Here is a 144,179-nt window from a genome sequence, read left to right on the forward strand (position 1 = left end):
TCTGTGCAAAACGGGGATGAGTTTCCTCCTTCTGCCGTGGGTTCAGTGAGGTGATGTACGGGGAAAGCCTTTGAAACTGATGGCACTGTCTCAATCTTGTCAGACACGAGCCTGTCTTTTTGCTGTAACCTTACTTCCCCTCAGAATATGTGCAGGGCTGGGTGACTGAAGCACAGAGTTTGCTTCTAACTTTTAAAGAAAGCAATTCCTATCATTTGGTATAGGCCACGTTGTTTTCCAGTCCCAAGGAGAATAAAAGATAAATTCAGGGCTGCAGATTTACGCTATGAACCCTACAAGTGCCCCATAAATATTGGCTGGTCCAAACAAAGAGAGGTACCCAGGAGAGAGCATTAACTCTCTACAGTTCAACTCATCCACAGAGGGTTCCAGACATCCGAAACTGTTCAGTGAAATGGCAGCTGCATTCCAGCAGCTTCTCTGAGGCCGTTTTAAAATGCTGTGGGTCTCTGACAGGTGGAAGCTGAGAAGCACAAGCCTAAAGGCAAGCATTACAGCCGCCTGTGAGGGCAAGGGACAGAGAAGAAGTCAGATCGCATACACTGAGTAGTATGCAGGCAAGCAGGCGAGTCCTGCCTGTGTTCCCAGAACCTAGGGCAGCCTAGGCTGTATATCAAGACCTGGAGGGGAAGCAAAAGGAGGAGAGAGAGGACGAGGATGGGGAGGAGGAGGAGGATGGGGAGGAGGAGGGTGGAGGAGGAGGAGGAGGGGGAGGAGGGGGAGGAGGGGGAGGAGGAGGGGGAGGAGGAGGGTGGAGGAGGAGGGTGGAGGAGGAGGAAGATGGGGAGGAGGAGAAGGAGGAGGAGGGGGAGGAGGAGGAGGAGTGGGAGGAGGAGGAGGAGGGGGAGTAGGAGGGGGAGGAGGGGGGAGGAGGAGGAGGAGGGGGAGGAGGAGGAGGGGGAGGAGGAAGAAGGAGAGGAGGAGGAAGAAGAGGAGGAGGAGGGAGCTGTCAATATATCTAAGGTTATAAATGCTGGTGTAGGGCTAGAGTCAGTCCACCCATGGTCTAGTGAGGACAATGTAAAGTTTCCCATTAAGCTGTGCTGTTTAGCTGTACTTCCTGTCTGAATAGCAATATTTTTCCTGAATAGCAGTACTTTTGAGTTTGAATCCTGGATCCACTGGAAGCAATTGTCTTGAGGCAAATTTGGGCCTTGATTTCTCTTTCCTTTTTCTTTGTTTCTTTTTTTTTAAGATTTATTTATTTATTATATGAAAGTACACTGTAGCTGTCTTCATGCATACCAGAAGAGGGCATCGAATCTCTTTACAGATGGTTGTGAGCCATCATGTGGTTGCTGAGAATTGAACTCAGGATCTTTGGAAGAGCAGTCAGTGCCCTTAACCACTGAGCCATCTCTCCAGGCCTCTTTCTTTCTTTCTTTCCTTCTTTCTTTCCTTCTTTCTTTCTTTCTTTCTTTCTTTCTTTCTTTCTTTCTTTCTTGTTTTTCTTTTTTTAAAGACATTTTGTTGATTTTGTGTGTGTTGGCGGGGGGGGGGGGGAGCACATGTGCCAAAGAACATCTGTGGAGGGCTGTGCGGTTAGTATTGTCAACATAACACAAACTAGAGTCACCAAAGAAGAAGGAACTCAGCTGAGGATCTGCCTCCATTGGCATGGTCCGCTGGGATGTCTCTGGGAACTTCTCTCGATTGCTGACCGACGGGGAGACGCAGGCTTGTGGGCAGTGCTGACCCCAGCCAGTTATTCGTGGGCTGCGTAAGAAAGGCAGCTGAGCAAGCCATGGGGAGCAAGCCAGTACTCCTCCAAGGCCTCTCCTTAAGTATCTGCTTCAGCTCTGGGCTGAGTTCCTGCCTTGGCTGCTGCAATGAAGGACTCTGATTGGGATGTGTAGACAAACCCTTTCCTCTCCAAGTTGATTTTGGTTATGAGTTTATCACAGCAACAGAAAACAAACTAGAGGATGGGTAGAACACAATTTCTTTCCACCATGTCATTTCCATAGATGAGCCTTGGTGGCAAACACCTTTTTACACTGGCCTCCTCATTAAACGTGTGTGTGTGTGTGTGTGTGTCTGTGTGTATGTGTATGTGCATGTGTGTGTGCATGTGTGTGCATGTGTGTGTGAGCATGTATGCATGTGTGTGTGCATGTGTGTGCGTGTGTGTGTGTGTGTGTGCGTGTGTTCAGACAGGCCATTTGAGTGCCATTACAGAGGTTAGAGTAGGAGATCAGGTATCTTCCTTTACTGCTCTCTCTGCTATTGCTTTGAGACAGGGTCTCTCCCTGAACCAGAAGCTCACTAGTTTGACAAGGTCAACTGGCCACAAGCTCTCAGTATCCATCTGTCTCTGCCTCTCAATGCTGGGGTTATAGGCACACAAATCATGCACGGCTTTTTACGTGAATGATGGGAATTAGAACTCAGATCCTCATGCTTGCACTGCAAGCTCTCTTAACCACTGAGCCATCCTTGATTTTTCTATGTGTAAAGATATAAAGATTAGCAATAATACATACAATAATATTTTGTAGAGACCTAGTTCAAGTTTATAGTATATAACAGTTGATAAACAGTGGCGATGACAGAGAAAAAATAACACACTATTGTTACTTAGGTAAATAAGTTAGGCAGAAATTTGATAGCATAATACCCACTGCCATTACCACTGTGCCCAGTACTCCCTGGCTGCACTGCCTCATTTGGGGACTTCTCCGGCATTTCTTCCAAGAGCAAACCATTAGGGAATAAGCATAAGAGAAAATTCCCCTTTCATGCACATAGTCAACCAAACAGCCCCTGTGCTGATGGTATAGAACATTCCAGAACCAAGAAGTCAAAAGGTTGTACCTACTTGCTGAAATTTTCTTACATGTACAGTTTCTACACACACCCTTGATACTCAGACAAAATCACGTATGCCAGCCTTTTTACTCTCGAGGCTTAATGAATGCCATTCTTTCCCAGTGCTGGATGGCGGTGTACAGATGAGTAAACATATGGAAGCTTCCTGATGGTCCTGGGTCTTCTCCATGGCTTGTTGCTGCTTTGTTCTGGGACTATCAGAAGGGAATACCGCCTTGACTTTTAACTTAAGAAAGTCAGTAAACAGGAAGGGGTGGGGGAGGAGCTCCTGGCTGAAGCCACTGACATCTATGATGTGTATTCCAGGTGTTCCTCGGGTTTCTTATGCTGAAAATTTAAGCTAAGAACAATGAGACTTGTTTCCTCCAAGTACCTCAAAGGTCAACTATATTTCCCTAGAGAGGTCACGTTGTGGTGCTTTTGATTCCAAAGCAGTGTGAGCAGCTCAGTCAGCAAATTATCTTAAGAGTGTTTCTGGTCATGCTGGGAGGTGAGCTCCTGGCTGTCTCCCATCTGTCCGCATCCTCATCACTCCTGGAAACCAGTAACTGAGAGAAGTTTTTAAGACGTTCTTTTAGGCTCAGTTCTGCACCAGAAGGTAAGGAGAATGATAACTAAATGGGGGACTTGGGTGTCATGAGGCTCCCATGACATTTTAAGAAAAGATAACGAAGTCCTGACCAGGTCTGTTGGTGGTGCACACTTCCCAGCACTTGGGAGGCAGAAGCAGGCAGATCTCTGTGAGTTTGAGACCAGTCTGGTCTACATAGTGAGACCTCTCAAAAGAAAACCAAGAAGCCAAACTGTAAACATCTCCTTAGTGAGTGGATTCCTCTTGCAGTATGTGTGTATGTTGGGTCCTTCAAGCTTGAGTTTAAGAAAAATGCACCTGGGTACTGGCAGAAGCAAGATTTTAAGACACAGGGATCTGGGCTGTAATGTTGATGGGTGGAGTCTGAATACTCGCCAGCAAGAGAACCACAGACATCCATGTGTTAAATGTATGTAACGCCCTGACTCTAGTCATGGGAGTAGCAGGTGTTCCATGTAGGGCAGAGCAAGGCCGCAAGAATGACAGGAGAGACAGGACGCTGGTGATATTAAAAACCTAGGGAGTCTCTGGTTATAGTTGGACTATTTGGAGAACTGGGAACCCTTAAGTTTACTTTTCAAATGCATCAAAAGAACACTCTTCCCCCACACCACCAATTAGCCATCAAAAACCTTTCTAAATAGTTTTGGCCTTTTTTTCCTCCAAAATTTATTGTAGGTTAAAAATTAAAAGAGAAAAATTGATGTAATTCATCTACTGAGGTAACAGAAACAAAGGAATCAAATATGTTACTTAACTGGGACGGGAGATGGGCACTGCAGTGTTTATTACTGTAGAGAGCCCCCTGCTGGCTGAGTGCAGTCACACCATACCTGATGGCCTCCACCTGGTATTGGGAGGTCACTTCGCCGACATAGTTAGTGGGTTGTGCTTTTGTTGCCACGAAGCTGGCACACACCCAGTGTTCACTAGAATCTTACTGAATAGATAGATAAATGAGCAAGAAGTTTGAGCAAATGAGGCCAGTTTCGAAATGAATTTTTAATTCCAACCATTCTGTAATTAAATCTTACCAGCCTTCTTGGTGTGGAGAATTCTTCCCTCTCTATAGTCTGTGTATGCTGCAGTGCTAGCAAAATGATGTACAGCCAACTGTTACTGAGGACCAAGTACAAGCTGTTTTGCCTGATGTTTGTGTGTGTGTATTGTTGTACACTGTACACTGGACGAAGGGAGTTCGGAATGCTTTAATAACCCATCCATGGCCTTGGAGAGGAAGTGCCTGAGTCAATATCCAAACCTGTGTGTGTGTGTGTGTGTGTGTGTGTGTGTGTGTGTGGTGTGTGCATGCATGTGCATTTGTATATGGTGTCTGTGTGTGTGTGTGTGTGTGTATGGTGTGTGCATGCATGTGCGTTTGTATATGGTGTCTGTGTACGTGTGTGTGTGTGTGTGTGTGTGTGTGTGTGTGTGTGTGTGTGTGTGTACAGAGCATACCGACTCTGTGGCCTCTTCATTGGCTTTCCTTTGCAACAAATTTGAGACCCACGGAACAGGGCGAGGGCAGGGAGGATTTTCACCACTGCACTATGTGTCTGCATGTTCGTAGCATGCCATTTGATGGATGTTAAATTGCCCCTCTGAGAGATGACAATGACTGGACTGAAGGACTTTGGGGGCAGCCTCAACGGCTACCTGTGGTGCCGTGGAAGATTATCATCACTTTCCACTCTGAAGTATTCCACTGCAGACGTGAGTTTTATGGCTGCTCTATCTAGACGCTTCTTTTTGGCTTTTAATTTCTGTGAGTTCAAATTGAACCTAACTGACTGGGTAACATAAGAGTGATGGTTCAAAGTTCTTTCTACAGGACCTGGGTCGCCTAGACACAGACCTCAGGGCATGACTGTCAAGTGTCTAGATAGTTTTAATTAAGGTGGGAAGATCTACCCTAGCTGTAGGCAGCACCATTCCAAGGTCTGGGGTTCCCAGACTGAATAGGAAGGAGAAAGCAAGCTGAGAACTGGTATTGGCTCTCTCTGCTTCCAGACTGCAGATGCCATGTGTCCAGCCTGCAGTGCCTCCCGTGCTGCGATGGACCGCACGCATCCTCAAACCGAGAGTCTAGAGCTTGCAGTGCTGATGGGCTTGTTTCCCTGTTAGTGCTTGCTTCCTGTAAAACCACACCACAAATCCCTTTTCTAGCTGACTGCCTTCCAGGAAATTTGAGATCACTGCATAAGTAATTGCCTCCTGCTGCACACGGCTAGTAGTAACTGTTTATTCTCTTGCTCTAGTAAGGCAGCAGAGTGCTTCACCTTGTCTAACACATGTCGATGCTGTTAGACGATTCCTCACTGTGTACGCACAGTACAGGGCTAGAGGAATGACTGAACAAAAGGATGAGGCCAGGTCTTCTCACGTGCTCAGCTGTTGCGCTGTGCCCAGGTGTGTGCACGCAGGATACATGTGCACGGCAGATGATCTGCAACGCTCTCAGGATACCTGAGCTCCCAAAGGCTTTCCCAGATCTGTTTGTGTCCGCATCTCCCTCTTCCAGCATTCATTTTACTAAGATGCTGTCTCAGAAAACAAACATGGAGGGACCCTGAGGTGTGAATAATGAATATTTACGTACTTAAGAGGATTTTTTTTTTTGTTTGTCATCACTACCACAGTATAAAACAGGAGGCAGACATTCACTTTTTTGTTTATATTTACACAGACAAGAAAGCCACAAGTCGACGCCGTATCGTTCTGCTTTTTATTTATTGTCTGGCTAACTTACAAACATGCAGGTGTCTATGGTAGATTCTACCCCACCATTTAACTACTCTGATGACACAGATGCCCGTGTCTGTTTATACAGTTCAGTGGCATGAAAAATTTCCTCTACAGCTCCTGCCTATGAACAGGGAAAATTAATTTCATACCAAAACTTTGAGAAGGTTTCAATAACCACCCTGTTTCTGGTACTAAAATAACAAAGTTGATATTACAAATTAAAATATAAAGGCCTAACAGTTTTTACAAATATGCAGCTAATCCCCCTACTTAAGACATAAAAAGTTGATTCTTTTCAGATCACAAGTAAGGCACCATTGGGTTAAACATTTTCTCAGCTTTCAGTAAATAAAATGCATAGTGAATAGACACAGAACACTGAATTTTAATACTGCAATATATTTCCATATAAAATGATTTGCAAATGTTAAAATACTGCATTGCATCTTAAATACACATAACTGGAAATATTATGGGAAAAAACATACATGTAAGCTTTGATTTCGGGGAAGAAAATAAGTCTTTTTTTTTTTTTTTTTTTTGCAGTCTGCCATAGGTTAAGATAAACACAGAACTTCTCCAGAGTTTTAAATGCAATTGGGTCACTGACTTCCAAAGATAGGATGTAGGTGTATTAATGAAACATTCTTTGCAAAATACTCTCCAAACCCTTTTTATTATGAATGGCAACTTTGAGCTGTGACCCCGTTCCTGACTTAGGAATGCACCTGAAAAACTGAGATTTACCCAGGACTTGTTTCAATTTTCACGATTCCTTAAAAAATTCAGACCCACAATTTTTGAGTCTGACCTTTCACTGCCATACACAGCACAAGGAAGGACCAATTCTATTTCCAGTAAAGTGGGTCACTGAGTGTCTATCAAAAAGATGTTGATTCTAGTGAATATCAGATCAAAGAATTTGAAATACATTTAAAAATGTTAGAAATAAAAAAATTGTCAAGCTTGTTGAACCTTTTATTTCTTTGTTTTCATGAAAGGCAGACAAATGGTGGAGGAGAAGAAAGGAAAGTTACTCTCTAAAGAACTAGGTCCAGAGCTTTGGCAAGGAAAGTTATAAAAATACAATATATTCAAATCAATCACTTTATAATTTATTAGACGTTTCATCTATTAGAACTCCTACGTTATGCTTTTATATAAATGAAACAATCATTCTATAAATAGGAATGTCTTTCCATTTTTCTTTGGATTGATTTTTTTTTTTGTTGTCATTAGCATCTCCCAGCAACACGTGAGCAATACACTGGACCCAAAATACAAAGCTCAGGTAGATACACATGTGGCCATGTGCTTTAAAAGACAACAGTAACATTAAACACGACGATACAAAACATCAAAGTGGAAATCATTTTCCAACTCTACAGCTAGATTTCAAAGTCCCAGTAAAACATTGTAAACAAAATTCTATGTATATAAAAGGCATGCCTGACGCTTTTCACGGTCGGTCCTTTAGCGGAACTTACTTGCACAGATCCAAAACGATTCTCCCAAGAAATCCAAAACCAGTGCTTTCCGGGTTCTACTGGTAAGCTCCTTAATCTACTTGACCCAGTTGGTTGTGTAGAATTCTGCCCATCATCAAAGCTGTCCCCTTCTCCCATAATTCTGATTTGATACATTCTCTGACTTTCTTCTCCTATCTTGCCCTCCTAGCTTTTCCTGACCTGAGGAAGAAGTTTTCTCTGGAGTGGAGGACTGAAGAACCACAGAAGATCTGCAAGGCCAGTGACCAGTGAGTGCACAAGCCAGCTGGTTCTGAGCCAGGAAGAGCCCACACTACACGTTTCCCTTTCTCTTGCAGTGGATTTATTCCATGCTATGGTAAACTGGACTAGATACATTTCTGACTAGATAATGATACTCTGAAGAAACACCTGTACATACATATTAAGGAAAAAGGCAAAATAAGGGTCAAAAAGCTAAGGTCTCACTGTCTGCCTAACATTGTATCAAGTTATGACTTGGTCTTGGGACATCTCTTGAATTGCTAAAATTCAATTTGCCTTTTTAGGCACAAGCTTTCCGTACTAGCTCCTGTCTTCCAGACCGGCTGACTGTGAGGTGCTTAAGCACGTGTAGACACTTGAAATCTGTCCATATGCTTGTTCTAAATACAGAATGGTTACTGGAGTGAGAGGACTTAGTACCAAAAATGTGAATACCTCATTAATAATCCAGGTGGAAGTGACATTTCAGATGCACAGAGCTAAGTAAAATGGAATTCTTTTCATCTGTTTCCTTTTACCCTTATAAACATGGCTGCTGGTCATTTTAAGACTGGGTATGGGGCTCACATTAGGTTTCTGTTAGACAGCTCTGCCCTGGAGCCTACCTCAGACTGCCAAAGATTGAACATCCTGCAACCACAGGGCTTCACGTAGGGCTTGCTCAGCAACTTGCTTGGGCGGTCTGTGGTTCGTTCGGAACCAGACCGGAGGCCAAGTAAGCAAGAAAGGCATAGAGAAAACCAGCTCTCAGGGGATTTAACAGCTACTGCCTGTAGCAAAAAAGCAGTGAATGCCTGACCTCGTGGGGCTGAAAGCTGGGATACGATTCTTCTCTGCCTCCTTATAACAAAAGCCTATCGATCCCAGCAGCCGACCCTGGCAGGCTGCGGCTGACACAAGCAATAGCTCAGGAATATATACAACATAAACAGGCCCTTCTTTCCCGATCCCCAGCCCCACATGCAGGGATCCCCTCCTCAGCTTCCGTTCCTCCCTCCTCCTCTCTCTGAGGGGGGCAAAGAAAGAGGGCGGGGCGAGTGCAGTTCTCAAACAGCAACAATAGAGGCAGCTTTGGAGGTTTGGGTAGAGCGGAGCAGGCAGAGATCACCTCGGGATGGGAGGAAGGGGTGGGGCGCCCCTTTCTCTTCTGTTGGATCCACCTTGATGGAGAAAGCAGATGAAAAGTAATTTTGGTTAGAAGCTTGGGTTTACTGTGGAAAGTTGGCTGCAAAGGTGCTCACTGTTTTACCCAGAGCTTGAGGCTGGGAGTAGGGAAGCACCAAGTGATGTGAGAAGATGGTGGGTGCTGGCTACTGAGTACTTCCTCACAGTTATATAAGTCAGCCATTAGTCATGTAGTCTGGCTGTCATCTGATATACCACAAGTAGCCAGCGAGATGAGAGGTGGCTCTGCACAATGCTGCAAAGAGGGAGCACAGCTCAAGGTTGTCTGAGAGGCTGAGGCATAGAAAAGAGCAGAATAAAATGGGTTATCTGATAAAGCTTCATTTTCACTAAATGATTTACTGTTAAAATCAATTTTAGGTTTCTTTTCAGTACATTCTAGAAACACTGAAAAAGAATCTGTAAAGATAGTGGATTAGGCGATGAAGAATGGCCAACTTAAAAACCATTTTAAATGCCTATTCTCTTTCAGGGTCTCTGTCACACAAGGACGTTGTGAGAGTGAGCAGGCCATTGCCCTGGTCCTCAAGTCATGCACTGGAGTCGTAAAGAAAGAGGGATAGAGAAGGAATGTGTTTAGCTATGTCATTAAAAATCTCGAGGGCAAGGGAAGGTGGCTCTGTTATTGATTTAAACATCTAACTGATACTTAAATTCTATAAATGAGGGAAAGTATTTAAGAGTGTAAGCAAACAGCTTCTTCAAGTGGATTTGTTCCCGTTCCTCTAACAGAAGGTTGTGCCCTATTGATGAACACGTACACCCATTCATTCACAAAACAGTCAAAGGCATCTGTTTCATGTGAGGGCTTATTTCCATCCAAAACTTCGACCACCAACACAATAGTTTCCTTATAGTTACAACTCTGGGCATGCACTGTCTATAAACACAGTATTCCAATTAAATAAAATTTCTAGGATTGGAGTTTTCCTTCAAGTAAGAATATTGTGTTTACCTCTGGCATTTGTTCTTGGAAAATTCCTTACAATGTTTCCTAACTCTTTAAAGTCTGCAGCAGAAGCACAAAACGAAAATGTGACTTACTTCATTTAACCCCAAAGTGTCCATGATAGAAACTGCTGCTGCTATGGCGTGCACTGCAGCCCAAGGCACAAATCTGTGTCCCTGGCTCTGCTTTTGATCTGGCTCTGCTTTTTGTTTTTTTGTTTTTTGTTTTTTTTGTTTTTTTGTTGTTGTTTTTTTTTGTTTTTTTTCTGTAAGCTCTTCCTGAAGGCTTCTAAGCAGCCTTGACTTCAGCTGCTATTAAGCTGCTCAAAGGCTGGGCACCCACTGACCAACAGTTACTCAAGAGCTGTGTGCTGAGAGGGACTGGGTAGACCCTGAGCTTCTCTGAGGTACTTACTATGTGAGAGAACAAGGGCCTAGCTCCGGGTGCTGTGATGACTGTCTGACCTGAGGGATTAATTCTGAGGCTTAAGTCTCTGTGAGCCTGAATCTCATCAGAGCCATGTTTCCTTAGTCCATGTTATTTTGAATTAGTCCCATGCATACCTTGGTGTGGAATTCCATGCTATTTTTTCTTAGTCCTGTGCATATTTGGCTGTGAAATTCTAATGCCTCTATTCTACCTTCTGGTTCACATTTCTTCTTCAACAGGGAGAAGGTGATGCAGGCAGCCACATGTTAGCAAGCAATGGGAGACATGTGCAGTGTTGGCAAGTTCTTGTATGGAGACTTAATGGACTCCCATGGACTAAAACCATGTGACAAAACAGGGGTGTGTTTACTAAGCGATGTCATGTAAAAACCTACCATGAACATGGTCTAGTACGATGTGTAAAAAGTCAGAATTAGGTGGAAAACAATAGGAAGTATCTGGTAGAATGAAAAAATCTGTCCTGTGAGGATGTATGTATGTATGTATGTATGTATGTATGAAACTGTGTTGAATACATATACATATGTTTATATGCATATATGTTGAATACATATGGTCATAATGCATTTAAAAGATCAAGGTAGTATTTTGCTTTACTTTATGACACTTTTCCAGTCTTGATCTAGAGGAAATAGAAGATGGACTGACCTTTGCTCTCCTAGGAAGGTCAAAATGGAGGAGATGAACCAAAGAAGTAAAATAATATAACTTAACACTGGTCCACCAGATGTATTCCAAGATGGTAATGTTTCCTTCAGAGAGTTCTTGCTCATGGTGGATGTCCTGCCAGGGTGCACACAGCTCCTAACAGGGCTTCCTACTCCTCTGAGGCTAGAGGCCTGGTGTCCGTGCGTCTCACCTGGAACCCAGGCTCTCACAGTAGGAGCTCGCACGACGCTCCGGCATATACTTACTTCGGCTTTCACTTCTGGCCACTTTGCTGGGGTACGTCTTGGTCGTTGGCACATACGGCTCTGGAGGCGGTAAGTCGGAAATCGGATGGAAGTAGAACCTGCTTTCCCACTCATCTGTGGGAGAAACAAACGGAACCTCAGCACAGGAAATCTGCCGGGAGGACGTGGGGAAGGAAGACAGAGACAGACACGCACGGAAGCCAGTTCCCGTTTTGTGGCTGGAAGTACACGGAGAAGCCACAGTGAGACCAAAGTGCCCGTGACCTCAATGATCCCGGCCTGCAAAGCAAAGCAGAGCAAACCGGCTTGAACTGGAGTGGCCTTGATCCTCGGGCCTCACTTGGGGCTAGGATACAGGGCACTTTCCCTCCCACTAGTGGGCCCACGAACAACTCGCTCATTTAAATTATTTTCATTTATTTTAGTTGTATGTATGTGGGTATTTGGGCTACATGTATGTCTGCACATCAAATGGTTGTGGAAATCAAATCCAGGTCCTCTAGGACAGGCAAGTCTAACTGCGACCTTTCTGATAACACAGCAGAGGGAAGCAACTGAGGAACTGTGCCTTACCCACGGCCAGCTGTTCAGCAATGTAGATCATAAGATGGTAATCTGCAAACACACACACACACACACGCACACACACACACACGCACGCACACATGCACACACACACACATGCACACACGAACACACACACAGATACACACACACGCACGCACATACACACTCACACACACGCACACACGCACTCACACACACGCACACACGAACACACACACACAGATACACACACACGCACGCACACACACACACGCACACACGCACTCACACACACACGCGCACACACACACACGCACGCACGCACGCACGCACGCACGCAAGCACCCACACAAAACCATTACAAAATCTCTGGTGAATTAAGTTAACCGCACTGAAACTCAAACAAGGAACAAACGAGAGAAGAAAACGAGCCGCCTTTTTGGAGAGTGGGAGGAAGAGGCCATCTCCATAGGAAGCCCTAAAATGGAACGTTGGTTCTGTGCAGTGTAATTAACAATGACGGAATGAGAAACATCGCTCCAAATAAACAAACATCACTCACCTTCGCAAGATGAGTCTTGGAAGCCATTTCGAACTGATGTGGATGGTGGGGGTGGGGGCGGGGCCCCAGCACCAGGCCTGTCAGGAGGAAGAGGAGGCCTAGGCCCACTTCTGGGACTGTCCATTCCACTCCTGGATGGCAACTGAGGGGTGGCAGGCAGGGCCCGAGCTGTGCTTCCATTTCTGTTTATTGGAGGTGGTGGTGGGAGGGGGCCTAGAGCAAAAGACAAGGCATCTAGTGAAGCACTGCTTTCAACACACACACACACACACACACACACACACACACACACACACACACACACACACGGTCATTATCACTGTGCAAGGCGGAGTTCCTGCTGAATACACACCCTTGAACTAGGGGAAAGGAGAAATGGTGGAGCCCTTCTGGACACAGACACAAACAGGAAGGGGGCATACACCCGGTGGATATGTAAACTAAGGCCATAGAACAACCGCTAACTGGCTCTCTGGCTTCAAGTAACCACCGAGGCTGGGGACCAAACAGTGAAACTGGAAACAGGTAATTATTTATATTGACAACCATGCCATTGAAAAAACATTTTATCCTTTTAAAGACTTATTGAACTAGTTATTCTGATACCTCCAAAGAATCGTTTAAAAGGAGTAAGATAGTTATAAAGTTAGTTTAGGTCTTCAGAAAAACTAAGTTTTTTAAACTAAAAAATTTAAATTTTGTGTGTGTGCCTGTGTGTAGGTCAGAGAGCAACTTTAGAAAGTTTATTTTTGCTTTCTACCTTCACCTGGATTCCAGGGGTCATCAGGCTCAAGTCACAAATATTCTTACTGGCCGAGCCCATTGTCTCACTGGTCCAGTACTAAGTTTTTATGTGTGTGTGTGCAGTATTATGGCAAATTACACAAGCATATTTCTGTAGTGCACTGGATTCTGTGCTCAGACACAAATGACACTAAGAACCAAACACTGGTTACTTGGAGACCCACAGCAGTCACTTCTTGCTGATTCCTCTGTGTGTGTGTGTGTGTGTGTGTGTGTGTGTATGTGTGATATATGTGGTGAGTGTGTATGTGTATGTGTGGTATAAGTGGTGAGTGTGTGTGTGGTGTATGTGTGGTGTGTGTTTATGTGTGTGGTGTGTGTTTATGTGTGTGGTGTGTAGTTTGTGTGTGTATGTGTGGTATATGTGGTGTGTGTGTGTGGTATATGTGGAGTGTATATGTGTGTGTGTGTGTGTGTGTGTGTGTGTGTGGTGTGGTGTGGTAAGTGGAGAAGCACAGGGAGAGAGAGACCGCTGATCTTACTCTCCCATTACAGACAGTAGGTGGTGGCTACAGCTTCTGAATGTGCTGCTGGCTGTGGAGCTTCGGTCCCTGACTACCAAAAGTAAGGTAGTTGTCACCTCTGTCACAGTGGTGCCAGGAGCAATAACTGAAAAAGCAAACTAAAAGTACTACATACAAACCAGCACTTTGGAGGCAGAGAAGTAGATCTTTATGAGTTTAAGGCTAGCCTAGTCTACAAAAAGAGTTCCAGGCCAGCCAGGGCTACATAGTGAGGGCCTGTCTCAAAACTATTTAGATATAAAAAAGATGTAATCATATTACCAACACATTTGAAACCATTTTCTAAAAAAAAAATGTTATTTGTGAAGTACGAGTTCCTTCCTGAACCTGGGCACCTGCAGCTGGTCTCCTGCAGCTCCCTGAGCTGAGGCTAAGGCCTCTGACTGGATATTTGTTTGTACTGCTCAAGGTGCTCTTAACCTCTGAGCATGCCACCTCTCTAGCTCGCCTGAACTGGGTTTTTTAAAGATTTATCTTTAATGGGCAGAGAAGTGGACTCAAAGCCTGGCTTAGGGAGAGAGAAATAGTTAATTCTGGTAGTGATGTCACTGCCTTGCCTTTAGTACTCTCATGGGACCTTATTTCTAACCAAGACAGCCCAGCTTCCCTTTAGAGGAAGGGTGGAAGATGAAAGTCCCTCCCTTTTCACTCTCAAAAGTGACCAGGTCAGCTCGATTCTGAGACACAAACTATCTGGTCCCTTTTATGAGATGTCCACGCCCCCACCGTGACATTACACCATCAGTATGGAGCAGCATCCACGGCTTTATGTTTTTGTTTGAGACATTTAGGAGAGCAGGGTTTTGGGGACCTGACACCCCCAGTCTTGCCATACCTGATCTGCCTGGCGGATCCCTCACGGGAGGAGGGGGCCTCTCGGTGGGTGGGGGAGGGAGAGGCCCCGAGCGTCCAGGTGAAGGCAAGGGAGGTGTAGGGGAGGTGAGGGACAGGTTCCGCTGTGGCAGCCTGGGGATCTCGTCGCTGGAAGTCGGAGGCAGTGGAGGGGGTCCTGGCCGGCTGGGCGGTGGCGGAGGTGGTGCCTGTGAACCCGCCCCCGGCCGCGGGGTGGAAGGCACTGGAGGTTTGCTGTTTTGTGATGGGGGAGGGGGAACCGCTTCTCTGTGCATGGAGGGCCTGTTGCCCACGGGAGGAGGTGGTGGAGGGGGCTTGTCATCCAAGGCCCGGCTTGGGGTCGGGGGCAAAGGGGGCCTGGGGAACGGAGAGGAGGAGCTCGAGAGGTTCTGGCGCACAGAGCCTGCTCCAAAAGCAGCACCTCGGTTTCCGGGAAAGGGGGGTCTGGGGGCTCCCAGCCCTGCTGGGGATCCCCGGTTGTGCAGACTCGACGGAATGGGTCTTGGCGTATTTGGTACCGGAGGGGGAAGGCTATCTGGTTTTGAGCCCACATCAGGCCTCGGGGGAGGCATTCTGTTCCTGGGCGGCTCTGGGGGCCCACTCCTGTGGCCTGGTGAGGGTGCGGGAAACCTCCCCGGGCCACTTGGGGGTGAAAAGGGCTTGGCAGATGTGGCTCTTCCTCCTGGTGGCAAAATCGGTGGTCGGCTTCCCCCAGAATCTAAAGAACAAGAAAATGGATACTGGGTTGAAAAGTGAGGAGCCCCAAATAACCCAGAGGGCAAGGGTGGGTGCTGGACCTTTCCCACTGAGCACTAACTAGGAGCTTTATAAATTAAATTATTTAATTTGTTGGTGTGGGCGGAGACATAGCTCTATTTATTTACCAGATACAGATTTTACAGCCGAGGATGTATTACCTGCAATGGTTCTGGAGAGGTCGCTATGACTGGATGACTAGAGGAGAGAGTGTGACAGCATGGAGATGTCGCTATGACTAGAGGGCAAACGGACAGCATGGAGAGCCTTGGATAGATTTCTACTAATGGCTGTCATGGACCTCCACTGCTGTCCATTCCCCTGTGCCCTGTACTGCTCAGATTTGAAAAAAAAAATTCAGTCAGCCATCTTAGGTGTGTGAATGTAGTTACTCCACAGAAAGTCTCTCTCTGGGCTGGAGAGATAAACACTGACTGCTCTTCCAGAGGTCCTGAGTTCAGTCCCCAGCAACCACATGGTGGCTCACAACCATCTGTAATGGGATCTGATGCCCTCTTCTGGTGTGTCTGAAGACAGCGACTGTGTACTCATATATATAAAATACATCTTTTTTTTTTTTAAAGTCTCTCTCTCTCTCTGTGAAGGTTTATTTAGTTCCTTTGAGAAAAAATGCTCAATAAATATGGGCAGGGTGAGAAGGATTTAGTCAAGAATTATGACTACATTAAAAATAATTAGGAAGGAAAAAAATTGTATGACTAAGAACTTCATTTGCAAAGAAGTAGGTAAGCTTCTCCCCCATGACTAGGTCAGCCCTCAGTATTAGCAAGATTTAACAATTCTGTAACACTTTTGTTGAGCAAGTGTAGTAGAATTTTGTCAAACTAATCTATGGGTGAACTAAGCGGAAGAGAGAAGGGGAATCTCAAAAGTCTCTCCCCAAATCCAAAACCCAAATTAATTCTTTTTTTTTTTTAAAGAATCATGGGATTGGGGATTTAGCTCAGTGGTAGAGCGCTTGCCTAGCAAGCACAAGGCCCTGGGTTCAGTCCCCAGCTCCGAAAAAAAAAAAAGAAAAAAAAAGATTCATTTTCCTTTATTTTATGATTATGGATATTTTGCCTTCATGTACCCCATGTTTTACAGTGCCCTGGCCAGCCTGAAGAGGGTGTTGGAGTATCTGGGGTTGGAGTTACAGAGAGCTGTCAGCTGCTATGAGGGGGCTGGGACTCAAGCACAGGTCCTCTGAGAAAGCAGCCTCTCCAGTCCCCCAATGTCATTCTTGGAAAAAATGGTTACCATTGAAACATCTTCCACTTCAACCACGAATTAAGTAATGTACAAATATAGATTGTACACCCATTTTTCTAGATATTAGAAACAGCTGGATGAGCAAAATAAAAAAGTTCTCTCTCCTGCATTTTCTGTTCTTATGGGCAACAACGATAAGCCAGTAAGGAGGTGTTTTCTCATGGTTATTGGCACAAAAGGGAAGCTGAGGAATCAAGAGCGCTCAGAGAGGCCAGGCCTGGTGGGGTGCTGGAGACAGTGCCTCTGAGATGGGCCACGTGAGCTGAGGCCTAACAAGAAGTAGCCAGCTTTGGGAAGATGAGGCTGTGCACACTTCCGGAGAGGTCAGTGAGTGACCTGGGCAGAAGCTTCAGGCTCCAAACCAGAAGCCTGGGTGCCACAGCACAGGAGAAATGAATCCCAGGAAAGGAAGCCCAAGTGGCCAGGCCACTGAGAGCCTTGCAGGCGAGGAGTTAGAGTCCATCGTCCACACAAGAAGCACTTGGTCAGTGGAGTAACACGAACCCGGGATAATCTTTACTTTGACTTTATCACTGTAAACGTGTTTTCCTTGAGTAGGCGGTATAATCCTGCAGCACTAGCTTATGCCTCATCTTCCAAACTCACGGGGAAGCCGTAGTTAACCATCCATCTTAAAACAGCACAGGCCCCCAGCACTGACTTCAAAGCCGTCTTCGTTTTCCCTTTGTTTAATTTCCCCCCTTTGTGTGTGAGTGCATATTAGATGCCTGTACCAAGTGCATGCCTCTGGCAGCTGCTGAGCACCCTCTCGTGTGCCTCAGGGAGATGATTTTTGGTATCTGGACACAAGACTGGCAAGACAGGACCTACAGCCAGCCACCTGAGGACCAGAGACTTCACCCTCGGACGAGCGCGAGACTTTCATCCCAATGCACACAATTACCTTCAAGCCGGGTGCAACAGGCCCACCTGAAACCTCTGTGAACTCTGGTTAGGCCTGGGTCCCGTCCTCAGGCAATCTCAGCGTGATCACGCAATGTCCGAGACCGAAAATACCTCATTCCGGGACTTCAGATAAGGGCCGCTCTACCTGTAGGCCGCTCTACCTGTACTCAGAACGCTGGCTTCTAGTTCTAAGTTATCGGCCATGCACAGCACCTGTTGCTGGTTAGTGAGTTCTGGGGCTGTGTCTTCTAGAGCATGCTCCACAGTGCACTTAAAGACGCCTATGTGTGTTGCTCTATCCGGGTTGTCTGACAAGGAAGGCTGCACTCCTAGGTTACTGGGTAGAGTTGTGGGGAGGGGTGAGTTAGGTCCACTTCCACCTTTCTCTTTTCCATTCCCCACCCTTCCCACTCCAGCTCACTCTTTAGAAAAGCATTGGAGGATTGGTTACCCCAAGGATGCTATCCAAGAATATATAGCTCTACAGGACTGCATGGTCCTGACTGATAAGAAGCCCGACCTGATTGATCCCTCTTAAAAGAGGGTGACATCTTGCACGGTGTAACCGTTTTAAAGGGCAGAGCCTGACAGCCAAATTGCCTCTTGTTTAGAACTTCAGAGAGAGAAAGAATTCTGTTTACCGTTGTCCCTGTTGGCGGTGGACCTCAGCTTCGGCATGCCGGCCTGGAACAGTCCTCCCAGTCCTGGAGGACCACCCCCTCCAAAATTTCCACCGCCACCGCTGCTGCCTCCTCCTCCTCCGCCTCCGCTGCCTCCACCATAGCCACCGCCAGCCCCCTTAGGTTCTGCAGACAGAAGGAAAGACAGTGAGAAAATGCAGGAGAGTTTACCTGTCCCAACTCCAGGAAGCTGTAATACAGCGAGGAAACACTATGGGCTGACCCTGGGCATTTAAAATGGAAGAGACGTCTTCCTCTTACATTTTGTACTGGCACCAAGAAATTTCATTTGATTTAGCCACTTTGCTGTATATTTTCAGTTAAAAAATTACAAAAAAAAAATGATGACCTTTTATTTTCTAATAGGCACACAGTTTCCAAATAATAAATGTTCCCCCTTTCTAAGAGCTGTGCCCCTTCTTTCTGTTTTATATAATAATTACTTTGATGGCTGAACCTCCTTAACAATGTGGATTATCGATGTTGCTATGGTAACAGTGTTCTGATTTTAATGAGACCATTTCTGTTCTGACGCTAAATATTAACTATTAGGTTACCATAGTTTTTTTTTTTTTTAATATTTACTGAAAAGGAGGATTCTTCTATTTTAGGCTTAAAGACTTATAATAAGGAATCTTATCAAATACCTAGTTAGCATTTATATAATTTATATTATTTGATATTTAGAATAGGTTTTAAATCTAGTACTAAAAATGGGATTTTGGTCTTGGTCAGTTACTCTTACTAGTATTTTTGCTTAGTGTTTTCTTATTCATAAATGGCATATGTCACTTTCTTTTCTTTCTTTCTTTGTTTTTTTTTTTAAATGTATATGAGTACACTGTATCTGTCTTCAGACACACCAGAAGAGGGCATCAGATCCCATTACAGATGGTTGTGAGCCACCATGTGGTTGCTGGGATTTGAACTCAGGACCTCTGGAAGAGCAGCCAGTGCTCTTAACCGCTGAGCCATCTCTCCAGCCCGTACGTCATTTTCTTATTTCGGGAACTCCTTGCTGACAGTGTGTTTGGGTGGCTGTCCTGCCCTGGACTGAAGCTCCCATCTCTACCCAGGTGGAGAAGGCTGAGTGCCTGTCATCCAGGCTTAGCAGGAAGCTCAGTGGTAGAGCGCTTGCCTAACATGCTCCTGGCTATGGCGTCCATCCCCACGACAAAATGAAAGCAAGAGAGAAGAAACAAACCGCTCAGAACCTCTGGAGACATCGCCCCAAGTCCTCTGGGAAGCAAGATCCCCCCAGGTGGGAGCACGGGCCCTTAGACTCCTTGTGTGTGCACTGCCTGGGCTACGTTCTGGTATTAGGACAGGGGCAGTTTCATGACACTTACTAAAACGCTTTCTGTGGCTTCCGAGTTGGGAAAGAGTCATACAGCATTTGATTTAGCTGTTTATTGAAAACTGAAACACAGAACTTACCAATAAGAACCTTCTAATGCACAGTTTTCCAGAGAGAAACTTATCTTAGAAAGTTTCTGACTTTTTCGTTGCTTATGATTAGGTTCCTGAGTAAAGTTTGATACATTAATGATTTCCTAGGAAATTAACTTCAAGATTTTAAAAGGAGCACGCCTGTAATCCCATCACTCACAAAAGGCAGCATCAGAAAGTGTCTCAGCATGGCGCTTCAACATTCTATCCTCAACATAAGAAAACCTGTCTCGAGGCTCTGTATTGACTTTGGGAGATTTCATTTTATTCACTGACGTGTTTTTCTAACTTAGCCACTTAGCCATTAGTTCTCCGTCTTTCCTATGTGTACCGCTCTCCGCTAAAGACATGACTTGGTAATGAATTGGTAAGGACTATTTTACCTAACAGGCTAAACCCAATTACAGCAACAGTTTCAGCAGTGCTTGTGAAATTGCTTTAGTGTGAAGTTTAAAATTTTACTAACTTTTAACTACCAATAATATAAAATATAACACTGTCCTTGTCATTCAAATATTATTCATCACCTAGTAAGACAGCTTAGAAACACACACACACACACACACACACACACACACACACACGTTCTGTTGTTAACTTGAAAGTGGGCTGTACTATCAGACACATCCATCAGTGTTGTCTACCTGGAGCCCCACCCATTGTTCATCTAGGGAAATGCTATATGGTTTAAATGTGGCCCTCAAGGCTCACACGGGAAACTTGGTCTTCAGTGTGTTCATGAGAGAGGGCGTGTAACCTTTAGGAAACAGAGACTGGCGGAAAATAATGAGGCCATTGAAGGGGATGGTTACTGCTCTCAGAAGGAGCCAATATGGTCACACAGAACTTTAGTTAGTTCTGAAAAGAATTATATAACAACAAGACTGGCTGCTCCCCAGTCTGGTTTTCTGTCTTCTTTTTGGTCTGCCTTATGCCTTTACTTCTGCCATTGTTGTGATGTCATCCCCATGAGGTCCTCAGCAGAACCAGGCCAATGCCAATGGCCTGCCCTTAAACCTCTCAACTATAAGTTAAATAGATTTCTTCGTAAAGTACTTGGTGTCAGGTATTTTGTTACAGTAACCAAAAACGGACTAATACAAAAACACTGAAATTGAGGATAGCTGAATAGTTTTGTCATTTAGGATAACTAGCAGGACAGGGCTAAATTACAGAGCTATCATGCACAAGCACTTCGATATAGCGCCCAGGGCGGTTTGGCCTGCAAACCAGTGCAGAACAGAATGAATTCTGTTATTTGCAGAGAGCTCAGACAGCAGTATAGGTATCCGATTAAGGGTAGGGACAACCAAGTGTACAGTAGATTGTAACTTGCTTTTGTCAGAGGCTCACCCCTCAGCATCACCAAGCTGCTGGAGAGGAAAGGGCTAGCATTACTTCTACACAGTGGAAGACACGGACCTGGAAGAATATGAGGAGTCTGCACTAGGGAGTCAGGAAGCTCAGACTGTCCAGTTTCCTTCAAAGTTGGTAAGGAACTCACAGTGAGTCCTCTGGGGCTCCAGATTCTTATAGTAGAGAGAGCAGGCATCCTCTGTCTGACACTTGGTAGCTTCTCTAGCCAATGGCAGAGACCACCATCCAGATGGTTGCTGACTGTGCAGTGCTCTGATCTAGAGATCGGACTGTTAGTCACGAACTGAAGACCCATGGTTCCTCTCTGGGTGCTGTGCATTCCTCATATGCACCCGACAACAGAACCCTAGTCAAATCCTTTGTTTTCCATTTCTCTTCCAACTCTCAGTCCCACACCCCTGACACTTCTTCCTTCTCTACCTGTTTAGCCCCTTTCCCCGTGACCCCTACCGACCTCTAACCCTCCTAAACCCTGCGTGTTTAGTCACAGCTGCATTTGGTGACTGTCAGGCCACTCCATTCCCTGAGTCTAAATGAGAGCTGAGGCTATGATAAATCCTGTGGAGACCGAAAGGATGGTGTTGGGGCCTGGATCCAATCAGGGGTGGTTTTTCACTTCATAAATGCGAGCGAGGAAGCTTACATCGTGCTTACTTGCTTGTTTATATACACCCTGTGTGATGGCACAAAGCTCAGACTCAGATGTAGGGATAAGCAAACTTGTGATCTCATTTCCTGTCTCCAAGCTCCTGGGCATCACATCTTTCTCTAGAATTCCTCTTGGCAGACAAGAGGGCATTGTACAAGCATTATCTCACTGGAGGCTCACGACAGACTCGTGTGGCCAGCAAATCGGTTCCACTATCTCCACTTTACAAATGAAGAAGACATTAGGGCTTGAAGTTGTGTGCCTGAGGAAGGTGCGTGCCAGGTCCTGACTCCTGATTCTAAGGCGAGGACACGTCCACGTTTCATGCTGCCTCACTGTCTCTGATGCCAGGAGCAACGGGTTAATCTCCAGAAAGCCCTGTGAGCAATGCAGAGAATCGCCGCTGTGTGTTTCTTGGACAAAGAATTATTATGCTGGCTTCCTGCGACATTAGAGGGGGCTCAAGCTAGAGCTGTGGCTACAATGACTGACTCAGTTCTGCCTTTCACCAGCTTTGCAGCTGCTGTCAATGGGGGGGGGGGGGCGGCGGAGGGAGAGGGAGAGGGAGAGAGGAGGAGAGATCCAGTTGGAGGCATAGGTTGACCATTAAGCTATAAACCATTTACAACTATGGGAAAGAGTTGTTTTTACTTACTGTCCAATATTGGAGCGCTTCTGTCATTGGTGACTGTCTTCTTTAGCTTCTTCCCTTTGCTGATGTCGGAGAGAAGGGCATTCCTCCCAGCCTGTTCTGTCTTATTCAAGGAGGGTTTCTCAGTATTGGCCTGAAAAGCAACCACAAAGACTCATCTGCTGCTCTTGGGGGTAAAACCATGCACTGGAGCCCTCAGTCAGACTGTTGTCCTGGCTTCACGATTCTAGGCTATAAACTCTATGGTAGTTTTGGGTTTCGTGTTATTCTCTTTAAGATCAAGGCTCCCGGGAGCAGACGCAGCAACAAAATATAAAAATTCTAAGTCTGTGGTAAAAATCTGAATTTTCAGACCATAATCTGCCCATAAAAACCAGGGTGTGGGGGCTGGGGATTTAGCTCAGTGGTAGAGCGCTTACCTAGGAAGCGCAAGGCCCTGGGTTCGGTCCCCAGCTCTGAAAAAAAGAACAAAAAAAAAAAAAAAAAAAAAAACCAAAAAAAAAAAAACCAGGGTGTGCTGGTCCTTCCATGAGGCAGTAAGTCTGAGGGGACTCTGACGCCTGCTATTGGCCCTTGGGTGAATGGCGTCTGAAGAGCAGACTGCCTCTCCCATCATTTAACACTCACCAGATGCAAGAAAATGCTGGACTCTGTCAAACCAGAATGGGTTTTATAACTCATTTAACCTTTAGAAAACAATTTCCTCCGAATAACGGAGAAAAGTGAGTTTCTCTTTTAATTTGTCAGATTTATTAGGGCATAATTTACATATATTGAATCGCTCCTGTCAGCTCACATGGCTATTAGTTTTGACAAACATATAGTCAAAATATGGGACAGAATATTTTTTTCTCACCCCACAATTTCCTCACGTTCAGTTGACCGTAACATGTTTATGATATTTAATTCCTTTGAAAACTTAGCCCAGAGCAAATACACAGCTACTTAAAGAAATTTGGGCATTTTAAAAATAATCCTAAAGTTACTGACTGTGAAACTGAGGTCCTGCTCCTTTAGGGTAATTTTATGAACATAGACCCAAGTCTAACACATAGGCTTGAAGGCAAGCACCTCTCCTGTGTGGATCCCGTCCAGGGTGAATGTGGCTACTCAAGGCCAAAGGTCCTTCTAGCCAGCATGAGAGTCTCCTGGGATGGCCCCACCCTTCAGGAAGGGACAAGATCTCAGATAAGCCAGTTTTGGTCATGAGAAGGTGAGAAACACATGGCTTGATGCTTCCTTCAGCCTTTTATTGCCAGAGTGAGAGGCAGAAGGGCAGCTCAGCAGCACAGAATTACTGTGCACCGAGTGCTAACATACTGACGCAGTGAGAGCTCCTTCTGCTGTGGTGGTAACACTTAAGCCCTTTCTACGTATTGTATTTCATTTTAATTTATTCTTTATTGGCCCTGTGTGTCATTTCCACTTTACAGACACATGCACACAAACCCAAAACAAAAACACCAATGAAGAGCTGCAGTGTAGTAAGTTAAATCATTTGGTCCAGTTGCAGGGATGTCAAGGCTAGGAGGGGGAACTGAGGTCTGAACACTGTCTGATGCTAGGACCACCCCCTCTCTGAGAGAAGGTTGAACGTGGGCTCCTAGTTGTTCCTTCCCCATCAGCCCTCAACATCCCCTGATCTCTACGTCAGCCTGTAGAGAGCTTCCCCGCTGTCCTTCCATACACATTCTTCACACGGCTAACTTGGTTTTGCTAGTGATTTTGTTTTCTATTATACCTAAATCAACCTGGAGAGACCCTTAAAAGCCACCTGGTCCCTTCACTTTAAGAATGAAACTAATGAGTTCATACAGGACATCTTCAGTTTGAGTCAACAGCCTTCCACAGAGGATTCTGCCTTGGCTTGAAGATTTATTTTGTTACCTGACCTCCTTATGCCAACCTCTCTCAAGTGGCAGACCAGGACCCTTAGCTGTACTGCTCAACTAGGTCAGTGTTGCCTGGTGACCACCAATCTGTATTCCCTTTTCTCCCGGCCTTGCTCTTTGAGATCTGTATTTATATCCCTGGCTGGCTTCAACTCTCCTGCCTCAACCTTCAGAGTTTAGATTACAGGTGAGCCACCACATCTGCCTTCAAACTTTAATCCTTTAGGTTCAGCATTTATGATTTTTAAAATCCTCTCTGTGCTGTGTCATTTAATATTTTCATTAAATTCACTTACTATATTATTTTCTGTACTCTTTTTTTTAATGAACACTCTCTCTTAAATTATATCACTAGCTTTTAAATCAGTCACTGGCTTTGATATGCCAATCATAAATTTTTAGAACACATATTAAAATAAGTGTATCAGCATTAAAATTCTAAAACGTAACCCATGTGCCAATTAGTAGTGATAGGCAACTCGCGGTTTGGGAGAAATAAAGATAAACTACTCTTGCCGCATCAGCCAACTGAGCATGTTTTCTAATTAATCCATGCAAGGGCTGCTTAAAATTTTCATAGACTGACACTCATAAAATGAAAAATAAATATTAGAAAAATGTGTTGGTTTAAAGAGATGCACGAATCCTATCTGAGAATAAACCTAACTCCCATCAGATTGCTATAAATATTTCTAAATGCTTAAAACGCCATTTCTGTCCCTCTGCCCTTAGGGACTCTCAACAGGAAGCCGGGGGACCAACTGTTAGTAGGTTAGAGTCTCAGGAGAGTTCTGTAAGTGTGTGCCGTGGGAACCTGGAGCGGGAAACGTTCTCTTCCCCAGCCTCAGTTTCCCAGTTCAAGAAATAAAGGGCTCGGACATCAGTGCGTGGCTCCGGGGCAGCAAAGGCTCACGTAGTGGGTGGGGCTTAGGGAGGAAGTGAGTCTCGGCGTCTTCCTGAAGGTGCACGGACTAAAATTCCCCGACAGGCTCATCCAAGGACTAGGAGGAGTCCAGTGGTGAAAGCCTTTGGAAATAATCATCTAGACACAAGGACAGGCTTAGTGGGGTGTGAGAGTGTGTGGGGAAGAAGGTGGGGTGGGAGTAGTATTTGTGAAAAACAGTGTAAAGGGAGGGGAGAAGGCAAAGAAAGAGGTGAGGCTGGGAGATGTTGGACACACTGCAGAGAGCCCTCCCTTTGAGGAGTTACGTGTGTTTGAATGGGGAGGCAGTGCACCCTGCTTCTGAGTCCAGAGCTGTCCTGCAAAGCCTTCTTTTAAACTATCATGTTTGCCTTGATGGACCATAATCACACTCCAGGCCCGTAAGCTTGTATCCCGGAGACCTGGACCCAACGTAGTCTTTATGTTATCTGGATTCGAGAGGTCTCGACTAGGTTCTAACCTCAGGAAAGATTGGGCCCTGGCAAAGCAGACCTACACGGGAATGCCAACGCATTTACAACATAACTATGCGCCAACATTTGACTTTGTTCGGCCATCTTCATGCACAAAGTGAAGGGAGAAATCCACTGAATGGATTATGCTCCAGAAATAATCCCAGCCCTTGGGAGGTGAGGACACAGTCGCAGACCAGTTTGGACTATGCAGCAAGACACTTCTTAAAATGCTGCTTTTTAAAACAAAACAAAACAAAACAAAACAAGACAAAAACTGAATAGAGAAAATATACTCACGAGAGCAAACGTCGGTGGCGGTGGGGGTGCTGGTGGGGGAGGGACAGGCATCTTGGATAGTTAGAATTTCAGCAGTCTTGAGGGTAAATCTGTAAAAACAGAACACATTGGTGCATTAGATCTCTCGATAAAAGTCTGCTGGAATCTCCCTACTTCTCTTCCACAGTGACACAGGCCACCTTTTAGAGGGGATGGGATACACTGCCCTCTGTTACCCCGGCAGGACTGTTCAGGAGGAAGTCTGGTGAGAGGGGAAGTTTGAGTGGAGATGCCCAGTGACTAAATGTCACACCCAGTACTAAAACACTGTTCAATTTTGTCCCTGCGCTGCAGGGCCACAGTGGCCCAGGGCGGCTGTAAGCGTGTGTCTGCAGAAGCAGGAAGATTCTCTGGAAGCTACTAGAAATGCATCCCAGTCTGGTCAAACACATTTCAATCAGCACCTACTCTTCCTCATTCATTCGCATAAAATCCTTCCTGCTCTCCCACCTTTTAGCTCCCCTTGAACAGGTCCAATGTTTTAATGAGATCCCTAGATGCTCCAAAAGCGCTGAAACTTTAGAATCCCTGCTACAAAAGCCTCATGCCGGCGAGCAGCCCGGGACACTGAGGACCTGAAGCCTACGCAGCATTGAGCCCAAATTCCGAACACAGGAATCACCTTCCTTTATTCTCTCTGCAGACACCCCGGAAGAGGGCGTCAGAGCCCATTACAGATGGCTGTGAGCCACCATGTGGTTGCTGGGAATTGAACTCAGGACCTCTGGAAGAGCAGTCAGTGCTCTAACCACTGAGCCATCTCTCCAGCCCAATCTTCCTTTATTCTTAATAGTCTCATCCAACTGCAGGGAACAATTTCTTAGCACTTAAACATTAATTTGGCTCAACCACTAAAAAAGTTAATGTGGAAATTTTACACCTTAAGACAAACCGTCCATTGAAACACTGTAGGACAGTTTGCTATGAACAGCACCGATAGACTCCCACACCTGCTTCTAAACCAGACCAAGGACATCTGGGACCTGGCGTGTTCAAAGTGAGCTGACTATGAAACGGAACTGAGCCCGGCGTGGGGGGCACCCCCTGCAATCCAAACACTTAGGAGGCAGAGGCCAGAGAGTATGTCAAGTCTGAGGCCTACATAGCAAGTTTGGTCTACGTAGCAAGTGCAGGTTAGCCAAAGCTACAGAGAAATCCCGAGAAGGAACATATTTTCCAAGTTCTTTATTCATTATTTTTGAATCTGGGGACTGGAGGGGTTCTATGAGAGACCACTGGGAAGTGGCTTCATCCAGCTGGGGTTAATTATTGCTCTGGGCTATTTGAAAACTCAGAGCATCTTGCTCTGTAAATACTGCCGGAAGTTGCCCTTAAACACTGTGCTACAGAAGATGGGAGGGGTGAATCAGTAGGTGAGTGCTTTATCTGCCCCTGTGTGGAAGGATGGGGGAGGGTATCACAGGAACAATTCAGACACAGAAGGTCCGACTGCTTTCTCGCCCTCGCTGTTTTTTTTTTTTTTTTTTTTTTTTTTTTTTTTTTTTTTTTTTATGGTTTCCACTTAGGGTGAGTAACAGTTTATGAATAACACCCTTAATTTATTTTCATGATTTTTTGTGTGTGCCCGGATCCTTTCCAACTTAGTTTTGTTATGTTCTCCCCTGATTCCAAGGGGAGCATTGTGGAGAGTTGCAGTAGGCACAAAAATACACCAGAAGTTCTACTTGTCCTCAGAAAACAATAATTCATGAATAATTAACCTTTAGATGAAAAGGGACCAGCCATAAATAGTTCTTATTTTGATATGTATTCAGCTAACTTATAAATTCATGTAAGCATGCATGCCTGGGCACCCATCCTCTACTCTCAGGCTGGGCAAATGTATTCTCCCCCACCCCCAACCCTACATTTGGCCAAGAAATAGCAATGAAAAAATTTTCGAATACACATAACTCAGTAATGTCTAAATGAGTCAAAGGTCTTAAATTTACATTGTTATTACAAGCATAAAACTAAACCAATACAAGGACGTTCATTCCAGAAGCTGCGGGTCCACTCGAAGGCACATAAAATTATTTAATAATATGAAATTGCTGCTAAAGTCATGATTTTTTTTTTAAAAGTTCAGAGTTTCGAGATTCCTACTGGAGGAATTTCTCCTTGATTTTACTCTTTAGAGATTCCAGAGTGCAAACTGAGTTGGGTGTCTTTAAAACCTGAAAACCATTAAAACTAATTAAGGTGAATTTGGCTTTGTTCAACTTCCTGTAAAAGGGCTCAACGGGAAAACTGATGCTCACAGTAAACCACAGTCATCCTGTTTCTTTAGCACTATCTTTTCACAGGTGCAGCTGCCTGTAGTTTCTATTTTATGACACCAGTTGCCAAGCAACATCACCCCACCCCACCCCCACCCCCAAGACCTCTCTGGCCGTTTTAGATAAATACCCTGGCAGAAAGGCTTGCTGGCTTTATGGCTAGTTACCTCACCTGTCCTGAGCTGAAGGCTCCTGCTCAGGGCAGAGGCAATCCAAACAAGATAGACAGGAGGATAGAGAAAGCAAAGCCAGCACACCCCACAGTCCCTGTGAGCAATGGTCTGCCCCTGCTCGCCTTCAGTGGGACCCACACACGAGGGACACCGCCCCCCTCCTACAACACACTTTTCTTTACTCAGATGCCCATTTCAAACAACAGCGTCAGTGACTACTTGGGGACTATTTTCTTTCTCACAGCACCAGGTAGTGCCTGCTGCCCTGGGAGGGCCCATGGCTAATCCAGGTACGCTTGTTCAGAGTTGTAGATAAGGAGGTGGTTTAGGGCTGAGACAGAGCTCGGTGGTAGAGCATGTGCAGTTTGTGGCCTTAAAAGCATTCTCCAGAGCAATAGCAAGTGTAGAGGACCTGGGAGGCAGACTCACAGCTTCACTCCAGTGCTGACTACTACAGGAGAAGCAGAGTTACCATGAGGAGCGCATTCTAACCCACTCTCTTACAGACTTAGTTTAAAAATGAACAGAAGCTATAGGCATCCCAGGCCCTTCTAAAAGTAAGAACATGGAGTTTACTTGGGTGACTCAGCTCCTGTGGTTTAGCTTAAGGGATAAGGCAGGAATCCTTTGCTTTATGCATGCATGTAAGTGAAACCGACTTTCTCCCCCGTCCTCTGTCCTCTACTAGTACCTTCTGTAAGGGGTGCAAATCTCAAAGCTGAAGTTTCCCTAAATCCTTACCACATTTAGTATTCCTGAGAGAATTAATTCCTGCCTCTGATGTGCAACACACATATGCACACGTACACGCACATACATTCACACACACACACGTGCACACATAAACACACGTGCCCACACACATATACACACACCCACAAACACACACACAAACACACACACAAACACACACACACACACACACACACACACAGAGCATTCAAACCAACATACTGAATGTTTATTTTACCATCTCAAGTATAGCCTGAATATGTGCTGAAATGTCACCAGATTTATTTCTAAAAAGGTCAAAATGCTTAGAAAGGAAAATATTTTACTTGTGATTAATCATTTTAAGCATATATTCAGTGTTGCTGCGATAATTAAAACAAAACACTTTGTAATCCCTGATTCTCAGGGCTAGAAAAGGACCTAGGAACCAACTGTACAGTTTATCATGTGGTCTCATGATATGAGACCCAGCTATGCAAGTGGAAAAAAGTTCTTGGAATCCAGAAAATTCCCTCTACATGCAGTAGTTAGGTGGCCTTGGGCAAATGACGTAACCTGCCTAAGCCCTGTTTCCACTGTCTGTGGACATGAGGCTACCTGCTTAATAGGGCTACCTAAGTGTTCAACAAAGTAGAGCTTATTAAGAATTAGTCATTTGTTAAAAGTTTAAAAAAGGACAAGCAAATGTAAGGACAAATCACACGATGCTAAGTGACGAGTGCTGCCATCCTTACTACATTCTAACCACGAGAAAGTGAAACCTTAACCGGTGTGTGTACACACACAAGCAGTGGTGTGTGTGCACACACAAGCAGTGTTGAATCGCAAAGGAGTGAGAGATGTGTGCATAAAGCGAGACTTGAGATGGATCGGTGGCTCTTCCCTAGGACCTGAGTTCAGTTCCCAGAACCCACATCACAACTGCTGGTAACTCTAATTCCAGAGGATTCTCTACACTCTTGTCTCAGCAGACGACATTATGTGCATGTGATACACATAAACTCACAAAGGTAGATACACACACACACACACACACACACACACACACACACACACAAAGCAAACAAACAAAAAAATAAAGCACATCTTACACTTCCCAGAAAACTATCCAGGTTAATACATTTGTTTGTTTGTTTTACTTTTTGGAACTTAAGGTCACAAAATACAGACAAGTAATCATGGCAGTCCAAAGTAAATGTTCTTTCCAATACATGGCACACACATGACAAATTGTTAAGATTAAAAACAAAAAACAAAAAGGTCAAACTTTAAGGCACAAATGTATTAGAATTTAAAGAAAAGCTTTACACTTCCACCAGAAGTTTAAAGAAGCTGTAACACAGACATAGTCTTCATTAAAATGTTACAGGACCTTAAGGGGTTGGGGATTTAGCTCAGTGGCAGAGCGCTTACCTAGGAAGCGCAAGGCCCTGGGTTCGGTCCCCAGCTCCGAAAAAAAGAACCAAAAAAAAAAAAAATGTTACAGGACCTCAAGGGTCTGGGACTCAGTAGCATGTGGAGCTTGGGTCTGGGGGAGTTGGAGCTTACAGGCCAGAGCTAGAATCTGCTTTCCTCAACAGAGGGAGGAACACTGCTACTGGCACCAGGGAATACTTTCCAGCACAGTTCTTCCAGGCTTTGTGCCCCCTCCACAGCCTGAATGGAGGTATTGAGGAGTCGTGCACAAACACCCACTGATACACTTTGCAAAAAGCATCAGAGAAGCTGAATGTGGTTTTAGGCAAATCACTTAATCTCTTTAGACCTATAAAAAAAGTTTTGGGGCTGGGGATTTAGCTCAGTGGTAGAGCGCTTAACTAGGAAGCGCAAGGCCCGGGGTTCGGTCCCCAGCTCCGAAAAAAAGAACCAAAAAAAAAAAAAAAAAGTTTTGACTCGATCAGAATCAACGAAGTGCTGGGAGGCTAACACAAAACCCTTCGCAAACAGTCTAAGACCCACCATCTAGGTGAATGACAGCCTGCGCCTTCCCTAGCTCCGCCCCTTCCTCTCGCTCCTCTTAGTTTAGTCAAGTCTACGTGTAACCCTCTACTTCCTGAACTAGAGCTCTCTTCTGTAGCCTTCGTTTACGTTTGTTTCTGCTCTACACAACAGTTGCACCATTGAGTTAGTGACGACCCCTTGTGCCCATTGACTAAAGCTGTACGCGCCCAACTGAGTGAGAAAACTGTTGTTCTATATTCCTGCCAGGGGAAAGAGGAACATGAGTTGCTTTTTCAAACACAGCCTAGAGAATTTTTTTTTTTTACATAAAACATTTCCTTACCCCTGCTCCATGGGCCTCTGTGTACACAGTTTTAAACTTACATTTCATGGTTGGCGTCATTTATTCTTAATCATATTGAAGTTAATTATGACAAATGGCACGGAATCTGATTAACATCAGTAGTTGCCTCTGATATGGATCGAATTACTCTAAAAGACAAAGTATCTTCCTAATAGAAGCCCAGAGCTGGGACCACGCCACAAGTGCTTGCAGGACAGCTGCAGCCTCAGGCAAGCAAAGGGTGCCGGTGGGGGTGGGGCTTGCCTTGTAACTGACAGTGATTACTTTAAAAATCCTATGGCAGGCCAAACTGAAGACTCATAGAGGCAGCTGTACGGACCTGATTGACTTTACAGAGCAGAGCCATGTTAACTGACATAAACCTCCAAGTTATGGAAAAATGGGAAAGAAATTAATACGGCTTCAAATCTGTCCAATGGTCAGGAAAAATTCTCCGGGAAAAAGCTCACTCACATCTTGGCCCAGCGCAAGTTCTGAAGCACTCACAACCACCATAGCAGGCAGCAGGAATAAATCACACGCTGTTCTACAGAACAATTAAACATCTTTATCTCCACATACTATGGCCCATTAAATGTCACTTAGTTCTTCCCTTTGGCTGATAAAGGAAAATAAATTTACTTTGAACTCAGTTTTTCTTACCTTTAAAAAGGAAGGCATGATCAGGGACTCAGACAGAGAGAGACCAAGCAAGACAAGAGCCAGAAGAGAGAACTGTCCCTCAGAAAGGCATCATCTTCCAACACAGCTGAGGGGGTTGTTTCTGGGCAGCCATTTTGGACAAGCTCTGGCCTCTTGTTTAGTGTGACACACCGAGTCAGAGGCAGGCATCCTTCTGTGGTATTCACTTCCTGCCTGATTAATTTCTCTGTTCCTTCCTCCTTTGCTATAGAAAAAGAAACTAGATTGGTTTTACTTAAGCAACAACAACAAAAAAAAAAAACAAAAAACAAAAAAACAAAAAAAACCCAAATTAAAAAGTTTCTCCTTCAGGATAGAATGTAGCCACTTGATGCAGAGGAAGGTGGATCTCTGTGCCTCTCTCCCGTTAACAGCCCCCTCCCCCAAACTCCCAACACCTCAACAAAAATAATTACTCCTGGAACTTGAGATTTCTTCAAAAGAATTCAATTAGAAAGCACAACCCTTAATTCTGACTATTTCATTTGGCAATATTGAGAAGAGTCACTAAAGAAATAAAAACCCTTAAGTACGCCAAGAATTAGCATAAGTGAACCTTCCTCATTGGCAGAATGTTCAAGTGTTCCGGGAGAAAGTCGGGACGCAGGTGAGGTGTGCAGGTTGGGTGCATCAGAGAAAGCGAGCTTGGAAATGCCACCAAGGGCCTAAGCCAGGATAAAGGGTACACAGAGAAACTGTGGACCTACAGCTTTCTAGACCTGAATTTCTTGTTCCTCTCTCCATACTTACAGGGCAACAATCAACTCTGCTAGAAGATGTTTGACAAAAGCAGACAGAGGTTTCTTACTTCTGAGGTGGATGGCAAGGGAATATAACCCAGGGTTTCCCAGCCTTGGGTCTGGTGTAGAGTAGCATAAAATATTCATACATTCCTCTTGATGCATCTGGGAAATTTCACATTCATTTTTGCAACACATACGGAGTTAACTGAGAAAATGGCTTCAGGTGAAACAATGGAAAACAAGGTGTATTTCAGAAACTTCATTATGAACCGTTCCTGTGGGATTCTGACTCTGACACACCTTTACCTGAGCAGGTGTCTGAGGGGCAAGCACTGGGATGGTTTCTGGGGATAGTGGTTGGAGGAGATGCTTGTAGGGTGCAGTGGGACCAGGAATATTACATTTCCTCTGGTGCTTATGCTCGCTCCACCCCAGTATCAGAAATACTGATATTGAAGAGTGCTGGACAGATGGGCTCTGAACTCAGAAGGTAGTGAACCCGAATTCCCTGAGAGCTGAGTAGAATGAACAAGCAGTGTCTCCGTGCGCCCAGTTCCTAGAAGCGGATCCAAGGGTAGAACGACTTCTCTTGGAGCTGCCTGGAGGAATGCAGGACCTCTGCTTCAGCAGGGCCTAGGGAAGGTGGCGTTCAAATAGGACTTGTTAGGCATGAGGCCAAGCAGAGGTGGAGGCTTGCAGCCAGCATTCACTTCTGAAAACCCTCGGGGCACCAGAAAAAGATGATCAGCTCTAGCTTAAATGCTTGGGTGAATCTGTGAGGAAGTCTAACTATAGCTGGCTCTAAAATGAGAAGATGGGCGGTGGGCTGCCGTGACTACGGATTTACAGTAATTTTGATGTTCACTATGTTGGGCACCCCAAGCTCACACATATGGGGGGGGAGGAGACAGACACATAGACACAGAGAGACAGAGAGACTATTCCGTATGCATATTTTCCAAGGCTATTCCATCTATTGGTGAAGCTCAGTAAGAAGGCGAATGTCACTTAGCAGGCGGGAACACCAGAGAGTAGGTATATAGAATCTGGGACATTTCATCTTTAATGAGATCTGCAAACGCAGGCCACACAGGCTATACTTGAAGTGTGTATTTTGCAAGATTGAATGTGAATCTGATAATGTGGATAATGTGGTCCTCCTGCTTAAACCCCTCCAATAACTTCTCATTCGTTTACAAACTCCAACCTACACCACAGAGGCCCATATCACAGGATCTCTTTTCCTAGCCCTTTATCATCCCGGCTGCTGTTGCCTCTGCCCTCAGCCCACACAGGGCTGGATTTCAGGTGTACATCCCCGCAACGTGACTTAAACCCTCGTGCTGATTTACCCTGCAGCCCTTTCTGTTCCTCAACTGTACCAAGTTCATTTGCATCCTGGGGCTTTGTAGCTCTAAGTCCTCTCCCCTGGGCCTTCCTGTCCTGGGTCCTTTCGTTGCTCAGCTGTTGGTAAAAAAGCCCTCCGGCTCCATCTCTGTCTTCTCTTTGTAGAGTGGACGCCATCACTTGATACTGTACCTGTCTTATGTCGTCCTCACCGTGATTTAAGCTCTGTGGGGGCTGAGACCCTGTGTGTCTTGTTCTCCGTTGTCCCCTCAGCATCTAATTCTAACGCCTGGTAGGTGTCCAATAAGCAGTGGCTTTGAATTTCTCGTAAATCCCACGGTAACACAACATTCCCTCCCCAGCTTCCCACAGTTAGCCTCCGTTGTCAACTTGACATAAGCTAAGAGTCGCCTGGGAAGAACTCAGTCGAAGAACGGCCTTGATGGGAATGGCCCACGGTCATGTCTGTGATGGTATTTTCACAACTGCTAAGTGAGCTGGCCTGGAAGCCCTCACACAAACCAGACAAGCACCAGAACTGCAGTGATTTTCCTGTTGGGCCTTAGCAGTCTGGGGACTCCAGGTCCACCTGAATCCTTGTCCCTTTCCTTTGCTTGGTGGAGCGTCCCCTTCCCTCCCAGATCCAGAGACATTCTCAGTGCACTGCAAACACAGCAACGGAGTCAGCAGTGCAGTGGTTCAAAGCTGCCCGCACTCGTGCACACACTTTGGCCTCCAGACCTCTTTTTGCTGATGGCCTACTGTGTAATCTGAACCAAGGAAACGGCTTGGGAGGAGAAAGGATGTAACCTGTGAGGATGCAGGGGTTGGACCTGCCACAACTCATCCTTTGCCACTCTGGATACGAAACTAAACGCAAGCAGAAATTGGGGGAAAGACGAAGCAAGTGCTGATGCCCTGAACTGAGGGCTTAGCCTGCGCGCAGTCCTTGCAGGTGTGTGTTTACACTGTACTTTGAGTAGGCCAGCGCGGACATTGTAAGTAACTGGTACTGGACCAGAGTTTTGAATTCCACCCTTATATCTGCAATTGGCTGGGTTAATGTTGGGGAAAGGCTAGCACAGGCTCTTCAAGGCTAGAAGTTGGTAATCCTTGGAACGTATGCTAGTTGTGATGTGACCTAATAATCTATGACTAAGACAGGGAGCCTGTTGATGGTACACGACTAAGAAAATACTTAGGACATCTTCCTATGTGCTCCCTGCTAGGTTCGCTTCAGACAAAAAAGCAAAGACAGAAGGCAAAACTGTACCAAGAAACAAGTCTGGGATACACTAGAAGCTGATTCCTTGCTGTCCCCACAAAGCCATTCTGTTCCTTCTCTGAAAAGGGGGACAGCTGTTTTCACCTGTTGGAAGCACCCCACCAGCAAGAAGCAGATGATCCTGTGAGCAATCTGGATTTGGCAGCCTTGGACTGGGTTAGCTGTCTTTTCAGGGGGCCTCTTTGAAACAGTGTGCGTGGGGTAAACCGCCTGTTAGTCTTGAGCTGTCCGGCATCCTCCCTCCCTTCCTCAGAGTAAGGAGTTCAGATTTGGGAAGAGATCACCACTCCTGTAGCAACTGGACTAACTGTGCTCTGACACCAGGAACAGCAGGTAAGCGGCTGGGTTCGTTATTGCTTCGGGGTTCCCTGGTTACGGTGACAGATGAGCATGTGACCTCTTCCGAATCAAGAGGAGTCAAGGAGAGGTAGTCTAAGACCCACGGGGCCAGTGCAGGCTGTACTGCAGCACATTCTAAACATGGGGGAGGGGTGCTTGAGAAGGAAGCTAATTCAGAAAGAGCTAGAAGGAAATCTGAGACTCAAAGGGTACAGCAATCAAATGCAAGGTGTGGGCTTCCAATTCAAAAAACAAAAACAAACAAAACAACACAAAACCAAAAGCCTCTTCAAAAACTAAAACAAAACAAAACAAAACAAAACAAAAAAAAACCCCAACAAACAAACCACAAAGCAGCTAGAATTTAAATGTTGATTGTCTATTTAATGATGTGAAGATAATCCTGATTTTAGGTTGGATGTTACTGTAATTGTTTTATAAGGAATATTTTATAAGGAATCCTGACTTTCTAGAGATTCATACCACAATATCTGTGAGTGAAATGATTCGTCTGGATTAGTGTCAAAGTAGGAGGGACATGAAGGCAAGTGAGTTGGGGGCAGGAGAGACCAAGTGGTCCCAAGATGATGGGTTGAAAGTTGAGCAAGAGACGCACATTAGGGTCGCACACCACCGTGCTTACTTTCCCATTATGTGAAGAAAAACAAGCAAGCAAGAAGCAACAAGGCCTATGACTCCTCCCCTTCTTCATCCACTAGAGGCTGTAGGGGTTGGCTTGATTCATTACCAACCTGCCTGGATGTGGAGTTAAGGAAAAGTGAGTTTGTTTATCTCAAAATAATCTCTTGGCTTTTGGGTACAATGGGACACTAATAATTGAGGATGTAGGTAGTTCCTTCTAGGAAAGGATTAAAGTTACTGAAAGGGATACTAGTGAATGAAATCAGAGGCTTTAGTAACTGTGGCAAAAAAAAAAAAAAAAAAAAATCAATAAGTAAAATCCCAACCAGTGAGCTAAGAAACAAGAGAAAAAAGAAATACTCCAAGAAGCTCCAACAGGTGGGAGGGTAATGAGACATCTTACTTACTGACGCAGAAGGCTCAGGCCTGGTGGGTGGGGCCCGCCTTCACACTGTCTTCTCTGTCAGAATGACCCTTAACGCACGCTCAATCTACGCCATTCCTGGGATAGTCTTAGCTCACCGAGACCCAACTTTAGGCTATAGCTATAAATGACCAAGAAGACTTCATCATGTTTGAAGCCATTTCTGCAATCTGGGCATTGTCTAGGCATTCCCGGGCATGTGGAAGTGAATCCTCAGCTGAGAGATGCTATGGTATATAGTTTCAGTTTAGATACTCAGAAGAAATCCACGGGCTCAAAGCTTCAGTGGCCTTTCATTTATAGCAAGTGAAGTCCTTCCACGCTGAGTAAGGCTGTGGGGGCCCACCCTCCCATGCCAGTTTCAGCACGGCCTGTTTCCCCTGCCCTTTTTACCTTCTCTGTGTTCTCCCTCTTCTAAGCCTGCTGGGTGCTCCACTAAGAGTGCTTCCCTCTTGGCTGTCCACCTCACTCACAGCAGGCGTTATTGACATGATCTGTCTTTCCCTCTACAGTGGCCACAATGGCTGAGGGCAGGGACTCTGTCTTGTCTAATACTGTCTCCCCGGATGCTTGGAACAGTAACTGACACAACACAGAGCTTATAAAACATAGGAAAGGGCCCTGGAGAACCTACCACCACCAGGTTAGAACATCATTAACCTTACTTCTCTGTAGGAAAAAATGTTTTTGTTTTGTTTTTTGTACATTGAAAGCCCATGCCTGTGCCCTTTGAGAGTACCCTCTTGTTTTCAGTAACCTTGTTAAGCTGTGAAAATTTTCCAGTTGGTCACCAACTTCTAGCACAAGTGTCTCCAGGGGAAACCCATACAAAACACAGAGAAATGGTTTCTTACAGTCCAAGGAGCAATCTATTGGAAAGTCCCCCTCCACATCCTGCCATGTCTGGTCTCTGCACATATACCAGGACTTGCTACTGACATGTGGCTAAACACACATTCTTTTTGGTTGGCTACTGATGGTTTGAAGACCAAATAAAGCCCTTACAATTATTTCTAGGATGAGGGTAATGGGCATTTGTCAGCCTTCTCTGTAGCCCAGAGTTACTTCATGCCCTCTCTTGGAGGACAGAGCATTAAAGACACAGAAAGCCCCTCTGGAATCCCAGGGGAAAGGGCAGAGTACAGCTCTGTACTCTGGGGCCTGACATCATGTCTCTAAACACTGCAGGAGAAGCGCGCTGACCCGAGATGCCCCTTGGAGTCCTATGGCTATTCGTGAGCCAGGCCTGGCTGGTGATGTTTCCTGAGAAAGGCTGACCCAGCTGCTCTGCGAAGACAGGAAACAGGGGGACATCTGCAGGTCCCATAATGACTGGCTTTCCTGAGATTGAGACAATTTGCACTGTACCGTATGAAAGACTATCCCATTTGGCACAGAACTGTCCCCTTCGAAAGTCTGATTGGACACCTATGTAGGTGGAAAAAAATGCATATAGTGATCTTATCCAGGACCTCAACTCTGGTGTACATGTAAACGTAAAATAACCACACATGTTCCTTGACTTACAAGGAGGGTCACCACCTTCTAACTCACTGTAATTTGAAAATAGAGGGGCTGGTAGTAAGTTACAGTTAGACAGAAGCAGCAGCGGGGTGAGTCAAATAACAGACACACACTGTGCACCTCAAAAAGTTACAGGGAAGATTTGGGAGGTTTCATCATAAAGAAAGGAGAGACATGCCTAAATGATTTAAATATTACAGATATCCAGACATCATTCCATTAATATGTATGTTAGAATGTTTTATGTATCAGTTCGAAAATATACTTTAAAAAAAAAAGAGCTGTAAATTTACATTTAGTAGATTACACGCAATCAACTGAACATCCTAGCGTAGAAACTAAATCCGCTGTGCTCACGGCATGCTTCCCCCCACCCTTCAGAGGCTATCAGAGCTTTGCTGCCACCGTCCAGCTTCGTACCCAGGAGGCCAGCAGTCAAAGCATGGTCGATACTAATGCATGGGGCTTTGCAGCCACGAAGTTGGAAACCTGGAAGCTGAACTACCTTAATTCTGGAAACGCTGGTTACACTCATTGCTTGACTTTGCAGAAAATATAAATATTCCATCAATGAAAGGGTTTGCCTTGTTCACATTGTGAAGGAAATGAGAAAGTTGTCAGAATAAAAAAGGAATCACTGTGTCAGCCCTAACAACAAGGGGGGGGGGGGGAAGCTGTGTGTGTGTGTGTGTGTGTGTGTGTGTGTGTGTGTGTGCAGCTTGCATGCGCTGGCTCGGAGGTTAAGAGCACTGACTGCTCTCCCAGAGGTCCTGAGTTCAATTCCCAGCAACCACATGGTGGCTCACAACCATCTGTAATGAGATCTGATGCCCTCTTCTGGTGTCTGAAGACAGCTACAGTGTACTCATATAAATAAAATAAATCTTAAAAAAAATGAGGCTGGGATGTTATAAAGGGATGTCATGAAAACCTGACAGCAACCATCACGCCCGGGTTGACCAGAACCGCAGCATGCACAGGGGACAACAACCTTGTGGGGAAAGCACGTCTCCAAGGGCTTCTGCCCAGTGCCCTTCAGCCTCGACTCAAGCCACTCTTGTTATCAGCCACCGTGGCCAGAAGACTTTTGAAATACCTGATACTGATGCTCACTTTTGGTTTGAAGGCTCTGCTTTCAAAGCCCTGTGAACACACCCATACTTCACCGTCACAGTCCCCCTCAGTGTTCTGCTGCTCCCAAATAAATAGCAGTTATTGCTTTGAGCATCTGTCCTTGTTTTAAAAAAAAAAAGTTTGATGAGATTTTTATCAAAAGCTCGTCACCACTTTTAGAAAACAATGCCCCCGGGGTTGGGGATTTAGCTCAGTGGTAGAGCGCTTGCCTAGGAAGCGCAAGGCCCTGGGTTTGGTCCCCAGCTCCGGAAAAAAAAAAAAAAAAAGAACCAAAAAAAAAAAAAAAAAAAAGAAAGAAAACAATGCTCCCAAGGGCACTGATGCGCAGTCTTTAAAGTCTCTAGCCAGAGTGCATCTATGGTGGCTGCTGCGGGATCCACTGAGTAGATCCCACACACAGATGTAGATGCCTGACCACTGGCTTTGTGTGTTGTGCACCCTCCCCCACCCAAGACGATGTACCTGATCAGGTATAAACCAAAGTTAGCCAGGTACTGGTGGAGCAGGCCTTCGATCTTAGCACGCAGGAGGCAGCGGGCAGATCTGAGTTCAAGGCCAGTCTGGTCTACAGCGAGTTCCAGGACAGCCAGGGCTATACACTAAAACCCTGTCTCAGAGAGAGAGAGAGAGAGAGAGAGAGAGAGAGAGAGAGAGAGAGAGAGAGAGAGAGGAGAGAATATGAATCCCCTTTGCTTTTACCCGCCCCCCCCCTTTTTAAAGATTTTATACACACACATACACACACACACACACACACACACACACACACACACACACACATATACATATACTGTTGCTCTCTTCAGACACACCAGAAGAGGGCACCAGAAGATGGCATAGGATCTCATTACAGATGGTTGTGAGCCACCATGTGGTTGCTGGGATTTGAACTCAAGACCTCTGGAAGAGCAGTCAGTGGTCCTAACCACTGGGCCATCTCTCCAGCCCTTATTTTCCCCTTTTAATTAAGATTAAACTGATTTTTCTTGAAAACTAGAAATGATGTATGAGGCCAGGCTATTTCACTTAAGTTCTCTGAAGATGGTGAGGGCACTTGTTAATGGTGATATCCGGTGAGGCAAGCAGGAGAGCCACTGCTTCCGGTAGGTGGTGGTGGTGAGCTACTCACTTTGCTGTGGAAGGGAAGCACCTGGCAACTCGGTAGCTCTTCACCGCCTAGGGGAGACTTCACACTCTCCTCCCCTTCACAGGGTCCCCCTGTCTCTCCCTCCCTGCTTCTTGGCACATTATGCTTTTCTCTGTGGCCTGCCAAACAAGAGTTTGTTCTACCCAGATGACCCCAGATTCCCTCCAAGAACCTCCCTTCCCCTCTGGCTACTCTTGAGTTCTCCAAATGACTGACTGGGAAAACTTGAAAAAACCCTCCCAGCTTGTCTGCAGAGGAGTCAATATCCTTCCTGCTTCCAAATGTGTGTGCACCAAAGTCAGAAAAGGTGCAACCAAGGTGACCTAATCCACCATTTTTTGCAGGGTCTCCCAACCTACTACTGATCGAATGATTCTTTCCCCTGCAACCCGGAAGCCGTCCACTCCGAGTCTTGGATCATTTACTGTGTCTCGGGTCCATTCCAACAGGATGACCGGGGTGGCTTGTGTGCAAAGGAACTCCATGACTACAATTAAATATTGACAGCTTTGAGGAGAGCAAAATACCAAGCAATATAAAAACCACACGTTTACTATTCTAAGCTACCCCCCAGGAAGATAGAACAGCACACAGAAGAGGAGAAAGAAAATTTAAACACTCTCTCCCTGTCTTATTCCCACCACCACTCACTAAGGCACACAGACAGACAAACCAAAATAAACTGAAACAACAGGTAGAACGAGACCTGGGCCCTACTCTTGGCTTCTGAGTGGTACTTATGTCCTGGCAACACATAGATGGCTGTCTGGGCGCCGTGGACAAAGCCGGGGTAACAGAATATGCCAACATCACTTCCACCTTTGTTCACAATGTGTCCCGGTCCCATGGCTTCTCTCCATCATCCAAGCTTCCTCTTCTAGATAAGCCTCTCTAAGTTTGAGGCCCTGGCCGTCCTTGTCTTTTCCTCTTGCCCTGACCCTGCATGGAGTCCTGCTTTCTCTTCTAGCTAAACACACGATGGCCTTGGTTTGTAGGGACAGAAGTACTGAGCACCCTGTGATGTGATGTCGTCACTGCCCACTGTGTGTGGGACACTGGGAGGGGTCCTGTGCACGGCCTCCATTCATACACAGTATCTACCACACGCTCCTGTTGCTCTGGATACAGGGCATTGGACTGGCTAAACAAACTGCATTCTCCACCTACAAGGAGGCAGAACTGACTGAGCTCATCTCAGCTTCTTCAGATCACACCCAAAGGGTCAATGCTGATACAAGCACAGCACTCCAGCCCTGTCAGTCACTGCTGTCTGAGGTCTGTAGGTGTGGGCTGTCTGAACTTACACTCGCTGATATACTGCTGGACCACCCACAAAAGTCTGGTTCACAGCGGCTTAAGTACAGCTTCAGTTTCTAGTCCTCGAAGGAAAGGACACGGTGGGAGGACATGGGGACAAGGAGCTAAGTGTCCACTCCCCTTCATGCTCCTAAGACCCAGCGTCTGCCCTTTGCCCCCGAGCTAACCCTAAGAGGCTCCTGCCTTCCTAACACATATCCTCTTGATTCCTCTTCCTCGGATAAGAGAACTCACTGAGGTGTCAGAAGTGAATCAGTGGCCCTTGAATTCATATTATTATTTTAAGCAGCATGACTGCCTCCTTTTAAAGATGTATTTATTCTATGAATCCTTTATCTTAAAGATTTTATTATTTGTGTGTCTGTGTGTCTGTCTGTCTGTCTGGTGTGTGCCCGTGAGCACAACGTTAAAGCAGAGGACTGCATTGGAGGTCCTGGAGCTGGAGTTACAGCCAGTTATGAGCCTCACCACATGGGGGTGGGAACCAAACTCAGGTCCCCTGCAAGAGTGCGCCCTTAACCTCTCCCAAGTTCCATTGCTTTTTTATTTGTGTGTGAGGGTGCTGGCTAGATGGTTTAGCAAGGAAAAGCACTTGCCATCGAATTGAAAACCTGAGTTTGATATCTGGGACCACATGGTCGAAGGGAAAAACAATTCTGCAAGTTGTCCTCTGACCTACACACACACACACACACACACACACACACACTGAACGAACAAACAAACATAAACAACATTTCTGAAAGAGGAAGGAGCATCTAAGCTGGTGTTGCTCAACTTGTGGGTGGCAACCCTTTGTGGGGTTGAACAATCCTTTCACATATCAGATACTTACATCATGATTCACAAGAGTAGCAAAATTACAGTTATGAAGGAGCGATTTAAAAGACCTTTATGGTTGGAGGTCACTACAGCATGAGGAACTGTGTATCAGAGGGTCAAAGCATTAAGAAGGTTGAGAACCATGAAGCTAGTGAGGAAGCTCAGTCAGTTAAGAGCTTACCTTGCAATTATGAGGGTCAGTGCTCAATCTCCAGAACCCACATTAAAAACAAGCAAACAGACAGACAGACACCTGGCCAGCATGGTGGTGTGTTTGCAACCCCAGCACCGAGGATGTGAGGCTATAAAGAAAGTTGATTGTGGCTCACTGGGGCTCACTTGCTGGCCAGCCTAGGCTACAAGTTGAGCTCTGGGCCAGTGCTGGCTCCTGACAGAATGTGGACCGTGCCAGAGGATACCTTTATATAGTATAAGATCTATAACAGAAAATACTAACAGTCTTTGTTTCTTTTAAGGGTTTTGAGACCCCAAACTTTTAGCTAGTATACCCAGCCCTGTGCCCACTACATTTATTTTCAACATATTATTTATATTAATCTTTGCAAATTTATTAGGTAAAAATTATGCGCATGGGCTACATTAATTTTACTTCTGATTTGTTCTCACCTTTACTTCTCGTTACATCATTTTTTAAAATTAAATGTTATTGGAGTTTTTTTTAATTGCAGTGTTAATCTTTTATTTCCTTCTATTTGAAGCAAAATATTACCCCAAGTGTCATGCTCTATATTTTTTCCCCTCAGTGGTGGGGATCAATTCCAGGGCCTCACATGTAGACAAGCACTCTCATACCAAGCTTCATGATTCTTTTTTCAGGACCAAAATGGAACATTTAGCCACTGGGCCTGGTGGACCATGGCTATTCTCGGGAGCTTATAAATTGGACCACCTTGATTTTGCAAGTGTGGTTAAATTTTACCGTGACATCTGTGGGAACGGTCTCTGTGCCAGGCCAGTAAGAGGGTGTGCGATTTGTAGGCACATGACCCCACAGACAAACGCAGGAGTACCTGGGCTTATGCTACACATGCTCAGCCCAGAAACTTGTATTACGACCTCGCAATGCTGAGGAATGATCAGTCTCAGCTTCCTTTATTTTCACATATGCCATTACAAAACCCTTTAGGAAAAGGAAGATCAATTTGATTTTTTTTTTCTGGACTGCAGAGTTGTCAATCAAAGTCTGTTTCTGAGCAGAGGTCACTCAAAGCAACTCTAATGATCTGTGACAGTAGTGACCTCTTACAGCCTCCTCCTACCTAGTTCTAACTGAGTCACAACCTGAGATGAGGGTAGGTGCCCTTTGCTTTTATCGTCTCCTCGACTGGACTGAGAAGATGTCCAATATGTCTAGATTAGACAAGCAGATATTCCGGGGCAGTGTGCTTGGCACACGTTACACATCAGCAGTAGGCACCAGGAGCTATCACATCATCCGTGAACTGAGCATCTCAGGTAGCGCTGCTTAGTAAAGGAGGAAACATGAGTAGGCTGGGGGCAGAGGGATAAGGAGGGCGAAAGGTGTGTGGCACCTGAAAAGTGTTAAGTACTGGTCACCTCAGTCTATTTATACCTGGTTCCCAAATAGCCTCATCCCCACTTCAGATATCTGACATTGATCCATTTAACCTGGGCCAGCCCAAACGCCCACCCACTACCACAGAAGAGTGCCCAACGTGTAAGACATATAGCTTCCTACGGGTTGAGCAAATTAGACACTGGCAAACTGGTTTTGTGCTCACTGCTTTCTATGGCACCTGAAGAGAGCTGTTGCCAACCAATGGAGAGTTATGGTCCAGGAGAAGAAAGGGGAGCCACTTGTCCCAAAATCCTACATTACAATGAGCATGGTCTTTCTTGGACTCACTAAGAAGATGACTAATGGCCCTTCAAGGCAGTCTTATCACACCTGATTAGTCTAGAACAGTGGTTCTCAACCTGGGGGTTATGGCCGCTTTGGGGGTGAACAACCCTTTCACCTAAGACCATCCTGCATATCAGATGTTTACAATATGATTCACAGCTACCAAAATTACAGTTATGGAGTAGCAACAAAAATCATTATGGTTGGGGGTCACCACAACAAAGGGTTGCAGATTGAGAGCCACTGGCCTAGAGGCCAAAAGGTAAACAAAGGAACAGTAATTGTCTGTGGATGTTTCCAAAGGTAGTGCATAACAAAGAAAACAGGCCTAGGCAAGGGCCTAGTTTCTCTGAGCAAGTGGGAAACAAAGCCACCAGCCTACCAGTCTGCCCAAGCTCAGCCACTGCTAGGTGATGGCACCCTGATTGGGAAGACACCAGTGACAAGAGCAGAATAAAGCTGCAGTAAAACGTGGCGCCCCACAGAAGAGTTTATGCAGCCAACTCTCACTGGCAGGGCACTCATAGAAGGCGCTGTGGAGATCAGCGTGAAATCTTACTCTGTTCACAGAATCTCCTACTCATCTGCCTTTACTCTTTCCAGAAGCCACACACCTTGAGGAGACACCCTTGTTTTCTTCATCCTTGATACAGGTTCTGCCTATTAGCCCATCATTATCTTCCTCCCATCTTTTAATGGAAGGTCTTACAATTAGCCATGAGTACTCTCCTCTCTGCATTGAGAGGAAGTCTTGCTACAGACCCATGCTAATAAGATGACTAACAGCCCTTGTACTCCTGGCAATCCTCTGGCCTCAGCTTCACAGGGGTTAGGATTACATGGCGTACTTCCACAGTCTGCCCTCCATTTTCCAGTACTGGGCATCAGACTCGTCCTCCGTGGGATAGGTAAGCACTCAGCCCTCAGGCACGCCCAAGACCTGGAAGCTCAGTTCTGAAACTCTTCTACTGTGGGCACTTCCCCTCAACAGCTGACGCACAAAGGCTGAGGCAAAGCTTCCTCCCATTGCTTCCTCTATCCCACTATTTTGAAAATGTAGATGACTATCTCTCAGAAATGCTGAGAGAGAAACAGCTCCAGCATGAGCAGCAGCTCATGGCCACTACCTGCAACCCTGTATAAAAACATCCTTAGACAATCGTAACATCATAACACTTCATCTAAACATGCCCCAAGACAAAAAAAAAAAAAAAGCACACAGTTTATTTTTTTGAAAAGCAATGATATCTGCTATCACTTTTCTGGAACCAAGTGTTTGCACTAAAAAACGATGAGTCCATGAAAAAAGAAAAAAGCCCAAGAAAAACCTATTCAGAGCTAACTTTCTAGTAAGGGCCATTCCTCTGCCTCTTATATAAAAGAAGCTATTTGAAAAGAATCAATTTTAGCACCTGAATCTGATACTGTAACCATCATTACAAAAATTGTGCTGACACATTTTAAGCTTCTAGCTCTGTTTTCCTTAGTGAAAGCATAAAAAAAAGAAGTTTAGAGTTTTCTCCTAAGATATAAAGTGTTACTCTCGTCAAAGCAAAAGCAGTTTGTAAAGTTATGGGAAAGAGTGTTTATGTTGGGATGCCAGAAGTATTAAGGTCTTTTACTGTTCAAAAATATTTCAAAGAATAATAAAAAGAAAGTTAAGGACAGCCTTGCTCAAACTTAAGATCCCTCACCCCCACCCGCTCTCTCTTCCTTGAGGACTGGCTCTCACCCTGCAGCCCCTGATACCCTCGAATTCACAGCCATCCTTCTGCCTCTGCCTCAGGGATGGATTACAAGTGTGAGCTACCATTTCTAAACTGTATCGGGGGTCAGGGAATCTGGCAGCGTCAAAGATTTAGTAACGGCCATATTGAAAGGCGCTGCGTGGATTTCTCAGATCAGGCAGATGTCAAGCAAGAACAGGACCCCACTTAAACCTTTGCATGTCATCCACAGGGCCGACACCTGAGTAGCAACATAAGGCTGTTCCTGGAGACCTCAGCCATTTTACTGCCGAAAGTCATTTTTATGAAGTCACCTTCGGACGTGAAACACAGGGTAGAGCTGCCCTGCTCTCACCCGGTTACCACTGTACGGAGCTGGCAGGGATCTCTCCCGGTACAAAACTCTTTCGAAGCAATGACCTGGGAGGAAGCGGTATACTGATACCATGGCGGGGAAAGTCCTTAAATACAAAGATAGCTCAAAACTATCCGTGTATGGCTTAAAGGAAATAAATAGTTCCAATTCAAAACAAACCCAAGAGCCCAGTTTACTTTGGCCATAGCTACACACACATAGAAAGATGAAGGTTCAGCTCACTCAAGATGAGTATCTTGCTGTGTGTAAAGGAATGAACGGGCCAGGCCGTCCACCCTGAGGTCGCGAGGCAATCAAAGATACGTCTACGGTGTGGCTGCAGAAACAGAACCACACAAGTCCGAGAGGGTTTCCTGTCTTTAGAGACGGGTGGGCTCGCTGCCAACTTTGCTCTCCAGGAGCCAGGAGGGAAAGCAAGTTTGACACCTCTTCCTTGGGCTGCTCCTAATGAGAAGCTCATTCTGAGCCCACAGGAGTCTCCCGCTGCTGAGACCTGTCCATGGCGTCTTCTTGCCAGGGTACTTTTCCCTGCAAAACTAAGAGAGGAGAAGAAATCCTAAAAATACGTGGTCGGACTGCCATCTTGAAATTAGCCATACTGAATTTGCATTTTTGCTCATTTAAAAACAATCTGTAGCTAGACCTTGCGATATGTACTTTTACTTCCTGGGAGGCAAAGCAGGCAGAACTGTTAAGTTTGGGGGCTGATTGCTTTATAGAGCCAGTACCAGGCCAGCCAGGGCTATGTACTGTGACCCTGACCACAAGAACAACAACAGTAATGATGATAATAATTTTAAAATCTTGAGGCGAACACATCCGTAATAGAGACCAGCATTTTATTTGATTTTGGGAAGCGGCATTTTCTGTAAAAGCAGCTCTTTTTCAAAGCAAAGAGGGTTCACCCAACAAAATTTCAAAAGGCATTTGATGCTTGTTTCGAATAAACTTGTACTTGGGATGAGCCTTGCCAGCCACTTTTTAAATCTTGCTTTTAATCTAGGTTTTATGCTGTTCTTTGGAAGTATTTAACCAGAAAGGGTTAAGGGTACACAAAGAATTCTTCATTTTTTGGTCATATAAGAAAACTGACCTCATGGCTGATGGACCATTCTTTTCCCTTTGTCCCTTGGGGATGGGAGGAGAACACAGAAAGGGTGACTAAGTTTAATATTTTGTGTCATCGACTTTCAACAGGTTAGTGAGATTTTTAACTAAAAAAAAAAAGCCCACTTCGGGCCCAGATCACATAAAGGAGCAATTCCAACAGTTCAACAGCAGTTTGCTTCTTCAGGAGTTGGCTATGCCATTGAAGGTGGGCTACCCGCTCAAGGTGGACTCGTGAGGGCTCTTCCAAGCCTTATACGTTCTGCCATTTGTCCTCGTCCGTGGCTTGCCACTCAGCCAGCCTCCTCAGCTGGTCAAACCCAGCAGAACCTCCGAGAGTGCTCTGGAAAGAACACTTAAGGGCTAGAGCGAGCGTTCGGTATTTCCATGCTATTCTCTGGCCAGGGGAAATACCAAATCAGAGGCATCTGGAAAAGACAGATGGCCCAGAGGAACAAAGACCTCTTCAAGCCTGAAAGCACCAGCCGGCCCACATGTCCACCTGCCTGTCCTCAGCTGCCTGCAGACACTAAGCCATTGGCACCAGAGGTACAGCAGCTTAGGTCAGACACAGCATGCAGACCAGTGTGGTCTGACCTCCCAACAAACAGGTTTCTTATCGCGTTGGAGGCGCAGAGAAGTGGAAATGTGCGGTTCTTTAGCAATGCCAGAAAACAGAGGAATGCGGTCTGTGGGGAGTTCTACGTGCAGTGCTACCATCCCTCGACAGAGCTCTCACACTGGTCTCTCTCCGTTGCAGACAAGCAGGAGAAGGCCCACTGGCACCTCTCCGTGTGGTGTGCACACGGTGTTTTTCTTGGCTGTTCTGTGACAGGCCGAAGAGAAGGGCGGGCTGCAAGGCGAAGAAGTGCTTCAGAGGTGGAAAGGGTAAGGCCTACAAAGGCCACGTTCAGCAAACATCTTTGAGGTTTTCTTTTATTTCCACAATTCTGAGTCACACAGCTTCCTCTGTGGACTTTTAACAATAACTAATGAGTCTTAGAAAATGAATTGGTATTCATGGGGAAAATGCTAAATAAAGTTCATCTTGTTCCTCATCCATGGTTTTATGTCCTTTAGAAATGCGTTTCAGTCTCCAAGACCATTCAGAATTGAAGTTCTATATCCATAAGAGCTCCCTGGTGGTGTCACACTCAGGGTGGAGTTCACACCATGAACCATGGCCTGGAAGGAAGAAGGAACCCCTTGACACCTCCAGCCCTTCCAAGTCTCAGAAGAATGAACTGGGGATCATGGAGCCCGGGCAGAGGGTAGCCAAGAGGAGAAAATGGCAGTGAGCCCACAGACAGAGGAGAGGACAGCATGTGTTTGTAGAGGCATAGGCACCCGAGTCCTCAACAATTCTTATGACATGAATACTAAGAACAACACTAAGAACAATAACTAACAGTGACTGAACTCGTGCTGCGTGATAAGGTGTGTTATAGGTGTTTTCTAAATGTCACCAACTCCAATTTTGCAACATGATAGAGGTGTTGATGATGATAACTGTGGTGGTGATGGTAGTGGTGGTGGTGATGATGGTGGTAATGGTGGTGGTAGTGATGGTGGTGGTGGAGGTGATGGAAGGCAGAGGCAGGTGGATCTCTGTGAGTCCAAGGCCAGCCTGGTCTATGTAGTGAGTTCTGCGACAGCCAAGCGCTATAAAACCACCTCACCCTAGTTCTGCAAGTCTTGACTTTGCATGATAATGCATTGTATCTCGATCTCACTGAGTCAGTCATTTCTAAAAGGGGCTTTTAAAACTTGATGTAATGGGGGCTGGGGATTTAGCTCAGTGGTAGAGCGCTTGCCTAGGAAGCGCAAGGCCCTGGGTTCGGTCCCCAGCTCCGAAAAAAAAGAACCAAAAAAAAAAAAAACAAAAACAAAAAAACAAACAAACAAACAAAAAAAACTTGATGTAATAAGGGAGGCTGGAGAGATGGCTCAGTGGTTAAGAGCCCAGACTGTTCTCCCAGAGGTCGTGAGTTCAATTCCCAGCAACCACATGGTGGCTCACAACTATCTGTAATGGGATCCGATGCCCTCTTCTAGTGTGTGTCTGAGGACAGATACAGTGTGTGTGTATATGTGTGTGTGTGTGTGTGTGTGTGTGTGTGTGTGTGTGTGTGTGTGTGTGTATAAATCCACATAAAAGGCCAGGGCTTTACCTCAGTGATAGAGTACTTGCTAGTTTATGTGAGGCCCTAGGTTCAAACCCTGACACTGCAATAGAAAAACAACCAAAAGGCTTGCCAAATGGCAACAGATATGGCGCAGGCTTTGTTGGAGGGTCTTCCTTCCTCAAATGTGGGGTCAGTGTGAGCTTAAGGGGTGGCCCAGCATCTGACTGAAGCTGGCTGGATTTGTTCTGAAAGAGGACCCTATTGAAGATGGTCCCAGGCCATTTACAGCCCTGGCAAGGTGTCACCTGAGGTGAGGCACACAGCCACTCTTTCCTCACTAGACTACTGTCCTCTCAATCCTGGATCCCCACTGCCCCCAAACAGTGACCGCCAGGTTGTCTGTGGCCCTTGCAATCCAGTGTTACCAGACACCAGGCACCAAATCCTCCATCTTTCCACATCTATGGCACTCAGAATGGTGCCTTTGATAAGCATTTCGTGCTTTTTTCCTTTCCTAAAATATGAGAATAGCATGCATCTACTCTGGAAAATGGTGACACAATAAATTTTGTAAAGATTTTATAGTGGTGATAGGAAGCAGTGAATGGTTATAACTTTTTTTTTCTTTTTTTGAGACAGGGTTTCATGAAGCTATCTAGCCCAGGCAGGCCTTGAACTTCTGACCTTCCTGCTTCTACCTCCCAAATGCTGTGATCATTGACATTAGCCACAACACCCACTCATCCACTGATAACTTTGGGAAGCGTTTTCCTCTAGTTTTATATATGCCCCAAATATTTTAAAGTTAGAATTATTCATGTGTGTGGTTCTGAAGTATCTTTTGACAGCTAGGTTTTATTTTTTAAAAATATTTATGTTGGGGGCTGGAGAGATGGCTCAGTGGTTAAGAGCACTGACTGCTCTTCCAGAGGTCCTGAGTTCAATTCCCAGCAACCACATGGTGGCTCACAACCATCTGTAATGGGATCTGATATCCTCTTCTGGTGTGTCTGAAGACAGCTACAGTGTACTTACATAAAACAAACAAATAAATCTTTAAAAAATATTTGTTTTTATTTTATGTGTATTCATTTTGCCTGAATGTTATTATATGTGCACCACATGCATGCAGTACTCACAGCAGCCAGAAGGTGGAGTTAGAAACCCAAGAGTTCCAGGCAGTTGTGAGCTGTTAAGTAGGTTCTGGGAATCAAACTGGGACCCCTGCAAGGGCAGCCAGTGCTTAACCATGGAGCCATCTCTCCAGCCCAACTTTTCTTATTCTTTCATACTACTTAATGCTCTTTGAAAATGTGATTTTTAAATAACAGCAGAGTTTTTTTCTTTACATTCTCCTGCTGTCATTCACTTGCTTCTACTTTGCCTTTATAATTATGCTGACACTAATATGCTTATATACTCGCTATGGAGACACGCTTAACCCCAGCACTCAGGAGGCAGAGGCAGGAGGATTGCTGTGAGTTTAAGGCTAACCTGATCTACAGAGCAAGTTCCAGGTCTGAGAAAATAATGCCCATACACACACTTGTGCACAGCTGGTATTTTGCTATAGAATACATGATAGATACAGAGGTGCCAGATCAGAAGTTGAACAATTTAAACTTGCTTAGTACGAATGACCTACTGGGGATGCTTACTCTCCCTCCTTCCCTCTGGCTGCATAAAATGAATGTTCCACACATGGTGTCATGGTTAAAACCAAAGATTACATTTTGGGGAAATATTTACCCTAATTGATTTCCTCAGTGGGTCAGAATAGCGACCCATACATTTTAGCTCCATGTATATATATTAAACACCAGAAGAAGAGTTTACAAACCCATTATGACTGGAAGTCCACAACTTCGGGGCCCCAGAAGCCCTAACATGCTCTAGCACTTCAGAATAGAAGCTGCATTAGACACCATTGAGCCAGTCAACTGTCGTAGTGTATGACTAGAGTATGCAAACTCAGAGAGGTCTGGCGGCCTAACAATGTGCCAAAATTGAAGCAGGAGTCTAGGTTCAGGCACCAAGAGTCATTTCTTGAGTTTGGGTTGTCCCTTCAACCAAATGGCAGTAACAGCTCGCTGTTACCACGATAGGAAGAAAGGTTACACAGATGTATTTGTAAAAGAAGTTATGCTCTAAACTCTATTCTGCCTTCATGTACGAAATCAGAAATTCTTTTATAGGAAAAAAGCAAATGTTAACCTCTTAAATTATACTCTACTCAGCAAGATCCCTCTTGGATTTACAAGTTTAATTTCTTTGCGCCATTAACACAATCAGCATTTATCCACTGTATGCTCATCTAATCTGCATTTACTAACTTTCTACAATGGCAAGTTCCTGTGTAAGTACTACCATAGGAGAGGAGAGTACCACGGCAAGGAGTGAGGGGCTCAGTCTGGAGAGAGGTGGGGAGGATGGCGCATGAGCACGCCATACCGTGTTTGACTGGGCACTAACAGGCATGCAGGACGTACCATAGAGGGTACCGAGCAGTAAAGAGGGATGACTTCCTGGAGGAACTGCGCCTGCGCCTAGAGGAACTGCGCCTGCGCTTAGAGAAACCCCTGACCGAGAAGGGATTTGGATGAAGTGCTGTCAGATACACAGCCCTGGGGAGAAACCTGTGTGCAAGGTGAAGCTGGAGAGGTGTCCCGGGCCAGGCGCTGTTCAGGAATTTGGACCTTTGTGTAGAACTGTTGAGGAAACATGGAAACTATTTAAGCTATTTACCCTAGCCATATTCAAGTTCACTCTAGTGGTAGTGTGGGAAAAGGCTGTGAAACTTTGAAAACAGGAGATGAATACGTCTTGGTCCAGGCAGGCTTTGCTTGTCTCAACTGGGGGAGGATGTAGGAAACATGAGATGCGCCTGAGCAATACTTAACAGTCAGAAATAACACGACAGAGAAGCGGGAGTTATTAATCAGAACCGTGGAAAAGGAGCAGAGTCAGCTTTCACACAGAGGGCTTTGCACACGCAGAGCTTGAGAGCCACAGAGTTCCCGCGTGTGTGCAGAAAACCACTGGAGATCAAGGGAGGGGCAAACAGAGCCACAGAGAAGCATCATCAGGCTACAGCCACGACCCTTCCACAGGACCCTCCCATAGAACCCTCCCACACGACCCTCCCACAGGAGGGGGCTTTGTTTTCTGCTGATGCGGGAAGGCAGACCAGCACTGTCCATGAAGTGCATATGCCAGGCAAAACTTGCAACTTCTCATAGCTAGCTACATTTCAAAAGGTAACTTGAAACAAGCTCAACTTCAAGCATGTATTTTATGTAACCTAAGCTATCTAAAATAACATTTTAACACTGAAGCAAATCTCTTTGAAATGAACGTTTGTAGGTTAACATACAAAGTGTCAAGTTTCACCACCGGCCTTATGCAGGTGGGTTCATTCTAGTTCATTCCCCACCCTCTCATGAAAGATAGCCAACATTCTCTTTGTACCAAACCTTCACACGCCACACAAGTGTTTTCTCTAATTCTAGCACAGTCTCAGCATGACCTGGCCATATATAGTACATCCATGACACTGGATTTTGAAGAATTAGACACCATCCATGGGATGACTTCTGGCCTTGGAATTTTTGGAATTAAATGAAATGAAATTGAATTTCGCAGCTGAGGGTACAGTGAGGATGCCTATTGGATCCCCAAGTCACCACCCACCCTTCCCTTCTCCTCTAGAAGGGAAGACAAAAGGGGCAGTGTGTATGCCTTACTGGAAGGTTGGGAGGAAAAAGCACAGGGAATCCTTCTCTCTAAACTGGGCCTCCTAGGTTGTAAAACACCTTGATGTAACCTCATCAATTCTGATCCACAGTTTCAACTGATTATCTCCCTTTCCAAAAACTATTTATTTTTATGATTTTCAGTAATGTGCATGTGTCTATATCTGTGTGTAGTTATGTGAACATAATAAGGTACCATAATAAGAGGACAAAGGTGTTGGATCCTGGATCTAGACCTATGGGGTGGTTGTGAGCTGCTGGATGAGGGGGCTGGGACTTGAACCCAGGTCCTCTGGAAGAGCAGTATTTGCTCTTAAACACTGAAGCATCTCACCAGCCCCTCAACAGATCATCTCGTAGCGTTCAGACATATATAGTCTCTTGATAATTTCTTAAGGCAGATTTCCCAGCTTCAGACATTTACAGTGAACTACACAATTTTGTGACAATTTTACACTACCAAAATAACAGAGTCATGCATTACACAATGACATTGCAGTCAGGGACAAGACCTCGGAGATAATGGTGGTCCTGTTGGATACTGCTTAGCGCAGTTGCCTTTGGTATAAGTGCACTCTGTGCTGTTAGCACAATGATGAAATCACCCACAATGCACTTCCAATACCATGCCATCCTCTAAAAGAAGTTACATGTACAGGCTGGAGAGATGGCTCAGTGGTTATGAGCACTGACTGCTCTTCCAGAGGTCCTGAGTTCATTCCCAGTAACCACAGGGTGGCTCACAACCATCTGTAATGGGATCCAATTTTTATTTTTGTTGTTTTATCTTTTTATTTTTCACCTAATCTAAAGAAATCTAAGTACATATTTGGGTGACATCCTAATAAAATGTAAAACTATATCCATGATTTTGCTGTTGTTGTTGATTTGTTTTGTTTGAGACAGGGCCTTGCATAGCTAAGGCAAATGTTTGATCCTCCTGTTCCCACTTCCTGGGCTACAGGGGATGATGACATGTTTGCATGGGCTACAACGCCTAGCCTTGAATTTCATATGCACTATATTTTAATTAATAATTATTTAAATAAAGAATTGCTTATCCATAGTTCTCAAAATCATCTTCTAAGCCACCAACAAGGAGGTCATGACACACAGTGCTGGGGAGGGAGGGGAGGCAGCTTCCGCAGACACCCTCTCTACAGTAGGAGAGTCTGGAGGGGTGCATGTCCCTCCCACCAGCTGTTAGACGGCTCAGCTGTAAGCCCCACCTGCAAGGGAACAACCGTCTTCATATTCGTCTTCCAGAGTTTTCAGAGCTGACTAAGTTTGGAGATTCAGCTCCTATCTCTAACTCTCATATGACAGAAACAGCTGTAATACCTACCAATGCTCTCCTAATGTTTCTTCTTGTCAGCTTAGTGATTTTTTTTGTTAAAGATTAATTTACTTATTTTATGTATATGAGGACACTGTCGCTGTCCTCAGACACACCAAAAGAGGGCAACAGATTCCATTACAAAGGGTTGTGAGCCACCATGTGATTGCTGGGAATTGAACTCAGGACCTCTGGAAGAGCAGTCAGTGCTGCTAACCACTGAGCCATCTCTCCAGCCCTAGCTTACCTATTTTTAATTTGAGTTATCCATAAGCCCTGAAGACTTTAAGAACTGAGACATTTCAATGAGGGAGTCTCATGGCATCAGAACGGCTTAAAACAAATTAGCTATACATTAGGTAATGTGTTTCCTTATGCGTTGAATAACAAGATCTAGTAGATAACCTATTATATTCTCCAAAGTGGAAATGGGCATAAAGAATATATAGAGATGTCTGCAATTACGATATGCACCGATTAATCTACAGTTGTATAATAAATTACCCCAGGACTTCATAAGCATTTAAACCAAGACCATTACATTATAGCCCAGAACACACAGGGCAGAGGTCTTCACACAGCCTAGCTGTATGCCTCTGACTACCACAGGACTGCAGCAAGGTTTCAGCCAGGGCTGTACACTCACTTGAGGGAGAACCTGCTTCCAGATTTCCTTATGCCTTCAGTCTCTGCCCACCCCAGCCCACGCCCCTCCACCAACCTCCCCCCAGGGGTTGGCAAAATGCCTCCCTTGGCTCTCTATAGGAAAGTTGTTCATGACACTGTGGTTGGCTTTCTTCAGAGAACAAGGCAGTGAAGATGGAGGCGGAAGTCTCTGTAACCCATCTGAGAAGGGCATCCCTTCCTCCGCTATACTTCCTTCGCCAAAGTGAAGGGACAGGGCAGCTGACCAACGAGTGCTTGTTATATCAGAGACTGCGGGTCTGAAGGAGAGGTTTTATCTCACAACTTGGATTGCAAGGGATTTGGATCGCCGGACACTGCCTTGCAAGCTGCCTGCTCTCTGGTGACATAAAACATCTATGTGTTTCTGCAGGAGATGACGTCACAAGGGCCCCTGGTCCTACCACTTTGCTGGATACATTCACGATCCAAGGAAATGCAAAACTCCTAGGAGCTGGTAAAGACAGAGAAGTTCGACTTTCTTTTTAGTTGTTTGCATTTTTATTTTATGTGTATGAGTGTTGTGCCTGCATGTATGTTTGTGTACCGCGTGCATGCCCCTGAAACTACTGTTATAGACAAGTATGAGCCATGCGGGTACCAGGACTCAAACCCAGCTCCTCCATGGGACTGGTTAAGTGTCCTTAGCCACTGAGCATCTCTTCAGCCCCAGAAGCACTATTTCTCTATCTGTTTATAGATTTCAGGTTGGAAGGCCCTGCGTAGGAAGTAAACAGTGTATCTTACACCATCTAAAAGCCAGCTGGGTGCTTTGGGGATGGACACAAAGATTCTTCACACATCTCTGAGATCCACCATCTGGGTTTACTATGTTTGTGAGAGATATTTAAAAAAAAAAAACATCTATTCTATATAAGTATATTGTAGTTAGCTGTCTTCGGACACACCAGAAGAGGGCATCGGATCCCATTACAGATGGTTGTGAGCCACCATGTGGTTGCTGGGAATTGAACTCAGGACCTCTGGAAGAGCAGTCAGTGCTCTTAACTACTGAGCCATCTCTCCAGCCCAAGAATTTAAAAAAAAAAAAAAATCCATGGGTTTGTGATCCACTCAGAAGTATATCCAACTCTGATATATATCTCAAGACTTCCCTTGTAGCTGCAAAAGGCAAGTGTTTGGCCCTGGTGATAGTAACTCCTGGAGTTCAGTTTGTCTGAACCTTTTACCTACTCTGGGCAGGAGGTCCTCAGCAATCTGTATGAGCAAACAAGCCCCTGTCTGAAGTAACAACCACCTTTCTAATGCAAAGTAGAAACAAGAACAGGAGGAGACACATGTTTTCCTGCAGAATTCTAATCTTTTAAAAACTTGGGCCACTGAAAATCTAAGTTATCCCTGGAGAGGAGGAGGCTGGCGCTTTATCCCTGTTACTTTCATAGTCACGACAGCTGTACCCACTCTGCCAGCAAGTGTGGGATAGCCTGGGCTGCTATGGAAGAGGCTGTGCAGCGGAGCCAGTCAACTAGACGTATGGTTGCAAGTTTCGATTCTGCCATCCTGGGCTTTGGTGGAAATTTCTCGTCACTTGCTCACAGAAGTGCTTTGTGAGCAAATTTGTTCTCCTTTTCTGGGGTAAGGCAGAGGCCACACGCAACAGTTTCATAACTGGACTGTGTCTGGTGCTGGAACTCGGTCCCAGAGCAGTGCCTGGCACTGGCTTTTCAGCTGTGGAATGACAGAAGTCTTAGGGACTCTTGTTCGTGGAGGCGACAGACGCTGCGAACAATTCACTAACTGGTTTTGAAGCATCCCGATTGTTTAAACACCAGCATTTCTGCATCAAGGCAAATAAGACCAAACACCAACTATGGAAAGCATTGCTTCTCCTAACGGCCCCTTGGGAGACCACTGCTATCGGAGCTGACCTCCATCTCTACAGCGCTCTGGCCTGCGTGGAGGGGATAGAATCCATCTTTCTTCCCAGTGTCCTGGACTGTGGCCAGAGCCTCTGGGTCCTGGATTACTTCTAAGGCCTGCAGAACCTTTCACTCACATCTCTCTGGGGCATTTGCCTGACAGTATCCCCACATCCACTTATATCTGACAGACTGGGACACTGCCACTGGCTAAAGGCTTTTGTGAGGGAGAGGCCAGGTGTTCTGTGGGTCTACGTGATCAGCATGTTTTTAGACCGCAGGAGACATTGCGCCCGAGGTGTCCATCACTGTATGTTATTCATGGGTCTTCCCACGTAAGAGCAACTACCTAAAACGTGTGGACTCCGCATTATTTCAGGCTCATCGCAAAGATCGTCCTGCAGTGCAGCTGGGTGCACACGTAAGATTTCTAAATGCTTTGTGAACTGCTAACAGGCTCCAGTTTTACTTCATGCTTCTGGGAAGTGGAAGGGGAGAGCTCTGAACACACACAGACCTGTGGAATTCAATCAAGTCCCTTCCCCACTGAGGAATCCTCACGTCAGTAAGCAAGACTCACACGGCACCTCCCTCCGATGCAGGTTGAGGATCCAATGGAGATAATTTACAGGCAGACGTGACAAATGGTATTTGAGAGCAGCCGTGAAATTTAGAACTTCGTCAGTGAAGAAATTCCAGTATCTTTGTGGTGTGTTAGTGAAGTACTCATATTAGTTGGGTTTTAGTTCATCTAAGCTGCCTTTTGTTTGTTTGTTTGTTTGTTGAGATACGTTTTGGCCATGTAGATAAAGCTGGCTTTGAACTCACGATCCTGCTGGCACTGCCTCCCGAATCCTAGGATTACTAAGTATGCACACTCACACCCGGGCTTCACACAAGCTAGTTAAAAGCGAAGACAAAAAAGTGACTTAAAATATCTAAAAGTAATTAACGGTTCTGCCTGGACTCAGAATTTATCTAGGAGAACTCAGATCTCCCTGGATGATGTAATATTCCTCCTTTTCCATAGGAAAATAACAAGATTACTTCCCTAAAACTGCACAATGTCTGGGATAAACGCGACCCCAATTACTTTAATACAACAGTTACATAAATGTAAATAAAGGTTGTCATTTCGACGTAAGCCAAGGAAGGGCGGGCTTGATCAGCCACTGCTGTTGCCAGGTTTGTTAAAACAAATATTATGGAGTCGGTTGGCGATAAAGGAATTAAAGGCGAGTCTTGAGATGAGAAGAAGGCCTTCTTCCCACTTACCCCCACGAGCACCGTCTCTCTGAGCTGACACACAGAAAGCAGAGGCTGCATAAGGGGCTACACCAGCCCTGCCGACCTCTACAAGTGCTTCGCGGGTCACAGGGTAAATCTGGAGTTACACTGTACCACTGAGACCACCGAGAAAAAGCAGTCGGCGAGTTTTAGAACACACTTTTAGGTGTACACATATACACTCCACTCTCCACATGGACCTCAAACAGGCATCTCAAACTCCATAAACCCTGAACTCTTGATGTCCCCCTGCTGTATAACCCCCTGGCCACTACCTCCATTTCTTTTTGATGGCATTTTGATGGCTTTGGCCAACATTCTGGGAATCTTCCTTGACGCCTTTCTCCTCCAAATGTTATTCAACCCAATAGTTACTCTTACCTAATTTTGTTTCTTTTAGATTTTATTTTTAATTATTCGTAAGTGTGGGTATGTGTCTGTGAGTGCTGTGCCTGAGAGGCCGGTAGAGGACATTGGTGCCGGGAGCAAAACTCTGGCGCTCTTAACGGAGACATTTCTCCAGCTGCTCTTCTATTTCTACCTTCAGTTGTCCAGGCTTTTCACCTCCTCAGGTCTGCCAGCCTGGCCTGTGACACCTCCCACCCCCTCACTGGTAAAGCACACAGGATTCTCAACTATTTCTTTCTCCCTCTCCTTCACTCCCAGTCTACGGTACAGTAAGGCCAAAACGCTTCCTCCCATCACCCAGAGTCCTCTAAAGTTAGTTTTCACTTTGAATGAGAGACGGAGTCCCCAGTGGCCTACTGGACCTCCAGCACTCTGCTTCCAACATCTTCTTTCTCCTCTACTTGGCCTGAGTTGCAATGGTTCCTGGTTATTCCTTGGGCATGCCAGGCATGCTCCTGCCTCCCCTGTCACATGCTTTCTCCCACCTACCTGTGTGGCATCTTCTCTTTCTCCTTCTGTTTGTACCGTCTTCTCACAGACACCACTCCTGTCACCCATTTAAATCCACACTGTACCCACCACTGTCCTGTCTTTCCCCTTCCCGTTTACTCAGTAACCACGACTCTCTAACCTTCCCAAAGTGTACGTTATAAAAGCTGGGTATGGTGCTGCGTGCCTGCAATCCCCATACAAGGAAAGCTGAGGCAGGAAGGTGGTGAATCTGAGACCAGTCTGAGCTACACACACAGTGATGCTGTTTTGAAAACGCCAATCTGCAGCCCATGAGTTAGAGTCACAGGCAGTGCAGCCTGCAACTCACATCTAAAGTGAGGAGGGGAGGTGGGGAGGTGGGGAGGTGGGGAGTGGAGAGCACTCTTGGGAACTGAGCCCTCTGCCTGTTGAACACTACCTCGGGGAGGGCCATAGCAGAACTAAGCTGGATGAGAGGATATTGGACGGTGCCTGCTTGCTCATGAGTGTAAATTCCCTCATGCCTGCTAGCGTCGGAGATGTGATCTGTGTCGTGAGTGTGTGGAGGGAGAAGCCTGAGTCCAAATGGGAGGCAGGCTAACAACTTCAAATTCAGCCCTTATGGAAGAGGTCCTCTAGCTGACCCTCATTAAAATTCACCAGGAGCTGCTGGGTGTGTGGGAATGTACAGACGGTGCTGTTCTTCCTACTGACTACTCCTACTGTCCAGGCAATCCTCTCCTGGGACAATGGAGTCTGTTGCAGGTCTCTGAAGGTGGGCAGCAGCCATGGAATCAGTGCTAAGGATGACTGGTCCTCCTGAGGATTGCTTTACCCAGGCCAGCAAACCCTGAAACTCATCCATACTTTACGACAGATGTCAGCCAGAGTTTTCCACTCACATCTGCGCCTGCAAGAGTCAGTCTACTTTCCCGTCATAGCCCATTCTAAACTATTCCTCTTCCTTACTTCTTGAGGACGAGGTCATTACATGCATGCTGCGTCTGGGTAAGATGCATTAGGTTTCTGCCCACAAGATTACAGTTGCATTGTTGTGGCCAGGAGGACGCAGAAGAAAGTAGCAGCAAGCAGAGGCTACTTTGTCAACCCTCAACCTCTTGGTCTACCCCGCATCAGGTACCACAGAGGCGCCTGTATTCAGACTCCAGCGCTGGGATCAGTCCTAGGCCTGAGTGCTACTCATGAGCTGTTCTAACCTCTGTTGGGTCACTTGACGTTTCTGGGTCTGTTTTCCAATTTTAAAATGGGGGAGCCCTAATGTCTCTTTTTCTTAAAAAAAAAAAATCTATTTTCTACTTGCCTCCTTAAATTGTAATGATGACAAGAACATCTGCAAGTCGCTTCCCTAAACTCTTCCCAAAGCCAGATGTTCCTGGCACTGAGGAGGGGAAAAACAGTTCTCCAGTAACCTGACATTTGGGTCTTTTAGGGCCAATTACCTCTGGCTTTTTCAAGTCTTCTCTTACCACCATTCCCTTATAAATCCGTAAAAGAAAAAATAATAGTAAACTTCCTGATTCATCGGGATCTGTCTCATACTAATCACTCTTTCCAAATGATTTCCCCTGGGCACGCCCTCTCCAGCATTTTAATTCTGATGCTTCTGCTCAGCTCCCTCACTTGGGTCTCTTTACAGGGAGCCTTGCTTAACGCTCTGGGATGAACGGCTGCATGAGGAAACGCATCATCTGCACAAAAAAATTCTGGCTGGAGCCTTTAGGAGGTGATAGGCATGGAGTGGTGGGGGAGACATTTGGGAGAAGAAATGGAGAGGAAGGGACGAAGAGAAGGTGGGAAGGCGCGGTGCTCTGAGGGAGAGGTTCTGGGAGAAATCCTGGGGACGGTTTAAGCTCATGTCAATGAGTTGTGGAGATTGTATCATTTTCCCCGAGAAGGCCCAGAGCGGGGAGAAGCTGAGCCGGAGCATCAATTCTTTTCCTTTAATAGCTCTCTCTGGACAACTTTCTGCATAGCAAATTGGTGAGGTACAGCGAGCTGGGGAGCCCCTCCTCTGGACCTATATCCAGTCCTCTGAAGTCAGAAACGGCCTACAGATTTCTAATGCCTCTAAGGAAGACCAGGTCTTCCACTGGTGGCCCAGGGATCAAAGAAGAGACTCAAAGTACCGCCACATGGAGAACAGCGTGTCCGCTGGCAACCTCTCCAAGTGAGTCCATACATACACGGGTAACATCTTAGTCTAAACATGGTTCAAATAACTGTAGCCCCCAACATACCCTCTAATCATGCTTCAGAGTCTCACCATGTAGCCCAGGCTGCCCTCAAACTCATAAATTCACCTGCCTCTGCCTCTCAAGTGCTGGCATTAAAGACATGCATCACCACGTAACAAGTTTTAGCTGAGAAAATAAAATCCCTAAAGGATTCTCCCACACATAACACACACACACACACACCACCTTACTAGAACTCTACAGCTTCCTTTTATGCCACACTATGATTTGCAACTGTTAGAGCTTTGATCTGAGGAGGTCTCCCTATGGCTCATGCTTTGGAAGCCTAGCAGTGTTCAGAGCTAGGACTGTTGAGATGGGACTGGGTCCTGAGGGCTCTGGCTTCATCCGTGGATTGATTCCATGATGGACTCATAAACGGATCCATTATTGGAAGGTGGTGGACAGTATGGGTGGGACCTACTTATACATAGCAGGCCACTAAGATTTTGAGCTAGAAAGATAATACTTTATCCCCGATCCCTTCCTGCCTCTTTCTTTGCTTCCTGGCTACCGACAGGTGAATTTCCCTCTGCCATTCTCTTACTCCACAGTGGTCCTGTCACAGCCAGCTAATCATAGGCTGAAACCTTCGAAACTGTGAGCCAATACCAATCATTGCTCCATTGCATAGCTCATATCTGACATTTGTCACAGTGATGAAAAGTCTTATTAAACCACAAACTAATGTTAATGTGGAATCCATATGCAAGATGAACACAAGTGCAGAGGAGCCCAGGTCACCACAGACAGCATCAAAACAATATTTTGGTAGGTGTCTAATTAGCTTGGCTGAAAGCCATAACTTTTCATTAGCCTGAAAAATCACAGTAGGTAACGGAGTATCCACTCAGACCGCCGTGGGTACTGATTCACAGTGCTACCCTCACCTCACATGGGGTTCTGGAAAAAAAGATGCTGTGTGGGTCAGGTCTGGAGGAAACCCACACCTAGTTTTTCTTTAGAGAATCCGTCAGACGTCCACACTGTCTCTCATAAAGCTTGCCGCTTTTCTCTCCAGCTTTAAGATGGCAACGCATCTCTCTTCACATTCAAGCTGAACTCTGTTGAACTTGGCCAGAATGCCTAAACATTTCTGGGGCTTTCTACCCAACATGACCTACCATCTGCCACCCAGGATCCTTCCAACCTGGAGGTTAGGATGACGTATAAGGAGATCCCTTCATAAAAATTTTCTGTCATCTCTAACACAGTGGAGGCAGAAAGCTGGTAAAAGAGGCCAAGAAATGCCTACATAGAGCAGAAGAAACAGAAACAGCTTTTGGATCAATACATATGCAAAAAAAAAAAAAAAAAAAAAAGGCATCAGGTCCATCTGGAACGCATTTTAACAAAATAAAAAGGTCCTTTCTACTATGAACAGCGGATTAGCATAATACAAAACTCCCTGAACAGCAAAGTTCTCTGACAAACTTTACAAAGCAAAAGAGAACCAAAAAAAAAAAAAAAAAAAAAAAAAAGCGCTCCTTCGAGGGCGGCCCAGCCATCGGCCAGCCGCAAGCCTCTCTCCCCTGCTCTAGGGTAGCACCATGTAACAGGAAGGAGGCCATCCTACTGCAGATCCCCACTTCAAGGTCTCCATCAGGCATTTGTTCTAGAGGCTCCAACAGCGGGGAAGCCGACCTGCTCTGCTCCACCCACTGGAATCATGCGCTGCCCATGTCAGCACTGGGGAATGGTTTTTGGAAAACAGTGAGGCTCAGATCTCAGCTTAAAGAACCTCCCTCAACATCAGCTTCCTCTCCACTTGCCCAACATGATAGTAAAAAAAGAAAGAAAGAAAATATGCTGCAATCTGAGTACATGCCAACACCGAGTCTTTACTTCATCACTGCCCCGGTTATTTTTGCACTATTGGAATGTAAACAACACACGAGTCCACCAACCTTTCACCCGTTGTTTTTCAGTACAGACACGTTAGAAAACTAAAGCCAGACCCAAGACAGAGAGGAAACCGGAAACTGATCCTAGTCCCCTCTCGCGGTCACTGTTTGTTTATGCATTTGGTTTTAGACAAGGTCTCTTGTAGCTCAGACTGGCTTTGAACTCGTTATGTAACTGAAGGCCTTAAAGACCTGATCCTCCAGCCTCCACCTCCCGAATGCTGAGATTACAGGCATGCGCGCGACCACACCCAGTTTACGAGGGGCTGCAGTTAACAGCACCAAACTGGGCTTTGCGCACCAGAGACAAGGGCTCTACATACTGAACCCGAGCCCCAGCCCCAGCCCCAGCCCAGCCCCAGCAAAAGCAAAACAACCTCCCTGGCTAACTCGGCTGTTCTAAAGCTTTGCATGACCTCCTTCCTCCTCTTGACTCAGACTTGAGACATTTTCCTTGCACTTTATAGGTCTGGAAGCAGCCGGTTACTTTGTCAGAATTTCTGTTGACTTTGCTCTTCGTGCGGAAATGTTCCCCTGGTGGCCATCAGATTATCAGTTCCGGGCTGGTTAGATGCTCCGGAGAACTACATCCACAACCCTTCACCCACCTTTCCCACACTGCGCTAGACTCACCCAATCTTCTTTACCATGTGAAACACCGGCGTGTGGACAGGAGGCTCTAGTCACCACCAAGCCTCGAGGCTTCTCCAAACCTGCTTAGCCTTAGTCCAGGTTGTGTGGCCTCTTAGACCGAGGACTTCCCCATCTACTCTCAAGCGGCCCTACCCCCTCTTCTCTGCCCACAGCTCATGTAAGGAAGGAAAGGAAGGAAGGGGGAGGGACAGAAAAATGTATGGGCCTGAAAAGTTAATTCTGTCATGAAATGCAAGCCAAAAAAACCTCGCAGGCTTTATGAGATGAAAAGCCCATAAAACAAGAAGCTTTTGCACACAGCCTTGAAGCACGCTTTAGCCACAGCATTTCTTCTCCAACACCCCACAGACGCCCTACACATGTCTGCAAGCACAAGTGGACCAGTCCTGTTTCAGATTTGTGCTAGTAAGTAAAAATGAGAGGAGGCTTCGCTGCATTCTCCCAAAACAACGTATTTAACGAACATCCGAAGTTTACTCTTTTTAAAGGCATACAAGTCCTAAACAAGGAAGCCAGAGATTCTGAGAATTTCATTTCCACCGCAGTGGCTCAATGTTTGTTCCTCTAACAACGTGTGGTTACCAGCTTTGCACAGACTCTTACACTCAAAGCCAGGACAGTTCTTACCATTAGAAACACACATAAAGTCAGCTCAAGGGATGGGAATCAAACAGGTGGGTATTTTAGAGCCACCATGGAGGGTTTTCAGACAGAAGAAGGCACTAACCTGTGTTGCTTTAATCCGCTGAGGAAAAAAAAAAAACGACTGAGCGCAGCAGTCCTCAGCTATCTTCTGGCCAGCTTCCTGTGAGGCTGCATGTGACATTGCACTTCCTCACAGCACCTTCTTATGCCTGCCCCTCTACTGCTCAGAGGCATGTGACACAATCGGCCAGCTGCTGTTTTCCACACAGGATGGCCCTGCACCTATAGAAAAGACCATCTCCTTACAGGGGTTCCCTGGCCTCTTTTGGGTGTTCATAGGCCACAAGTAAAGAGATAAGACTGGCAGTAGACCCCACGTTATGGGACTGAGGAAAGCAGGGAGAGAGAGAGTCCTTGCCCCAGGCTCTCCAGTCTAGAGTTGGGGTTCCACAACCTACAAAGGGCAGACCAGTATGAGGGCCTGGCACTTGGACATTCCCCTGCAGTTGGGTACCTGATATTAACGCCCACCCAGGAGGCATCGAAGGAAGGACCCTCGAGAGTACTGTTGCCAAGATGCCTCCATGCTCTCCTCTAGGAGATACGCTATCGCCAGCAGAACAGAGGCAGGTTCTGGCTCCCATTTCTGGGTCCTGCTGCAACCAGGGCCACTCACCCTGAACTTCCTGAGAGAGTCTTAAGTTCATGCAGCCTGTTTAGTAGTGCTGTCAGACACTGTGCCCTAATTCTTGGGCTAGAAAACAGAGCCACTGTGTTGTCAGCCTTCCTAGACTAAGTAACTCTGATGCGTGAGAAGAAGAAAGGGTGTCCCGCTATGTCCCTCTTCGCCTTGGATTGGGGGAGAAGCCAGTAGAAATAGCCTTCCTGTCTGGCCATCCTCTTTCCTCTGATAGTCACCCCAGCTCTCCAGAGGGTCCAAGCTCACAGAAACGTGTGGATGTAGGAAGTGGTATGCGGGATTAAAACTATGTCCTAGACCAGCGGGAATCGGCTCCAATTTGTTCAACCTGACTCTTGCAAAAAGCCCCAAGACGGTTTCTCTCTAGCCACCCCAGCACAGTTCTTTTTTTTTTTTTTTTTTTTTTTTTTTTGGTTCTTTTTTTTCGGAGCTGGGGACCGAACCCAGGGCCTTGCGCTTCCTAGGTAAGCGCTCTACCACTGAGCTAAATCCCCAGCCCCCCCAGCACAGTTCTTTGCTCAAAAATTCTTTAAACGGGATTTTGGGTTTTGGATTCCAGCAAGGCAGCCATAGACAAGAGTGTCAGGGTCAGAACTATTTCCCATGTAACCCTTGAGCGTGGTTTCCATGTGAGCCCCACAGTAAGGAAATTATCCCTGAATGAGCGCTGTGGATAATGGACAGGCTCGAGTCTCACCGCATGATTACAGCTCTGGCTTTAGGAGCACCAGTAACTGTTTTCCCGTTTTTGACAGCTGTTGGCTGGTTTGGGGAATGGACTGTACATCTGGATTAGCCAGCTGAGCCAAGATGACTGTCTACACTACAGACAAGGCATCAGCTTAGCAATACGAATTATGGTAACTCTTCGCCATCTTGGAATCAGACATTGCAAAGAACTTTGTGGAGGAAGAACAGTAAGGCTCTGTGCGAACATGGGACAGCATTTAGACATCTCGAAGTCTGGGTTCAGTTTCTAGTTCTGTTTTCTACTAAGTGGGTCTGGATGTTCTCGTGCGCTGTGGTGTGGGATACCTAGCCAGGCTTCTCCATGTGGGTGTTTTTAAATTTTAAATTAAAAATGTTGAAGGTGTAATCTAAAATTTTTAAGATTTCTTTTTTTCCATTTCCATGTGTCTGTGGTGTGCATGCATGTGTGTGTATGTTTTCATACACACGTGTGCAGGGTGCACATGTATGTGTATTCACATGCATGTGGGGGTCCAAGGTTGATATTGGGGACCATTCTCAATCACTCTTCTGCCTTGTTCATAAAGGAAAGGTCTCTCGATCGATCTCGGAGCTTGCCGATATGACTAATCTCACTGGCCGAATGCTCCTGGAATTGTCTTCAGATGCTAGAATTACAAGTGAATGCCACTGACACATAGCAAGCATTTACATGGGTTCTGGGGAGTTCAAACCTTTGTCCACATGCTTCCCCACCTTGCAATCTTTAGGTTTTATGTATTTGTTTATTTGCTGTTTCGTTTTGTTTCGAGACAAGATCTCTCTGTGTATTTCTGACTGTCCTAGAACTCACTCTGTAGACCAGGCTGGTCTTGAACTCAGAGATCCAACTGCCTGCCTCTCCCTCCCAAGCTCTGGGATTGAAGACACGCACCACAAGGAACTTTGTGGAGGAGAAACAGTAAGGGCTCTACGTGAAGGGGGATTTGACTTTTTAGAGCAGTTGAAAAGCTATAGAAGTTGGAGAGCATACAGAGAGCCCAGATATTCTACATCCAGTCACCTCCATCGCTCACGTTTAAAAGGATATGTAAGTAACAGTTAGTAAGCTGCTACTGAAACATTAACTTAAGTCCATAGCTGATCTTTTCTGGGACAAAGAGAAATACATTAAAAGCTAAGGAATTATCTTACATTAGATGGTGTCTTGGGGCAAGGGAAACAGTGGATAATTAATATTTGTTGGTACTATTGAACATCGATTAACTATCCTCCCTTATTTTCCCCCAACTGAACAAGTATTTTTATGAAAGTAATTAGGTATAATAGTGTCTACAGATTTTTTTTTTCTTTTGGTTCTTTTTTTCAGAGCTGGGGATCTAACCCAGGGCCTTGCGCTTCCTAGGCAAGCGCTCTACCACTGAGCTAAATCCCCAACCCCCAGATTTTTTTTAAATGCAGGACTTTTAGCCACTGCTAGATACAGTCTATTTACCTCAAATCACAGATTCACACCAAGTTCTGAGCACTGCATCCTTTTGAGGGCTTTGCTTTCTGACTCTAGTGATTGCTTCTTCACTCCGTCCCTGAGGAGGTGTGTGCTACTACCACAGGGTCAGAGAAGCCCAGCCTAGTGCACGAGGAGCGCATGCCCTGCAGCGGTGGGGACAGTGTGGGGACAGCAGTGAGGACAGTGGCAAGGACAGCAGCAGTGAGGTGAGAACCCTTGCTCCTGCTTTCCTACTTGGAGCAGCAGGCCCTGCAGACTAACACTGCCTACCGTTCCTTTCTCCAGATCCTCCACTCCTTCTGTTTTGGGAGCACCATGTTTTTCTTTTATGGAGTGGAGATTAACCCAACCATTCGCCACTGCCACATCTCACCGATGAACACAGACAAAATGCCCAACCTTTTCATTCAGGTGAGCACAACTTGGACACCATAACAGTTCTCTGTCTCATCCCTGTGTAACAAGGTGCTAAAGTATTGACGGCACCCTAATCATTCAGGGCACTCAGAAGGGACAGGAAGACATACTGCCACCCTGGCTGTCTCCATCAGTAATTTATCAGATCACTGTCGCATGTGGACACCCAGCTGAGTGCTTTACATACAGATGTTAATTGTCCTTGCAATGCTCTGAGTTAGATATGGTCATGTCTACCTTCCATAGAAGAAACCAAACTTAGAATCACTAAACCACCCAGAGACCCCTGATGAGTTTGAAACCAACTAGCAGGCTCCGTTCTATCTGACCACTAGGGAAATGCAAATCAAAACCACAATGTGGTATCATCTAACTCCACTTAGAATGGCTGTTATCTCGCAAACAAACAAAAAGAAATAACAAGCGCTGACTGAGGATGCAGAGGGGAACGATCATACACTGCTAGTGGGCATGTAAATTAGTACATTATGCAAAACAGTACGGAGTTTCCTCAAAAAAACTAAAAGTAAAACTCCCAAAAAAATCCAACCTTGCCATTACTGTGGAGAGGGATATGTTGTTGAGGAGACGCCTGGCCTCCACCCATGCCCACCACAGCTCGCCCAACAACAGTCAGCTAGTCAGAAGGCTACATGGAATACATATACACACACTGCTCAGCCACAGAAAAGGACGAAACCTTGACAGTTGTAACGTACAGGGAACCAGAAGACATCATGTGAACTACACTAATGCAGCAGGTATTCACCATATGTTCTCACATGTAAAAGACTTGACTGCAAGGATGCAGAAAATGGACTGGTGCCTACAGGGACTGGGGAGGGTGATGGAGGATGGAGAAAGATGTCTGATTCAGGGGTGTCTCTGGATGGGGGGGAACAAGTTCAAAGCCCTCTAAAAGTTACGTAACTGTGGCTAACAATGTGTTGTGTTTGTTTTTGTTTTTTTTTTAAAGCAGAGAGCAATAGAAAGAATTTTGTTTGTTTGAAACACAAAGGAGAAATGTATGCTAGCTGTGCCAGCTACCCTGACACCCACCCCCCTGCATTTCACATTATGTACATATGGTAAACTATTAGACTCTGGTCATAGATATGTTGCATTTCTTGTGTTATAAGTAAAAGTTTTAAATTCTCACAGCACACACACACACACGCACACACACACACACACACACACACACACACACTGTTGCTACATGTGGACAACTCATATCTAATTTTCTTTCTTTGTTTCTTTCTTTCTTCCTTCCTTCCTTTCTTGGTCAGTTGGAGAAAAGTTTTTGAAACAGTATTCAATCACTTCAAAGACTCTCTTGTATATCTTTTGTTCATGACACAATTCTGAGGAGATTGTTAAGTTCTCATATGACTGAGAAAGCTCATTTGCATCTTTATATTTTACTTATATTTCATGTGCCCCACTATTTTAATTGCACTCACAGATTTTGCTTCATCTAATTAAATTATAAGACGGTCAGACTCATGCTCACATAAGTTTTCTTCTGGGATTTATACTCTTCTGCGTGCTAAAGTTTTTTTTATATTTAATATTAAAGTTTCCATTCCTACACTTGTCTTGTTAGTTGGTGTTTACCAGCTACTGCTGGATTTCTGTGTAATGTTAACTGACATACGATCCTGAAGATAGCTACCAGCCAGAGAGTTTTTGCTCTTCCCATGCTGGGAGTTGAACTCAAGGCTCAGTCCTGGTAGACCAGTGCTTTACCACTGAACCACATCTCGATCATCTAATGTATCTGAGACCCAATGGTTTTATTAGAAGAACTTACTTTACTCACATTTATTTCTCTTTTTTAGTATATAGATTATTATATTTCCTATTTAGTCTCCCCTTTCTCAATCTTTGCTGACTGAGCATGCTTTTTATTATTATAATATCCTTATCCTCTAACCTTGACGTGAATATGTGCTTTCCATTTTAATGGTAGAAATCCTACCTAGGGGCTGGAGAGATGGCTCAGTGGTTAAGAGCACTGACTGCTCTTCCAGAGGTCCTGAGTTCAATTCCCAGTAACCACATGGTGGCTCACAACCCTCTGTGATGGGATCCGGTGCCTACTTCTGGTGTGGCTGAAGATAGCAATAGTGTATTCATATATATAAAATAAATCTTAAAAAAAAAGAAAAAGAAATCCTAACTATACGTTTCTCTAGATATCAAATACATGTGAGCTTTCTGGGTGAGTGACAGGGCACAGTCAGCCGGACTCTGGTAATGGTAAAGTCACCGTTTACAGGAAATGAAATGATAACTTCCTGTTAGTAACAACACTGGCAGAGCAAAGGGTGATATTACAGAGCACCAGAAACTGTGCTCTTTGGTGGTGTCTGAGGGATGGGACAGGGTCTTGCTATGAAGCCCAGATTGGACTCAAATTTGCAATCCTCCTGTCTCAGCTTTCTGAAGGCTGGGATTACAAGCATACCACTATACCAGGCTCTAGAAATTGATATCAGAGGGAAGACTGCAATGCCTCCATTGACTTCCTCCCTTCCTGTATGGAGAGTGGAATATTGTTCTAACCAATCGTGTGGGCAAGTGTGGAGTAGAGAAGCCGCCAGGAAGCCAAAGCTGGGACACAGCCAAGACCATCCTTTGGGGGGAAAAATCTTTGAAAACTTTAGGATCTGAGGCCCACAGACAATAGGACAACCTGCAGACATGTGTGCAGGAGGAAGGTTGCCCAAGGTGTTTCTGACTACCTCACACCTCATTACCAGAGTCACCAGCTGAAGTATCTGCTCTAGAATGAGGCAGGGTCACAAGAATGCTAACACATCCTCTAAAGAGCTAAAGAATTCAACTTAGGAAGACAGCCAGAAGTCTGACTTTCCTAACAGACAGCTAAGAAGTCAGAGGAATTGAACCCTGTAAACTTCTCTTTTCTGGAAATGAGGTAGCTGTCATTCATTTAAGCATTGGTATGACTAGAGGTGGGGGGAAGAAATTCTGGCCACAAAATGCATTTGTTGGTTATACAGCTGTGTGTGTGTGTGTGTGTGTGTGTGTGTGTGTGTGTGTGTGTGTGTGTGTGCATATTTACAATGTGTGCATCTGAATGACAGCTAACATTTAAATTCCATACTTAATTTTTCAGACTGGAGTGACAGTGAAGAAGGAAAAGGGATACAGGTCTAGGAACAATTGAAATACCTTCCAGGAACTCCATTTACTGCCCAGAAACTGGTTAGGTAGGACCACCAAGCAGTGCTAGTCTACTTCATGGCAATACTTTTGTCTAAGTATAATTAGATCAGTCTTAATTAGTCAGGTTTATTGTCTCAAATGGAGAGAGCAACTTTCCAAGAATTAAAGGGATTTCCCCCGAACCAGTAAACAAGTGCTGGAACTAGGATTTGATACCAAAGCTTCTGATGACACCCAGTGTCATTTCCGGCGCACGTGCAAACTGTCCTCTTGCTGTTCAGCCTCCGAGAGATGAGAGCCCAGAGTCCATGCACATTGCCTTGGGTTGTCTAGGAAGAAGTGAGCGCCATGAAGCACTTGACTAGAGAGCTTCACGGTGTAAGTCAGCTTGTCCCGACACACCAGAGAGCAACTGCTTCCCTCAGAAACCGTGGGGGAATTTTTGAGGCCTTACCTCATTTAAAGGCTTTCCCCTTAGCACTCATTTGACAAGACCGCATGCACTATATCTGTGAGCCCTTGGAACAGTTAAAGGGAACTTGAAAGGTCATCAAAGTTCTCCTCATGGTGCACCACACAGAGGAACACTGTTTGTGTGGCTGCAATGTAACAGAAACTGGAATTATCAGGATTTAAGCCATCTGCTCCCAAAGCCAGAGCCCTACCTAGCCTGGTCACTATTTGGCAGGGCACAGGACCTGACGCCATAAACCAAGTTGGCTTTTTTCAGCCTTATGTCATTGGATCGCAAATAACCAAACCGTTCATTCATCTTTATTATTGCTAATCAACGGAAGGGAAATAACAAATTCCTTTGTTCATAGAAAGATTAGCTAGGGACAAAAGTCATGCTGCCCACATGGGTCTCCTCCAGGTGGGGCCCTAGAGCTGAAAGGATGGGGGACCACGTGCTGATCCCTAACCCAGACCTTCTCCAGCTGATAATGACTTCCAAATTAAAATTTAGTTCTCTCCTAGGAGTTTCAATGGAGACACAAGCTGGCAGGGCATGCCCGGAGTAAAGCCAACCCAACAGAAAGCAAGCTCAAGGGCGTCTTTGTTGGGTCACTGTCTCACAATGTTGGGTTGGGCTTTTTTTTTTCTGTTTTTTTAATATATGTATTTTTTCCTCTCTCTCGATTTTTTTTTTTTTTTTTACCTTACAAGTCTTTTGCATACCTTACAGGTTTTTATGGGATTCCCAAGACTGAGAATGAGTGTGTCTCTTTCTCTTGTGTCTTCTCTTGGGCTCTTTTCCCCCCTGCTTTGTTCTATTCCAATGTGTTGATTTTTATTCCTGTTTTATCATTATTTCTTAGATGCCTGTTTATTTGCTAATGAGAGACAGAAGGGGGTGGATCCAGATGGGAGGGAGGTGGGGAGGAACTAGGAGAAGCAGAGGGAGGGAGAACTATACTCCCTGAAAGATAAAATAATGTTTAGAAAGTCCCTATTTTCGGGGTTGGGGATTTAGCTCAGTGGTAGAGCGCTTGCCTAGGAAGCGCAAGGCCCTGGGTTCGGTCCCCAGCTCCGGAAAAAAAACAAAAAAACAAAAAACAAAAAAAAGAAAGTCCCTATTTTCAAAGTGAATTATGAAAACATGAGTGTTCTCAAAATTATAAGTATGCAATTATTAGGAATAAAAGTCATTGTTAGTCATAAAAACAAAACCCTGTTGTCATCCAGGAAGAGGTTAAGAACCTCAATAAATACAGAATTCCAGAAGTAGGCAAGACAGTTCTAAGAACCAAGATTCCTGCACTCATACGCTGTATGTCATGTGTGTATATGTGTGTATGAGTGTATGTATGTATGTGTGTATGTGTGTTTTGTGTATGTATGTGTGTGTATGCGTGTATGTATGTGTGTGTATGTGGTGTATGTATATATTTGTGTGTATATATGTGTGTATTTGTGTGTATGCATGTATGTATGCATGTGTATCATGTATGTACATGTGTGTGTATAAGCTGAAAATAACATCAGCTCTCCTCTCTCTCTCTCTCTCTCTCTCTCTCTCTCTCTCTCTCTCTCTGTCTCTCTCTCTCCACCCATATACCCAAGGTGGAGTCTCTCACTGACCAGAGCTCACAGATTCTGCTAGACTGGTTGCCCAGCAAACCTCAGGAATTCCTCTCCAGTCTCCACTTGGATTACATCTACCTCCCAGTGCTTAGATTACAAGCACACCACTCTAGGCTACTTTTTACATGGGCCCTGGAGGTCAAACTGAGATCCTCACACTTCCATTGGCAGGAACTTATACCACTTTGCCCCTGCCCTTTCTTGTAGACTAAAGGAGTGTCATTCTTGATAAGTAGGGAATTTTATGCTTGGAAAGTTCTAGATTAGAAGACAACTAGTCAAGCAAAGAGCTTCATTGCTGGGGTGCACTGCATGCAGACAATAAAGGGTATTCCCGCTGAGGAATGACGTTTAGATCATTCTAGAAAGTCACTGTCTCCACAAAGCCACTATGAGCCTGCTGGTGATGCTGCAGCACTTCTGTTCCTAGACTCGGGGTTATCTGAATCCGACTAGAACCAAGAAAGAAAATGGTCCATGAATTACACCATCCGCCACGATAAGTAAACAAGAAAAGCACCATTGGAAACGGGAAGCCATGTGGTTGGGAGAAATAAAACCACTCCAGGCTTAGCATCAGCCATGGGCTCTGAGGGAAGGAGAGATATCTTCACTGAACTTTGGGGACGTGTTTGTGTCTTAGGAACACTTACGCAGTGCCTTTCGGAAGAACCTGGATTGAAGAGATGTGTTCTTGAAGGCTTTTGGTATTCAAGTGGGTGTTCTCTGACTGAGGCTCCAGGAGAACCTGGTCGTGTGAAGCCCCAGATTATGCAGGTTACAATTAGAGTGTGGGTCACATCCAGCAGAGCCACATCAAACCACCCTGCTGTGTTTATCCTATTTTTCCCCCCTGGACTCTGATTTTGATTTTGAAGTGGCTGCAGACAGCCTAAATTACATGTTCTGCAAAGGAAGTAAATTTACAAAACACAAATGTCTGTCAAGAGTTTATTAATTAGTAACAGTCGTAACGAATGAGAAACACCATATTTTGTATATCAGCATCTATTATTTTCTTTGCCTTCAATCAGCTCTTGGAAATAAAGTTGGTACTCTGGGTGCTGCCTAAAATTTACTAAATTACTGTTGTATATAGCTCAATGACATACTTGGGTACCAAACGCAACATAATACCCACCAATTAACTTCCAAGGACAAATTTATATACAGAAATAATCAACCATCTTTGTTTAATATCATGAAGTGTGTTTATTGAGATGTGTCTCCTGAACACCTTGTACAGGATGCACTTTCACTTAGGGTATCATGGAGCTTCAATCACAATGGCACACACACACACACACACACACACACACACACACACACCCCTACACACACACGCACACACACACACACACACACACACCCCTACACACACACGCACACACAGACACATACGCAGACACACACACATACGCACACATACGCACACACACACACACACACGCACGCACACGCACATGCACGTGTTGGGGGAAAGCACGTGTGCCACGATACACGTGTGTGGAAGTCAGGGACAGTTCCTTCCATCCTTATGTGGGCTCCAAGGCATGGAACACATCACTAGGGTTCCATGTAAGTGTATTTACCAGCTAAGCCATCTCCTTCTCTGGACCCAGTTTTTAATAAGCTCTACTTCCTCATTATTGGAAAATCATTACTCTAAACTACAATATTTACCAAAGCTTGACCATATGTCGAGTAAGTAGATTTTATAGGTACGATGCTCTCCCAGCAAGAAGAAATATGCATGAGGGAGAAAATGGATTATTTTCAAGCACAGTGTGCTACAGGATACACAAGATGCTCACACAAAGCCTTAAGAAAACCACCTCTGCTGATTAGAAGTGCAAACTCGATGTTACATAGCAAGCATCACCACCATCCTGGACTGTCACAATGACGGACTGCCTTGGGCTACCGTCAACCAACCGAAGGGGAGCCTGCAGCCCACCTGTGGACTGAGACTGGAGGGTTACCTGTTCAGTGTACGAGGCAAGGTGTTTGTTGCCTACACACAACTCTTCTGGCCGGAGAGAGAAAGAAAACATTCAAATAGTGATGGCCACCCCATGCCCCTCATACCACAGTGACACTCAGAATGACCAGAAATGAGACACAAACATGCAGCCTCCTTGGGACTCTTGGTGTGTCAGCATCCTGCCATACCGCATGCGATTCCAGTTTTCAAAGAAGCACAGTTTTCACACTCCAGCGTCCATCAACAATAACCATTTAAGTTCATCTGTGTACAGTGTATAGGTATATGCAAGCACGAATACATGTTGAAGAGGTTTTAACATCTTAAAGACATCAAAAGCGGTTGGGGATTTAGCTCAGTGGTAGAGCGCTTGCCTAGCAAGCACAAGGCCCTGGGTTCGGTCCCCAGCTCCGAAAAAAAAAAAAGAAAAGAAAAAGAAAAAGACATCAAAAGCTTCCTAGCTGAGACAGACCCTGTCCTGGGGCTATCCAATTCTTAAGGTGGCAAGAGTTCAGCCAAGAGCAGGCCCCTGGTGAGCAAACTCACCAATGCAGAGCCAGAGTTGCTCTATCAGACACCCAGGAGGCCTTTATTATCCCAGGGCCAAGAACCAGGCAAATAGGGGCCGCCCCCACAGCCTGCAGTCCTCCAAAATAATTCAGACAGCCTAAAAGGTCTACCCTGTCCTGACTTGCCTTTTCTGCAGAATCTCTGATAAAGTATTTGGCCTAAATATTTTTCTCTGGGAGAGTAGTTTTGCCTCCCAGCCAGTCTGCTTCAGTGCACAGGCACTCTGTGGCCTGACATGCCTCCTTTCTTCAAGGACTTACAAGCATAGTAGATTTTGTTGTCTCCGCTGGGGCCACAGCTGGCTTACCATTACGTAAAGGATGTTAAGCCATCCGGACATCAGTCAAGGAAATAGCACTCTGAACTAACTGAACAGATGTGTTTCTACCTCAGTGGGGCCTGTGAACTTTAACCTCACTGAACTGTGTGGAACCAGGAGCCTGTCTCCACGTGTCTCTTCCTGTGCTGACAGCTGCTGAGACAATGCCCCGCTGCAGTGACTTTACCGCTCCGTGGTGAGCATCCTTTCTGTGACAGCCCCTCCAAATTCAGTTCCCTTGAGTAAGGTAAGTGAGCTTGCCAGGCCTCCTGGGCAAGCACTGCAGGAGAGGTGTTCTGCTTCGTGAAGTGCCCACCTTGGCCTTGGCTCAAGTGTCAGTTTCTTCCTTCTGGACCCACCTACATAGGTTCATGGCCCTCTATCATGGCACCAGTATAGGCTACAGCCCATTCTCCCACCCAGATGTACTTCCTCCCTTGAGGGAAAGAGCTGGCTGACATCTTTTGATGACGGTTACTGTCTACCAGCAATAGAGAACGAGGTACCCCTCATTCTCAAGAGCCACAGTCTACCTCAGTCTGTCAGTGGTCTATGCCGTGCACACAACATGCTTCAAAATATAAGAAGTGCTGACTCAGAATCTACGTCAGCCTTCCTAATCGTCTACACCCTCGTCTTCCTAAGGTCTCAGAATTGGAAAGCATTTTCCAGGCCTGTGAGAAGAGCTGCCCTGACTACTCTTTCCAAGAATGACCAGGGCACTTCAGCCCTTCAGCTATCTCTTTACTGTTATGCAGAGTGCTGCCCAACAATGTTTTTGTCAGGAAGAAGGATATTCCAAAAGAAAGCACTGAACCTATACTCGCTCAGGACTGTGCTTCAAGTGCCCGTGGGCTCTCCTCAGAGGTATGCACAGTGAGGAATGGCAAGATGGTTAATTGTCCTTTGCTGGAGGGAACCAACTGAAGCCTACAGAGACTGCCCCACTGACCAGCATTGGATGAGCCATAAAGGTCCCATGCCAGACGCAGCCCAGACTACTGTCAGGCTAAAAACACAGTGAACAGAGGTCTGACTGGTCTTTGCTATTTTGTGGGTTCTTCTTTTTCCCACCCTTTATCCCCTGCCCCATCTCACCCCCATCACTAGATAGGAGAGAGAAAAGGATGGGAGAGACAGAGAGAGACACTGAGAGAGACACAGACAGAGATATCCTTGAGTCTTCCTTCTTGTTTCTTCATTAAGCAAGACTACTAACAAACCAATGTCCCCCTGAATGACCAACAACCATCAACCCCCTCCTACCGGGGCTCTAGCACTTATATAGACTCTGAAAAGTCCCCAGAATTCCAAATGTCACACAATCACAGAAACTATCTGCAGTTGGCAAAGCCACGCCTCTGCTAGAGCACGAGGCAAATCATAGTCAGCTGCCTCCAGGCAGCCCCACATCTCCACATCTGGGATTAAAACATTTCTGTGTTTCTTTTTTAAAGAAACCAAAATTCCAGAATTCTCACTACACAGACGCAATAAAAAGTTTTTAGGCTGGGCATTGTGAGATCCAATCATGTACGCTGTGATTGGCCTCATCCTACCCTACAAACTTCCAGCTCAATTACCAGTTCATAAACAAGGGCAAACAAGTGAAAACTCAAGTAGTTCCATAAGTTAGGACTGACATGTCACATCAGCCCAAGAGCCTCTGAAACACCAGCTACTTCAGGCCCCAAGAGCCTAATCTGCCCTATGGGCTCAGATTACTATACAATGCTCACGGTCACACAAATTATCAGTGTTAGCCATTTGTGATGGTTTGTATATGCTTAGCCCAGGGAGTAGCACTCTTTGGAGGTGTGGCCTTGTCGGAGTGGGTGTGGCCTTGTTGGAGTGGGTGTGGCCTTGTCGGAGTGGGTGTGGCCTTGTTGGAGTAGGTGTGTCACTGAAGCATGGGGTTTAATAACCTTGTCCTAGCAGCCAGGAAGCCAGCCTTCTCCTATTTGCCTTTGGAATAAGATGCAGAACCCTCGGCTCCTCTTGCACCATGCCTGCCTGGATGCTGCCATGCTTCCCCCTTGATGATAATAGACTAAACCTTTGAACCTGTAAGTCCACCCCAATTAAGTATTGTCTTTGTAAGAATTGCCTTGGTCATGATGTCTGTTCACAGCAGTAAAACCCTAAGACACCACTAACCATAAATAATTATTACATTAAATGCTTACAGGTATCAGCAGTATTATCATTTAAAAAACTCAAAGTGCCTTTTTGTGCACGTGCCCAATTTATTATCATTAGTAAGGAAGCGATGACCTTCAGTTACCAATAAATGAAAATATCAGTAGCACACCCTTCCAAGCAAGCCATAAGACTGCAGGAGACCCTGGATTTGTCACCTTTCATATGTGTCCCAGCTCCAAATTATCTGTTAACTCATCAGCTAGATGTGTCAGTTAGCTTTGCGTTGTTATAGCAGATGTCTAAGATGACAGAAATCTTTTAAGGTTTACTTGGGCCCACAGATCTGAGTGTTTCAATGTCCGACCAATGTGTTGGGCCTGTGGTAATGTCATATCATGGTAGGAGCACACAGTGGGTCTACAGAGCTCACCTTGAGGCCAGGACGCAAACAAGAGTGAGGGAGAGCTGGATCCCATAATTCTCAATGGCCTAAGTGCTGCCCAGTAGGCCCATAATTCACAGGTTCCAACAGTTCTCAACGGCACACCACTGGGGACCAAGCCTTTAACACATGGTCCTCTGGGGACATTATAGAACCAAAACACATGAATGAATGAATGAATGAATGAATGAATGAATGAATGAAAGATTACTGTCTCCCTGATTATCTTTCATGAGGAAAAAAACTAGCAGTTGCATGGCACAGTCTGATGGGGCGGGTGATCTTCAGTCATGACCACCAAGCCATCTATAAAGTCAGGCAAGATCGCTGGTTGGCTGCTCCAGGTATGTATTAGCGTGTACTAAATGACCCGAAAGCTAGCTGTATAAAACCCTTACCATTTCACTGCCCCTGTGGATCACGTGTGTCATCAGGAATTCAGAAGCAGGACAATGGAGGTAGCTTTTAACTGCTTTGTAACATCCGTGGTCTCCGCTGGGTTCACCAGCTACCCTGGAAGCAAAAACACTGGCTTGGAGAATCCATTCCCAGGATGGCCTCTTCATTTACACACGTGTGTCTGGCACAAGCCTAGAATGGCCAGGGTGAGCTCTGCCGAGATTGTCAAGCGGAGGACGTACACAGGCCTTTTACTTTTTAAAATCTCCCCTATACTTCTTTTACTCATTTCTTCTTTGCTTTTCAGGTTATGTGTGTGCTAAGAAAATACTCTATACCAAGCTATAGCAATACCCTCTGTTCTTAGCTGAATTTTTCTCTCTCTCTCTCTCTCTCTCTCTCTCTCTCTCTCTCTCTCTATCTCCCTCCCTCCCTTCCTCCCTCCCTCCTTTCCTTCCTTCCCTTCCCTTTCCTTTCCTTTTTTTTTTTTTTTTTTTTTTTTGGCAGGGTCAAAAAAACTACATAGCCCAGGCTGGCCTAGAATTTGTGGCAATCCTCTTGCCTCAACCTCCTTTGTGCTAAGAATATGGGTGCACACCACCATGCCCAGGTGACTTTTCACATGTTTGTTCAAGGAAGGCTCTAAGTGCCATTATTCCTGCTGAACAAGGCGGAGTCCAGCCTTTTATGACATAGCCTTGGAAGTCACATGGGGTTACTGTTGCCATATGACACCAGTGACGAAGTCACAAACCCCCCACATACAGGTTAAAGAGAGAGGGACACAGACGTACTTCTTATCTCTTACCTGAAAGAGTGATTATTTTATGGCACCTTTTAAAACATTTTGAATTTGAACTTTAGTTGATAAACATGGTTATTTATAGAAAACAGACGTCAATATCTACAATTATATTTCTAATTAGCCAGTTTCTGCATCAGAAGGGGTCATAGTCCCAAAGCAATGGAAGGTCTGCATTGGTGTTGGGTAAATATTAATTTGGAATAACAACAAAGGAGACAGGTGATTTTAAAAAGAGTCACCTTTGAATCGTCAATTTTACTAAAATTTATTAGTTGGGCAAAACATCATTTCATTTTTGCTAAGGGTATGCATCAATCAGATGCTCAAAAGTTACATTAAAACATTTAAGAATCTAGAAAACAGGAAGCTATTTAGCTTGTAGACAGTGACTGCCTCAAGTAGCAAACTCAATCTCCCAGAACGAAGCAGCAGAGGCGCACCGGCAGGCTGGGGCAAGAAAATGGAAATAAACAGTGGACAGCTTGTGCCTCTGCGTAAGGCATTTGGACTCGTTTGGGTTTTTTGGTTTTCCTTTTGTTTTTGTCTTTTTAAGCTACATTTCTAAAATCAGTCCTGGGCCCATAGTTTATAATTGTTGACTTGGATTAGGTAACGGGTCTTTTCTGGAATCGTTAGTGTTTTCCCTAGTTGTTTTGGCCTATTTCCAATCCTCTCTGCTTGCTGCTTTTCCCTCATTCTGGGGACTGAACTCAGAGCTCTGTAGCTGCTAGACAAGTGCTCCCCTATTACACTGTACCCTGCCCTGCTCTTCAGCCCTCTCGGAGACTCTACCATTCACTGTCTAATTCTGTGGTTAATAATAAACACCCGCCAAGAACCTTGTCCATGCACAACCGCCTTTTGGGGTGGATAAGGAAACTGAACATAAGGCAAATTAAATTGACGGGTAAAAGAGCCAAAACTGATAGGCGGCAGAGAAGGAGTTTACATGTAGACATGTTTGATTCAGTGATAACACGTGCTGCGTAACATGATGCTTCCGATTAAATGTGACTCCTCCAAGGTGAGGCGGGTCAGAAAGGGCACGCCTTGCTGGGACTTCTTCAGGACAGGAACAGTAGTGTGCCTGAGGCGGGGACTATGCAGGGGACAGTATCTTATCTAGAAATCCTGGAATGTTAGGACTGTGTAAGAAACTGTACTGCCGACCCCTGACCCTTGCCCTGGATACCTGCAGACACCTTGAGTCTTCTGGGGGATGGGCAGTGCTTGCACAACTAGTCATGTGACGGAGGACCATTCACCAGCAAGATGCTTCTCCACACACTGACAAGAGAAAGCACAAGGACACTGGGCTCCAAACTCGACCACCATGCCAGGCAGACCCCACGAGATTTGCTCGTTAAAGAATCTTCTTTGAAAAGGCTCCCTTTAAAACCTTGCTCTGTTTCCTTGAAGAGAAGACTCAAGAGTCCTCATACGTCATGCGTATGACAGGCAATTTTTAATCGTTTAAATAATTTATTCTTCATTGTTTAATGCTTTATACCATTCCTCCATGCATAATTTATTATACCATTTATGTTTATTAAAAATTGATCATGGGGACATGCTCCCTCTCTGTTCTCCGAGGCCACTGATATTTCTCTGTCAGACCACTTGGGAGCAGACAACTAAGCATTCCAGCAGATTTCTTAATTCGTGTTAACCGTTTGCATGTCCTTTCTTCTCCAACAGATTGTCTTCATCGGGGAGGGTCAAGGGGCTTGGATAATAACTACCAAGATAATATTATCTTAGATATTAAGTACTCATCCCTTCTTTGTATACAGCAGGGACCTTATCTAAAGGCCTATTCCCTACCCACTGAGTGCTTCAGGGTGGGTAAAAAGGCCTATTTTACTTTTCTAATGTTTAGAGCCTATGGTTAAAAGGAGGCATAAAGGAACAAGATTCTAGAGCCTTCCATGCAGGAGCCATAGCTTCTGGAACCAGATCTTTCTCGTCACCTTCTCCAGTCTGCTCATTGTCTCACACGACGCATTTCCCTTTCCTTTTTCATGTCTCCACTCATGGGTTAACTTTGGGCTTTTTCTTTTTCTCTGTTTTCAACTTCTCCATCAATCATCTCATCTTTGAATTTCTCAATGCTATGACCTGAGCATGTCTCTGCTCCCCACCAACCCCGAATCCTTCGAGTCTTCATCTCCAGTGCTCCCATGAGACATCCTGGACGCCGTGGCTCAGACCTGACCATTGCCTATTTCTCTGAGGGAAGGCAGGAGAGGAGCAGCAGCGCTCATGGTGTGAAAGTTGAATGGAAGTTAGAAAGCACTGGAGGGGCTCAGGATATAAACAGTCTTCATGGCATCCAATGTCATCTGTCAGAGTCCCTCTGGTACCTTTAATACAACCGTCCCACTCCCACGGGTCTGATCTGTCTCATTCCAGAGTCTCCTATTGCAACGGATGACACTGTCACTGACTAGTCAAGCCAACAGCATGACAGTCAGCCTTGCCTCTTCACGTGCACCTGTACAACCAACACATGTACAGTCCGTTCCCTCTCACTGTTGACACATGTCCCCTAAACTTTACGCCAAGGTCACACGCACACTCCTTTGCCCGGTCCTCTGCAACTGTTTCCAGGAAGTCTCCAGGCCCAAATCCCTCCATCCTCAGTCTGCCAGTCATTGTGATCTCTCCAAAAGGCATGTCTGGCTTTGTGACCTAGACCAATTCCCATGGTTTTGCTAGGCTGTGTTTTGGTTTCTAATAGCTTGTGTTCTTTCACAATTTTATACATGGATACAATGTATCTGATCACTCTCTGTTACCTTGCCTTATCCTCTTCCTCCATACAAATCTCCTTCCCATATTCATGATGTTTGGGTCCCACTGAGTTTGACACATACTATCTGTGTCCATGGATTTGAATAAAAATCTACTGGAACCTGTTGGGTATGCAGTAGGGATGCACCTGAGTACTATGCCCTCCTCTTTCCAAGACTCCGTTAGCTGTCAACAGTCCACATTATGTAGGAGGGCTCTTCTCCTTCCATGATCCATAGCTGACTTCAGGTTAGCAGATTTGTGCGGGCTCAGTGCCAGGAACTACAGCTGCTGTGCGTCCATGATTGATATGCCTATGTCATGCTTATGGTCTTTTTTTTTTTTTTCTTTCTTTTTTTTTTTTTTTTGACACAGGGTCTTACTATATAGCCAAGCCTGGTTTTAACTCATAATCCTCATGTTTCCTGTCCCAGAATTCTCCACACCGAGTCAAACTCATGATGACTGAGTTATGCTCACCATGGACCTCACTCGCTCATGGGGGCAGAACTGGGCTGCGCTTGTTCACTGGGTGCTTGGTGCCTGGCACCGCCTGTCCTCCATGGTACCCACTGATTGGAAACGACTGTGTGGTGACTGAATCCTTTGGTGGCTTCCGATAAGCTGGCCTTCACCTTGTGTATGGTCTTCTGCCTTGAATTTACTCTATACCTGTGATTTGCTTTAACCCTTAAAAGACCACACATGAGGGCCTGCTACTTTTGGCTTTGCAATCCTGAAGCTACAGGAAAAAAAAACAAAAACAAAACAAAACAAAAAAAAAAAAAAAAAAAAAAACAGAGCATCTAAACCTGCTACCCAGTACACTCCTGGCCTTCTAGGGTAGGAGATGAAAATTGCCAGACGGACCCTAGACAAGCACACCAGGAAAGCTGTCCAGCTGTGAAATCAGCCCGGGCTACAGGACTGTGGGCAAGTAAAATGACTAATGTTTTAAACACTGTGTTCTACCGTAATCTGTTACATGGCAGCATTTAAAATATATTGTGACAATTTGAATGAAAACTGTCCCCTATCGGCTTGTCTATGTGAATATGTGATCCCGGATGGCAAATGCTGCTTGAGAGAGTGTGAGAACCTTTAGATAGTGGAGTCTTGCCGGAGGAAGGATGTCACCGCAGGCAGAATTTGAGGTTTCTAGCCTTACCCTGCTTCCTACTCCTCTTTCTGTTCCTCCGTTCAGAGAAGATGTGACCTCACAGCTTCCTGCTACCTTCCTCACGTTACAGATCCCCCCTTAGAGCTGTAAGCTGGGTAAGCGCTTTCTTCCTCAAGCAATCTTTGCTCACAATATTTTATTAACAATAAAAAGAAAACTGATACACATATCATATATAAACACGTTTAATACACTAACTCCACACAAGGAAATAGGTTACTACACACAATGAATTTATGTGATAACAAGCCCAAGTTTTTTGTTTTTTGTTTTTTTCCGGAGCTGGGGACCGAACCCAGGGCCTTGCGCTTGCTAGGCAAGCGCTCTACCACTGAGCTAAATCCCCAACCGCCCAAGCCCAAGTTTTTAAGTAATATTTATATGAAATAGCAGACTGAAAAGAAGACCATCAGGCTGGCAAGATGGCTCTGTGGGTAAACAGCTTGTCCCTGAGCCTGACAACCTGAGTTCATCCCTGGAGTCCAGCTAGGGAGGGGTGGAAGGATGGAACCTAGTCACTGACTCCCAGGAGTTGTCCTCTGTCCTCCACACACTATGGTGTGCCTGTATCCTTCCTCATCCTCTCCCTCTCCCTCTCTCTCTGATTCTCTCTCTCTCTCTCTCTCTCTCTCTCTCTCTCTCTCTCTCTCTCTCTGTGTGTGTGTGTGTCTCTCTGATTCTCTCTCTCTCTCTCTGACTCTGACTCTATTTCCTCTCTCTCTCTCTCTGACTCTGTCTCCTCTCTGTCTCTCTTTCTCTGACTCTCTTTCTCTCTCTCTCTCTGAATAAATGTATTTTTAATAAAGAAAATACCAGTGCAAATGAAAGGACCTGGAGGTGCTCATCCCAAAGCCTCTTTAACACACCACATTTTCTCTCTGCTGTTCTCTTTGGTTTCAAGACATTTTCCAATGGAAAGTTTTCTCCTCCCTCTCCCCTCTTTTTTAAGAAGAGATTCCAGGCCTGACATTAACATTCAGGAGTCCGACCAAGAATGTAAGAGAACACTAGCAAACACACGGAAGCTGCTTAAATTCCCAGGGCTGATCCATCCCTGCTGAAGTACTGGGGAGCCAAGCGGGGGCCGCTATGGGGACTCTGGGCTTGGCTGGCCCGGACACTAACTGTGTGCTTCTGTGTGAAAAATCTACCATCCCCCAACGAAGAGAATGCCCAGTTCTTACACACACAGCCTTGTGCTGTGTCCATGGGCTAGTGGGGGGGGGGGGGGAGGCAGTGTTTTTAACCCAGATAGACAAACAGTTACACATATGCAAAGAGACCCCAAGGAGACAGTTAATGCCCCCCAAGACAGGATCCAGGACAAGCAAGGTCCTTTCAAAAGCCCAGATACCAGGCACATACATTAACATGGCCGTCTGCCATGAGTTCAAATCCCTCACATGTAGAAATTGTGTGGATGGGTTGTTAAGATACCTAGGCTGACCAGCTAGCCTCACAGAGCTGAGCAACGGGTTCTGACACTGTCTCAAAAATACAATGGAGAATGATAGAGTTGTCCAATGTTCTAGCCTACACATACACACACACACACACACACACAGAGAGAGAGAGAGAGAGAGAGAGAGAGAGAGACTCTGACACAGAGACTGGAGAGACAGAGAGACAGACACACACAGACACATACACTCACACATAGACATAGACACACACACACAGAAACAGAGAGAGAGGGAAGATAAACAAACACACAGACACACACATGCACACATACACATAGACACACACAGAGACACATACACAAAGAGAGAGAGACACACAGAGAGAGACAGAGAGACAGGGAGAGAGACACAGACACACACAGACACAGACACACACAGAGACACACACACAGACATACACATGTACAGAGAGAAAGAGACACACAGAGTCAGACACACACACACACACACACACACACACACACACACACACACAGAGCCCTTCCTTTCTTCTCCTGGACAATGACGCTCTTTGAATAGATGCTATCTCAGTTGCTGACCCAGGGACATAGAGAATGGAAGTCTTAGTCTGTAACTTCCTTCAGAGTAACTTCAAGTAAAGATTCCAAGTAGAGGCAGAGCAGGGAGCAGAGGAAAGGGACCAGGCACCAGTTTTCACCTTTTAGGAAAGAAAAAAGTCTGGCATAGAAGTGGGGTCTTGCAATAGAAGAAATGTTGTTCTCCTGACCTGATGACCTCTAGGCTGCGTCTTCTCACTTGATTTTATTTAGTAGGTATTTAGTAAGTGTTTGTCGGGTGGGTGGATGGATTATGGAGACTGGGGGGCAGACCTAGGATAATCTGACACGGCAGGTATATGTCAGTGTGGCGCTGTCTATCATCAGAGCAAGGCAGAGCTGGGTCTGAAGCAGGAGTGAGTTACTAAAACATAAACCAGATTCCACCACCCCACTGACTGTTCAGCTGGAGTCCAGGCCTCACATCTGTCTGTGTCCACATCTCTGACTTGGCCCTGCACCCCTCTCCCACAAGCCCACACTCCCTCTCCTTAACTGGTGTGTGCATCTTGTTCTCACCTCAGGACCTTTGCTTTGCCTTTGCCTGACATATTTTCCCAGATGTCGTGTGCCTGGTCATTTGAATCTCAAGTTTCCTGGACAGCTATGTGACAAGCAGTGTCCTCCCTGTTCTCTAACCTAGAGGTTCTCAACCTTCCTAATCCTTCAACCCTTTGACATAATTCCTCACGCTGCGATGACTCCCAACCATAAAATAATTTTGCTACTTTATAACTGTAATTTTGTTAATGTGAATAGTAATGTATCTAGGTTTACGATAATCCTAGGGATGGTCATTCCTAAAGGGGTCATGACCCACAGGTTGAGAAACAAAGCTCTAACCAAACATCTGGTCATCTTGTCACTGTCTTAATTTACCTAACTTATGCGACTTCCTGCTTACACTTCTTTCTCCCTCATAGAAGGCAAACTCTGTGGATACAGAGACCATGCCTTAAGCCTCCATGGTAAGCGCTCAACTGATGCCCACTGAACAAATAGAGCCCACAAACAGAGGCCCTAGACAGGTAAGGAGATGCGAGGGGGCTGCCTGGAGTGCTGGGCTCAACTCTATGGGTCAGTGAGTATGTGTGCTGTCCGGAAGGTACACTGGGGAAATATATCACCCGACCTCCTCACCCCAGGTAACCTTCCACATCAGTGGCAGAAAGGAAGGCTACCTTCACTCAGCTCTGTCTCCTGGATGCTTCGGCTGGAAGCCTCAAGAAGCCGGAAGCCAGAACTGGGCCATCTGTGCTCAGCACTGCAGACTCCAACAACTCTACAGATACGGACCGCTCAAGGTCTTCTCATCCGGCTTCTATAGAGTGAGGGAATCCATACGTATCAAACAAACCACAGCTAATTCTGTGTGTCTTGAGGTGAGGGCCAGCCACAGAAGGTCCTGATGCCCTCCAGGGTAGAGGCCCGGGCTCACTGTAAACATGTGCTCCCTCCGATGGGAATAGCAGGATGCTTGGGCCAGAAGGTTCTGCACCACAGACCCGGAAATAAAACAAATAAAGAATGTGTTCCCTCCTACGAAGCCCTTAGCATCCACCAGTTGACTGACTTTGGAAGATTTTTCCAGAAATGATTTGGAAGGAATAGTTTAACTTTTGTTTTTTTGTTTTGTTTTGTTTGTTTTTGTTTTTGTTTTTATTTTTAGGACATTAATTCAATAGCTTTATCGAGTGCTGATAAAGATGGATGTCTCTTTGTCTGCTCAGAACTCATCTCTAGGAAAAATATCTCTGCTCAAGAAAATGACCCTTAACCTTTCCATCAGTGGGGGGTCGGGCAGTGGTGGAGACAGGGACAGACAGAAGGGGAACGGGAGCCATTTCTGGGTAAGCAGGGCCTCCAGTAATTTCTGGGATTAGGGTCAGAAGCAGAGAGGTGGCACAAGCAAGCAAAGTCTTCGGGGACAATCACGGTGACCAGGGCAACAGGTGAGGCTTGGTGAGAAAAATGGCACTCTAGAGAAAGTCCCTTTCCTGGCTTCAGTTTAGGGGCAAGTGTACAGATCTATGTGACTGTCACTGCCAGCCCGGTCAGAGGGACATGTACTAGTAAAGGAGTTGCTTGACAGAAGAGAAATAAAATAATAAAACAATTCCTCCTCCCAAGCTTCAGCTGATGGTGGGGACAGTCCCCTTAGCCTCAGGCTTGACCCTCCAGAGACAAGCTCCAAGCTACGGATTGCCTTAGTTTATTAACATTTTACTGTGAAATGCACCAAGCCTTGTCCTGCCCTGCCCTACCCTATCCTGCCCCAGCACCGAAAAGCAGATCTTAGGAGTAATTCCATACAGCAAAGCCAGTGGTAGAAAATGCAGGGAAACGCATACCATGTCTCTCTCTTTTTCCAATCCCTACCACCCAGCTCTTCTGCTCTGGGTGAGCTCAGCAGCACTAGGGCCTTGGCTAATCCAGAAATTGCTTCCATATGTAGGCACAGGAAAGAATGTCCTCACTGGCTGCCTGGAAAGGAAACCCTGGCAGCCACTCCTTCCTGCCAGAAAATTCTCCTCAGGCCAGAGAGGGAGCTACAGGGGGTTGAACTGAGATCACACACAGCTGCAGCCTCCCCAGTTTGTGGATGAAGAAACTGAGGCGATGTTATACAAATGGTGGCAGAGCTGGAGGAAAAACTTGAAAATGCCTCCTTCCTTCTCTCTCCCTCCCTCTCCTCTCCCCCACCAATCCGTCCCACCCTCCCCACACCCCTCTCTCTAAAAGAAATACATAGCTAATACAGTGTTGCAACAGAGTGTCTAGCTGGAGTCGGAAGCACCAGGTCTGGGGCTACAGGGAACACTTCAGTAGGGTCAGCTGAGCAGAACTCGTTTATGGAATGGCGGGCGCTGTGGGGGCAGGGTTCAAAGGACTGCACTTAACTCTGTGTAGGCTGCACTACAGTCTCCACTGTCCTTGACTCCTCAGCCTCCATACCTGTTAGAGCTAGAGTGGTCCTAGATGCAGTACAAAGACTCCTGGAGAATCAGGACCCTCTTTTCCACAGAAACCTACCGTGTATAAACCAGGCTGACGGAAGCCTGAGTCAGATCATCTGGAATGTTGACCTTGGAAGGAAAGCTCAGCCCAGCTCTAAAGAGCAGCTTTGGATAGTCAGGATGTGATGAGCAATACACACACATTTGCTTGCTTCATGTACACACACACACACACACACACACACACACACACACACACACACACACACTCACCTTCAGCCTAACTAGCTGGGTAGCTCTGTTATATGACCCTAACTTTTCTGTCCCTTTCTCTGCTACATTGATCAAGTGTGTCAAAGTACCCTTCAAATAAACACTTCACTAGCAACACTGATACCTGTAATTAGATGTTCTTGTATCTATATTATATATAGATAGTATTATATAGAGATATAATTAAAACATTACAATCCTAGTTGCAAGTATTAAATAACATGCTTTGTTTTTCTTTCTCTGTGTAGGATGTATGTGGCGCTGGGTGTTGAACCCAAGGCTCTAGACACGCAGGGCAGGAACTTTATGACTGAGACACATACCCAGCCCAACAGACCCAGGCAACAACACTTACTGAATGCCTATATAAGAGACACGGAATTAGAGACATGAAACAGGCCGCATCCTATAACATGGTTCCCACTAGGGGACTCTGAAAAAGCATCATTTATGTCTCTATGTCACTATAAAGTCATAGTGTTTTCAGATATAATGCCTCAGCAAACATCACACACACACATTAGACCATAGGCAACCATGAACTATGAACAGGGTCCACGTCTTTTTTTGTACCAGGAATACAAAGCAAACGTTTCCTGTTCAAACAGAATGGAGGTGCAGCAAGTCTTTCGTCAGCTATCACTCCCACCTCCCTCCCTTGGTGCTCCCTTGGTGCTCCACCACCTCCTCACCAACCTTTAGTGACTGCAAGAGTGAGGCAAACTTCATCTCCTACCACATAGCCTCTGTCACTGGATCCTACAAAAATTGCTGAAACATCCACAAGACTGGTTTATACCTGTCCGATAAATGCTTGTTCAAATTGGCATTTTTCACAAAGCAAGTTCCTGCCTGGCAAGTTCCAATCAGCTTTTCTTCTTGTTTTCTATTACTGGGTCAGAGGCCACCTCTGTTCACTTGGTTCTTCCCCTCCACCTTCCTGTGTGTCCCCAGGGCTGAACTCAGGTCACCAGGCTTGAATGCCAAGCACCTTTACCCAAAAGTCATCTTGCTGGCCCCAGCTTTTTTCTTTTTAAGAAACAGGCACCTACCTGCTTCTAAGCCTCATGATCTGAGTCAAGTCAGTAAAATTAAAAAACAAAACAAAACATTCTAGAATAGACACTTAGTATATTTGGTAAACATGGGAACTTTTTTTTTTTGTTTTGTTTTGTTTTTTTTTTCGGAGCTGGGGACCAAACCCAGGGCCTTGCGCTTCCTAGGCAAGTGCTCTACCACTGAGCTAAATCCCCAACCCCACATGGGAACTTTTTAATAAAACTTTTTTTCTGTCCATTCATCCACCCATCCACCCATCCATCCACCCATCCATCTATTTGTCCATCCATCCATCCATCCATCCATCCATCCATCCATCCATCCATCTATCCATCCATCTGCCCACCCATCCATCCATCCATCTGCCCATCCATCCATCCATCCATCCATCCATCCATCCATCCATCTATCCATCCATCTGCCCACCCATCCATCCATCCATCTGCCCATCCATCCATCCATCCATCCATCCATCCATCCATCCATCTATCCATCCATCTGCCCACCCATCCATCCATCCATCCATCTGCCCATCCATCCATCCATCCATCCATCCATCCATCCATCCATTTGTCCATCCATCCATCCATCCATCCATCCATCTGCCCATCCATCCATCCATCCATCCATCCATCCATCCATCTATCCATCCATCTGCCCACCCATCCATCCATCCATCCATCCATGCATGCATCCATGCATGCATCCATCCATCCATCCATCCATCCATCTGCCCATCCATCCATCTATCCATCCATCCATTCATCCATCCATTCATCCATCCAATCCATCATCTACCCAACTTCAATGGAAAATGTGTCTTTACTGGACCACAGTCACAGCAGGTTTTAGAGCACTGATTCAGACCCTGTTTCTTCACACACTGGTCTATGCTCACAGGGACCTTCTTTCAGATGTTGCCACACTGTCTCTTCGTGTCCACCATTCATTCTAGTGCAGGCGAGGGCCCCAACTCTGAGCCTGCTCCATATGCCCCTTTTTCAATTTACAGATTGCCTTGGCGGGGGGCTGGTTTAGGGTAGTGTTTTCTTTTGTTTGGGTCAGGGTCTTACTGTGAATCCCTGGCAGTCCCAGAACTCACTATATAGCAGGCTGGCCCGGATCTCACAGAGCCCAGCCTGCCTCTGCTTTCAGAGTGCTGAGATAAAAGGCATGTGCCACCACTCCTGGCCCCTTTTACAGATTCTTACACTAGCATGCTCTCTAAAAACAATATTTTAATTCTGGGAAAATTTGAAGTAACCCCCGCATCTGCTTCCCTACCCCCTAGAATCTATACAGTGCAAACACCTTTGCTCAAAGGGCTCAAATTGGAACTGAGTTTATTCTTAAAGTTGTTCTCCTGTGGGCCCTTTTGATTTACTTCATGGAAGAAAAAAAAGAAGGAAGTTCCTGAACCATCTTACGCAACACGGTCGGCCGCAGCACAGCTCTCGAGTTCCTGTAAGCAAGCAAGCCACTACTGGTTTCAAGGGAGTTCACTGATTTATGCTGGGCATAGAGTAGGAGAAGATGGGGGTCACTTAGTGCAGGGCCCCTCCCGGCAGGCTTTTTCCTGGCTCTTTAGAAGAAAAGCTAAAATCATTCTCTACAACTTCCTGGTCTAAGGCTGCAGTGTGCTTGTGCCCAGAGGCCTAAACTTAACATTCACAGGAGCCCGGCTGACAAGACAGAGTAACACACGCAGCAGCAGGGCCCAAAGTGTCACTCTAATCAAAAAGAAGGCAGGTATAAAACCCTGGACATCAGAAACGTCTAAATCAGAAGCCTAGTTCCACCTCTAATTCCTCCATTTTAGAATGGTCTGAGTCACACCAGACCTGGGGGAGGTGGCTCCATCTACCCGGTGCTTGCTACACAAGCACAAGGACCCAAGTTACACCCCCAGAACCCACACACAAGGCCAAGCATGAAGCAGGGCTTGTAATGTCAGTGCAACAGAGGGAGACAAGAGGCTCACTGAGTCTCACACCTGGCCAGCCTGGTCAAAGTGAGAGAGACTCAAAAATCAAGGTGGGTAGATATACCTTGCACCTAAGAAACAGCTTCCAAAGCTTACTGGCCTCCACAAACACACAGACAGACAGACAGACAGACAGACAGACAGACAGACAGACACACACACACACACACACACACACACACACACATTTGCAGCCCTCCACATGAATTCAAGGCAAAGGAGGAAGGAAGGGAGGACAATGAATGACCCATGGATTTGAAGCTGGACCCTATATCAGATAAGGTGAAAATGTGCAAGACTTCAGCGGGCGTGCTCTTTGGTGTATCGTTTGTTTGTTTGTTTTTTCTGGGATTCAAAGGGTGACCAGGAAACCTTCCGCAGAGGACTCACAGTGGGAGCTGACAGTAGCCCTGAAGGAAGGGATGGAGGGAAAGAATGGACCACTTCTCATCCAGTCTACACAGTATGGTGTTCCACAGTCTCCATGGAGAGCCTCTTTCACATCCCTGCTCGATGGCCTTGCCCTTTCACTTCCCCCAGATGCTCTTCCTGTGGAGGGAACTGTGCATAACCAGGGCTGAAATAAGCTTCAGGCCAACGATGCTTTACTCTTAGCATTTCTTCTAGGCTCTGCCCAACAGTCACCTAACAACAGCCAAGTAGGAGCCTGGCTTGATAGAAAAGGACTGTTTATCCTCCCTCTCTCCTCTCCTCTCCTCTCCTCTCCTCTCCTCTCCTCTCCTCTCCTCTCCTCTCCTCACCTCTCCTCTCCCTTCCTCTCCCCTCCTTTCCTCTCCCCTCCCTTCCTCTCCCCTCCCCTCCCCTCTCTCCTTGCCCTCTCCCTCCTCCCTCCTCTCTCTCTCTCTCTCTCTCTCTTTTCCTGTCCTCTCCTCCCTCCCACCACCACCACTCCTCTCCACGTGTTTCTGGCCAGCTTCTTCCTTTTCTCTCTCTCCTCTCTCTTTCTGGCCCTCTCTGTCCCCTTTCTTTCCCACGCTCCCCTTCTCGTGACCCAAATAAACTTCATTTTATACTAGACCCATCATATGGCTGGTACTTTGGAGGGCGGATGCTTCAGCGTGGGCCTGCTAAGTCATCCCTGCTGCATCACGCTGCCACATTACAAGACATATCAATGCTGTCGTGACTCGGATTCATAAACTAAAAGGTTCCTGGTCCCACCTCCTCGAGGATCACATCCAGACACACCCGCCTGTCACTCAGGTCCACTTTCTGGCCATCAGAGCCCTAATCTCTCCATCCAAACATCAGCGATTTGGGAAGCTACTCCACTGGTTGGCATGAGTGTAGGAACTCCCAGTACGGTTTTCATGCTACAGCTGGCCCTTCTCCATGACAGCCCCCTCCACCCACCCTCACCTCAGGTCCTCTCCCTTGGGTGTGAGTTGCTCTGACCTGCATAGCAGCAGAGGCTGCCTACAATGGTAGGGAGAGACCTTACATGCACAAAATGCCCTGTGCACCAGGCAAAACATTTCCATTTGTCTCTTTCCATGTCTATTCGTCTCCTTGCTGATACATAGCCACGCTTCTGTAAATAAATGCCGTTCCATTTTAAGATGTAACATATGACTTTCCATCATCTTTGCAAAGGGTGGGGGAAGAGGGGCAGAGCTGTAGTTTCAGTGCTCTCTTAGCTAAGGACAGCTTCAGTGCCATTTTGGTTATTTGGTTAAAGGCAGTCACACGACTGTCCACCATCTTGGTTGTGGAAAGTCCCTGCTTCAACACCGCCTTGTTTGAGAATAACCTGACTTAAAAAAGACACTTTGCAATTGAGATAAGATTTTCACATGGTTTCTATCCTGCCTTGATAAATAGTAATTTTAATATTACTTCAAAGATTTATAACATAAAAAGGTTAGAGATCATTGCCTTAAAATGTCTAGCCTTGTTTTTGCTACTGTCATTAAGTTACAATGTAACCTTTTTGCCTGATAATCTGTTTGCTAGATACAATCTAGAGCAAATAATTAAAAACAGACATACATTGTCTAACTCAGATATCCTTAATAGATACTAGCTCTCAATCTTGTCAGAAATCTGTCAAATTTAACATTAAATGTTTAACTATGACAGAGACTCCCAAATCCTAACAGTGCCACCCCACACCCACACCCAAGGACTCCAAAAAGATATGAGCACAGTAACAAAGGACTCTTCCTCAACCTTTCAAGCCCCCTCAACCCCAGCCTGCTGCCTCGGACTATGTTGAGGTCCTCTGGTTCAGAGGTGCCCCTGTCTTATCTTATAAAACACTGAACTCCCCTCCTATCTCTAAGGATTCCCAAGTCATTGTTCTACAGATATAAGGGTGGTCTGGGGCAATAGGAGCCATCTTGGTCCTGACAGAGTGCTGAGTAGGATATAACATCAGTGGAGAAGCCTTCAAAGGCTGCCCGAACCTCCTCTATGAAAGGCTTCAGGCTTCATCCCCAAGCCTGGCAAGAACTCACAATTTACTGCCCCAAGGCCAGCAGTGCCACAGCTCCCTGAGTCTAAGCCTTACGCAGCTATGTCTGAGATCCAGTTCTCCTTGCAGGAAGAAGTGGCCATTTCTCTCTCATCCCTATCCGGTCACTGAACTCTGGCATGAATCGAGCCAAATTAGCTCCATGATCTCCCGTTGGAGAATTCACAACCTGGGTTCAATTCCCAGGACTCATATGGGAGAAAGGGAGAGACTCCCAAAAGTCGTCCCTTGACCTCCACCTTCACAGCATGCCATACATGTGCCCACATTCATACACACAAAATGGAAATTAGATAAATGTTTTTTCAAAAAAAGGAACATTACTGTTACTGCGTTATCATTATTTCTCTAATGGTTGTTCACCAATTTCTGAGACCTTGGCAAAGTACAAGTGAGAAGCACCCGGGGCAAGAAGAAATTAGGGGACAGCCAACTCTTTGTTATTGATGAAGTAGGTAAAATTTTGTCATATTAAGTTTAGAGCTGCACTGATAGCCAATGTAACTGAGGGGGGCTTGACACCATGACCTACTTAACTGGCATCAACAGTAGCTAAGATTTCAATACCCCAATGGTAATAAGGCATTTAAAAGCAGGCCAAGCCACAGCGACTGCTCTAGAACACACAATCTCATCCAGCTAATAGCTTTGAGCACGTCCTATGTGCTAAGCATTTTGGTGCTGGGGGAACAGAAGGGTGAAAACTCCTGCTTCCGAGCCATCAAGCGTTTCACCATCCAACAGGGAGACAGGCGCTCAACAGACCACGGAAGAGACTAGGGTATATGTCACACTGCAGGGCAATGGGAATGTTCGAAGGAGGGCATGCAAGCTAAAACAAAAAACATAAAACAGGGAACTTGCAAGGCAAGGAGGAGGTGGAGCCTCCTACACAGAGGCTGAGTAATCGTGAGATGGGTATCCTCCAATGAGTGTTTCCTTCGAATCCTCAGATTGGTCCAGGTCACCAGCTCTAAGCACTACCCCTGCCCGTAAGCTCAGTTACAAGGGGTTCCCCATCCCTGTTGAGGAGGACAGATTGCTGCTCTTCTCTCCTGGCCCTCCCACTGGGCCTCTCCTTGAAGCTCAGAAGCCCAACTCCTACCCTTCTTTCATTGACAGACTCTACCTTTCCCCAGGAACTGCCTGTGTTTTCCTCTCCATTCAGTATTACTAGGACCAGGGATGACAAGGAGATGAAGCTGCCAGGACTCTACCCTACTCTTGGGTATCTGAGTTGATAGGGAAACCACAGGTCAGCGTGCAGAGATGGAACCTTCCCATGCACACCCGGAAGCCTTGTCCTGCCAGCACCAATTGTGACATTTCAAGACATTTCAAGAGTAGTGCTCAGCTCTTACTGACTGGTTGCCACTCCAGGATAGTCCGAGCTGAGCCAAAACAGCACTGTGTAAAACAGACCTCAAGTAAAAAATTACAAGCAATGGCCATAGCCACCAACCAACAGCAGGTCAGACTTCTCGATGGTGCTGCCCCATGTGGGTATTCATATCCACTCTCAGGAATCACCAGCATCATGGCGAATGCCCTTCACAGCACACACAGTCATGTGGGGTTTGAACTGGCACGGTCCAGAGCACTCATGAGGAAGCAGTGGCTCTCACAGTGTCTATGAAGCACACGGACAGAGGATGCAGCAACACATGGACTTGTCCAAGGAAGTATGGAATTGGTGCATCCTAGTTAGAGCTGAAGTACTCCTTAAAGTGTTACATCTGTGTGTGAGGGCGCACACACCTGGTGTGTAAAGGATGTGTGCATGTATGCATAGCGAGTGTGATTTTGATTTTTACTGTTTAGAACACAAAATCCGCCACTAATGATATTATTAAAAAGTAATATTATGGGCCAGGCATAGTGACATATACCTTTAATCCCAGTATTTAGAAGGCAGAGGCAGGAGAATCTCTGTGAGTTCAAAGTCAAGCCTGGTCTACATAGCATAGCCCAGGCCAGCCAGAGCTACCTATTGAGACCCAGTCTCAAAAGAAAGTTATATTATTATAGCACATAGTATATAACAACATAATATAATTATTAAACATTAGAAAAGCAATACCACTTAAGAAACCTCCTTGTCACAGTTGAAGCATTGTTCTAACTAATGTCCTTTCTTCAGCAAGTGCACACTGAGTATAAATGAAGCTTTCTAGATGCTGGCTAAAATCTAACCTGATCTTTACACGTTACGCACATGCTATCTTAGCTCAGTGAGAAATGTGGGAGTATTGCCCTTCCCTTATTTACCACTTAGCAACCCCCACCCCCAGTCAGATCTGACTGACAGTTTCTGGTACTGACAGCGTTAACAGCACTCATTCAGAACAGTTCCTGGATAGTCTGTCCTACCAGAGTCCTGAACTTTTATCTCCCTCCAGATCCGTGGCCTCTCCTTCCACACAGCACAGCACCTCTGTCAAGTTCATCTGACTCTGACAACAAAGACGAGGGCATTCGTGCTTCTCGACTGCGCTGCTCACTTCATCTCTGCCTTTAACGCAGCGTGTGAAAGGGACAGAGTTGACAAGCCAGGTGACAGTTGTCTTAACCTGAGACCAGCACACACTCCTAGAGTCTGCAGTATCTCTGAAGACTGTCGGAGTAGAAGACCAGATAGGTACATGGCCTGGAGGGGCAGAGTTCTTCCCAGACACAGCACAGAGATTTCCCACCAGCAAACCTCTGGCCCTTCAGTACTGGAGTCTCCATCACTACTGACTACCTGGAGCCAGAGAGAGGGACAGGACCCTATTCTGTGCAAGGACGCAGACAGGAATTATCTTCACCACAACAGGACACTGGCTTCAGGGCTCCTAGGGAACAGATGTGGTCCAGATCTCTTGCAGGCAGACCTGTCAGTTTGCCTGATCTACAACGTTGTCCTAGCACGAACCCCTGAACTTGCCTCAGTCCTGGAAGTCTGCCAGTATGGACAGACTTCTCTTTGGGGGGACACTGGCAAGGACAATTCAGCCTTACTCCAGGGACCCAACCCTTAGAGAAGAGTCTTTATTTTAAACAGGATGTCCCTTTATGAATCTTCCTAGCCTTTTAAGCAGGAATTAACATTAAAGACAAGTACCACTTTACTATGGTGGCTATCAAGAACCCAAGATGTTTTCTAATTTTTAATTCCAACGTCTGCTGCTCCAATGAAGTCTGATGGTCCCCCCATCTGCGTAAGGTTAGTTACAGAATGCTGTTATTCTGGACTACACAGAGTTGGCCTGACCTACTCAAAGACAAAAAATCTTGCTGATTGATTTCGTTACTCTGTTTTTACAAACGACTGCAGTTGTGCAACTGTGGCTGATTGATTAGCCAGAGTCCTGCTGGAGTTACATACAAATAATTCTATAATGAAGTCAGCAAGTACAGGGGCAGGGGATGTGGAATGTAGTCTCACCTCCCAGGAAAATCAGCAGGAGTCAGGAGGGCGGGCCTTTCGGTCTCTCCAGGTTCCAATCCCTATCTGGTTCACTTTTTCCTCTGTGTATCATTTTGGCAGAGCGTGCAGTGAACGTCTTCAAAGAACCTTTGTCTTCAGGGTTTTGGATTCAAGAGGGAAACCTGATTAGTGCTGTAGGCCTAAGGCTCCTTAGGTATTTCCAACTTTGTATTTGGTAAGTTTCTGCTCGTCCCATTAAATTTGTATTTTATGAGACATGTATCAAATAATATATGTTTAGAAGGGAAAAAAATCAAGCACAAGGCCCTGGGTTCGGTCCCCAGCTCCAAAAAAAAAGGAAAGAAAAAAAAGGAGTAGAAGGGAAAAAAATTAGGATTGAAAGGTCTCTATTGACTTTATCATAAATAGAAAGTAAGTGTTTTGTTTTAGTTTAGCACAGAACAATTAATCTCTGTGAAATTAGGCTCAAGTTTTTCTTTTCTGAATCTAGAAGACAGACATATACACATATAAAAAAATAAGAAAAAGGGGGGGCTGAATAGTTCAAGTGTGTGCTTTCTTTTTTCTCCTTAAGGCAGAGATAATGACACAAGATCCATAAAGGAATCATTTGAAACAAATGAAGAAAGGGAGATTAGGGAGTTTGTGTTTCTAAAGTGAACTGTGTGGCAGGGATGTTGGGAAACACTTTCAAATAGTGTCAGTGAGACTGTGAACTGCTACAGCTTTTAGAAAGTAATACCACCTCAGGGACCTACACACAGAAACAAAAGCTTCTGTGTGTTAGCGTGTTCAGACACACGTACAGAGCATGCTCTCAGAAGAACTACAGCTGCAGGAGAAACCTTGAAACAGTGTGAATGAGGAAATAAGTCACAGAATATTAAACATTTCATGCTATTATTGAGGGTTTTTTTAATCTATAGAGAATGTCTATGCTTTATTATATTTCAAAAAATTATAGCTTGGAGCTGTTTGAAGTCCTGGGTTTAATCCTTAGTGCTGTGGAAGACAAAAAGTATACACTAGTGTGTGGAAGTCCACTCTTATTACTAGAAACTATGTGCAAAAATGTGGTTATTGATAGTTATGTGAGCAGAGAGAAAGCATGAGCCAGCATGACTTATATTGATTATCCTTAGAAATAAGAACTTGAAAGAGACAGAGAGAGAGAGAGAGAGAGAGAGAGAGAGAGGAAAAAGATCAACTTTTAATACATATTTCTTTGTGTCTTTTTAAAATTTACGTATATAGGGGTGTGTGTGTGCACATGTGTGTACTCAGGTGTGCAGACATGGAGACGCCAGAGGCAGACATCAGGTGCCACCCTCTTTCTCAATTTTATTTGGGAGAGGGTTTCTCCTTGAACCTGAAGCTCGCTGTTGATAGGCTGGTTGGCCAGTGAGCTTCTGAGATCTACCTGTCTTCACTGGGCAGTCCTGGGGTCATGAACAGATTTATTTAGCTGATGTGTGGAAGATCCAACTATGCTCCGCTGAGCCATGTCTTCAGCTCGCAGGGACATAATCGTTTGTGATCCGAACAAATTAGAACTATAATCTTCAGAAAAGTGACAGACACGCTAGGATGAGGGCACGAATGCTGAATGCACGGCCTGTTGGAGAGTAAAACATCTCCCAAGCTCCAAGGGGGGGAAAATGCATTGTTTTATCGTAGCAAGTGGAGAGAGTCACTTAAAGACTTCCACACACAGCTGGAGAGATGGCTCAGCAGGTAAGAGCTCTGGCTGCTCAATTCCCAGCAACCACACGGTGGCTCACAGCCATCTGTAACGGATCTGATGCCCTCTTCTAGTGTGCACGAAGACAGAGCACTCATATACATAATGTAAATAAATAAATCTTTTAAAAAAGAAAAAATATTTCCACACACAAAGGAATTTTACAGTCAAAGTAAGACTACAATATTATACTCAGAGTTCTTTAATCATGAGAGGTTTTTTTTCTTTCTTTCTGATTCTGCTTATTCTTCAAAAACAGATTAAGAGAAGAGGAAATTATGCTATTTAGAAAATGACCTTCTAGCTCTCGAACCTACACTAACAGAAGCTCTATACACCCTCAACCTCATTTTCTGATTTGTGAAATTTGAAAGTTGCAAGCAGTGTTGACACTAGGAGAAAGGACAATGTGTGACTTTACTATACAACCCCAGTATTCTTTAAAACTGCCATTCTGGGTTTTCTCTTTAGTAATGTGTGCATGGCGATCAGATTACAGCTGTAATAGACACACACAGGCCCTGACTAAAATAAGCCACCTTACCGGCTTTTAAAGTCTTTAAAAGGACTTCAACTATTTTGACTTTTTCTAGGTTCTCAAAAGTATAATCAGGAATTTTTGCCACAACCGAAAGCTTGTCTTAATGTTCCTCAGTTTGCTGACTGAGCTGCAGGGTTGAGAACTGGTTTATTCTTTTCTTTCTTCCCCACAATCTAACCCTTTCATGATCAATCTATTACTATAGTCCTTCCTGGAAGCCACACCCCCTGCCTATCTAATGGCGTACAGAGGGTGGTTGGGGAGAGGGCAGTGCTGATGGGATGTGGCCTGTTTAAGAGCTGGCTGCTTCCTTTCTCCTCTACCCCAGCCTGATCTGACTGCCTCCATTATTTCACTAGCCATCTCCACAACACACCACTATTGTGGTCAAGACACTGCTGTCTCTGTTTACATTCCCAGAGAGTAAATAGCTAGGATACATGTTTTCTCAAGGTTCTGTGGGATGCAAATCTATTCTGCTGGGGGGAGGGGAGACCCTAGGTTTCCTGAGCATTATAGATGGCTAATGTAACATTTCAACAATGTATCTCTCAGAGACCAGTCAGTGGCTTTCTCTCACCTTCGCAGGTCTAACTTTCTTGTTCAACTTATGCAATCTCTTGCACATATCAACGAGAAAATGTTTGCGATGTTTAAGAAATGAGCTGAGGTCACTGGAAATACAAGTGGCAAAAAAAAAAAAAAAAAACCCAAAAATTCAACCAGCAGCCCATTGGTCTATGCAGGGTCAACATGATGACAGGAGATGCTCTACAACAGAGCAAATTAACAGGTGAGCTGGTAGTCGCTAACTAGCAGTGAACGCTCTAATGAGTGACTGTGATCCACCAATGGGGGAACTAATTAAATACATCCCAACTTCAGAGTGCTACACAGACAACGTGGTGGTGGGTGGGGGTGGGGTAGAGCCCAGTGGCACAGCACTCCATGTGCTTAGCATGCAGAAGATCCTGGGTTTGAGTCACAGCTCAATATAACAATGACCATGAATAGGCGGAGGTGGTTTCTACAGCTGCATATCCGAGAAATACTAAATGCTTCACTGCTTGGTGATATTTTTTTTCCACTTTACTACAAGAATATTAAACATAAAATGAGAGAGAAATGTGTAACACATTCCTGAATTCTGTGAGGATGGTGAACGTATGAGGAGGCAAGGCATGATGGGAAACTGAGAGAGAAGACCCTTGGATCGCCTGTATTTAAAGGGACATGCATTGTCTCTGTATGAAAGATTAAAAATATGTAAAAGTCAACTTTGGCTTAAAACTATAATTGACTCCACCACCCCAGAACACTGGACCTGAATCCGCATTTCATGCACCACTTCCTTCTGGCCGCAGGCACCAGACAGAACTGGCCCAAGGTCAACTGAGTCCGAGGCAGGGGAGGCTGGTGCCCTTCAGCTTCCTGTAAACTTCTCTCTCCGCTGTGTGTCTCCTCTCAGCCCCAGGCTGAGCCTTCACACTCAGGAGGAGAGAAGCAGCCTCGGGCACTGCTGCAGAGGTCCTGGGTCAGTCCTTGCCTCTGGAGCACAAGAACGAGGCTCCGTGCATCAGAGCGAGCGAACGGAGAAATTCAGTGAGGGAAAGAAAGAGCTCTCAGCAAAGGAGAGGAGACCCGAACACGCAATGCCAAGAAACGATCTGGGGTTTTTATACATCGAAGAACAAGCAAGCAAACAAAAGTCGCTTTGATTGATCTGAAGGAGAGCCCGCTAGGCTGGCCAGGGCTCTCGACTGGGTCGGGGGACTGTCCCTCACCTCTTTCCCCTTTCAGGAGTCACCATGAATGGGAGGATGTAGGTTGGCCTTGTTTCCTAAAATAACTTGTACTTCTGGGCTTTTCTTATCCTAGGCTGGTTGGGGGGTCCCCAGACCTGGGTCGAAACTGCTGGATGCTCCCACAGGATGCTCCTGACTGTTGGCCTGTGTCACCTCAAGACACACCCTCTGGTTCAACAGGAACACTTTGTGCCTATTTACTTCACTTTAGGGGTCTACCTACCTCTGTCTCTGGCAGTCTTAGAACAGAGAATATCACCTCTTAGGATCTCCAGTAATAATCGTCCCTTCTACAGGAACCACCTCCTATTTTGGATATAAAGATCCCCTACAGTTAAATTAACTATGGCAATGAATGTCACTTTATACAGACCACTCGGAGTAAGAGTCCAGTTTTAGGTTAGAATGTGTTTCCCAGCATCTTAACAATCAGAGTTTTCTACAAAACAAGGGTCTGTTTTGACTTCCTAGAAAAGTCGTTCACCTCAATTCTGACTGATGAGAAAAAATTCTGACAGGATGAGAAAGCCACCATAACTTAATGGTGATTAATAAACGAAGTACATTTTGGAGGAGTAAGCATAAAAATGCATGTTTTTTAAAAGTGACTGCTTTGAAGAGCCTGCTGTCTATCGGAGGAGAAAAGACAAAAGACTGCAATCCAGGGCAGAAGAGAAATCAGGCCATGGAGGCCCAAGCTAACAGGGACACGGGACTGAGAGGAATGAGCCAAGGGAGGAGGGAGCCTTTCAGTGAGTAGGAATGGGTTCTCATGCAGTGTGAACCACGCTTACTGTCTTTACCACAGAGGTGTGTGGCCAACAGTGCCCCCCACTCACTCACCTACGCTCTTTTACAGAATAGTAGCAAAGCCTATTGTTTGTCTTCTTGAGGATGTGTGACCCATCTGAAAAGTCTGTAGAACTCACCTACAGACATAGAGAAGGCAGGGGAAGGGATGCTGACGGACAGGCATTCAGATGGGACTGGGAACTACAGTTTAGCAGAAGCCAGGAAGGGGAGGGCCATGTCTGATAAGGCTGGAGACAGAGTGGAGTTAAATGTGCAGAGTTTGAAATAAGACTGCCCAGGCGTGAACTAACCCTGTCCATAGCTACACAACTCAACACATAAACGGAAAGCTCACAGGGTTGCACAAATATTAATGAATGAAGTAAATGGCGTGTGAATGGTACAATAGAAGGAAGAAGAGCCATTGGTGGAAGTCAGAAAAGAGGGCGGGAGGAGTGGGGAGGGAGGAGCTGAGAGATGGCTCAGCACCCATATGGTGGCTCACACCATCTTTAACTCTAGTACCATGGGATCCAATATGCTCTTCTGGTCTCCAAGGACACCTGCATTCATGCTGTGCACAGGCACACATATCTCCAGTCTCTGGATTGTTTGATTTTGTTGTTGTTATTGGTGGTGGTGGTGTTTCTTTTGTTTTTTTAAGACAGGGTTTCTCCGTATAGCCCTGGCTGTCCTGGAACTCACACTGTAGATCAGGCTGGCTTTGAACTCACAGAGTTCCACCTGCCTGCGCCTCCTGAGTGCTGGGATTAAAGGTGCATCACTGCCATCCAGCTAAAAGGACAGCAGACTTTATCCTAACGCATTTCTTGTTCTAGACTAGCCCATGGTTTTTGTTGTTTGGTTTTTTTCAAGACAGGGACTCTTTGTAGCCCTGGCTGTCCTGGAACTCATTATGTAGACCAGACTATCCTCAAACCTGGAGATCTGCCTGGATCTGCCTCCTAAGTGCTGGGATTAAAAGTGTATGCCACCAAAATCATTGAAAGGTTTGAAGAATTTCATTCACTTAATTTAATTTGGCTGCGTGGTGGTGCATGCCTTTAGTCCCCGTCCTCAGGAGTCAGAGGCAGATTGACCTCTGAGTTCAAGGCCTGTCTCAAAAATAAAAACAAAAATAAATTAAAAATAATTAATTTAATTAGGCTTCAGTGATAGAGCCTTGCTTAACATGTCTGAGGCACCAGATTCAAACCTCAGCACTGCAAAAAGAAAATGGACACTGGGATAATTGAGAGATAAGGCGGAACCAAAAGAAAATATGCATTATACTAAATAAATGGCTTATTCAAGGAGAAAAAATTCACTTGTAGTAAACACTAAAATGTATCAGAGACGCATTTTTATGTGAGTCATAGCAATCAAAACTACGATACAAAAGTCGTAGATAGATACAAAAGTCGTAGATAGATACAAAAGCTCCACTCAGTACTCACCTGTGTTCTTTCACTAAGTAGCAAAGTTTATTGCTTTCGCTTTCTCAGTATTTGTGAGGGATGGGCAGACTCTGTAATGCCCCAGGCATCCCCACTAGCTGCCTGACCTCAAGAAGAAACTAAAGAAGAAACTAACTGCTGGGCTTGGGCCCTACACCTGAGATCAAAGCTGCTTGGACTGAGGCAGGTAGCTAAGCTAACTGTTACTCTCCACTCCCATGGATGGAGGGCACCATGTGACGACCAAGACATGAGAGCCACTATTTCCTGGTGCCCAAGGGCTAAGAAAGTGATGAAGTGATGCATGCTGTCTGTATTCCCTGTCCTTAATCTGCCCTAAAAACCTCAGCAGTGTAGACTCTTCTAGGAGGACAGATACTGCAGAACCCAGACATCAAGATTCTTCTCCTCCTTGGGGCTTCATGGTAGATGTGAAACGTGATAGATCATGGCGTTAATTTATACTAAAAGTGGCTCCTATATGTAGTCTATTTCCTTGTGTCCATATTAATACTGATTATAATAATATTAATGATAATGGCCCACAAACACCGACGGCACCATTGTACACAACCTGCTAAGTATACCATGCACATGACCACATATGACCCTCATGGCAATCCTCTGTGTAGAGATCCTTGCTCTCATTTTAGGGGTAAAGAAAAAAGACCTTGTAAGACAGTATTTGTATCAGACACAAGATCAAGGAGACTTCGTGGTCCATGCAGTAACCACATAGAAACTGTACTCAGCACACCGGCATCACCTGTGGGCTCTCAAAAGTGAATTCTCTAGGGCCAGAGGCCCATGCATATAATCCCAGGACCTGAGAGGTAGAAGGAGGAAGACTGCTCCAAGTTTGAGGCCAGCCTGGTATGTATGGCGGGTTCCAAGCCAGACAAGGTTACCTATCACAACCTGTTATAACCTGTTATAAACAAACCAATTTAAACCCCTCACTCCACACTCACAGAATCGAGCCTTTGTAAGCTCCTAGTCACACATGGGCTAACTAAGACCCAGCTTACTCCACACTAATTCACACGTTAGCAGATAACACTGCTCGACTAACTGAAGGGCTCCTCAGAGGTTTTATTGTTCAAAAGTGCCCATGAGTCAGTCAGTGATCTCAACCAGACTATAATACCCACGGGGTGAGCAGCAGCCACATTCGTTAGGGTTGAGCAGTGTAACAAACGAGGCTCCATGAGGAAGTCCTTTGTCCCAGGGAAGTGAAACCAAGAGTGATTCTCAACTAAGGCTGGACAGTGTGGCAGAAGGTGCCTGGGAATCTCTCCATGGCGGCAACGGGACGAACCAATGAGGGGCTGACTTTCAGCAGCTAGAAGTAATTCCACGCCTTGAAACCCCCTTGTTCTTGTTCTTCTCCACCTTTACCACATTTGCCTTCCGCCCTTCTGCTCCAAACAAGGTTGTCTATAGTGACAGGAAACATCCAGGGACAAACCCTTCTGAGCTAAGAAGCCCCTCTACCCAGGAGAGAGCATGACTAAATCATCCAGTAGAGACCCTCAATGCTCGAAGAGCAGAGAGCTTGTTTCCAAGCTGCAGAGGGGCCTTGGTACGGAAACCATCAGAAATCAAGTAGACTCCACTGGAGGGCAGGCTCGAGGAAGGCCACAGCTCTGGGAGCTAGATTCCCAGGCTCTTAGAAACGAACGGGTTACAGCAAGAGATTAAAAATGTTCTTGTGTACTTTAGAATAAAAGTATAGAAAGAATAAAAGAACACTTGGCTTCACCGTGGAAAGTGCGAGTCTTTAAAATTACAGCTACAGTTAGGAACACACTCAGATATCAAGGACAGTGACAAAACCGGAGTATCTTCGCTATTCATGAAAGCTGGCTGGTGGTGGCCGGAGCGCCCTGGCACAGTGGATTTAAAAGACACAGGCATCCTTTTCTTTGCTACCAACTCCTCTTGCCTCTTGGTGTTACAAGGCGCCTAGTGACTGAGTTACTTTGTGTCAAATTGCTTCTTGTCTCATAACCAGCAAACGACTGTCAACTGAATCAGGGCGTCAGGCATCAGGCTGTAGTTAAACTCATAGAAAATGTGTGAAACAGACAACTGAAGGGAGAAGCCCTCCATCTGAAAATAAGTTCATTCGCCCTTATTGTCCCAGAACTTGATCATTCCCTGCTTTCAAATCTCTTTGTTCCCCATCACATAATCTAAAAGACCTGTGTGATACCCAAAGAGAAAAAGCTACAGCTTCTCAGGGAAGACAGTGATGCTGCTGAGCTGATCCAGGACATTTGCAAAACCCAGTCTGCCGCTTCTCTTCAGCTGGCAACCGGCACTCACAGATGTGTGTACGATCTATACAATGCAACATCCCTGTCTCTGAGAGACTCGGACTGGTGAAGGACAACTGGTAGGTAAGCAGGGCAGAAGGCAGTGCCCTGAGCACTGTAAGATCCAGAGAGCCCACAGTTTATTCAATACTTTCTCTCTACCAGCTCAAAACACGATCTACACACTGCAACGGAAATGTCTTTTAAGTTATTTGCCCATTAACTGAAATAAGCAAAAATTATCTATCAATGCCTTCAAATGAAACTACAGTATTTAAATTGTATGGAGACCGTTAAGAAAAAAACCTACCCTGGCTGCACACGTGTCCACCTTCCCTGTGGGTCTACCTGCAGGCAGGCACAGGAACAGGAGAGATGAAGGGTAAGGAAGATGCAGGACAGGCTAGCAAATTTCAGAGAAGGAGACCAAACCTGCTCACTGCAGAAACCCTGAGGGGTTAGGAGCCCATAGCCCAGGGATATTCCTTGGAGATTAAGCAAGACCTAGTCAAGCCAGGTTCCACACAGACACACCTTTTGTTAATCTGAGTTCAAAGTCTAGCCACAAATGGAGGATCTGGGTCATCCCTATTGGATTTCTCTTACTCTAGCTAACTTTAACAGTTCTTTCTTTGAAAAGAAAAGCACGCTAAAGTAGGGGTAAGGGTGTACAAGACTGAAGGGATGCAGTTCGGGATTTAGGGAGAGGCCCCGGGCGCAAAGCCCTGACTGGAGCTGGCTGCCCTTCCAGGAGCAGACGCAGGCGCCTAGGGCGCGCACAGACTCGGGATGGGGCTGCCCCGGAACATAGGAGCCAAGTTCTGGGAGCCGCACGCTCCAAAATCAACCGCCCTCGCTGGAGTTGAGGTTGCAGATGCAGCTCCGGGGCAACGCGGGGAGACCGGGGTTAGATCGGTCCGAACCACCAGCGGCCCTGGATGGGTGCAGCCCGGCAGCGCTCAGCGGAGAGCGCGGCGTCTAGAGCCCCGGCAGCCGCCGCCCCTTCCTCCCGCGCGAGCAGGACCGCGGGCCTGAGGGGGGATCGCTCCCCTCGGCGCCGAGGAGGCGGCCCCGACATCCCGTCCGTCCGCACCCAACTCCGTGGACCCCAGACGCGTCCTGCATGGTGGGGCGCAGCTCCCTTACCGTGCAGCGGCTCCGGGCGGCTCCTCGGCCCCGCGAAGCGCGGGGCATTTTTTTCTGGGAAACTTCTCTCTGGGTCCGCAGGGCTGAGCCAGGGCGGGCAGGAAAAGCGCTCCGCGCCGGGAGGCTGCGACCATCCGGGAACTTCGCCGAGATGTGAGCCCTCCCCCTCGGCCCGCGTCCTCCCCCTACGGCCCCCGCCACACGCGGACGCCGAGGCAGCCGCTGGCCCTTCGCCCTTCGCCCTCGCCGCGCCCTGCCATCCGAGGCCGCGAGGACCAGAGCCTGGGCTGGGCTCTCCCCGGGGCGGAGGCCGAGGGGTCCGGACCCGCGTGCGCCCAGGAGCCGGACCTGGAAGGGATACCCAACCGAGGACGCTGTCCCTAGAGACTGCCCGGGCCTCCGGATGAGGTCCTCTCCCCCCACCACAGGGAAAGCCTTTTCCCGTCATCTCCACTCCGCTCCGGAGTCAGAGGGCCCCGCTTTGAGAAACTTAAAAGTTTCCATTCACTTTAAAAGCTGGCTTTTACAACGGAGTGGCCCCACTGCAGCCCAAGGGCCACGCGCGTCCCCGGTCCCCGCCCACTGGGAGCGCACTGCTCTTCCAGGGTAAGGTGCCAGTCAGTTGGGATTCTTGGAATCTTTTATTTATTTATTTTTTCTCCCACCGACTTCTGCAAACATAGAAAGATCTAGAGCAGAGCGCGTGTTAAGGAGAAAACCGAGGCCCTTCCACATGACTCTCCCCAGTTCTCAAAGGCAGGTTAACACTAGGAGGACACATTAGAGCATATACACTTGAAAATACAAAGACAAATTGTGGTCAGTATAATAACTACTGGATCGTACTGTAAAACAACCAAAACGATGTAGCTCTCTGAGTAAATATGGGAAGCTTCGAGAAGATGCACCTCAGAATTTGACATCGAGAATGAATGTGGAGCCCTTGGCTCCAGTGACAGGGGCCAACTCTCTTAATCTCTTATTGGCTTTTTTTTTTTTTGTAAAAGTCCCTAAATGCACTCACTCTTTCTTGTTTTGTTTTCGTTATTTTTAGGTCTCACTATGAATTCCAGGCTAGTCACAAACTCCCACAGTTAGCTGTATTCATCTAAGGTTTATTCTCTATTTGCCTTTTATCTGTGTATCTATTTAATGTGTATAAGTGGTTTGTCTGCAAATATGTCTGCATCACGTGTATGTCTGGTGCCACAGAGGCCAGAAAAAGGTGTGAGGTGCCCTGGGAATGGAATTTCAGACAGTTGGGAGCCACCATGTGGATGTTGGGACTCTAACTAGTGCCCTCTGTAAGAGCAGCAAGTGCTCTTGACCGTTGAGCCATTTCTCCAGCTCTGGCCACGATTCTTGACATAGAGTTTGGATTTTTTCCTGGGTTAGTAACGTGTGGTAAATGTTCTCTCTGGTTGCTTGACAGCACAGGGAGTCCATGCGGAGGGTAAATAATATATACTCTGCCATGTGCTATGGTGTAAGCAGTGGAAACAGCCAGGGACATTAAGCACATTTTCAGCTTGAGATGGTTTCTGCTTACATTTGGTGTTAACACTGTAGACAGAAGAGCTCTATACCTATTCTACGTCTTGTTCCTTGACTCTCATTTTGGGAGCCATGCTAACTCCTAATGCAATGCCTTAGGACCTCCCACCTCTTTATAACCAGGACTTTATTGTGCTTACCTTTCCCTGGTATTTCTCAAATACCAGAAAAGGGAGCTTACCTGTCTCGTTGAATTCTCACAGAAACCTCTGTGAAATAGGCATCTGTCTCTATTATACACACATGAACAGTGCCTCAGAAAGCTCAGCTGATCTGCCCAAGATCTCTTAGGATATGAATTTCTAAACCAGACCACTATGACGTTAATACCTTTGCTCCGACCACCGTGCCAGAAGTCTCTTGACTTGATTTCCTATTTGTTCCACCTCTGAACTGCTACTGGCAGGAATGACCCGAATTAAGATCCCTGAATGCTAAGGGACAAAAGAATAACAAGTTGTTACAAGCTTAAGTAAAGAATTACTGGTATCCAAGCAGATCTGGTTAAAGGCTCTGGCTAGATTAGGTTTTCTTCCTGGTTCACACAGGAAGGATGCGGAATACCAGGTGAATGGAGCTCTGTGCTTTGCCAGGGGAAGCAGCAGAGGCTCAGGATGTGCTGGGGAGGACGGTGTCTGCAGGCTGCTTTGTACCACATGAATGCTTGGCACATATGCTTAGCATATTTAATAGCTAATATCCAAAACTGAAAGGACAGTGCTCCTGAGAGCTGATTACTGACACTGCACCTTATTCCAAAAAGATTTTTTAAGATTTATTTATTTATTTATTTTATGTATATGAGTACATTGTAGCTGTCTTAAGCACACCAGAAGAGGGTATCAGGTCTTATTACAGATGGCTGGGATTTGAACTCAGAACCTTTGGAAGAGCAGTCAGTGCTCTTAACTACTAAGCTATCTCTCCAGCTCCCCAAAAAGCATTTTTAAAAGCCTTAAGACAGAACTGAATATGGTAATATTTAGACCTCTGGGATGGCAAATTCACCAAATACTTTTGCTCCATTTTTTCCTCCCTAAAAATATGTACTTATCCTAAGCAATTCGAATAGTTGGTGAGCATAAAAACAGAAAGTGAGAGCCACCTACCATCTGCTCCAGAAGCAGCCATTGGTAATTTTCCATGCTTTTCCTGAGAATTTTTGTTACATGGCAAATAGGCATGAAGGGGTAAGTCAGTGGTGGAGTGTTTGTCTAAAATGAACAAGGTCCTGGGCTTGATTGCCCCCACACACACACACTACACACACACACACACACACACACACACACACACACACACACACACACACACAAGCTCACCCTACAAATGTTTATTGAAAGCAAGCTGAATAGGATCGCGTTTCCTGATACAATAATCTATTGCCTTGGTTATCTGCTGCTATGTGAAATTATCATAAACTTACCAGCTCGAAAACCACATCCATTTATTATTTCAGAGCCTTAGTAAGTGAGCACCACATGACTCAGTCCTCTGTTCAAAGGCTGAGTCCTTGACTAGAGGTGCTGGAGGGAAGAGCCACTTCAGGCTTGTTCTGGCCACTGGCAGAGCTAAGCTCGTTCCTGAGATGGGGCTGAGGCACCCATTTCCTTCCTAGTTGTCAGCTTCAAGGCTGCTCTTCAAGCTTCAAGCTCTGTCAGCTTCAAGGCTGCTCTTTACACTCTGTCTTCACATCCAGGAACAAAGACTCTCTGCGTACGGACTTTTTACCTTCACAGTATGTATGCCAGCGTACGCCCTACCTGCTTAATCCCACTGAAGCTGATCTCCCTCTCGTAAGCTCAGTCTTAGTTACATCCCTTCACAGCAGCAGCCAGATTAGGACCAGTTTGACTAACTAGAGGAAACACTAGGGAGAGAATTCTCAAGGGTACGGAAGTTTTATCTTTCCACTCCTCTAAGACTCAACAGATCTAATTGATTCTTTTTTTAAGCTACATATTTTTCAGAATCCAGGCAAATTCCCTAATCGTGGACACTTGTATTGCTTTCAGTAGTTTTGCTGCTTTGTACACAAAAACCACAGATGATCATAAGTGCTTGTGTACCGCCGTGAAGTTCTCTGACTAGTAATCCAATGTATAGAGATTAGTGCCATAGCTTATAAAAACAACTTCCACGGGATAAGTGGGATTGAAAAGTGAAAAACAGGGCTGGAGAGATGGCTCAGCGGTTAAGAGCACTGACTGCTCTTCCAGAGGTCCTGAGTTCAAGTCCCAGCAAGCACATGGTGGCTCACAACCATCTGTAATGGGATCTGATGCCCTCTTCTGGTGTGTCTGAAGATGACAGCTACAGTGTATTTATACATAATAAATAAATCTTTAAAAAAAAGTGAGAAACAGTTGTACCTTCTCTGCATCTTCTTCTTTTTTTTTTTTTCAAAAAATTAGCACACTTCATTTACTTACTTATGAGCGTGAGAGGACGTGTGTGCATCCCATGGCCTGCATCCCATGAGTCAGAAGACAACTTGCAGGAGCTGGTTCTTCTCCCCTGATGTGGATCCTGGGGGTTGAACTCAGGTTGTCGAGCATGGCAGGGAGCATCTTTACCTGCTGAGCTGGTAGACATTTGTGCCTTTTGATAGATACTGATAATTTCTCCCCCTCAGTGTGGGTATCAGTGAATTTTTACAACAGCAGTTTCTAAGGACTTAGGTCGCTTAAACAATAATGACATATTTTATAAACAAATTCCAACCGGACACTGTTTCATTACAAGGCCTTACGCACAATAGTTGAGTGCACTGGTATTGGGTCTGGCTGCTTATCTCCAGCCTGGAGCTCTGGTTCCCCCTGAGACCTGGGACAGCTGGACAAGCTTTAGTTCCTGTGTGTATCTCTAGTGGTGATCTCAAAGGCACACCCTATATTAATTAGCCATTGCTTCGTAACAAAATACTCTAAAAAGTCATGGCTTAAAAAAACATTTATTGTGCAGTCTGTTCCTGGCTTCCATCAGATGAAGATGTAGAACTCTCAGCTCCTCCTGCACCATGTTGCCTAGATGTTGCCATGCTCCTGCCTTGATGACAATGAACTGAACCTCTGAACCTGTAAGCCAGCCCCAACTAAATGCTGTCATTTATAAGGCTTGCTTTGGTCATGGTGTCTGTTCACAGCAGTAAAACCCTAAGACAGAAGTTGGTACCAGGGGGTTGGGGTATTGCTGTGATAGGCCCGACCATGTTTTTGTTTGGAAGAATGTAAATTTTGGGACTTTGGAATTGGGATAGTAGTGGAAGGCTTTAAATGGGGCTTAATGGGCTATCTTAGTAGGGATATGGAAGACTTTGTTACTGAGAGTGATTTAAGTTGTGTGGACCTGACCCAAGAGGTTTCAGTGGAGAATTTCAATATGTGGCCTAGAGACTGTTTTTGTGTTATTTTGGGGAAAATGTGGCTGCTTTTTTGCCATTATCCAAGGGTCTGCCTGAGGCTAAGGTGAAAAGATTTAGATTAATTGCTTTGAAAAAGGAAGTCTCAAAACAGCCTGGTATGAAGTTTGTTGTGTGGTTATTAAAGTTCACTCTTATGAAGAGCATTTTAATGAAAAGGAGCAAGCTGAGAAAGGAAAAATACAAAATATTTGGTTCAAGTACTAAAGAGACACCAGGAAATGAAATGGTGCTGAATCCTGTGTTCAGGAATATTAAATTGAATTAAGGGAGTAATGACCCTGGGGCAAGACCCTACCCAGCTAAATTTAAGTCCAGGCACTTTAGAACAAACCTTTAATCCCTGGAGATAAAGCCAAACAGATCTCTCAGCTCAAGGCCAGCCTGAGACAGACAGAGCAAGTTCTAGGTGTAGAAAAGCTTAAATCCTGGTGTAGTGGTACACACCTTTAATCCCAGGAGATAGGCATGCAGATCTCTGAGTTCAAGGTCAATCTACAGAACAAGATCCAAGACAGCCAAGTTTAGGCAGTTAAGGAGCTGGAAAACAAAGCTAGTGATAGTGTAATAGAACAAGGGCCATGTTCCAGCTCCTGCAAGCAGCAGAACTCAGCAGCTTCAGCCGTGTGGCTCTGGCTTTAGAACCCAGAATAGAAGGGATGACTGAGACAATTGATGTTGGTTAACTGGAGCTAAGGAATTAGTGGTGATTAAGAAGAGACCAGCATCACTGAGGTGAAATCTTCTGGGAAGTGTTTTCTGAGAGCAGAAAGAGGCTGTGTTCCAGAGATAGCCAAGGTTGTACCTCATGCTACAGCTGTACTTGGTGATGTATAAGAGTCACGCAGGTGGTTTTGAAGGTATCAAGGGGTCATGAAGAGCAGCTGAGGCTAGGCACTGTGAGAGGCCATGGGAGTCGCTTGGTGAAGGTGCAGCCTCAGTTGCAGATGACAGCCTAGGACCGAAGAGGTCATGCAAAGGATTTGAGACTTGGCACCATGAAGAGAGCCTATGAGAAGCTATTGGTGAAGCCTAGTTGCAGCAGAAGACCCTAATGTATTGGAGATGACAGTACCATAGTATGATCACCAAGAGCAGCAGTGGCAATGGAGTGGATCAACCTGAACATAAGAGTACTACAGAGTGCAGAGCTGGAGAAGAGAGCTTTGGAGGAGCCCGGAAGATCATGTGTGGATCCCAGACACTGGAACAAGAAGCTGTGAAGCTGCAGTTGACTTGGGGACCCCAAGATATTAAAGATGCCAGAGCATGGGATGTCTGCCAAGGAAAGTGGCTAACAGGGAGTGGAACCAGCCCAGGAGACAGAAGTTTGTTGCAGTCAACAAAGATGAAATGGAGTGGAGATCTGAAGACCCCTTTGCCATCAGACATGGAGATGAGAGTTTAGAGTTTGCCCAGCTGGTTTCCTGTCTTGCTTTTGGGATTACAGTTAAGTGATAGGATGACTCTCAGAAGAGACTTTGAACTTTGGACTTTTAACAGTTGAGACTGCTATAGGTTATGGGACTTTCAAAGTTGGACTGAATGTATTTTGCATTATGCTATATTTAGGTTTGGCCCCCATAAGCTCATGTTTGAATAAGCCTTTGGGTGCCAGGTAGTGGAATGTGATGGTTGGCATATGCTTGGCCCAGGGAGTGGCACTACTGAGAAGGTGTGGCCTTGTTGGAGGAAGTGTGTCACTGTGGGGAAGGACTTAGAGACCCTCCTGCTAGATGCCTGAGGATGCCCAGTCTGTTCCGGGCTACCTTCGGATGAACGTGTAGAACTCTCGGCTCCTCCTGCACCATGCCTGCCTGAATGTTGCCATGATCCCACCTTGATGACAATAGACTGAACCTCTGAACTTGTAAGCCAGCACCAATTAAATGTTGTCATTTATAAGAAAAAAATTTTTGTATCATTGTTTCTGTGGTTTAAGAATGTGGGTATAGTTCAACTGGGTAGTTTTAGCTGATAATCTCTCACACGACTGAAGTCAAAGAAGCTGGCTAGGGCTGCTGCAGTCATCTGGAGGAGTGTCTAGAGAAGGGCTCATTTTCACGGTGTCTTGCCTGTTTACAAGATTCTGGTCTTCACTGGCTATTGGCTGAAGACCCCACTCTTGATAGTCAGTTTGTTGGAATTGAGAAGTGTGTGACTGGTAGGGCACACTTCTGGGTGTGTCTATGAGGACATTTTCAAAGAGAATTAACCAACAGGAACCTCACCTAAACGAGGGCGGCACCATCCCCTCGGCTGGCGGCTGGGTAGATAAGAGGTGAAAATGAAAGTAAGCCAGCCAGCGCCCATGACGTTCTTTCTATAACCCCTGGCAACTGTGATATGAGCTCTTCTGTTGGGGTTGGGGATTTAGCTCAGCGGTAGAGCGCTTGCCTAGCGAGCGCAAGGCCCTGGGTTTGGTCCCCAGCTCCGAAAAAAAAAAGAAAAAAAAAAAAAAAAAAAGAGCTCTTCTGCACCATGGTGGACTAAAACTTTGTAACCAACATTCCAAATACAGCTTTTCTCCTTTAGATTTGTCCAAACAGATATTTTGCCACAGTGATAGGAAATCTGAATACCACAGATAATTAGTACCAAAAGATTAAATGCTGTGGCATTTAATCCTGACTGCACGGTTAGGTCTTTGTGAGAAGAATTCATAGAAATTTCAAGAAGCAGCCTAAAGAAAGAGTGTCGTAAGCCAAGTTCAATGGGCAGACCAAACTGCTGCAATGGAAATGGATAGAAAAGGCTACTCATGGAGTTTCCGATGCAAACAAGGACTCTATCGGGAATTGGACTCAAGGCCACACGTGACATTCTTTTTTTTTTTTTTTTTTTTTTTTTTGGTTCTTTTTTTCAGAGCTGGGGACCGAACCCAGGGCCTTGCGCTTCCTAGGTAAGCACTCTACCACTGAGCTAAATCCCCAGCCCCCACACGTGACATTCTGATCAGTAACTTGTCTATGTTTTGTCCTGTTCTGAGACTTTGATTGACATTGAGTTTAAAGATGGCGGACCGTGGGCTGGAGAGATGGCTCAGCGGTTAAGAGCACCCAACTGCTCTTCCAGAGGTCATGAGTTCAATTCCCAGCAACCACATGGTGGCTCACAACCATCTGTAAAGAGATCCGATGCCCTCTTCTGGTGTGTCTGAAGACAGCTACAGTGTACTTATATATATTCACATATATATAACTGGCGGACCAGTTCGGTGGAAGAGATTTCAAGGCAGTTCAGCAGTCAGGCTGCCGTTTACACTGGGATTTGGTATTGTCCTTGTTAGCTTTAACCATCCCTTAACACAGCCTAGAGTCAGCCGAGAAGGAAATTACAGCCGAGGGATTGACATGATTGTTAATCGATGGAGGCGGGCTCAGCCCGTTGGCTCAGCACCATTCTGTGAGCACAAAACTAGCTGAGGATGGCTGAGTGTCGTTTCTCCATGACATCTGCTTCGGGTTCCTGTGAGTGGCTACCCTGGCTTCCCTCGCCGGACTGAAACCTGTGAACTGGAATAAACTCTGTTCTCCCCTAATTGCTTTTGGTCAAGACTGTTCTGTCACAGCAATGGAGGGGAAACTAAAACAAATGATGAAATAAAGTGGAAAAGCTTGCTCAGAAAAGGAGCACACGGATAGGCAGGACATGGCTCTCAGAGATTAGAACAGCTTAAAGGAACCCATGGACCTCGAACCAGGAAAAAGAAAGGTGCCGTGTCCTGCACAGCTTGCGCCTGAAAAGCTGACTGGGGTAAGAGACTGGAGGAGGAACAGACATACAGATACACACAGAAAAACTGGATTTGGGTGGGCTGTACACACTCTGCACCAACCTCACAACAAGCCTGAGCCTCGGCACGTTCGTTATATGCAACAGGAGGTGTTAGCCAGTCTGGGCATAGGAGGGCTCTCCAGGGGAGCAGTCTCAGGTGCAGTCATTCGGGAGGAGGGAGCTGCAGCTGCTGGTTTTGCACCTCTGGTGACCTTCCAAAATGTGCACTCAGATGCGAGGATGGTTTTGCCACTCCCATGGACCTGAGGCATCCGAGTCGTTGGCCATGCCTGTATCAAGCAATACCCGTGCATGCATGACTTCATCTCTTTACACATCGACTCGGGCTTCCTCTGCCACCCACAAGAAAGAGATTCTTCAGGTATCTCAGAAACTGGCCAAACCCATTCGTTACCGGGTCAAGAATATAAGAGAGTGAAATCATTTGGAAGACCTTTGGGGTTTTGTTTTGGCTTTGTTTTTTTTGTTTTTGTTTTTGTTTTTGTTTTTTATTTATTTATTTATTTATTTTATGAGAATGGAGCTTCTGAATCTTTCCACTTACTCAGAGCTGCTTAGGAAATTGTTACCCTAGACTTTGTTTGCTTGGCCACCCAAGTACTCGGTGTGGTCCATGGGAGCCCGGCTACATTGCTAATAGGCAGGAGACCTTGGCGTTGTCCAGATGACCATGGTTTGGGTTTGTGAGATTAATGGAAGGCAAGAGTGATGGGATCATGGAGTCTTCCACCCAGATCTTAGAGGAAGGACGAGGAGGCCAGACAGTGTGTGGCAGGGCTAGGGAGCATGCAAGCTGCCCCTCAGAAGGCAATGCATAAAACTGAAGACAGTGGAGACTCCAGGAAGGTAGACATGCCAAGACCACGGGGCAGCTGGTGAAGAAGCACTGCCAGCCCAGAGCAGAACCAGCTTCAAACAGGCCACATATGGGTCGCAAATGACAAAGTCAAAAAGTGGAGCTGTCCCAGCCTGTGGGAGCTCACCTGTGATGCTGGGACATGGGGCTAATGTTTGCCCTGCCGCATCTTGACCTCCGTTTGATCCATTGCTTCCTCTCTGTTCCTCAGACTCTCTCTTTTGTAATGGGAGTGTTTCCTCTGTGCCTGTATGACAGGGGCATATCACTTGTCTTTTATTTTTCTCACATCGTTGAATCTCACCGAAGACTTTGAGATTGAGCAGTGAACAGTCTTGGAACTCTTAAGACTTTGGGGACCCTTGGAGATGGAATAAGTGTGTTTTGCATCATGATCTGAATATGAGCCTTTCGGGGGCCAAAGGCAGAATGCCATGGCTTGGATGTGCCCTGTACAAGCTCAGAGGCTGGTTGACCGATTCCCAGCTGCTTGGCTTTTAGGGGAGTGCCTGCATCTGGAGGGTTATAGCTAATCAATGCATTACTCCCCCGATAGACTCATAACGTGATGACATTATTAGCAAGTCATTCAAAGATGGGACTCCGGCCACCCTCACATGCAGCCCGTCAAACTGGCTAGGGTAATCAAAGTGCTGGGCGGGACTGGTTCTCAGGGACAGAGCACACAGCTGCATGTGGAATTTCTGAATGACACGAGCTGCTCTAGCATCTGAACATCAAAAGCCCCGCTTGAGAGGGCGCTGTGCTCAAATAGAGTTAGAAAGAGAGGCTCGGAGATTGCTCTGACCTTGCTGCTGGGTCCTGGATAGTCACCACTTAGCCTATGGGATGACCTGCCCCTGTTACAGCATTTGTACTGTGTGTGTGTGTGTGTGTGTGTGTGTGTGTGTGTGTGTGTGTGTGTGTGTGTTTTCAAATGGGAATCAGGACCTACTTGGAGAAAATAGGTCACTGGTATATGTGCTCAATGGTTACATCTCACCTGAGCCCTCTCTGTAATTTACTTTCTCTGTCCACCATGAGGCAAAGAACATCTTTTCCATAATCTCCCACTACTGTGGTGTTCTAACCAAGTACATGGGCAAGCCATGAGCCAAAACTTTATTCCCCTAAAGTTGTTTGTGGGTAGTAATGTGTCATGGCGATGAAAAGTCCCACTAACACACTGACTGTGTGCATCTCCCTGCTCTAACACAAGTCACAGCGACTTTCCCCCTAAAACTGAGCAAGAACAAGCAGCTGTAAACAGAGGCCGTGGTCTTTGTGTAACCTGATCTTTGGTAGCCCATCACTGTGCTATGCTCTGCCTGTTAGACATCCCTAAGCTAGGCATGGTGGCACATGCTTCTAATCCCAGCCTCTTGGGTGGCTGAGGCAGGAAGATCATAACTTTAAGACTAGTCTGGGTAATGTAGTGAGAACTTCTGTTTCAAAATTAAAAAGAAGAGGTTAAATCCAGATCACACTTACGGTGAGTCACAAAGACAAGAAAGGTAGGGATCTGCCATCATTTCGGAAGTATCCTGCCCGCTCCTTGAGAAGGTATTGTGAGTTGAGACTTGTAAATAATATATATATATACATGGTAATTTTTTTCTAGTAAGCACTCAAAGTTTATTATCATTATTGTTTCTGTTATTAACAGTATTGTGTATTGATTATATCCATTTTCATGTTTGGCAATATAGTTAAGAACAAAAGAATGACATCTAAAAATAAAGCTATCATTTGGATTGTGTGGCTGGCAATTTCTAGCAAGAAATAGAAATCTGCCTAAATGAGGTAGCATAGGAAGGCATTAAATAGGGGTTCATAACTAAGATGCTTAGGAAAGGAACTAGGGGTGGTTCATGCTCCAGAGTGAGAACAGCGGGGACTTGCAGCGATTCCTGGGCCTGGAAGGGAAGCTGCTGGGCAGAATGGGAGACAGATCTTAAGGAGAGGCTGCTGGCATGTGACATCCGTGATGGCCCCGCAGAGTGGGGGCTAAAGGAATAGATGCCTTGACTTATTCCTTTCTTTTTTTTTTTTTTTTTTGTTCTTTTTTTTTCGGAGCTGGGGACCGAACCCAGGGCCTTGCGCTTCCTAGGCAAGCGCTCTACCACTGAGCTAAATCCCCAGCCCCGACTTATTCTTTTCTTGCAAGTGTCCTTGTCTCCTGAGCCTGGTTGGGAGTCAGAAGACAAGGGAGCCTCGGGTGTCCACATGGCTCAAGTTTTCTTTCTACAACAAGATGGAGAATGGTGTCCACCGTGAGTGCAGGCCGGAGGGAAGATGTGCAACCGGACAAACACACACGGTCACCAAGGGAACAGTTCCTGGGGACATGAGACTAGTCCTGCATGTAAAAGAGAAACTAAAGCCTTTGAGTGTCCAGGTCTGTGACCATGAAAGGTGGCATCAGGAGAGTGGCACAAGGCATTGATGTCATCATTGGCTTATGTGACTTCTACACACAAGACCTTACCTGTGGGCTTTAAATGGACCTGAGGATGTAGCTCAGTGTTCAGTACCGGACTAGCACACGTGACCCCAGCACTGCAGAACACATCAAATAAACAAAAACAGCACAGACTCCTAGCTGGCAGACTGGTCCTCCGCAACCCTACGTGGGCATTGTTGTTGTTTTTAACTAAGGAACGGGTGCACTGGTGAAAGGCATTTGTGTTGCTCACACCTTCTGATTACACAACCGACGGCCGACTGGTGGTGACGCCCAGGCTCATTGGTGCAGAACCCATGCAGGTACCTGCTGAAGGCGGGGCAGACACTCAAAGGCACAGAGCTTTTCCGAAATCATTCACAAGATGCAGCAGCCATCGGAGAGGAGATGGTGAGGAAAGCGGCTCCAACTGGAGGTTCAGAGAAAAGTGCAAACAGTATAATGACAGAGAAGAGGGGTGCTCCACATGGGCAGGTGGGGTACCCTTCCAGGTGTCCGTATTCATGGGGCGCTCCTGTGGAAATATCAGTGGTTTGATAGTTTCCATTTCATGTGCGCGCGCGCGCGCGCGCGCAAGAGAGAGAGAGAGAGAGAGAGAGAGAGAGAGAGAGATGCACCCCCAGTAGGGTCTTTTATGCCCATTCTCACTCCTGGGGAGATCTTTCTTCTCCTAACATGGAGTGCCTCTCCTAACTTGTCTCTTTTCTTCCTTTTTTCTTTTCTGGTGATCCTCTGTATTTAATTACTGTCCCTTGCATGAATTTTGGGGAGGGGTTATTTAGTGGCAGATAGGCAGCTAGCTAGTGGCTATACCACTAAAGAGAGGGACCCCCTCACCTCAGGGCATTTGAATAGTTTTGTTCCCTGCTTTAAGACTATAGACGTGCAGAATCCTGCAAAGGTCAAGGAGGGCTGGATTTATTTAAATTATCTATTTCTTATGGCAATTGACATTTACTTTTATTTTCTTTTTTTTTTAAGATTTATTTATTCATTTATTATATATAAGTACACTGTAGCTGTCTTTAGATACACCAGAAGAGGGCACCAGACCTGATTATAGATGGTTGTGAGCCACCATGTGGTTGCTGGGAATTGAACTCAGGACCTCTGGAAGAGCAGTGGGGAGCTCTTAACCACTGAGCCATCTCTCCAGCCCTACTTTTATTTTCAATAATTTATTTTTATTGAGTATTTGCCCCCAAGGATGTATGTGTATTGCATGCATGCCTGGTGCTTGCAGAGGTCAGGAGGTTTCCCATCCCCTGGGACTGGAGTTTGAGGTGATTGTGAGCCGCTGTATGGTTGCTTCGTCTTGAACCTAAGCCCACTGCAAGAGTAGCCAGTGTTACTAATCACTGAGGCGTTTATTTTTTTTTCTTTTTCTTTTTTTCGGAGCTGGGGACCGAACCCAGGGCCTTGCGCTTGCTAGGCAAGCGCTCTACCACTGAGCTAAATCCCCAACACCCATTTTTTTTAATGTGAGGATGCTGTTAAAGCATTAGTGGTCTAGATGATGATGGGGCTGGGAGAGGGCTCAGTAGTTAAAAGCACTGACAACTCTTCCAGAGGTCCTGGGTTTGATTCCCAGCACTCACAACCAAATATAACTCCAGTCCTAGAGGATACAGTGCCCTCTTCTGGCCTCTGTGGGTGCTGCATGCATGTGGTAAACAGACATAAAAATAGTAAATTGTTTACATTTTTAAGATAAACATTTTTAAAAGGAGATGGGGGACATTTATTAAAGTATTCCCCAGATAATTTTGAAGAGTTATGGACAATAGGAAATCAGAGCATAAAGTAAGACTAGCAATTAATGTTTACTTAAATGAACTCATTCCCAGGAAGGCCTATGACATAAATATTAACAGATCCCTTGCCAGGGACATATAAAAGGTAACAAAATCTTAACCCATAACTGAAGAAACATCGGGGAGATGCTATTTCAAATTTGTGGATTCTGGCATGAGTGTGTGCAGGAGACTGGCACACACAGGAAGCAGACACGCTCTCTGCTTTGCTGTCCGCAGCATACAGGATGGCCCTCCTCCTAGTTCTTCCCCAGTTCATTTTCTTTTCTTACGTTTATGGCTTGTTAGCATCTGCATCAGCGCAGGAAAAGCTCTAGAAGATTGTCCTACATTCTTTTCTGATACGATCAGTCATGTGTGGCCTGTGGAGAAACAGGAGGGGCTTTAGGGAAGAGCTTCACACTCACAGTTCCCAGAAATGAGGGAAAACACCTGCCATGCAGGCGTACACGGAAAGGCGTGGCCAGGAGGCACCGGGGAGGGAGTGGAGGGTTGTGGGGTGGGGAGAGCTTTGGTCAGGGCTTTCATTGAGGTTTGTGCTGGGAGAGTGAGCAGTTTAGACGTTGCAGTTTGAATCGTTCTGGATGACTTTAAGACCTAGGAGTGTTCTCTGGTTGCCTGGAATTTGGTCCTGGGGTGGTGAAGGTTGGAAGAATTTTGCCTCTGGGTTGTAGGGCAAATAGAAGTCTGGCTCTGGCTGGTCGGTTTGCGTGTCACAATGCTGTTCTTGTCGGGAGCCCCTGTAATCTCTAGGAATTGGAGCTTGCCCAACAAGGCAGACCTTTCCAAGCCACAAAATGCCAAACGTAATAAACAATTATTGTACGCAAACCAGTTGGCGCCAGGGAGAAGTATAAGCAGGAACTGTCGTGAGGGAGGTGCAAAGAAGGAAGCTTGGGCCTTAAACACGCTCGGAAATCAGACGAGGGTGTATAGGAAATATCTGGGTACCATGTGATTTGTTCTAAGGGAAGAAACTGAGACCTATGAATATGACAGTGTGTGCCTGCTGTCCTGGTACTTGGAAGGCTGGGATGGGGATTTTGAGAGCTCAGGACTGTTAGGACAGCAAGCACAACTCAATGAAGATATGCATACCCATCTGAAAAGGAAATGGAAAAGGAAAAAGAAAAGGAAACGGAGATGGGGAGGGGTCAGTGGGGAGCAGAGGAAAGGGAGGAGGAGGAAGAGGAAGAGGAGCAGGAGCAGGAGGAGGAGGAACCCACATAAAATACTGCTTGTCATGACCCTGGTTCCCTGGGGCTCCCTGGCCAGCCAGCCTTGCCTACTTAGCAAACTCCTGGCCACCTAGAGACTGTCCCAAAACCCAAGGTAGGTGATTCATGAGAAATAGCACCTGAACTGTGTCCCTGGCCTCCACACAACCATGCACACAGACACTTGCACAAAAAATTTACAAATTTTAAATATTAGACTATCCAAAAAATATGAAAAGTTAATAAAGATAGAAGGGGGGATAGTTATGAAAACCTGTAATTGGCAAATACTTTTATTGTCTGTTCAAATACTAAACCTAAAATTTTTATGAACCGAAAGTGTATTGATGCTTTTTTTCTTTTAACTTTTTCTTTCTTTGGACGTTATTTGACAAAATACAATATGGCTACAGGAACAGCAAGCTGCAAAGACAATGGAGGAGAAAACACCTGGTTCTACTTCATTTATAATTAACAGGAAGGCAAGCCGCTAAATTAATAACAAATGGGTCGGCTTCAAGGGAAGGCCCTTTCCTAATGACCACACTTTTGGAATTCCCACCCTCTGTTCTTCAATGGGCACGCCTGCTGTGTCTTGAGCCAGCAAGAGTCAGCAGAAATGAGCAGCACAGGTGCATGCAAGAGCCCACCTTGGAAGTAGCGGAAACTGGGTTGACTCGACATTCTGTGCAGAAATCCACAATATGGTTCCTACAGATGGCACAGATGCCATCAACCACAATCTCCCAGGCCACAGGGCCACTGCCTTCCACCTTTTCACTTAAAAGTGCTTCTTGCCTCAGCCTGCTGTTGTTGACACTGCGGGTATCCAGGCCCATCGCTGCCACCATTTTTGAAACATAATGATGTTTCCTTTTCAAGATAGCAGATGTTCTTATCTTGTCTTTGATTTGATTTCTTTGGTGCTGTGTGTACATGTGTGCATGCCATGGCTCAAATGCCATGGGTTGTGCGTGTGGGGTGGGTGTGTATGTGGGGAGTGATTAGAGGACAAGTTGAGGAACTGGTTCTCTCCTTCATTTTGTGGGTCCTAGGACTCAAACCTGGGTCTTCAGGCTTGGTGGGTGGGTGCCTTTGTTGACAGAGCAGTTGCACTGGCCCTGGCCCTGGCCCTGGCCCTGGCCCTACCCTCCTTATATAGGATGAGAAACAGCTGCCACCGGTTAGCCACCTGGTGCCACCTGAAATATTCAATAGTTTACAAAAGGAAAAGCTCCCTTCATCTGTCCCTTTAATGTAAAGTGACATTTTACTACTACAACAACAACAACAAATGGCTTTTGAAAACAAGTTTGAAGTATAGAGAGAATATTTATTTAAACAGGGGCCTGAAAATGTCCAGCCTATGGTCCTATTATGGACCCCATGTATGCAGATACATATGTATATTGATAATACATCAGGTTCTAGTAGCTTATAAGGGCAGTGATGGACTTCACTGAGGAGAAACATTTACCTGCCAAATTTCAATAAAGCCCCCGTGGATCGCTGTGGATGGGACTGAAAACATAATTTCCCAGGGCTCAGGAGTGCTCAGAACCTTTAGAGCTTGGTCCCTTCTGCCAGGCCAGCAGCATAATCCAAAAGCAAGCAGTAAACTCAGAATCAGACTTATAAATCACTTTATCAAATAGTGGGACAGTAAAAAGATCGGTGGCTCCCAGGGGTGGTGGTGGTTCTTAGAATGGTGGGTGTGTTCTGTAAGATAATAGGATGGGTTAGTCCATGTTACTGTGCACTTGTCAAGACCCACAGAATAGATACCACCAAGAGTGGAACCTGAGTGAACTTCAGAAGTTAGCAATGAAGTATCAGTAACAACAATGTATTGGCAACAACAATGTTAACACTAAAGTTAACAATAATGTATCAGTGTGACACCTGATGGATTTCTCTAATAGGAGATTCTGCTGAGAGGAGAAGGGAGATAGACTCTGCTCTTGGTTGACATTTCTGTAACCCAAAACTGCCTCCCAAAATAATGTCTACGGATTTTAATAGAAGCAAGCCAGCCTTGAGTGGTTTTTTTTTTACAGATCTATTCATTTATTATATACAGTGTTCTGCATATATATCTGCATGTCGGAAGAGGGCACCAAATGGTTGTGGTTGTGGTTGCTGGGAATTGAACTCAGGACCCCTGGAAGAGCAATCAGTGCTCTCAATCTTTGAGCCATCTCTCCAGCCCGATCTTCTGATTTATTAACATGAGAACACTCACTCAGAGTATTAACAAAACAGTTGAAAACATTATTTGTTTTCATTTGTGCTTTTATATATGTTTAACAATGTGTTACGTGCATTATTAGCTGTGCTTTGATATAATTTAGAGGGGAGCCCATGTCACTGTGGAGATGCAGCCTTTACACTGTTCATTCACAGAGTGTGGCGTTTTCTGGATCACAGCTTTCCTAGTAACCGAGATGACTCAGAACATGTCTGTGCTTCCCCTGGGGAGGCCGCAGGGGCAGTCACTGTCCAGAGATGAGCAGTTACCCAGGCTGTGTTCCTGGGCCTATGGCAACACCAGCAGGGCATCTTCTAGGAAAAGGAGTCCAGCAGAGTGGCAATCATTCATGGCCAAGGAACTTGGCTTCTGTGGAGGATCTAAAAGACTGAATTTCATGACCTGATCGAATGCAGGCAGCCTGAGAAACAGGTGTGGGTCCCCAAAGCAGGAGCGGGGAAAGAGACTGACTTTAAAAGGTTGTTAACAAGCCAGGGGTAGCCTGTCACCATCCAGCCCCAGGGAGGTAGAGGCAGGAGGACAGCCTGGGGTACATTATGAGAAAGAAGCTAGTCTGGGCTTGTCTAAGAAAAGGGAAGGGAGGGAGGAGGCATCAGGAGGTAGAGGGGAAGGGCAGTATGAGAGCAGGAGAGAAGGATAAAGAGAGAGGGGAAGAAACAATAATAGCAATGAGTAAATGAGGGGCAGAACCGTGGGCTAATTGGCAAGGCCAGCCAAGCTTTCCAATGGGCAGATTCCCTCAGTGAGGTCAGCTTGGCAGCACATGGGGACCAGCAAACCTTTGCAGTCTCCATCTTTGAATTCGGGCACCAACCTGAGAGGCGTGATAGAGCCTGGGAAGATTCGGGAAAGGGCGGCTCCTACCCTCTCATGCATCACAGAGGACTGGGAGATCAAATGACCACAGCCAGTCCTGTGCTCCCCAGGGTACCCCCCTGTGCTGGGCAAGCCTCTAACGCCAGGCTCCCAAATATTCATGTCCTAAGATGGTGTCCTGTTAGACATGGCAGCATGTCACACAGTGTGCAGAGGGCAAACAGGAAGCTGGGGCTGCCTGAGAGGGACTGTGAGGGAAGGTGGGATGGGACTCAGGTGGCCGGCCTGCTGGGCCCTGAAACAGAGCCACAGGCAAGCTTGGACAGTCACTGCCTGGAGAGGCAAGTCTAAGCCATGATGGGGCAGTGCAGGCCGTCCTTGACCTCAGCCCTATTTCTCCTGTTGTCCTTGGACACCCCAGCGCTACTTCTTGTGCTTCTGGTGGCGACCATGTCTTCTTGTGCCTCTGTGCTCTGCTGGGGCCATCTCTTCAGCCTTCTCTTCCACTTAGGAAGCCATCTCTGCTCCAGCCTTCAGAAGTGACTGTGACATCAACGATGACTCCTCTGGGGTCCTTGGCACCCTTGATATGCCAACTTCTGAAGAGAGCCTCTCTACTAGAACTCTTTCTAGATCCATACCCCCTCTCCCCAAATCTGAATTCCTCAAGTATAAGGGTTTTTTCTTGTTGTGGTTGGTTTGTTTTTTTGTTTTGTTTTGTTTTTTTTAAATTTCTGAGTCTTTCATTCACACAGACGCTACTACTTGAGGCCTTGTACTTGAGGCCTCTTAGGGTTTTTATTGCTGTGAACAGACATCATGACCAAGGCAGTTCTTATAAGGACAGCATTTAATTGGGGCTGGCTTACAGGTTCAGAGGTTCAGTCCATTATCATCAAGGTGAGAGCATGGCAGCACTCAGGCAGGCATGGTGCAGGAGGAGCTGAGAGTTCTACATCTTGTTCCAAAGGCAAACAGGAGCAGGCTGGCTTCCAGGCAGCTAGGACAAGGGTATTAAACCCCATGCCTCAGTGACCCACCTATTCCAACAAGGCCACACCTACTCTAACAAGGCCACACCAACAAGGCCACACCCACTCCAACGAGGCCATACCTCCAAAGAGTGCCACTCCCTGGGCTGAGCATATACAAACCACCACAGAATCCTTTCTGGAAAACAAGTTTGAGAAACGGAGAGGAGACTGCAGAAGCGAGAAAGACAAAAGGACATATGCATAGTGGCGCACCAAGGAGGCTGAGGCCAGCGTGAGCTAGTTTCAGGGGAAGATGAGGAGACAGGGGTCCTAGAATCTGAAGAGAGGAGCTGAGAAGTAGGAGGCTGGGGACAGTAGATGTTGACACAGTTCAACAGTACTGCGGGTTCATGTTGGGTTGTGGACTTGTCTCCAGCATGTCCTGTGACAGGGAAATACACCCTAGCTGCAGTTGCTTGAGGCCATATGGAAGCCATGCTGCTTCCTGGTTGGAACCACAGAACAGACTCTGGGGAAGGGGCTGTCCATGCCAGGCAGGTCAGCCTCTGGAGTGATGGCTGATTGGTTAAGGACTCTCTCTGATATGACTGCCACTACCAGCTTGGGAAACAGTTTCTTAAGGAACTCATTCCCCTGTGGTTAATAGGGAAGGAGATGAAATAGGTTTTGTCTGATGAGAGACAGATCCAAGCCTTGTGTTAGGGTTTGAATGTCAACTATTCCCCACAGGCTTCTGCTCTGAGCGGTTATTTCCAAACTGGTGGCACTGTTTGTGGGGCTGCGGATCCTTGAAGAGGTGCGGTTTGATTGGTGGTAGTGACCCAGTGGGGGTTTGCCTTTGAAGGTTATTAGCCAGGCTTCTAGCTCCTGCTGCTGCATGTTTCCTGGTGGGCAGTCACATAGCAGAGTCTGCCTCATGGTCTGTAATGCCTGCCCCCCAACTTGACACATGAGCACCATATGGGGTGCTTGTTAAGACTGCAGGGTTGTGGGCCCTACCTATACTCACTGGGCCTGGGCTTGTACCTTAAAAGATTCCTAAGTTCAAGTCGAAGAATCATTGAGAAGGCCTGTGACCACCACAGTAATACACTAATGGCAACTTATTGTATTGGAAAAGTGTCAACATGGATTAAGGGTTCTACACACACACACACACACACACACACACACACACACACACGTGTTAAATAAGTTGGCAATTCACATATTGTTCATCAGAAATATGTGTAACTTTTACTTGTCAATTAAAAGTGAAATTGTTTAAAAAATGTTGGAGTTAGAGAGGTGATCAGCAGTTAAGAGCTCTTGCAGAGGACCCGGGTTCTGTTCCTAGAGTCTACACAGTGCCTCACAGCCATTAGTAACGCCTGTCCCAGGGTGTCTGACACTCTCTTCTGGCCTCCATACAGGGCACAGATATTCACACAGGCAAAACACTCCTAGGCATAAAATAAAAGGGAGAAAAACGGTGATAAAGAAGCCTGAGATGTTTGCAGGAACTGATTTTGTCACTATGGACGAGTCACTTACGACCCTGTGTTTATGCCCTTGTCCAGTACTTAAATGATAATGATGTAACAGCCCCTGGGGCCTGGCTCAGCACCTGCAGTAGGAGCAGTAGACAACCTGGGTAGTGTCCTCATTGCTCGGAGTATCAGTTTTCCCCTGTTAAAATCAGAGCAATGGGTATCCTAGCCCACAGGCATGCTGACGTGTAGAGGGAGACGTGTGCACCAGGGTCCGGCCAAGCCTGAAGTTGAAAGCTCATTTTAGCCTTATCAGTGGGCCGAGGAGACCACGGTGTGAACTCATGTATGTGCTGCAGGGAGTGCTTGATTCTTACTGCTGGTCCAGCAAGGGTGTGATTTCTGGGAGCTGGACAGTGAGTACTACAGGGGGACGGGACCCACACCTTTGTAGGCAAAGGAGAAAGGGATGGGGAGCCAGGTTTGGGAGGTCAGACGCCTACCCCGTTTGTTTGTGGATTCCCCATTAGATTCTAAGCTGCTTAAGGACGGATCCGTCTTCTTTATCACCATAAAGTTTGTGTGGCTCTAAGAGCCGTAGTTCTCAGCCTTCCTAATGTTGTGACCCTTTGATACAGTTAGTTCCTCAGGTTGTGGTGACCCTCAGCCAAAAAACGATTTTGTTGATACTTCATGACTGTAAGTCGCTGCTGTTATGACTCTTAATGAAAATACCTGTGTTTCCCAGTCGTCTTAGGCAAAGAAAGAGTTGTTCCACCCTCTATGGGGGTCATGAACCGCAGGTTGAGAACCACTGGTCTAGAATTTTGTTCGGTGGATAATAGGTATATATTCTAGGTGTATGTGAACAAATACAGAATAGAATGATACACTTATATACAGGATTCCTAAGAGGAAGACCCTTCCCCGTCCTCTGCCTTTCCAGGCTGTTTTGGTGATTGTGGGGATCGAACTCAGGGCCCTAGATGTGTTAGGCAAGTGCTCTCCCACTGAGCTATAGCCCAGTCCTTCTCTGAGCTTTCGGCCTGCACACTGCAGTGTCAGGGGCTGAAGGGAAGGCATCATCTATCATTGTGGCCACTCACAGTCTATTCTCACAGCGCCTTCTGGGGAGCCTGGGATTTCCAGAGTCTTCCCACAAAACCCACCAGTCTGTCTGTAAGCCTCCCAGAGAACCTCCCCTCTCAGCCAAAAGCGGGGGACACTGTGAGTTCAGCTTTGACTCCAAATCTGGAAGAGACCATTTCTAGTCAAGGGGGTCAGCCACAGCAGAGGGTGTGGGGCCCGGTCCACCACTGCTGTCTTCACAGTGTTTTCAGGGTTTCACTTTGGGGTTGGGTAGGCATATTCCTCTCTCTTGGCATACAATTTTCTGACTTCCTGTGTGGCATTAGGTTAATTGTTTCTCTCTCATGAAAACTGACTTCCTTGTTTCCAAAATGTGGATGCTAGAAACTTCCTCATGTCTTACTGCTGTGGGGAAGAAAACAGAACCTGCCTTGGAGCACCCAAATGAGGCACTTGAGAGTCTGGGGTACCAAGATGCTACTCTAAGGCTGTGGTGTGAGCATGACCAGCTCAGACACACTTGTGCCAAAGGTAAAGACTAGGACTGTGCCCACGAAGGAGCCTCCTTCCCATTCCCAGACCTGACAAGACAAGTTCTGCTGCTCTACGGACCACCTCATATCTGAGTCGGGATTAGGGTCGTTATTTGGGGAGGTAAGAATTCTGCAGCTCCTGGACCAGATTGGGTACTGATGCTATCCTGGCTACAGGAGCACCAGCTTCTCAGGCAGGCCTTGAGTTTCCGTGGGATATCAGCCTTTTGGAGCCCTCTGGGAAGGGTCTTTACATGTGGCAATTTAGAGCATGGGCATGGGAAGTGTTAATGTTTTTTAAAGTCCTTTGTCTCTTCTCACTAGGTTTCTTTCCCATTATAGCCTCAAACATTCTAGGGTCCTTAAACTCTTGTAAACAACATCCCTCTTCTTCTCTGTCAGGAGTCCTGGGGTGGAAGGAGGGGGCCCAAGTCTCAGCATGGTCCAGAAATCACATGGCCAGGTACAAGAGCTGGTTTGGAAGCCTTTGAAAAAGTGAAGCAAGAGAAGGTGAGGAGGCTTTCAGGAGACCCTGGGGCCCTTTCTGCTTCCTTCGTCTACAGCTTTCAAAGCCACTGCGACATACTCCCCTACTGCCACCCATCCACACACTGGAGCAAGCGATGGGTGTGCTGGAGGGCACAGCCCCATCTCCTCACTCCTAGAGCATTTCTTTTTACCTGACACTTCCCGTACTCATGCTGGGTTTCTGCTGTGTCAGGGAGTCTACTTTCTTAATGGTTCATACATCCTCCGGGGCAACAGAGAGATGACTTGTTCAACAACATTCTTGGTTGTGGGGCTGTTCTGGGTGTTAAAGAGCTTTCGTGGCATCCCCAGTCTGGTCCTGTAGGTGTAAGCTGGACCCACACACACACACAAGCTGAGACTCTAAATTATCGTCTGATCCAGATCATACATGATTCAATGGAGTTCAGTGATGTCTCCAAAGGGCTCCAACAGCTCTTGGGCAAACCACTTCATCTCCTGCTGTTTTACTGATCGCTGCTATCTCAGTCTCTCTCAGCTTTGCAGAGGCAGGACCTACACTGAGTTCTTCGAGAGGCTTTAAAGTTGCAGAGAGCAGGTAAGGGCAGCTACTGTTCATTCCTAAAGGCAGGGATGCCCCCCCAACCAGACCTTCAGGGAGATCTACTTGACCAGGGCTGAGGGGAGGGGAGGAGAGGGGCAAGGAGCTCAGTGTGCCTGGGTGGTTCTGTGTCAGCTCTACTCCAGTAGCTAATCCTCTGGAAGGATTCTGACCCAGACACTTCCTACAGAAGTCGCGGCTTCCCTGATTCACACATTTTAGCCGAAGTCTCTCGGTTATAAAATCACAACTCCGAACTGGAAAAAATGAATTCTCTGTGTGCTCAGGGCCAGCCAGTGAGCTACTTTACCAGAAGATGGTAAAGAACTAGAGATATAGCCTTAAATGGAATGAATATGGCGTACCCCCTCCTCCCAAGGATCAGGGATCACAGGTGGGTGGGGGAAAGAGTCAGCTACTGAGAGAGCAAGAATCAGTTTTCTCTAGCAGTGTGGCCTCAGGTAAGTGTAGAAGGCCACACTTCCAAGAATATGTAGACATACTGTTGACAGCAGCAGCAGCAGGAGGAGGAGGAGGAGGAGGAAGAAGAGGAGGAGGAGGAGATGAGGACACAGAGTTAAGTGAATTGAGAAGGGAGGACGTGAATATGGTCAAGACAGATATGAGATACTCAAAGAAATATTCGTGTTTGTGTGTGTGTGTGTGTATCCTTTTATTGTTAAAGTTTCTCATTTTTCCCATAAAATAATGGTTTTAATAAAATGGTAAGTTTTAAAACTAGTCCTCTGGAAAAATTATTTTAGATATTTTTTACATGAAACCCTGCAGTCTAGGAATCACTGACAAATCTTGGCCACTCAAGCACAGAACAGGCAGGGCAGACTGCTAAGCCACAGTGACAGTCACTCTGTAAGGCTTGGGTAGGAGTCCAGCAGGCAGGATTTCTCTGGCACTGTGTGTTCTAGCATAAAGCTTCCCTTCCTTGACCACTCTTATAATACCACAGGAATCGACCAGAAGAGGCCAATGTGCGTTTGGGCACCAACTCCAGTGGGTTTTATTTACAAGAGAAAAGCCACCGGATAAACAAGAACCCGGGAGCAATTGGAGGATAGCAACTGTGAGATCACCCTAGTCATATACTTGATCCCTGCCCAGTAAATTTTCAAGAATCAGTTAACAAAGAGTAACGCCTTGGACGTGCTGGTAAATGAAGGGTTACCCAGCATCGTGCTTTCTTGTTTCTACTTTCAAGCAGGGGCGGCTAACCTGAAGCCCCATTGGTCAGACGTGTCCTGGGAAAGCAAGGAATATGACTTAGCAGGCTTGTGTGTGATAATATCGATGTGTCAGTGTTGGGGTACACCTCTGACCTTAAGCTTTCGGAGAGAGCTCTTGCTTTAAGCAAGTTTTTTGTGATTTTAGTCGTTGTGGTCCTGCTTTTACTTACTGGATGTAGTACCAACATCTTAGCACAAGAGGGCACTGCTGCCTAGTTTATTTAAATAGGGTTTTTTTTTCTGGGCGTGCCCCTTTTTTTATTTTTTTATTTTTTAATCTTTAAATTTTGTATTGTAGTGGGTACATAAGACTGTCTCACAGAAGTATATATTGTGTTTTGGACATATTCTCCCAACCCCAAGCACCCTCTCCTCTCTCTCCACCCCGCCCGCTGGTGCCTTTGTTCCTTGCCACGGTTCGCTTCTACTTACCTTCAGGTCCTCTTAACACATGTGCTTCACGTATTCAAATAAAATCTAGGACGCCAAAGTGAGAGAAAACATGATTTTTGCCTTTCTGAGACCGATTTAATTCCTTCAGTACAGCTATCGCCAGTTCACCCATTTTCCTTCAGTTAACGTAACTTCACTCTTTCTTAGCGGTCTACACCATTTAAAGCCCCATTGTGTAGTGAACTGTGTGCTGTTCGGCCATCTTCCCGAAATATAGCTCACTAATATCCTACCATAGTCAATAATATTTTTGTGCGTGGTGTATTGTTTTCTAAAGTAAATTTCTCCGAAGCTACATGGTTGGAAGAAAAGTTTTTATATTTTTGTAAGCAGACACCACTAGGCTAGGAGGGAGAGTTTCTTTTTTCAACCTTGGGGTTCACAGTAAAGAAAGCTGTGTTAGCCAGATACCCTCGGGTACCATGAATACAGGGGTCTGGAATAAGAGTCACTTCATCTGTTTGACTTTTCATGAGAGTCAGTTTCGCTGGGATGTTGGCAGAGGCTAAGCCCCTAATATAGCACGACTTAGAAAGAATAAATAATGAAGTCAGCCCAACTCAAGTGAACCCTGACTCAGGCTCACCTGAGTAGAGCCTTGGGGGAATTCGCAAGTAATTATAAGATTTTAAAGGGGTTCTTGCGTTACTAAAGGATACTCTACAGATTTTTTTTTCCGCAGAGAACTTCCTAGTAGTATACACTCAAACGAAGTAAAACCTGGGGTTGGGGATGTGCTTGGTGGTGGAGCATTTGCCTAACATGCTTGCATGAGAGTTTGAAATCTAGCATCATAAAAATAAAAATAAAAAACAAAAATCTGAATTACTAAAGTTGAATCAATAGACTACTCTCATAGATGCCATTTCGAGCAAATGAAGTGTGTACTGTTATCTTAAATTGCCTCATATAAAGAAATGGCAGTTCATTTGAAGTGGGAGGCCGTGTCACTGAGGGGAGCAGAGAGCTCTGTAATTTTACACACCTGAAAATTAAATCCGGATGGCCTTAACTGAAAGACCATTTCCCCAACTCACAGCTTAATTCAATCTTTGCAAATAAATATAAGAAGAAAAGGAAGAGGAGGAGGAAGGTGAAGAAGAGGAAGAAAAAGAGGAGGAAGAGGAGGAGGAAGAGGAGGAAGAAGGAGGAGGAAGGAGGAGGAGGAAGAAGAAGGAGGAGGAGGAGGAGGAGGAGGAGGAGGAGGAGGAGGAGGAGGAGTTTCTTTTGGTCTTCATTATTAGTGACTCCTCTATGACTGTGTTCTCAGTGGCCCGACTCCTTGGTATCTGAATGCTGATGTTGGCAGGTCACCTCCTACCTAGGATTGTCTCATACAGTTCCTTCCTGGAGGACTGGGGCCGCACTCACTTGAATGCTGTGTTAGCGCAGAGCATCCCCCTGGGCTATTATTCAGAAAAAGTCACAGCTCCTTGTTGGAGCACATGTGACAAGAATGGAGTCATGTGAGGAGAATTCTGAGTACTTGCCAAAAAACTCTGAGAAAACTCCAAGAAAAAAGACAAGAGTCTGGTGACCTTAGTCTCTTCAGAGCACGGAACTGCTCTTGGAATGTGTTTCGTGCTCCTCCCAGGTGTAGTGGATACGAGTGAGTTTACCTCAGCTTATTCATTACAACTGACTAGTTACTTGTCAGTATGCCTCTATAGAAAAGCATGCTTCTACCACGTGCAGCCTGCCCACCACAGGCGGCTTGCTCGCCATGTGTGACTTGTCCTTATAATTGTCCACGTCAGTCATGTGACTCATCTTAACCCTCCGAGTGTAAATTGTCCGATGTGCTAACATCAGCTATTGCAGGAGACTTCAGCCTGCATCATGATTTATCAGCTCCGTTCCCCCAGGTCCCACCGCCTCTAGAGCGGTAAACAGCTGGTGACTCATAAATAAGGAGGAAGCAGATGGAACGTTCCATGATTAAAGGTTGCGATATTTTGTTTGATTCTGTAGCTTGATAGGAAACTCTTTTTAGACAAAGAAAACCCCTATTTTTATTTTATGTGCATGAGGGCTTTACCTGCATATATGCCTGTGTACCATGTGCATCTGTGATACCCAGAGAGGTCAAAGAGGATGCCAGAGCCTCGGGAACTGGACTTACCACACGGTTGTGAGCCCCATGTGGATGCTGGGAATTAAATCCGACCCAGGTCCTCTGCAAGAGCAACCAGTGCTCAACCACTGAGCCATGTCTCCAGACCCTGTACTGGGTGGCTTTGTGTGTCAGCTTGACACAAGCTGAAGTTACCACAGAGAAAGGAGCCTCCCCTGAGGAAATGCCTCCATGAGACCCAGCTGTAAGGCATTTTCTCAACTAGTGATCAAGGGCCCATTGTGGGTGGTGCCATCCCTGGGCTGGTGGTCCTAGGTGCTATAAGAAAGCAGGTTGAGCAAGTCAGGGGAAGCAAGCCAGTAAGCAGCACCCCTCCATGGCCTCTGCATCAGCTCCTGCCTCCAGTTCCTAACCTGTGTGAGTTCCTGTCCCGACTTCCTTTGGTGAACAGCAATGTGGAAGTGTAAGCTGAATAAACCGTCTCCTCCCCAGCTTGCTTCTTGGTTATGATGTTTTGTGCAGGAATAGAAATCCTAAGACAGACGCCATCAACTTTGTTCTAACTGGGGATAGTGATGGGGACAACACTCTCAACGGAGTACTCACAGCATATCTGACACACAGTCGATACTGTTGGTATCTATGAAAGAAAACAATTGCTTTTAATGAGGTAAGGTAAAAATATGCTTAGAGTCTTCAAAAACCAAACCAGAGCTTTAAGCTAGGCCTGGCGCCTGCAGTCTCAGCACACAGGGAAACTTTGTCTAAGAGAAAAAGGAAAAGTGTAATGGAGGGAGGCCAACAGGAGGATGAAAACATACGTCACATGGTGGTGATGGCTGTATAGATTGTTAACACATAAAACCCACTGAATTGTGGACTCGAGGAGTTAAACTTTATGGTATGTGAATTATATCTCAATAAAAATGTAACGGAGAAAAATCTAATTATACACACACATACACACACACACACACACAACATTTAACCCTGTCTGGTTTTGTGGTGGTTTGGTTTGCAGAGCTTGTTCTGGGGGTATCTGCAGAGTAGGGATCAGCCCCTTCCCCTCTCATTGCTGCGGAAGATGTCGCAGCCCACACCTATGACTTACAGACTGAGAACCTTTAGCGACTTGCCCAAGGTTCCACAGGAAGTGTGGAAGTCTAGGTAACAGGAAACAGCTGGCCAGCTCCAACAACCGCCTTGGATCAAGTTGAGGACAGGGGTCATAACCATAACAGACGTTGCAGCACGTGCCCGGGTGCAGGTGTGTGGTAGGGAAAATCAGTGGCCAGTGGCTGGGAAGGTTTGCTGGGCATGGGCTTCTGAGAAAAGGCTTGGTGGATGGGCAAGGATTCGTGTTCAGAGATGGGGAAGAAGGGCTCATGGAAGCGCTTTTCCTAGAAGGATACATACCCTCAGGTGATTTTTTTTTTCTAACGAACTGAGGTACTTGTGAATCTTATATTCACACCAGAATTCACTAACACAGTTGAAGTCACTGGTGTCTGTTTCAACCAAGTAATTGAAGGTAGGGCGTCTCCCAGACAAGGACGGAGGGGTAAGAGCCTCCACTTAGGCTGTTTGGCTGTCTATTCGCTCAGTAGAGTTGTTTGGTTTTTTTTTTTGTTTGTTTGTTTGTTTTTTGTTTTGTTTTTCTCAAAAGTGGTTTTTTTGTTTTTTGTTTTTTTTTTCCTGGCCAAACAGAAACGCTCTTTAAAAAAATTTCTAGGGGCTGGGGATTTAGCTCAGTGGTAGAGCGCTTACCTAGGAAGCGAAAGGCCCTGGGTTCGGTCCCCAGCTCCGAAAAAAAAAGAACCAAAAAAAATTTTTTTTTCTATGGATTTCCATAGCAGAGCCTGTTTGGCTGATAGGAGGACCAGCAAGATTTAGGGAAGAGAGAAGGGGAAGGGTCTGGGGATAGGAACCCAGGTGGTTAAAAGTGGGTTTAAAATTTAATCTTGAAAGTATTCCTGCTATATTGTTTCGGGATTTCTTTCTTTCTTTCTTTCTTTCTTTCAGTTTTTTGTTTTTGTTATTGTTTTTGGTTGGTTTGGATTGAGACAGGGTTTCTCTGTGGCCCTGACTGTCCACGAATTCCTCATGTAGACCAGGCTGGCCTCTGCCACCCAAGTGCTGGGATTCCTGTGTGCCATTGCCCCCCCTGGCTCAGGCTCATTTCTTGAGTAAAAGTTTGATGGAGACCAAAGGATCCATCTTGCCCAAGAAAGTTAGACTCTCTACTGGTGCTGATTTTGACCCACCCCACACCCAAGGACTTTGTCAAGAACCAGAAAGTACAGTTTGTAATTTCAACTCTTTGTGTTGCAAAACAATGTACATTTTACGTCCTTACTGCATCTCAGTGTTGAGTGGCCTTAGGTATGCTCGTGTGGTTGAATGCCCATCTGTCAGCGCCATGGTAACTCATGGCTCTTCCCTGGCAACCTTAAGTCTTCATTCTGCTTCTGGGAACCTGAGTACTTAAGCTCTCTTGTGTAAGCGAGCTTTTATACTTTCAAATCTTGTATTTTTCACTGACGATAATGTTTGAGCTTCATCCTTGTTGGAGCTTGTGTCAGAATTCCTTTTGTTTTTAGGGGTGGGCAACCCAAGGCAAGAAAAGTTGGTTACATTGTTCTCTTAAAGGTGGATTAAGCAAACCGGCTGAGTACACAGTAAGAGAGCAGCTTTAAGTCTTCAGTAACTTCAGTGTGTTATAAACACTGGCTGTGAGGGCCAGCAGAAGTTCCAGTCTTTGAAAATGTAAGGGATAGTTTCATAGTCTCGCCCTGCCACAGTAAACAGCATTGCTGTGGACAGTAGAATCGGTTCAGCTTCCTGGTTTTGATTTGTACTTAAAAGTGAAATTGTTGGGTCATATGATGATTCTATGTAGCTTTTGGGGAAACTACCAAATTGTTTTGCAAGGCAGTGGAAACCCCCCTGAGGCATTCATCACCTGTGCGTTCACATTTCTATACCTCCTGGTCAGCAACTGCAGAAGATTGTGGGGGAGTCCTGAATGTTGAGGTAAGGAATGTTAATGCCTCTGTGGGACAGAAGGATAGCTCCATGGGGAAGGCACTTGCTGTTCAAGCATAAGGAACCGACTTCTAACCCGGAACTCACAGATAAAGACTAGGCCTGTGACCCGTGCTTGTAATGCCAGCACCAAAGGGTGAGGCAGGACTTGGGGAGTCCTTGTCTGATGTTCAAGGTCAGGATGACAGCACAGTGGAAACACTTGCTCAGAAAGAATGGGGCTTAAGCAATATGGCTTGAATACAGTGTCCTGAGGTGGGAATGTCTGGTTTGTGTGGCTGGAGACTCAGTTGTGTCATAAGACATTTTTTTGGAAGCTGTCTTATGAGAGGATGCTTTGCTGAGAGCAGACACATGATGTTTCTCTGGAGCTTCCTGGTAAGAGGGCACGTGATGTTTCGCTGGAGCAGATGCTTAAAGAGACGCAGGATGTTTGGGAAGAGCATAAATTAACCCGCCCGGACAGTGAGCAGTGCTCCGGCCTTGGTTGGCTTTGCCGATCTTGGTTGGGCTTCGCTGGAGGTGCTCTGGCATTGGTTGGCTTTGCCGATCTTGGTTGGGCTTCGCCTTGCTGGCCTTCACTGGCGATGTTCTGGCATTGGTTCGCCTGGCTTTCATCACTGATCTGGATTACTGTGACTCTGTAGAGAGAAACTCACCAAAGAACTTCCGGTGGTGTTCCAGCTGCTTCCTGTTACTTCAGTGGACTCATGGTGGTCAACAGATTCTCGAGGTTTCTTCTAGATCAAGATACTGATGCTGATTCCTGTTTGGTGTTTTGTTGGTGGTCTGGGCCGCTGACAGAGATTGGAATCACCCCAAAGAACTCCTTCTAAACAGGTCCTCTTCCCCCTTGTCCTATTTTTTTTTTTTTGGTTCTTTTTTTTCGGAGCTGGGGACCGAACCCAGGGCCTTGCGCTTCCTAGGTAAGCGCTCTGCCACTGAGCTAAATCCCCAGCCCCCCCCCCTTGTCCTATTAACCATCTTCCTCCCCTACCCTTTGGCCAGTAAGCTACGAGGAGGTTGAAGGATTTAAGAATCCTTATTAAAGTAGGTTTTGAAAAATGTAAGCCTACAGCATCCCCCACAGTCCTATTGTGGTGGTCCTCTTTGGAAGAATTGTAGTATTTAGAAAGGGTTGAGTCTCAGTGGAGAAGGTGGCTCACTGTGGGTGGGTCTTAGAATTTTATGGCCTGGCCCCACTTCGTGTTGGAAGCACTCTGCTTTCTGAACGCTCTGACTTCCCTGCCGGGGAACGGTTCCTTCAAACTCAGAGCCAAAATCAGCCCTTTCTCCTCTCCTATGCTAAAGACCGTTACTAAGGCACAGGGCTGACTGCCTTGCTTCCTTTCCACTTTGACTCCAACTTTTCCCGTGTAGCTGGTCCTGCCTGAAGACACTTCCGATTGGCACATTCAGAGGTGTGTCTTACTAACCTCCATGTATCTCTCCATCAAGTCACGTTGAGAAATGAAGATTGGCCATCACAGCAGCTTAGCTTTTCAATGTTGTTGATTTTTTGTTTGTTTGTTTGTTTGTTTCTGAGGCCAGGGTATGTTAGACTTATAGAAAAGTTGCACAGGGTACAGAGAGCTCACAAACACCCTTCACCCAGTTTCCCTTCGTGTTGGAATAGCTGCAGTGTGTTTATTAAAGGGAAGTGTTTAAGACTGACCCAGAACCAACTATGACCAAATGTTAGACTTGGTTCAGATCTGCCAGGTCTCTTCCTATCCCAGAGTGTCGCACGGTGACACTAATGATGTACTCTACCATGTCCAGACAGCTTTCCTGAGCTCGATGCAAAATGAAGGACTCCCTTTTCTTTTTTTCTTTTTTTTTGGTTCTTTTTTTCGGAGCTGGGGACCGAACCCAGGGCCTTGTGCTTCCTAGGCAAGCCCTCTACCACTGAGCTAAATCCCCAACCCCCAGGACTCCCTTTTCTTAGAGAGGCTTCCTCTTCTCTGCCTGATCTGAGGAGCCCAACCCTCAATCCTCTATCTGAGGAATGTCACAAAGTCCTTGACAAAATTACAGGTCCAGCTTCCTCTCTTCCAGATAAGAATTTGCTCAGCAAGCACCTGGGATTCCTGGAACCCTCTCCATGCAAATGAGGTGTTCCCGGAACACTAAGCCTCAGCCAATGAAACTTCACCCTATGAAGCCTCAACCTAAGAACCCCTTCCCGCTCTCCAAGGTTCATATGCAGCCCTTGATTCACCTGGAATAAAGTGTATGTGCACAAGCTGTCCCATTGAATATCGTCTAAAAGAATTGTTTTACTGAATATTGGCCAAGAGAGCTGTAACACTAAAATCCTCAGAGAAGCCTCCCACCCCACCCCCCCCACTTCCCCTGCACTCACTCCCAACCGGACATGGATCCCGCAGACCTCACCCAATCCACTTCATCCTTCCGGCAATGTGTGCAATGGCACCTGGACTCCCTGAGGGATGAAGCAGAACCAGAGAACCGGGACCCCATGGTGTGCCGGTGGCTCAGCTCCTGTGACGTCAGCTCCTAGCTTCACTTTGCCCTGTGTCCAGTGGGAACCATGCCATGGCAGCCTCCACTTTAAGGTCCATGAGGTGAGCAGGAGGGGATAGAGTGCTGGACACTGAAGCTCATCCTGCTGCTCCAGTGTCCCTGTTCTCATCGCATGACAAGCATCACCACCAGGATGCCGGACCGTCCTGCATCCGCACATGGTGCAGGAGGGGAGGAGGCAGTGGAGAGGATAGGGAGGGAGGGAAGGAGAGAGGGGGGCTCTCTGACATGCCTCTCCTCATCAAAACACACCCCACTCTGAAGCCTCAAAGCTGGTTACCTCCCAAAGGCCCCATCTTCCAATACAGTTACACAGGAAGTTAGGGTTCAGCATCTGAAAGTGGGAACGTAGTAACACAAACCCTTCAGTTTGTAGTGCAACCCAAACGTGCGTGTGCGTGTGCGCGTGTGTGTGTGTGTGTGTGTGTGTGTGTGTGTGTGTGTGTGTCGATGCTGCCTCAATGCCCCAGTTGGGGAAATTCAGTGTAAAAACCCTCCTCACATCCCTGGAAAACACATACACTCACTGGGCGCTCCGATCCTGAGCCCTGAAAACTTCAATAAACACCTGCCTTCAGTTCTAGGTCCTCATTTCCTCATTTCCTCATTTCTCCAACCCAACAGATGCGCAGACAGGCAGGGCTCACAGGCTGGACCCTGTCATAAACACCACGAGGTGGGGATAGTTCCCAGAAGTCCCTGCATGGGTTTTATTGGTGGCCTTTCTGAAAATCAGGCTTTAACTGAAGGAAGAATGAGACTCTGGATCAAGGGCAGATTGACAGAGCCATTTTTGGAGTTTAATGGAGCGCACATTGGTGTAGTACTGTAGCTACACCGGTCCAAGCTGCCTAGGATTGGGGTGCGGTGGGGAGGAGAACATGCAGGGAGGGGAGGTCACGATTGCATGGAAAGCAGTGGACTGTGTCATGATAGGGCTGTGTAGATGGCTCAGTGGTTAGCGCACTTGCCTTACAAGCACCTGGCTTTGATCCCTAGAACTCCCACTTAAAGCCAAAAAGTGGGGAACAGCAGCCACACACTCGGAATCCCAACTCTGAGAAGTCAGAGTCAGCTGATCTATGAGCTAGCTAGCCAGCCAGCCAGCCTACTCGGAGTGTTACACATCAGCGAGAGGGCCGGCCTTTTAAAAAGGTGATGGTTGAGGGCTGGAGAGATGGTTCAGCCATTAAAGACTAGACTCACAACCAAAATATCAAAATGGTTAATGACAACCGAGGAATGAATGACGTCAGAGGATCTCTAGCCTCTGAACACACACAGAAACGTGCACGGAGAACACATGTGCAACATGTGCACAGAGAGAGATAGAGAGAGAGGAAGGAAGGAAGGAAGGAAGGAAGGAAGGAAGGAAAAGATGAGACACAGCAAAGGGCAGGAATTCAGAGTAGCTTCATGATCTGAGAGAATTCACTGGGGTCTTGACTTCCTTGTGTATGAAGCGCGTCTTCAGTGCATTTCCCAGACTTTATGGTGAGAACTCAGTCCCAAGGCCTTTGGTTTACTCATCTATTAAACCCGTCGTCGTAGCGAACACAGATACAGGTTGTGACACTTCTCTCAGTTTTAGGGACACAGCTCTCAGGTTCTGGTGCTGCAATGGTGCTTGGTCGTCATGGCAATCCGCCTCCCGATCTCTTCATTTTGTCATATTGAAAGTCTGTTCCCACGAACGGCAACTCCTAATTTCCCCTCCCCGCCAGCCTTCCACAACCTCTTCTCCACATCTGCCTGCGTGTTTCTAAATACCTTATGTGAGTGGACTTCATGTGACCAGGCGTGGGGTTGCAGAACAACTGGGCCACAGTAAAAGGTTTCTGAATGTGCCATACCAAAAGTTAGGTCAAAAAGTCAAACACGTCATGATTCTGAGGTATCCAGGGCAGTGTTTGCACGAGTGACCTTACAGGACGTTACTGCAGCCTTGGGAACACGCGTGAACGCTTTGCACTGTGCCTGCTCCTGTGTTACACAGCACCCATGGACACTGGCTGGTTCACCTCTGCTCAGATTTAACTGTTGAATGTCACGGACTGCTGTGGCCTTACACTCTGACGGACACATTAAGTTTAGTTACTGAAAACGGAAATTCGTGACGTTTACCTTCCTTGTCCCAGGCATCGTCAGTGTTGAGTTAGTATATCTTTGGGTGGGATTGGTCAGATAGAAAACACATCCTTCTTAAAAGCAAATTTGTTTTTTATCCTTCATAGGTTTGATAAAAAGATATTCGTGTCAGAGGATTTTTAATTAAATTTCTTTGTGATTAATTTTATATGTATTTTATACATTTTCTTACTCTAAAACTTTTATTGGATTTTTAAAATTTTTTAAATTACCTGTTACACCACCCCCACCCCCCTGCTTCTATGAGGTGCTCCCTCACCCACCCACCCACTCCCTCCCACCTCCCTACCCTGGCATTCCCCACACTGGGGCATGGAGCCTTCACAGGACCAAGGGCCTCGCCTCCCACTGATGCCCAACAAGGCCATCCTCTGCCTCATATGCAGATGGAGCCATGGGTCCATCCCTGTGTTCTCTTGGGATGGTGGTTTAGTCCATGCTTATATTTCTGTGTAACATTTCTCAAGCAAAAACGTGGTTGTGAGTGGGAAAAAGTTAGAGAATTAGATCAACTGACAAAGTGCTTGTTTTTGGACCCAAGTGGAAGCCATAGAACCCA

At 45.9% G+C, this 144,179-nt stretch overlaps 1 protein-coding gene, 3 long non-coding RNA genes and 1 pseudogene across 8 annotated transcripts; 3 read left to right on the plus strand and 2 right to left on the minus strand.

Annotated features, from left to right (window-relative positions):
* Window positions 1-6,153: 6,153 nt before the first annotated feature.
* Wipf1 (WAS/WASL interacting protein family, member 1) lies at window positions 6,154-108,867 on the minus strand. Of its 5 annotated transcripts, XM_039104136.2 has the most exons (9): window positions 108,728-108,866; window positions 79,932-80,046; window positions 26,053-26,141; window positions 22,469-22,598; window positions 18,300-18,464; window positions 14,708-15,442; window positions 12,545-12,757; window positions 11,437-11,550; window positions 6,154-9,098 (listed from the first exon to the last, which is right to left on the minus strand). In XM_039104136.2, exons 3-9 carry the CDS (start codon window positions 26,101-26,103, stop codon window positions 9,043-9,045), a joined length of 1,464 nt encoding a protein of 487 aa, XP_038960064.1. In that variant the 5' UTR covers window positions 26,104-26,141; window positions 79,932-80,046; window positions 108,728-108,866; the 3' UTR covers window positions 6,154-9,042. The 5 variants fall into 5 exon arrangements, with proteins under 5 accessions (XP_038960064.1, XP_038960063.1, XP_038960065.1 ...); XM_039104135.2 differs by lacking the exon at window positions 79,932-80,046 and having other exon boundaries at window positions 108,728-108,867; XM_039104137.2 differs by lacking the exons at window positions 79,932-80,046; window positions 108,728-108,866 and adding an exon at window positions 65,565-69,950.
* On the plus strand, window positions 35,837-40,002 carry LOC134486113 (uncharacterized). Its single transcript, XR_010064824.1, has 2 exons — window positions 35,837-35,969; window positions 38,230-40,002. It is a non-coding gene; the product is annotated as an uncharacterized LOC134486113 (long non-coding RNA).
* Window positions 78,257-89,460, plus strand: LOC134486112 (uncharacterized). The gene is made up of 2 exons (XR_010064823.1): window positions 78,257-87,758; window positions 87,876-89,460. It is a non-coding gene; the product is annotated as an uncharacterized LOC134486112 (long non-coding RNA).
* Window positions 108,868-124,385: 15,518 nt separating the features above from the next.
* On the minus strand, window positions 124,386-124,705 carry Rbx1-ps2 (ring-box 1, pseudogene 2; annotated as a pseudogene).
* Window positions 124,706-138,627: 13,922 nt separating this feature from the next.
* Window positions 138,628-141,184, plus strand: LOC108350398 (uncharacterized). The gene is made up of 3 exons (XR_001837146.3): window positions 138,628-138,913; window positions 139,573-139,765; window positions 140,984-141,184. It is a non-coding gene; the product is annotated as an uncharacterized LOC108350398 (long non-coding RNA).
* The last annotated feature ends 2,995 nt before the right edge of the window (window positions 141,185-144,179 follow it).

Source organism: Rattus norvegicus, chromosome 3 (genome assembly GCF_036323735.1).
Source record: "Rattus norvegicus strain BN/NHsdMcwi chromosome 3, GRCr8, whole genome shotgun sequence".
Classification (NCBI taxonomy): Eukaryota; Metazoa; Chordata; class Mammalia; order Rodentia; family Muridae; genus Rattus; species Rattus norvegicus.

Bases quoted from the DNA above. Each gene is read 5' to 3' on its own strand.
- Wipf1 (XM_039104135.2), bottom strand. From the start codon at position 26,103: ATGCCTGTCCCTCCCCCACCAGCACCCCCACCGCCACCGACGTTTGCT. The intron at 12,758-14,707 runs GTATGGCAAGAC...CTTTTGCTCTAG, and splicing joins GGATCCGCCAGGCAGATCAG to GCCCCCTCCCACCACCACCT. The intron at 11,551-12,544 runs GTGAGTGATGTT...TTTCTCCCACAG, and splicing joins CCAAGACTCATCTTGCGAAG to ATGAGTGGGAAAGCAGGTTC.